Source organism: Marmota monax, unplaced genomic scaffold (assembly GCF_021218885.2).
Source record: "Marmota monax isolate L192 unplaced genomic scaffold, Marmota_monax_Labrador192_F-V1.1 WCK01_AAM20220418_F8-fsc00001, whole genome shotgun sequence".
NCBI lineage: Eukaryota > Metazoa > Chordata > Mammalia > Rodentia > Sciuridae > Marmota > Marmota monax.
The window spans coordinates 42457998-42599832 of NW_026693777.1; the positions used below are offsets into that span (position 1 = coordinate 42457998).

Here is a 141835-nt window from a genome sequence, read left to right on the forward strand (position 1 = left end):
CTTCCCACTTTGTGCTCCCCAGGGGCAGCTCCTGCCGTGCCCCTACAACTGCTGGAGACTCCCACCGACTACTGGCACTCCCCCCAGAAGCCTGATGCACTCTCATTTCCTCTCCTTTTAGTAACCCCTACTTGTTTTTCAAGACCCCTCTAGGCAGCACTGTCTGACCTCCCCTTCTCTAGGACCTGCAGGCACAGTTGGGGGAGGGGCCACATCTTCTTTAGAGTCCAAGCACACTGAAAGGGTACAGCTCATAAGCTAAGTTATAGATTTTCTTGAACATAGGACATGTGCTTTTTTCACATTTATGTCCCTGGTACGGGACATAGTTCTTGACATAAAACATTCAAGAAATGTTTATTGTACTAATGAAGGGCATCCTTATGTGTTCGCTCTAACAAGGTTACTTGTTACCTACCCTCAGATGTTCGTTCCCTTAGTCAGTTAACCAGTATTTATTGAGCTGGTGCCCTGGGCCAGATGCTGGGAATTTGATGAGGAATAAAAACTGACACACCCTGGCCCATGACTGATATGTTCCAGTGAGGGGAATACTGGTCCCGGAAGAGCTAGGGTTCCTGGACCTAGCTTCTTTGGCTGCTAGTCCAATTCCTCTTTATTTATTTTTAATTAAGTTGAGTAGGTAACTGCAGCCTATGGATGGGAGGGATGAACCTCTCCTGCTTCTATGTGCAGTAGGGTCTTCCCTGTGACAGCTGCCACAGGTGATCACATTCAGTGTTGTATCTGCCCTGGGCACACATCTCACCGTTGGCCCAAGCCAGCCTGTCAGTTCCATAGCTCCCCTGCTGGAAACACAGGGGGGCCAAAGCTAGCAAACATCCCTGCCTCTGTCTTGGAACGCCCACCACCTTGTATAATTCCTTAAAAGGGGAAAGAATGGAAAATCAGAAACAGGCCCAGAATGATCCCGGAGGTGTTCAGTCCTTTCTTTTGTCTTTGGTTGTTAAGAGATGACATTTTCTGAAATGACATTTTTCCTGACTGCCTAGCTCTGGATTCTTTTCTCCCTACTTTGGCCTGGGAGCCTGTGTTAGAAAAAAGGCATTGACACTGCCAAGAGGCAACATGTCCTGAAGATCCCTACAGAGAAGAAGGGAAGCTTGTGTGATTCACAAGTTCAAAAAACTGAGGTATTTGTCTGTGGCATGCTCAAGCCCTGGAGTAGGCCCGGGATTCTGAAACATGAAGCGTTCCTCTTGTAAAGGAGGATGGAAAAGCTCCGTAAACTCAACAAGCCAAAACAACAGTTTACCTGTCGGAGGAGGACCCTACGGCCGGTCACAGAGGAGAAGGGGGGGGGGGAGGGAGGGAGGGGGAGAGGGATAGGGAGAGGGAGAGGGGGAGGGGGAGGGGAGGGGGGAGAGAGTAAGAGAGAGTAAGAGAACGAACACGAACAGGGTATTGATATTTATGGGCTTAACACAGGATGAGGAGGAGCAAGGCGAGTGGGCTGTTACTTCTTCATTGGCTGAGAGTTCTCGCCATTCAAAGTTCGCGCCGTTCACAGGGATTGGAGGTGATGGTTCGTGCGCCTTCAGTGCGTCATGGACCTGAGCTCCCAGAAGAGAAGTGCTCCGGGCGCCATCTTTCCTGAGCTCCCGGAAGAGAAGCACTCTGGGTGCCATCTTTACCAACACCTCTGAATTGCTCTTGAAGGGGCCCCAGTTCAGCTCTTCCAGTGGTCTCCCAATCTTGTTTTGTAAAGGAAGAATGTTGACCAATTTCAGCTGGAAACTAAACCTCCAGGTTGTTTCTTCCCTAAAAAAAAGGATAGTATTTAAGAACAAGGGTCCAGGCACAAACAAGGGTAAAATAGCTTGTGAACTCACTGAATTCTTCTCTGAATCATCTTACATATATCTGTGGCCAATTTAGCTCCCATATTCAGCCAAATTAAATTGTTTGTAATCATTTGGCTCCCTCCCAGCCTGGGGGTCTCTGATCTCTGGCTTTTCCTTGGAAAGGAGAGAGAGGCGGGGATGTTTGCAAGCTTTGGCTCCCTGTGTTTCCAGCAGGGGAGCTATGGAACTGGTAGGCTGGCTTGGGCCAACAGTGAGATATGTGCCCAGAGCAGATCCAACACCCAACATGATCACCTGTGGCAGCTGTCACAGGGAAGACCCTATTGTACATAGGAGCAGGAGAGGTTCATCCCTCCCATCCATAGGCTGTAATTACCTCCTCAACTCAGGGCTCAGATCTGCAAGAATGCCTCTTGCAGCTGGGCCCCTCAGAATGTCAGAAGCCAACTTTGCACAGTCTACACCAGGCTATGTCTGAGCCAGGGAGCAAGAAAGCCTGCCTGACAGAAATGCAAGGGGATCCTGAACAGGTCCACCTCTCAGGCACTCCATCCTCCTGTCAACTTCCCACACTGATTGCCTCCTCCAGGAGCCATCCCCACAACCCCTTCAATACAGACAGAGCAGTAAGTGACTGGTTTCTTCAGGCCTCAGAGCTATGGAGTCACATGAACACTAGTAATGAAAATTCCACTAGCTCTTCCACAGGACCTTCAGTCCCAGGGCCACAACTGACACACACAATGCTTCGTGTGAATTAGAAAGATAAAGCCTCTCTAGGCAGACGAACATTTGAAGATCCCCCCTCTGAATGGAAAAAGCAGGAACAGGTCACCATTTATATCTTTGTCTAGGCAGCCTTGGGTGCAGCAAAATTTATACATCTTTATATGTGGCCCTGAATGAGACCTCTTTCTAACCCTTTTCAAGGGCTCTGAGTGTTTTCCAGAGTATGGGCATTGTGATTCCTTCCTGTTCCAGCCCCCTTGTTTGATAGTCTCTTCTGGTCCTAGGCACTGCCCCCTTATCCTCAATTCTGTCCCCTTTGAGGCCAGTGGAGAACATTTCACCTCTATTGGTACCTGCTATGGGGTGCTAATGTCCTGCCCCAGAGGTGACCTCTTGGTGCTCTCAGAATGGCCAATCCTTGAGATACCATGCCCTTAGCACCTTGGCATGAAGTCAGTACTGCTGGAGGCCACATCATACAGAACTGGTTCCTATGACAGTTGTCTACAGGACTCTCTCCACAAGGCAACAAATCCTCGGGACCAGGCCAAGGAAGGTCACTGTCCAAGATTAATATCATGTGGCCTCCCCATTCCAGCTCCTTCCAAACCTATGGCAAACAAAATTGCCTGCTGAGGCCCCACCCATCAATGTGTGGGTCACACCTTACCCATGGGAGTACTGGTTGAATCCCTTAATTCAGAGATGAGGTTGCTGGTGCCCTGAGCACTGGACTTGCAACAAGAAGCTGACAGCATCCAAAGCCTACTCTATTCTTCCTCCATGGGTGAATCTCACTGCCACTTTGTTTCTTGTGTAAAACAAGCACAATCACCAAAAGTGGGGAACTCTCTAAAATTCTTCAAGATCTGCTTAGAACACAGTACTAGCTGGGATAATGCTAGAGTAAAACAGACAAATTTTGTACTTCCTAATACCTAGATAACTTATTTAACTCTGCATCTTGCCTTGTTTCTCAACAGCCCTGCCATATAATTGCTTATGTTCTCAGCTTGTGGTCTATTCTGACTTTTAGGTTCTCTTCTGCCAGATGCAGAAAAGTTGATAACTGGTATCTCCCCATTCAGCATGTGCATTTGTTACATGTATCAGGGTGAAAATTCTAGGTCAGGCTATTTCCAACATTTTCAGAAGACCATAAAAAGTAGGGTGCTTCTGCAGAAAAGAAGCAGTATATAGTCCAGAAAGGAGTTTCCATTGAACTGGAGAAAGAGAAACCCAGGTCCTTAGAGAGTTCCCTAGTACCTGTCAGAAACAGCTACTGTGAGATGCAACTGGGCAGCAGCAAGCAGCCCCCAGTCCTGGGCCAATGCTTCTTTTAACCCTCTTCTTCCCTTTCTCTTGATAATACAAGTTGGTTTGGTTAATTATACTTCCTTCTCATTGATCCTTCAACCTTAAGATACCTAATCATTGGTAAATTCAACATGTAGATGCTGTTCTGATTGGCCGATCTGCTGCTAGGGTTTAGCAAGCATGGTGATGCTGCTTTTCCAGATTCAGTATCCTTTCTGGTCCTAGGCACAGGCCCATCATCCCTAATTCTGTCCTCCTTGAGCTTCATCCTATCCCCAAATAGTCCCTCCTCCTTCTGTGGTTGCATAGTAAACAAGCAATCAATCCAAGTGTTCCCTGGAGACCCAGAGGTTTTCACCTCTGGAGTGATTGGCCTGCTAAAGCTTGATTTTTGTATGATCCATGATGATAAAAGTAGTGAAATCAGCCTTTGCACAATCCAGAATGCACACAAAGCGCAAGATCATAGACCAATAGCTAGATCCATCTAAGAGGCACTGATACAGATAGATATAGCTATTTTTTGTACTTTTTTATTGGTGTATTATAATACATAACAGTGGAATCTGTTGCTACAAATTTGTACATGCACACAATACAACAATGGTTCTCCAAAATGTCCATGTCCTAATCCACGGAACCAGTAAATCTGTTACCTTATGTGGCAAGGACCTGGCAGATGTGGTTAAGGTCCAGGACCTGAATATGGAAAGGTTATCCTCTATTATCCCCAATAAGCCCAATCTAATCATATGAACCCTTATAAAAGCAAAGAAATTTTACTGTCTGTGTCAGAGAGAGATGTAACAATGAAAGCCTGGCTTTGAAGAAGGAAGAAGGGGACCATGAGACAGGATGCCAGTAGATGCCTCAAAAAACTGGAAACAAACAAACTGGACATAGCGGTGCACACCTGTAATCCCAGTGGCTCAAGAGGCTAAAGCAGGAAGATCACAAGTTGAAAGCCAGCCTAAGAATTTTAACCAGGCCCTAAGCAACTTAGTGAGACTCTGGTTCAAAATAAAAAATAAAAAGGGCTGGGGATGTGCTCAGTGGTTAAACACCTCTGAGTTCAATCCTCAGTACCAAAAAAACAAACAAACAAAAAACTGGAAACAAATTTTCCCAAAGGGCCTCCAGAAAATAAAAAGCTCTTCCAATACCTTGGTTGGCCCAATGAGACCCATGTCAAATTATGGATCTATCAAAATATAAGATAATAAATTTGCATCATTTTCAACTATTAAGTTTGTGTTGTTACAGAAGTAATAGGAAGTTACTATATCCTTCCCTTGGAGATTCATGCTGCACTTTGGCATATTAAGGGGCCTAGGGAGCTGTTCATTTAACTACACATTTCAGAAACAATTGAATATAAAACACTTATTCCCCTGTAATATCTCTTGGCATCTTAGAACATGATGTGGAAAATACCACACAATAGCATTAACTGTTAGTCACATTTCAGTATGATTTAATTTCTATGTTTCATTATGGTGGTTAAGTGGTGGTTAAGGACAGGTAAGTTTTGATGGGCCTGCATAGAGTTCCAAACAGTTAAGACCTGAGTGGGGAAACTCACGGGACAGTGGTAAATACAGAAGAGGTAGATGTGTACTATAGATATACTTCACAACAGAGCACCCTCTGCTCTTCTGTCTCCCTTTCTTACCTACTTCTGTTTCCCTCTAACACAATAATCAAGGGATTCATTCTGATTGTGATCTGTTGTACCATAGTTTATGAAACTTCTGACTAGGCTACAAGAAAGACTGAAATCAAAAGAACAAATGGTACTCTTCCAAGATAGTTTAGAAGAAGTGGTGCAAATTGAGTTGTAGAGGTGACACCTTAGGGGAAGGAAACGTAATGCGAAAACAGTATTAATGTAAGGTTAAAAAAAACAAAATGAGCCATAGCACCATGAATTACAGAACTAGGCTGCAGCACCTGAGAGTTTGGCCAAATGCATTTACTCAAAGACACTTCCCAAACGCCAAAGAAATTCTGGTGCTTAAAGTATCTCTCACTCGGTTCAGAGGTCCATCTTAGAGCTCGGATGCAGAGCTCACCTGCAACAATTTGTAGTGCCTGCCGCACCTGGGCGGCTATGGATCTTGTAAACTACAACTCCCGTTGTGCACTGCGATCACGCGGGCTATATCCGGGGTGAACTACAAGTCCCGTAATGCCTTGGGAGAGAGGCGAGCAGGGAAGAGTAGAGGGGCGTGGCCACGTTAGCCGCGCAGGACCGTTAAATTTGAAACTTGGCGGCTAGGAATGAGGACGTGAAGCGGTCGGTTTGTGAGGGAGTTCGGTGAATGCTTTTGTCCTGGAGCACCCCTGGTCCCTTGGGTAGCTCTAGGGGCAGGTTTCTGAAGGAAGCCCAGACGGTTGGCGGTCCTGAGGAAAGACCGAGAGCGAGAGCATGAGCCGGGAACGCCGGATGGCGGCGACGAAGGAGGGGGTAGCTCTTAGGTAGGTATGGGAGAAAAGCTGCTGGGAGCTGTTTCTGCGATATCCGAGGGTGCCTGGCAGGTGCAGAGGCTTGGCGTTGAGGACCCACGGAACCGCCTTCCTGTTGGATTCAACGCAGCGGGTGGCGAAGCTGCGGTTCGAGCACACGTGAGAATCCTTTGGCGTCCAGCTTCAAAGCGAAGGAGTCTGTGCGGCCTCAGTCGGGTCCACACAGGAGCTTGCGATTTGTAGTGTCGTCTGTGTGTCTCAGTTTGACCGTTCGCTAGCTGTTTGCCTCGGACACGTCTTAGATAGGGAAAATGCACATATTAATGCCACCTTACGGGTTCCTGGGAGGACTCAAAAGTATTTGTAAAGTAACTGCTTCCAGATAACTAATACTAGATGTTATCATTTTGCCAGTAGCATAGAGATCTAAAAAGCCCTTGCCTGCACATTTGTTGCTTTTGTTTTATAAGAAAATATACCAGTTCTAGGCTGGGATTAAGTATGCCTTTACCTTATGGAATTCACAATACCTGGATAAGCGCAAAGTCGAGAGTTCTTAACCGAAAACAAATGTTTACTGACTACTTACTAGGCATTGCGTGCAACCAGTAAACAAAAGAAATAAAAATCCCAACCCTCAGGAAGCTTAAGTTCTGGGTAGGGATGATGGTGGGCAAGACAGACAAACAAGAGAAATTAAAAATTAGTTGGTGGGTAGTACTAAAAAAATAAATAAATAAAAAGATAGGGAGTGTTGGGAGTGGGAGTTAGCAAATTTTTTAAAATAAGTTTGAACCAAGGCCGCCTCCTTGAAGGAAATTTCAAGATCTAGTCATGCCTATATCTTGGGTGAAGCACAAAGGCCCCAGAAGAGGGTTAGGGGAGGAAGCTGCCCTGTACAAAGCCAGTGTCATTGTAGCACAGTAAACCAGGATAGTAGAGAAGGAAATCAACCCCAAGAGGTGAAGATGCAGACATTTTAAAGGCTTGGGTTTTGCTGTGATTGTAATAGAAAATCACTGGAAGGTTTTTTTTGTTTTTTTGTTTTTGCTATACTAGGGATTGAACCCAGGGGTGCTCTATCACCCAGCCCTTTTTATTTTTTAATTAGAAAAACAATTTGAGACAGATTTTTTGCTAAGTTGCTGAGGCTGGCCTGCAACTTGATTTCTGTCCCAGGTTGCTGGGATTACAGGTGTGCGTCACAGCACCAGGTTCCTTGGAAGGTTTTGAGCTTGGTTTTGACTTGGGTTTAAATGGAACACTTTAGCTGCAGTGTTGAATAGACTAAAGGCAGAAAAGATGGAAGCAGGGAAACCAATTAAGACCTTATTGAGGGGCTGGGGATGTGGCTCAAGCGGTAGTGTGCTTGCCTGGCATGTGTGCGGCCCGGGTTCGATCCTCAGCACCACATACAAAGATGTTGTGTCTGCCGAAAACTAAAAAATAAATATTAAAAAATTCTCTCTCTCTCTCTCTGTTTTTTTTTTTTTTTAAAAAAAGACCTTATTGAAATAATCCTGGAAAGAGAAGAGGGTGAGCAAGACTGAAAACTGGAGATGTTAAGAATTTATTGATTGTTAAGAATTGATTTCTGCATGTATTTTGAAGGGAGAGACTACAGGATTTAATGATTGACAGCAGTGAGCAGGGCAACAAGGCTGGTACTAATTTTTGGCTTAAGCAACTGGAAAAATGGAATTGCCATTTATTTGAGATGAAGGAAGACTAGGAGGTCTTGGAAAAAGCAGGAAGAGGGAGAGGACAGGCCTAGCTCAGTTTGGGACATTGAGGTAGAATAATCCACTTTTTTTTTTTTTTTTTTGGTAGTACTGGGGAATGAACTTGGCTTTGTGTGTGCTAGGCAAGCTCTGCCACTGAGCCCACCCTGTTCCTTTTCCACCCCCCTCAGGAGTGGGCATTGAACCCAAGGCTTCATTTATGCTAGGCAAGCACTGTACCACTGAGCTACATCACCAGCACCTTTTTATTTTGAGACAGGGTCTTCCTAAGTTGCTCAGGCTGACTTCAAACTTGTGATCCTCCTGCCTTAGTCACCACTGGAATTACAGGCCAGTGCCATTGTGCCCATATAAACTTTATTCTTGCAATACTATCTACAGAACCCTTGCCAAATTCCCTCTTCCATTAGGCAATATTACAGCCATAAACTTGGACACCAGGTGACAGGCTCAGAAGCTTAGAAGTGTAACACTATGACACTACTAATGTGCTAGCTCATCATATTCAACCCAGAGATAATGAATACTCATCAGAAAACATTTATAATCTACTGCTATAATAAATCAGTGTTGGTTTCAGACATAGTTTTGTTTCCTCCTCCTCAGTGAAGCCATGTCCCTGGAAGGAGATGAATGGGAGCTGAGTAAAGAAAATGTACAACCCTTAAGGCAGGGACGAATTATGTCCACTCTTCAGGAAGCTCTGGCACAGCAAGAATCTGCCTGTAACACAACACTTCAGCAGCAGAAATGGTATGTAAAATGCTTTGGGCTCAATCTGTCATTATTCATCCGTAATTGTAATACAGGTGTGGATCCATGAAGGATGTCATAAGGAGTATTTTTAAAAATTTGGTGGTTGAAGAATCTGTTCCCCAATAACTTATTATACAATAGCTCTTGAAAGAGCTTCTCAAGGACTTATTTTAAGAACAAGGGGGCTCAGTGGTGGACCGCTGGCCTAGCAGGTGTGAGGCAATGGGTTTAATCCTCAGCACCACATAAAAATAAATAAATAATTGGGGGGGTGCAGATAAGGGCTATAGGATTTCATTTGGTTGTGGATCACCCAAACTCTGTTATCAACAAAAATAAAATTTATATGGGGGCAATGATAAACATAAAGTAAGCAAAATGTTACAAGGTTTCCCATAAGTATTATACCATTCTGGATTCTTAAACAGAATTAATTCATTGATGGTAATCAATCAAAGAGATTGCTTCCTTGGATTCTGAGTAATAATGACTCTACTTTTTTTTTTTGTAATATTGGGGATCCAACCCAAGAGTTCCAATATGCTAGATAAATTTCCTACCAATGAGTTCAACCCCTAGCCAGAATCTCCTTTTTTTTGTACTGGGATTTTGAACCCAGGGAATGCTTTACTACTAAGCCACTTCCCCAACCATTTTTATTTTTCGAGACAGGGGATCACTAAGTTACTTTACTTAGGGTTTTTTTCTCCGTTTCCCAGGTGGGCCTTGAACTCGAGAGCCTCCTCAGTCTATAGATTCACTGGAATTACAGGTGTGCACTAGCACACATGGCTTGAATCTGCTATCTTTTTTTTTTTTTTAAGAGGAAGTGTCATTTATTTATTTATTTTTGGTACTGGGGATTGAACTCAGGGGTGCTCAACCATGAGCCACATCCCCAGCCCTATTTTGTATTTAGAGACAGGATCTCATTGAGTTGCTTAGCGCCTCGCCATTGCTGAGGCTGGCTTTGAACTCATGATTCTCCTGTCTCAGCCACCCGAGCTATTGGGATTACAAGTGTGTGCCACCGTGCCCAGCAAATCTGTTATCTTTTATGTGTAACTCATTAGAAAATTTCTCAAGAATGACAAACTCTGGAAAAATAAAAGCTAAAAAATACTCTTACATTACTCAAAAGACTTATGGGTTTTTCTTTTGTCTACTAATACATGCTTTGATAAATGTGCTTTTTTGTTTGTTTTTTAAAGTTAAACTAGAATATCTGTTTTTACCAGTTCTGCCAACTGGCAAATTAGAATTTTGGGTATAATGTAATGAGCATCCTTATTCATTTCTTTGGTCTTTTTTATTTGTTTGAGTTGGGGTTTTCCCTATTGCCTAGGATGGCCTTGAACACATTCTCCTGCTTCATTGGCCCTAGTCACTGGGATTATAGGCCACGCATGTACCATCTTCCCTGTCTTTCATTGGATCTTTAAAAGCATTATGTTTTATGATTTTTGTTTCAGAAATGGTGGTATTTTATTCTTTATGTTCTTCCCTGGTTTCTGTGATATTATCCTAGTTTTTCCACTTCTCTAATTATTCTCCCTTTTTTCTTGAAGACTTTCAACTGTTTCTCACATAAGTCTCTGTTGTTTGCCCTCTGTATCAATACATATTCATATCTTCTAGGATTGCTTAACTATTGACAATTCTTTCTTCTAACTATCCTTTTGTCTGTCTATAACATAAACAGATGTTCCTTGATTTACGATGGTTTGACTTATGATTCTTCAACTCTATGAACTCTAAAACAATATGTGTTCAGTTGAAACCATACTTTGATATTTTCGTGGGCTCTGTGTATGCAGTACAACTGTATTCCGATGCTGGGCAGCAATAGTGAGCTGCAGCTCCCAATCACAACCTATACTCTACAGTGCATTGTGTTGCTAAACTATGATGCTTGGTAGATATTTTCAGCTCATGTTTATTGGGGTGTAACACTATTGTAAATAGTCAAGAATTATTGATAATTAGATAAATGTTTCAGTTAATGTAGGAAGCACTCTCTCTTCTCTCATAAGTGACCTTCCTTTTTCTTCTCCATTTTGGTTAATAGTATCAAAACTCACATGAATGGTTCAACTCATTGCTCTCATCCTAATTTTATTTAGTTGGTCATTATGGACTGGTGATTCTTTTAATTTGTATTTTTGGGGGCCTTCCGAATGCTAAGCTTGTGTTATGTGCTCTAACACTGAACCAGCCCTGGAGATTTCTTTTTTTTTTTCTTTCTTTCTGGTATCAAGGATTGAACTCAGGGGTGCTTTAGCACTGAGCTACATCCCCAGATCTTTTTTATATTTAGAGACAGGGTCTTGCTGAGTTGCTTAGGACCTCACTAAGTTGCTGAGGACTGACTTTGAACTCTTTTTTTTTTTTTTTTTTTTTGAGAAAAAGGAAAAAGAAGGTTTATTGCTTTGCTAGCAAAGGAGAAACACAGGGGACTCCTGTCCCAAAGGTTGTTACTTTTTTTTTTTTTTTTTAAGAGAGAGAGAGAATTTTCTAATATTTATTTTTTAGTTTTCGATGGACACAACGTCTTTATTTTTACGTGATGCTGAGGATCGAACCCAGTGCCCCGCACATGCCAGGCAAGCGCTCTACTGCTTGAGCCACATCCCTAGCCCAGAATAGGTTTTTTGTTTGTTTTTGTTTTTTAATTTTTTATTCTAATTTGTTATATGACAGCAGAATGCATTATAATTCATATTACACATAAAGAGCACAATTTTTCAAATCTCTGGTTGCATACAAAGTATATTCACACCATTCATGCCTTCATACATGTACTTAGGGTAATGATGTCCATCTCATTTCATAACTCTTGATCCTCTTCTTGCCTCAGCCTCCCAAACCAAGCCACTGGGATTATAGGCTTGCACCACTGTGCCCAGCTGGAGATTTCTTTTTTTATGTGGTGCTTTTTTTGTGTGGTGGGATTGAACCGGGGCCTTGTGCATATGCGGCAAGCACTCTACCAACTGAGCTATATATCCCCAGCCCTGGAGATTTCTTTCTTTCTTTCTAATATTTTTATTACTTGTTGATGCAATTTTTAAATTTTATTTATTTATTTGTATGTGGTACTGAGAATCAAACCTAGTGCCTTACATATGCCAGGTAAGCGCTCTACCACTGAGCCACAATCCCAGCCCTCTGGAGATTTCTTTTAAGTATAATGTACATGCAGTGAAATGCTCAGATTTTTATTTATTTATTTATTTATTTATTTATTTGAATTGGGGATTAAACCCAGTGGCATGTACCATTGAGCTACATCCCTAGACATTATTTGGTGTTATCAGTCTTTCATTTTAGCCATCATAGTGATGTGTAGTATTTCACTATGGCTATACTTTTCATTTCCCTGGTGATTAGTGTTAGTGAGTCTGTTCACCATCTGTTCAGACATTTTGCCCAGTTTTTAAATTATTAATTTATGAGAGGGTCACTGGAGATTGAACCAAAGGGGGCTCTCCCACTGAGCTATATTTCCAGTCTTTTATATTTTTTATTTTGAATCAGTTGCAGAGGACTGCCTCAAACTTTCTTGCCTCAGCCTCCTGAGTAATGGAGTTCTTTATGTACTCTATATAAGTCCTTTATCAAATATGTGCTGCAGATGTTTTTTCCTAGTTCTAAATTTTCTGTTCATTTTTTAACCACAAAATTTTTAATTTTGATGAAATTCAATTCGTGTTTTTTATGGGCTAGTGCTTTTTGTGTCCTGTTATGTTTTTCTCCTTCAAAGTCATAATTATTAGCCTTATTTCATTTTCTTAACTTTTATGTTTAATTGTATGATTCATGCTAAATTTATCCCTGTGTATGGTGTATGTTGGAGTAAAAGGTTTTTATCCTGATGTGGAAGCTGTCTGGTTGTTCTACCTCCATTTGTTAAAGAAAGTTTTTTTTCCCTTTCCTTATTGAATTGCTTTGGGGACCTTGTCAAAAATCATTTGACTGGGGCTGAAGTTGTGGCTCAGTGGTAGAGCTCTTTGCCTAGCATGTGTGAAGCACTGGGTTTAATCCTCAAATAAGTAAGTAAGTAAATAAATAAATAAATTTATTGTGTTCATTTACAACTAAAAATTTTTAAAAATCATTTGAGGATTGAGGATATAGCTCAGTGATGGAGTACTTGCCTAGTTATGTACAAGTCCCTCAGTTCAATCCCCAGTACTTGGGGGAAAAAAACACATTGACCACATATGTGTGGGTTGTTTCTGGACTCTGTTATGTTGCATTGATGTTGACTTTGTAGCTTTTGACAAATGTTATTTATGTATGTATGTATCTATTTATTTATTTATTTATTGCAGCACTGGGGATTGAACCCAGGGATGCTTTCCTACTGTGCTAATCAATAGAACTCCCCCTTATTTATTTTGAGACTGTACTGTCTCACCAAGTTTTAGCCCAGGTAGGTCTCAAACTTGTGCTTCTCCTGCCTCAGTCTCCAAAATCATTGGGATTACAAGTGTAGCTTTTCCAAACAAATTTTAAAATTATCTTGTTAATTTCTAGTAAAGAGTCTGCTGAGATTTTGCTAGATTTTCTTAAATCCATAGATCAATTTGGGGAATTTCTGATTTGTTTTTTTGTGGTATTGATGATTGAACCCGGGGACTGCTGATTGAATTACTGAACTACATACATCTCCAGCTCTTTTTTAAAATTTTTTATTATATAGAGATAGGGTCTCACTAAATTGCCGAGACTGGCATGGAGTTTACATTCCTTGTGCCTCAGCCTCCAGAGTCTCTGGGATTAAAAGTGTGTGTCACTGTGCCTGTCATCATCTTTGTTATTTCTATTCTTTCTGTTTAACAAACCCTCATATTCTAGTACAGTTATCTAAATCATGGAAGCGACACTTGTTAATTGTTATGTATATTACACGTGTTAACATGTTTTGCTTAAATTTCAGGGCATTTGAATCTGAAATTCGATTTTATGCTGGAAATGACCCTCTGGATGTTTGGGATAGGTGGGTGCTTTTATTTTTTAAAAAGGTGACAGAAATATTAGATGAAGTTCTTATGACTATATTTCTAAAATTGGGGTGTAAGGAATGGAAAGTGAATAGTCAGAATAGAAAGTGGTATGGGGGCACAGAGACCCAGAATAGTCATAGTGTGTCTTCCTGAGGGTTTTTGTTTATTGGTGATGGGGATATAACCCAGGACTTCACACATTAGGCAAGTGCTCTACCACTGAGCTACCCTTCCAGTTCCCCTTAATATTGAAGAAATGTACAATTTAGGGTATGCAACTTTGAGCTATACCTTTCTGTCCCTATCCCCAGTATTTCCCAGAAGCACATATTAGGGATACTTGGGGAAATGTAGTCTTAGGATGTGCCTTTGAGGATCTCTCAAGAAACATACCTTCAACATTTTAGATATTTTTGCTTAAAAAAATCAAGAATTAGTATTGGAGCCAGAACAAAAGTATACATTCAACTTGAAATATGTTCTTTTCAATGGGGCTGGGGCTGTAGTTCAGTGGCAGTGCACTTGCCTAGCACATGTGAGGCACTGGGTTCAATCCTTATCACCACATTAAAAAAATGAAACAAAGGCATGTTGTCCATCTACAACTACAATTTTTTTTTTAATGTTCTTTTCCTTTTCTTTCTATTCAGGTATATTAATTGGACAGAACAAAACTATCCTCAAGGTGGGAAGGAGAGTAACATGTCAACATTATTAGAAAGAGCTGTAGAAGCACTACAAGGAGAAAAATGTTATTATAGTGATCCTCGATTTCTCAATCTCTGGCTTAAATTGGTAAGTCTTTCTCAAGGCACTGAGTTTAAAATATTAAACCAAGAGATTGTCTCTAGAGGTTTATAGTATACAAAAACAGTGGTAAAACATGAGCCACTTAGGAGACAGTAAACATTTAACAAATATCTGGTATGTGTTAAATTGGTTCCACTTAAAGATGGACTTAAATATAGCATAATGAGGTTTTGTACCCCTGATCACACCTGTCCCTCTTTTTTAGCTGTAGATGGATATAGCAACATCTATATTTATTTATTTATTTATCTATTTATTTGGTGCTGAGGATGGAACCCAGTGCTTCACATGTGCTAGGCATGTGCTGTACTACTGAGCCATAACCACAGCCCTGATCACACAACCTTTTAAGACTGATCATAAAGTATGTAGATCTCTCAATGGATTTGAGTTATTTGCTTGTTTATTCTAAACAAAATTGGGTCATGCAGCTGTACTGGAGAAGGATATGCAGGAAATACTTGAGAGTACAATTGTTTGGGGAAAAGCTTCCTGGGTGATTCTGATATCCCTTTCTCTCCTTTATGAAAATCATTACCATTAAAAGAGTGATGTCTTTTGGATTGGGGTTGTGGCTCAGTGACAGAGCACTTGCCTCGCACATGTGAGGCAGTGGGTTCGATCCTCAGGACCACATAAAAATAAACAAAAATATTGTGTCCATGTAACTAAAAAAATATTTTAAAAAGTGATGTTTTAGTGTTGTGTTGGTTTTTGGACTTTCGCCTTGTATATTGCTATGGCCAAAAATGTCCACTGACCACATTGTACCATCTCACTTGACATATATTTCTTTTATTTCTAGAATACTCTTGAGAGTTTGTTTCATGAAAACATTTTTCATAAGTTAATGACAATTTTTCTTAGATATTGATTTCTTTGCTTTTATCCTAAAAGAAATTAGGTAAAAGGAAGCAATAAATATTTAGAATGTTCACAGATACTGTAATAAAATATTGGAAACTGATAAAATTTCTGACTAAAATCTTTTTTTTTTTTTTTCCTGTGTACTGACAATTGAACCTAAGGGTCTCTTACATGCTAGGCAAGTGCTCTACCTCTGAGCTATATCCTGAGTCTTTTATTTTTTATTTGATATAAGGTCTTACTAAGTTGTAAGACCTTATATCAAATAAAAAGGCTGGCCTTGAACTTGAATTCCTCATGCTTTAACCTGCGGAGTGGCTGGAATTACAAGCATGTTTCATGGCACCCAGCTTAAAATATCTCTCTTGAGGAATATTATTTAAATTTCCAAAATTACAAGTATAGGAAATTAAGTGAATCTTGAAGGCATAATATATCTTGATTTCTGCAGGACATTGACAAGTTGCCTGGTATGTATCACTATGCCCAGCTTAAGCTTTATATAGTGACAGGTATCAGGGACTGTATCTTAACTGATAATACTCTGAATTATAACTTAAACATATGAGGGAAAAAAATCACTAATTTGGATAAATAAGGAAACCCCATTTACTGAATTACTGCAAAACTAAGCGATGTAATATTGTTTTTTTTCAGGGATATAAGGGGAACATTTCATTTATTCAACATTCTTATTAAACCCTGGACAGGGACTGAGTGGTTTTTTTGTTTTTTGCCTTTGTGGAACCTGGTTTATTGGAGAAGACAGATTTTGAAACATTCATTCTAAGTGTTACAAAAGGAAAAGTACTGAGTCTGTGGGAACACATATTAGTAGGACTTAATTTAGGTTAGATAATCCAGAAAAACTAGACATGAAAGCAGACTTCTTTCTAGCAAAGAATCAGAAATGGCAGTCTCTTTAATGAAAAACTCCTACATTAGAATGCTGAAATTCATTTTTTCCCCCTGAGGTACTGGGGATCAAACCCAGGGCCTCACACATATAAGGCAAGCACTTTACTAATGAGCTACATCCCCTCCCCTTTTAAACATTTTAAAAAATTTGAGAAAAGGGTCTTGCTAAGTTGTACAGGCTGGCCTGGAACTGCCTCAGCTCCCGAGTAGCTGGGATTATAGGTGTGTAGCACCATGCCCAGCTCTTAGTCCTTTTATTTTGAGACAGTTTCTCACTAAGTTTCCCAGGGTGACCTCTAACTTAGAATTCTCCTGAGCAGCTGAGTTTGTAGGTGTGTACCACTACACCCAGCTTAAAATACCATTTTTATATGAAATTAGGAACTGTCTTTAGTTTCTAATGTTGATAAGAATCTGGTGAAATTAGTAAATTGTGACTTACTAAATTTTAGCATTTTTAATTTTAATAATCCTCTTAGAAACTTGTTACTTTACACATAGTTCTAGGAATTTATCCTAAGGGACTAAAGTCAAAAGTGAAAGGTTGTATTTATGAAGATATTTTAGAATTATTTATAATTGGGCAAAAGTTGTTGAAATATCCAGTAATAGTGAATAATTAAATTATGGAGCGTCTTCTAAATGGAACCCTATGCATTCATTTAAAAATAATTTAGAAGAGGTGGGCATGGTGTCATATACTTATAATCCCAGCGATTTGGAGGCTGAGACGAGGATCACAATTCAAGGCCAGTCTAAGCAACTTAGTGAGACCATGTCTCAAAATAAAAAATAAAAAGATCTGGGGAAATGCATCAGTGGTAAAGCACTCCTGGCTTAGATCCCCAGTACCTAAAATAATAATAACAACAACAATAGAGAATAAACAACATCATGGGAAAATTAATGATGAAAGAATATTCTGCTATGTATACTTTAACTGCTTGGAGTAGAGTATAAAAGTAGAGGTATACTCTACTTTTATACCTCTACTTTTACTTGTTTATAATTGTTTTGGTATTGTGTACTAGACCCAGCTGCCCAGATAACCCTTCAGAACCAAAGGACTTCCTTCCCCAACTGCTGGGAGTGCTGTTGGCTGACTATTCACAGCTGTTAGCTCTCTTTTGTAATTTCCCCTAATGAAGAGCCCTGCCTCACCCCAGGTCATGCCCACTCACTGGGGCCTATAACCCTGGACTGCTCCATGTAGAGATACAAAGACTTGATCTCCCCATCCCAACTGGAGAAAACCCTGTAGAGCCATCCTAACTCCAGACTTAACTCCTCATGTGGTCAACCTGTCTGCTTTGCAGCCCAGTACCTTCTGTATCCTCACTTCTTCCCAGATGTTGATCCCAACCACATTACTCTGTAAGCATGCCTACATGCCAACCTCCATTTCAGTGTCTGCTTTTAGGAAATCCGGACTTGCAATAGTGTTTCTGTTCTTTTCTGGTAGTGCATGCTCAAACTATGACTTAAGAAACTATTTTGTGATTGCTTAGTGTACTGACAAATTGTGTCTATATGACATCAGGCAAATAGACTATTCTGAATGTAAATTTGCTATTGTAAATATTGTTTATGTTAAGTGATATTGAACTTATTGCCAAAAAAGTTCAGATTTAAAAAAAAAAAAAAAAAAAAGAATGACTGGGCACAATGGTGCATGCCTGTAATCCTAGTGGTTTGGGAGGATGATACAGGAGAATCATGAGTTCATAGCCAGCCTCAGCAACTGTGAGGTGCTAAGCAACTCAGTGAGACCCTGTCTCTAAATAAAATACAAAATAGGGCTGGGGATGTGGCTCAGTGGTCAAGTATCTCTGAGTTCAATCCCCATCCCCCACAAAAAAAGAATGGTACAGTGTGAGTGGAATGAAATAAGATTTTATTATGATCAAAACTATGATTGTTAAAATGAAATATAAAAATGTTGGAGTTTTTATTTTTCTTCTTTGCTACTAGAATTGTATCTGCTTGTACAAAGTTATTTTTTTTCATTTTGGTGGTACTGAATTTGAATCCAGGACTTCACTAGGCAAGTGCTCCGCCACTGAGCTGCATCCCTAGACTTTGTTATTTTATTTTGAGATAGTCTAAGTTGCCCGTACTGGTCTGGAACTTGGAATCCTCATGTGTCAGCCTCTCAAGTAACTTGGATGATAAGTGTGGGCCACCTAACCTGACATAAAGTACCTTCTTAAATGCAGAGTTGACCAAGTCATTCATTTCTTTGCTTATAAGCTTTTGGTGTTTTTTGTTTTTTTTTAATATTTATTTTTTAGTTGTAGTTGAACACAATACTTTTATTTTAATTTATTTATTTTTATGTGGTGCTGAGGATCAAACCCAGGGCCTCACACTTGCTAGGCAAGCACTCTCCCGCTGAGCCAAAAACCCAGCCCAGTCTTTCTTTTTTTGTATTGCTTTACCACTGAGCCATATTCCATGTCATTTTTATTTTATTTTTTAATATATATTTTTTATTTGTAGATGGACGCAATATCTTTATTTTATTTTTATGTGGTGCTGAGGATCGAACCCAGTGCCTCATGTGTGCAAGGCAAGTGCTCTACCACTGAGCCACAACCCCAGCCCTCCTTTTAATTTTTTATTTTGAGACAGGGTCTCACTAAGTTGCTGAGGCTGGCTTTGAACTTGTGATCCTCCTGGCTCGGCTTCCCGAATCACCATGCCCAGCCTAAATATCACTGCTTCTTAAAGTCTTTCTTCCCCATTCCTTTTTCTTACAAATTAATTTCTTTCTTTTGTCTCTTTTGGGGCCTTCAAGCATGGTCCTTGCCAAATTTATATTGTAGTAAATGTGTTGGCACGTAACAGGCATTTCATAAATGGAAGAAATTGGCTAACTGTTAACACTTTTAATTTGTTTCAGGGGCATTTATGCAATGAACCTTTGGATGTGTATAGTTATTTGCACAACCAAGGGATTGGCATTTCGCTTGCTCAGTTCTACATTTCATGGGCTGAAGAATATGAAGCTAGAGAAAACTTTAAGAAAGCAGATGCAATATTCCAGGAAGGGATTCAACGGAAGGCTGAACCATTAGAAAGACTGCAGTCCCAACATAGGTAAAGTGCTTTTCTGTGGCTTGTCTTAACTCTTTTTTAAATTAAGAAATAAATGGTCTTTTTGCTTCTGAATGAAATGCTCCCTGATGTATTGGCAAGTTAAATTTACTTAGCTACTATTCATTTTTTTAGACATATTTTTTTACAGTAAAATCCATTCTTTGGTATATGGTTTTATGAGTTTTCACAAATGAATATACATTTAACTGTCACCACAATTAAGATATAGAATAGGGGCTGGGGTTGTGGCTCAGTGGTAGGGCGCTTGCCTCACATGTTCGAGACTCTGAGCTCAATCCTCAGCACCACATAAAAATAAATAAGTGAAATAAAGGTATTGTGTCCAACTACACTAAAAAATAAAATATTTTTAAAAAGGATATAGAATAGTTCCACACCCCCTAAGAGAATTCCCTGATGCTATTCCTTTGTAGTTGTTAATACCTAATCTTAACCTGAATACTAGCAAACACTTATCTATTCTCCAGTCCTATAGTTTTGCTGTTTCTAGAATGTCATATAAATGGAGTCATATAGTATATAGACTTTTGAGTCTCTCTTCTTTGATTTATAATAATGCTTTTGTGTTGTAAAGTTTCCTTATATATTCTAAATGCAAACCTTTTGTCAGATATGTTTTGATTTATAAATATTTTCTTCCAGCTATAGTCTTGCCTATTTATTCTTTAACTCTTAAAGAATAAAAGTGTGTAATTTCTTTTCTTTTTTTTTTTTTTTTTTTTTTGTACTGGGGATCGAACCCAGGAGCACTTAACCACTGACCCACAAACCCAGCCCATTTTATATTTTATTTAGAGACAGGATCTCCCTAAATTGCTTAGGGTCTCTCTAAGTTGCTGAGGCTGGCTTTGAACTCAGTCCTCCTGAACCACAGGGATTATAGGTGTGTGCCACCATGTCTGGAGTTTTAGATTCACCTTTCTGGAATTTTTATTAGGATTGCACATAAACATATTTTTTTCACTTTATTTAGGTATGATTTCTTTTAGTGAACTTTAGAAGATACTTTTTTTTCTAATCTTTAAAGAATTGGTCTATTTCATCTAAGTTCTCGAGTTTGTGGGCACAGAGTTGTTTATAATATTACTTTATTATCCTTTAAATGTCTACCAGGTGATGTAATATTCTCTTTCATTCCTGATAGTGGTAATTTGTATCTTCTCTTTTTTCTCACTCCAATAGAAGTTTATCAATTTTATTGATTGTGTCTCAGAACCTCCTTCTGGGATCACTGTTTTTCTCATTCTGATTTTCTGTTCTTTTCTTTCTTCTTGCTTGGTACAACTATTTCTTCTTTTTCTATTTTCAGGTAAAAGCTTAGATTAGATCATTGATTCTAATCCTTTTTTTCTCATAAAAGCCTTTAATGCTCTAAATTTCCCTCAGCTGCATCTCACGAGTTTTAATATGTCATGTTTTCATTTTCACTCAGAAGATTTTCTAATTTCTTTTGTGTCTCCTTTTTGACTTATGGTTTATTTAGAAATGTTATTTAATTAGAAAATGTTTTGGGGGTTTTCAGATAGCTCCCTGTTATTGATTTCTACTTTAATTGTTTAATTCCATTGTGATCAGAGAACATAATTTGTATGATTTTAATTCTTTTAAATTTGTTATGATTTATTTCATCATCTAGGATATGGTCTATCTTGGTTAATGTTCCATATACATTCAAAAAAACGTTTGTTTTGTAAATGTTATTTAAGTCAAGTTGATTGGTGATCTCATCTGACCTTTTGTATCTTTGTTGATTTCTCTCTTTACTTGTTCTAACAATTACAGGGAGGAGTTTTTTATTGTTGTTGTTGGGTTTTGTTTTGTTTTTGGTACTGGGGATTGAACCCCTGGGCGCTTTACCACTGAGCCACATCCCCAGCCCTTTTTACTTTTTGAGACCTGGTCTCGCTAAATTGCTTAGAACCTTACTAAATTGCTGACACTGGCCTGGAACTTGTGATCCTCCTGCCTGAGCCTCCCAATCCCTGTGATGACCAGCATGCTCCTGACCTGGGAGGACTTTTAAAGTCTCTTTAATTGTGATTTTTGCCTTTTTTCTTCTTTCAGTCCTATTAACTCTGCTTAATATAATGTGAAGTTATATTGTTAAGTACATACACATTTAGAATTGGCCCTTTATCCATTATATAATGACGCCTTTATCCCTGATTGTACTCCTTTATTCTGAAGTCTATTTGGTCTGGTATTTATTACAGCCATTCCAAAGCTGGGTGTAACTCAGTGGTATTGTGCTTAGCTGTATAAGGCCATGGACTCAAATCTCCAAAACCAAAATAAAAAACAAAGCCATTCCACCTTTCTTTTTGTTTGCATGATATATATTTTTTTTCATTCTAGTTTTTTGAAAGCTTTAGAGTTGTGCAGCCATCACCGTGATTAGATTTTTAGAACTTTTCTCTGTGTGGCCGGGGGTGCTAGGGCTCAAACCCAGGGCCTCCCTCATGCTTGGCAATGTTCAACCACTGAGCTATAACCCTCAGCCCTAGAATATTCTTAATACCCAATCCTTAATAGTCATTCCCCATTCCTAGTTTCCTAAGTTCCAGATAACTGCTAATCTGCTCTTTGTCTATGGATTTGTCTGTTCTAGACATTTCACATAAATGGAATCCTGTAATACATAGTCTTTAGCAACTGGCTTCTTTTATTTAGCGTATTTTCAAGGATCGTCATAGATTAACATAGTTGTGGCATGTATTAATTAATTTCTTTTGATTTCTGAGTGATATTTTATTTTATGGATGTACTACATTTTGTGTATCCATTAGTGGGCATTTGGGTTGTTTCTACTTTTCGGATATTATGAAATAATGCTTCTATGAATATTTGTGCCACAGGTTTTTAAATAGCTTTCCTTTTATTTGTATCTTTATGTTTTAAATGGGTTTCTTCTGTAGAGCAAATAGTTGAGTCTTGTTTTTTCCTTATCTGAAAATATGTCTCTTTTTTTGGTATGTTTAGACCATTTAATAGAATTATGAATAGTATTGGATTTAGGTCTACCATTTTCTTATTCATTTTGTTGTTTGTTTCCTCTATAGATTGTTTCCTACTTCTTTTGGATTATTTGAATATTAGTATTTAATTTTAATTTACTTTATTGACCTTTTGTCTGTTACTACTAATTATTTATTTATTTTGGTGCTGGGGATAGAACCGTGGAGCCACTTATTTTTATTTTTAATTTAAAAAAATTTATCTATTTTTTTATGTACCAGGGATTGAACTCAGGGATGCTTAACTACTGAGCCACCCCTAACCCTTTTTATGTTTTATTTTGAAAAGGTCTTGCTAAGTTGCTTAGGGTCTTGCTTAGTTGCTGAGGCTGGTTTGAACTTGCAATCTTCTTGCCTCAGTCTCCCAAACTACTGGGATGCATCACTGTCCCTGGTTCGGCCATTATTTATTTATTTATTTTAATATTTATTTTTCAGTTTTCAGAGGACACAACATCTTTATTTTATTTTTATGTGGTGCTGAGGATCGAACCCAGCGCCCCACGCATGCCAGGCGAGTGTGTTACCGCTTGAGCCACATCCCCAGCCCCAGCCACATCCCCAGCCCCTCGGCCATTATTTAAAAAAATACTTTTCTTCTTTTTCTTTTTGAATTTCTGTTACAAAAATTTTGATTTTACACACACCACCCCATCAGTACTGGGGATTAAATCAAGGGCTTCATGCATGCTAGGCAATAGCTCTACCACCAAGCTACATTCCATCCCCTTGCCAGGCAATTGCTCTGTCACTGAGCTACACCACCAGCCCTTTTTATATTTTTAAAAGTTTTGAGACACAGGGTTTCACTAAATTATCTGGGATGCCCTCCAACTTGCAATCCTCTTGCCTCTTCTGAGTACCAGTCTTTTTATTACCTTTGTTTTAATTTTTGCAATATTGGGGATTGAATCCAGGGTGCTCTACAACTGACTTATATCCCCAGCCTGACACAGGACCTCACTAAATTGCCAAAGTTTGCCTCAAACTTGTGATCTTCTCAGCTTCTTGAGTAGTTGGAATTACTGTCATGTGCCACCACATCCTGTTCTTTTATAGTTTCTGTTTTAAAAATTTTGTGTTTTCATTTATTTCAAATGTTCAGCCTTTATCTTATGGAACATAGCTGTAATAGCTGCTTTAAAATTTCTGAAAACACACCAACATGTGGGTCATCTCCATGTTGATTATTATTTGTCTTTTCCTTTGAGAACTGGCCACAATTTCCTGGTTCTTCATGTGTCAAATAATTATGGATTGTGTCCCGGACATTTATTCTGATACTGTGTTATGAGACTGAGTTCTGTTGATTGATATTCTCTGGAGAATTTTTGTTTTTGTCTTAGTAGAAAACCAAACTTCAGATTTCAAAAATTCTTTCTCACTTTATGTCAATGGTGGTTGAGATGTCAGTTCAGTTTTCAAGACCTTTGTTAGGGTGTTTTAGTTCTATCCCATGTCCTGCTCAGGGGTTACTGTAATGCTCAGGGACTGGTATGAGACTTGGGTAGTGGTTTATATTATAGTTCAGTTCTCAGAGCATTTTCTGTGCATACGTAGTGTGAGCCCAGGGCTTGTACCAATTCGTGTACTGAGTTAGGAAATCCCGTTCTTTTGCTTATTCCTCTTCAGTATTTTTCCTGTGCTTTTTGGTCCTCAGACTCCCTTTTTCTCACTCTTCTACCTAGAAAAATGGTGTTTTTCCTAGGAGTTTTAGATTACTACACCATCATTGCGACAGTTCTAAACCATAAGAGAAAACGGAAGAAAATAAAACAACAAAACAGGAAAAAACCCTGCTTAAATTATTTAAGTTTTTAACTCCTCTCCACAATCTACTTGCTTTTGTTTACTTTTTAGAATCCTCAGTTAGTTGCTCTTTTTCTGTGTTGTCTAGAGTTTTCATCCTAATCAGTGTGAAAGAGAGAGGCTATAGTGACCTTATTTCATCCCAGTCAGCACTTGCAAGTTCTTCTTTATATTTGTTTGTTTACCTTTCTGATAATACTTAAATAGCAGCAGCACAGGATATTTAGTTTTCAAACTTCTACCAGCTTTAGTAAAGTAAATTTTAAAAATTGTTATAATAGGGCTGGGAATATAGCTCAGTTGGTAGAGTGCTTGCCTCACATGCACAAGGCCCTGGATTCAATCCCCAGCACCACCAAAAAAAAAAAAAAAAAAGTTATAATAAAAATTTGATGGGAAACTTTATGACTTTTATTGTCTTAGTCACTCTATTCTGATCCTGATCAACCTATGATAATGATTTTCAGAGTATTTTTAATTGATCAAACTTAGAATTTTTATTTATTTATTTTTTATTAATTTTCACAGTGCTGGGGACTGAACCCAGGTCCTTGCACATACTAGGCAAGTGCTCTACCACTGAACTATATTCCTACCTCTTTTTATGTTAAGACAGGATTTTGCTAAGTTGCCTGGCCTGGCCCTTTTAATCCTCTTGCTTTAGCCTCTTGAGCAGCTGAAATTACAAGTGATTGCCACCACACCTGGATCAAACGTGGACTTTTTTGTGGGTTTTTTTTTTTCCCCCATACCAGGGACACTTAACTGGACCACATCCCCAGCCCTTTTTTGTATTTTATTTAGAAACAGTTCTCGCTGAGTTGCTTAGGGCCTTGCTAAGTTGCTGAGGCTGGCTTTGAACTCTTGATCCTCCTGCTTCAGCCTCCCAAGTCACTAGGATTTCAAACATGGACTTTTAAAGGACCTAAATCATTCTAGCCAAGTGATCCTTTGATCTCAAGGGAGTTGTCTTTATTTCTAAGAGTTTGGAGTAGATTTTTTAAAAATTTTCTTTTGATTTTATGATAGTGGAGTATTTTCCTTTATTTGGGAAAGAATAGGTGTACTTTATCTTGTAGCTAAGCTGATAATTAAAGATTCCATGTGAAATTTTTCTGTTTTTCTCCTAGCTCCCAAGCCAGAACAGAGGACTCCAAACTCCAGGAATTTGTTTGGAGTATTTATATATTTCTTACCCCATATTCTGTTCTTTTCCTTTGTTTGTTTTAGCAAATTAGAAATTTTGAGTCTAGTGGATAGTGGTTACATCTACTAAAAGATAATTTCTCTTACTTTAGGCAATTCCAAGCTCGAGTATCACGACAAACTCTTTTAGCACTTGAAAAAGAAGAGGAGGAGGAAGTTTTTGGACCTTCAGTACCACAACGAAGTACACTAGCTGAACTCAAAAGCAAAGGGAAAAAGACAGCAAGAGCTCCAATCAACCGTGTAGGAGGTGCTCTCAAGGGTAAGTTTGTTAAATGTTATTTTGGAAAACCTTTAGTCTCTTGTGGTAGGTAAATTAAGTAAGAAGATAATGCATAATTATATACATGCACACTGTCCTAGTTTTTCTGAGTACGAGGTAGCAAATACAAGGAAGTCAAAGGAGAGCTAATATTATAATGTTCAATAAAATAAATAGAAGCATTTTTGTGTATCAGTTAATAAAGTCCTGATATTTAAGGAGCATCATTTTCTGAGTAAGAGTTATTAGTTGAAAGAAGTAGTAATATAGCAAATGTTGTCAAAGTAAAGCTTATATGCACCGAAACTTCAGAGAATGATATTTACATCATTAAGAATCCTTTCTTTGTAGACTTTTAGGCCAAAATTGAATACTTTTTATATACCCGAGATGATCAGCAAGTTGTTTTTTTTTTTCCTTTTTAATCAACAATGACTTTTTTAGAGCAGTTTTAAAAGTCACAGGAAAATTGACCAGAAAGTACTGAAAGTAAGCTTTCATAAACCAAATTTAAAATAGTTAAACATGTAAGCCAGACTATTATTTGGTCTTTAATCCCATTCCTGATATTAATTTATTAATAATCAGGATGTTGGTCAGAGATCCTAGAATTAGGATATAGAGCGTGTGTAGTGCCAAAAATATATTTCGTCAGATTATGGTGAAATATAATGTGCCAATAAAAAAACATTGGGGGGGGGACCAGTGAAGCTTAAAGTAATAACTAGTCTTACAATAGCAATCTCAAATAAATGAGCTGCATTTGTGTCCTCTAGTAAATCTTGGCTGATTATTACTGAGAGAAAATGGAGAGCTGAAAAATGAAGAATTGGAATAGTTTTCTTTTGGAGTACCAGGAATAGTTTTTGAAAACTAGACAGTGTTAAAATGATGCCTCAGGAAAATGTAGAATTTCTTTCTTCTTTTTTTTTTTTTTTTGTACTATAAATAAAAGATTAGAAGTTGTAGGAAGGAGGGGAAAATAGGGCAATGATAAGTAACAAAAACAGAGTGGATAAAACTGTTACTAATTTAATTTATTAAGGTTTTTTGAAATAATTGGTTTTTTAGCCAGACATGGTGGCGAATACCTGTAATACCACCTACCTGGGAGTCTGAGACAGGAGGATTGCAAGTTCAGATCTAGCCTTAGCAACTTAGCAAAGGCTTCCAGCAGCAACTCAGACCCTGTCTCAAAACATAAAAAGGATTGGGGATATGGCTCAGTTTCTAAGCACCCCTGGGTTCAGTCACCCCTGGGATTGAACTCAGGGGTACTTTATTACTGAGATACAGTAATCCTAGCCCTTTTTTAAAGTTTTATTTTGAGATAGGGTCTTGCTAAGTTTCCCAGGTTGGCCTTGAATTTACAATACCTCCTGACTCAGCCTCCAAAATTGCTGGGATAATAGACTTATGTCACTGTACCTGGCTAAAATAATTACTTTTTAAAAAAATCTTCTTTTGATTCTATGATAGTAGAGTATTTTCCTTGATTTGGGAAATAGGTATACCTTATTTTGTAGCTAAGCTGATATTTAAAGATTCCTTGTGAAGTTTTTCTATTTTTCACCTAGCTCCAAGCCAGAACAGAGGATTCCAAACTCCAGTTCCTCAGCAGATGCAAAATAATTGTAGAATTACTGTTTTTGATGAAAATGCTGATCAGGCTTCTAGAGCAGAGTTGTTTAAGCCCATGATCCAGCCATGGATGGCACCACCTGTCCCCAGAGCTAAAGAGAATGAACTACATGCAGGCCCTTGGAACACAGACAGGCCCTTGGAATACAGGGTAAGGACTCATAGATCAAATGTATATGCTAACATAACATAGACTTCAGGTTTATAATAGAGGAGTATTTTTAGCATCTCTTAATTCCTCTTGAATATTTAAGTAGAATCTGCATATTTTTTTGGCAGAATGTAAAAAGTATGGTAATTTTTTTTTTTTTTTTTTATCTCCAGTCTCATGGCAGTATAGCTTCTGTGACAACTGTACCCCCTGTTGTTCCCAGTTTTACTCCATATGTGGAAGAGACTGCACAACAGCCAGTTATGTGAGTATGGTTTCCAGATACTTTGAAGTGGAAATGATTAAGGGTGGGCAGAGACACCTATCCTAGTTCAAATCCTCAGCATTTTCTTTGTGAAAATGAAAATAGACAAAGTTTTGTGTATACCTTTTGTTTATACTACCTTGAATATATTAGGGCTAAAAAACTCTCAGTAATATTTTTATTAGGGTATAAACATCAGGTTGATTTATGTTTACATTGTTATAATGAGGGTAATCACTGTTATTTTAGTGAGAGATTATTTGTTATTGATTATAATTGGAAATTGTGGTAATTGTACTTTTTATCCTGCTTTTTCCTTCTGCATATATTTTTTTCCCTTCTTCCTAACCCTTAGCATTTCTTTTGTAAGAAGAAACATGATAGGTGATGGATATAATCAAGTCAGTCCAAGATCTAGTCCAATACTTAGCATTGTTGAATCCTAATGCTTAGTTCAATTCTGTGTAAAAGGTTCCTTATAACTAATTTATAATTGCCATTTCATACTAGGTACCATAGAAATGCAGAAATAAGTTTTGTACCATATTCTGCCTAATGAAGAGTCATGATACAGGAAACTTTTTTAAGAAATTCATGTGAGCCTTTATAGAAATTGATGACATACATTTTTGGATGTTTAATTTTTCTAATGTTTCAAGTTACTTTGTAGAAACATGAATTATGTCAAAGTTAATAATGGTATAGAAAATGTTAAACTTTATTTAAATTCTTTTTCTTTGGTGTCTTATTGGACCTAACTACATGGCTTTTCTTTTTTTCTTTTTCACTAGTTTGTGTGTGTGTGTGTGTGTGTGTGTGTGGTGCTGGGGATCACACTCAGGTTCTTGTGCATACTAGTCAACCATTTTGCCATTGAGCTGCATACAGCCCCTTTTTTTTTTTAAATAATTTTTTTTAGTTGTAGATGGACACAATACCTTTTTATTTATTTTTATGTGGTGCTGGGGATCAAACTCAGTGCCTCATGCATGCTAGGCAAGCGCCCTATCACTGAGCCACAGCCCCTTTTTTTGAAATATATTTTGAGATAGGATATATTTTGAGATGGGATAAATGGGCATGATGTATACCATCATGCCCATTTATCTTTAAGTAAGTAAGTGTGTGTGTGTGTGTGTGTGTGTGTGAGAGAGAGAGAGAGAGAGAGACTGAGGATTAAATCCAGGGGCAGTTAACCACTGAGCCACATCCCCAGCCATTTTGAAACAGGGTTTTGCTGAGTTACTGAGGGTCTCCCTAAGTTGCTAAGACTGACCTGACCTCTTGGAATCCTCCTGCCTCAGCCTCACAAGACTCTATAATTACAGGCCTGAACCACCATGCCCAACTAATTTTAATTCTTCTGCATTCAAATTTAGCAATCTTCTTTGTGAGTTTTGAGTCCTTATCATTCTTTGCTGGGATTTCTGCAACTTTTTTTTTTTTTTAGAGAGAGAGAGAGAGAATTTTAGTGTTTATTTTTTAGTTTTTGGTGGACACAACATCTTTGTATGTGGTGCTGAGGATCGAACCCGGGTCACACGCATGCCAGGCGGGCGCGCTACCGCTTGAGCCACATCCCTAGCCCAGATTTCTGCAACTTAACTATATCAGTTAGCTTTCTTTTTTTTTTTTTTTTAAATATTTATTTATTTATTTATTTTAGTTCTCGGCAGACACAACATCTTTGTATGTGGTGCTGAGGATCGAACCCGGGCCGCACGCATGCCAGGCGAGCGTGCTACCGCTTGAGCCACATCCCCAGCCCCTATCAGTTAGCTTTCTAACACTATACCATACATGGAGACAATCAGCTTATAAAAAGAAAAGGTTTATTTTGGCTCACAGTTTTGCAAGTTTCTGCCCATAACAGATAGGCCCTGGTGCTTTGGGCCTGTTGCAAGTCAGCACATTATGGTGTAAGAGAGTGGCAGAGAGGAAGGAACTGGGATCCCATTATCCTCTTCAAGGGCACACTCCTGATGAACTGAAAATTTCCCACTAGGCCCCACCTCCTAAAGATTCTGCCACCTCTCAACAGTGCCGTGTACCCAGGACCAAACTTTTAACACATGAGTTTTAGGGAGACACTTATCCAAATCATAGCAGTAACTAAAATCCCAATCTTTGTCTTATTCCTCTCTACCCATTCTCTCTATGCTGTTAAAGTTCTATAGTGTGTATTTGATCATGTTGTTTCCCTGATCAGAATCTCTTACTAGCTCCCCATAACTTTTGGAATGAAACCCCAAATCAGCATTCATTATATAATTATAAACAAAAAACCCACAATAGTTTTGTTTGATAATAACTTAATATATCAGTGGTTTATACCTTTTCTAAACTGAAATAGCTATTCAAAAATGAGTTGACATTATATAATAAATTTTTTTTTAAATTTTTTATTGTTGGCTGTTCAAAACATTACATAGTTCTTGATATATCATATTTCACACTTTGATTCAAGTGGGTTATGAGCTCCCATTTTTACCCCATATACAGATTGCAGAATCACATCAGTTACACATCCATTGATTTACATATTGCCATACTAGTGTCTGTTGTGTTCTGCTGCCTTTCCTATCCTCTACTATCCCCCCTCCCCTCCCCTCCCCTCTTCTCTCTCTGCCCCCTCTACTGACATTCATTTGTCCCCTTTGTATTATTTTTCCCTTTCCCCTCACTTCCTCTTGTATGTACTTTTGTATAACTCTGAGGGTCTCCTTCCATTTCCATGCAATTTCCCTTCTCTCTCCCTTTCCCTCCCACCTCTCATCCCTGTTTAATGTTAATCTTCTTCTCATGCTCTTTGTCCCTACTCTGTTCTTAGTTACTCTCCTTATATCAAAGAAGACATTTGGCATTTGTTTTTTAGGGATTGGCTAGCTTCACTTAGCATAATCTGCTATATAATAAATTTTAATGCTAGTCAGAGAACTTTGTTTCAAACCAAATTCAAATCTTGTTTTAAGTTATTTTTCAATTCATACTTCTAAAAATTATAAAAACCTCATTTACAAAACCCTTCATGATTTAATCTCTGCTAACATCTCCAGTTTTCCCCTCCTATAAGTGGTCACACTAGACTGTACACTCCTGACTTGTAGAATTGTTTTATAATTAGCATGTACAAGGCCACCATACCCCTCTCCCCTGTGGCTAATTCTTTTTCCTCCTAGGACTGTTTTAGATGTTATACCCTTGGGCTGGGGATGTGACTCAAGCAGTATCGCTTGCCTGGCATGTGTGGGGCCCGGGTTTGATCCTCAGCACCACATATAAACAAAGATGTTGTGTCCGCCGAGAACTGAAAAATAAATATTAAAAAAAAAATTCTCTCTCTCTCTCTTAAAAAAAAAAATTCTAGATGTTATACCCTTCAAGAAAACTCTTGTGAAGCATTTCCTTTCATCTAAATGTTTATTGAATGGTTGGATGTATGAAGTTACAAAACAGTACTACTGGAAATATAATTCAGTTCTAGAGATTTAATTGCAAGAATTAGTTAAATACCAATACCTGTTTTATTTTCTTAATTTTATTTAAAATTAAGTTTAGTTTCTCCTATTGACTTTTTTCTTCCTTTTTTTTTTTTTTTTTTTTTTTTGAGACAGGGTTTTTCTAAGTTGCTTAGAACCTTTTAAATTGCTGAGGCTGGTAGTCCTCCTGCCTCAGCCTCCCAAGCCTCTGGGATTACAAATTTTTTCTTTTAATAAACTTTTAACTTTTGGAATGATTTTAGATTTACAGAAAGGAGCAAAGATAATGCAGAAAATTTCTGTATCCCCTTCATCTAATTTTCCTTTCTATTAACATTTTACAAAGCCATGGTTTGTTAGAACTAAGAAATTGACATTGGTATAATATTATCACCTAAACTCCAGAAAAGTCTTCAGATCTCAATAGTTTTTTTTCCAGTTACATCCTTTTCCTGTTTCTGATATCAATCCAGGATACTACATTGCATTTAGGAAACTGACTTTTCTTTGACTATTATTCCCCTTAATTTTTTATTGTATGAATTGAAAAATATAGAATACAATTTGATTTAAACCAAATCCAAATGTTGAAAAGTTTTCTGGATAGGTTTAAAATTTATATAATCAATTCTTTTTGTATACCTGTTTCAGTTTTGGAAACATAAACCACTTATATAAGAAGTTGTTATGAAACAGAAAAGTGTTGTGGGGTTTTTGCTACAATATTATATAAAATCAATTTTTTGATCACAGTTAATTTAATGGCAGATCCAAGACTAGAATTCATGTTTCCTGACTGCTTGTTCTTTAGAACTACACATTCTTTTCAATATTCTGTATCCTACATAAAGCTTCTAGTCTGATTCCCTACTCCTTTAAGTTTTTACTCTTTAAGTTATTTTAAAAAAATTTTTTTTGGTACTGGTGATTGAGCCCAGGGGTGCTTAGCTACTGAGCCATATCTCTAGACCTTTTTTATATTTTATTTAGAGACAGGGTCTCTATAGTTACTGAGGCTGGCTTTGAACTTGACAGTCCTCCTGCTTCAACCTCTGGAGTGCTGGGATTACAGGTGTGAGCCACCATACCAGGCTTATACTTTATTTTAATAATTAGTATTTAATTTATTCTTTTTTTGTTTTTCAGGGCTGGGGATTAAAGGGCCTTGCACATGCTAAGTACAGATTCTACCAAAAAGCTAAACCTCCAACTCCTTTGTATTTTAATCTTGTGAAAGGACTATGTGATATAACAGAAAAGGAACAAAGATTACCAAAATTGTGTGACTACAAAATAATGAATAGGACCTCTGTAAATATCTAGTTACTTTATCTTGCCTTTTTTTTTTTTTTTTTTCTTTTTGGTTCTGGGAATCAAACACAGAGTCTCACTGATGATAGGCAAGCATTCTACCACTGATTTATGCCTAAGCCCCCATCTCGCCTTTGGGGTTTTGTTTTGTTTTTCCCCAGTGCTAGGGATTGGACCCACGGCCTCTTGAATGCTAGTCAAGTGCTCTACTACTGAACTATATCCCCAGTGCTTTTTCTCTTTATTTTTGTTTTGAGACAAGGTCTCACTCAGACCCTGTTACCCAGGCTGGCCTTAGACTGTGATCCTCCTACCTCAGTTTCTTGAGTAGCTGGGATTATGGGCCTGTGCCACAATGCCCAACCATCTCACCTTTTTTTTTTTTTTTTTTGGTGGATGGACACAACACAATACCTTTATTTTTATGTGGTGCTGAGAATCGAGCCCAGGTCCCGCCCGTGCTAGGCGAGCACTTTACCACTGAGCCACAATCCCAGCCCAACCATCTCATCTTTTTAATGGCCTTTTTCTCCTATTCCTCTATATCATTGACTTGTAACTTTATATATTTACTATTACCTTTAAAGCTTATTTTTAAAAACATTTTTTTTAGTTGTAGGTGGATGAAATATCTTTATTTCATTTTTATATGGTGCTGAGGTTTGAACCCAGTGCCTCTTGTTTGCTAGGCAAACACTCTACCACTGAGCCATGACCCCAGCCCCTAAAAACATTTTTAAAAACAGCTTGAGATATAATTTATCTACCATACAATTTACCCTTTGACAGTATGCAGTCCTGTGACTTTTAGTATATTCATAGTTGTGCAGCTCTTTCTACAATCCATTTTAGAGCATTTTTATCACTTCAAAAAAAATTCCTATTCCTCATTCTTTACCACCACCCTAGCCATTCCACTCTCAGCCCCAACAATCACTAATCTGTTTTCTATGTCTATAGATTTGCCAATTCTGGACATTTTATCCAATCATTAGTTTAATGGACGTTTGAGTTGTTTTCACATTTGGCTGTTAAGAATAATGATGCAGCTTTGTGTCGTGTCACACACCTGTAATCCCAGCAACTCAGAAGGCTGAGGCAGAACGATTCCAAGTTTGAGGTCAGTAATTTATTGAGGCTCTGACCAGCTTAGTGAGATTTGTTTCAAAATTAAAAGGGTCAGGGATGTATCTCAGTGTATACCCCTAGATTTAATCCCCAGTACCAAATAGGAAAAAAAGAAAGGCAAGGAAAGAAAAAAGAAAATAATGTTGTTGTGAATACTTGTGTGTATCATTGTGTGACCATATTTTCATTACTCTTGGGTAGAAATGAAAAGGAATTATTACCTAGAAAAGGAATTCCAGGGTAATATGGTAACTGCATTTTTAACATTTTGAGCAATTGTCACTGTTTTCCAAACAGGCTGCAGGATTTTACATTTCCACAGTCCCATAATATATGGGCATTTCAATTTCTCTACATTCTTGCCAATATTTGTTATCTGTCTCTTTGGTTATTGTCATCTTAGTGGGTGTGAAGTGTTATCTCAGTATGGTTTTGAGTTGCATTTGTATAATGACAAATTGTGTTGAGCCTCTTTTTATGGCAAAATTTGTGTATCTTCATTGGAGAAATGTGTATAAGTTCTTTGGCTATTTTTTTAATTGGGTTATTTGTCTCTTCATTGTTGATTTTCCATTTTCTTTTATCTTTTGAAGCCCCAAAGTTTTTAAATTTTTATTAATTTTGGTGCCAGGGATTGACCCCAGGATTGCTTAACCACTGAGCCACATTCCCAGCCCTTTTCTTATTTTTTATTTTGAGACAGGGTCTCACTAAGTCCTTAGGACCTCTCTAAGTTCCTGAGATGGCTTTGAACTTGTGATTCTTCCTTCTCAGCATCCCAAGCTGCTAGGATTATAGGCCTGTGCGGCCATTCCTGGCTTCTTCTTCATTGAATGGTCTTGGTTTCCTTGCTGAAAATCAGCTATAATGTATGGGTTTATTTCTAAACTGTTTTTTTTTTTTTTTTTTTTTTAAATGTTTTTGATGCTGGGGGTTGAACCCAGGAGTGCTTAACCATTGAGCCACATCTCCAGCCTTTTAAATTTTTTATTTTGAGATGGGGTCTCAGTAAATTTCTCAGGCCTCACTAAGTTGCTGAGGGTGTCCTCAAACTTATGATCCTCCTGCCTCGGCCTCCTAAGTCACTGGGATTATAGGCATGCACCACCAATAGACTTTATTTTTTATAGTGGTTTTAATTTTATAGAAAAATTGAATAGAAAGTACCAGAGTTCTCATGTACTCATCCCCACTCAATTCTATACAGTTTTCCCTCTTATTAACACCCTGCATTAGTGTCATATATTTGTTTTAATTATTGAATCCAGTGGATTTGCTTACATTAAGATTCATTCTAATATGTTTCACACTTACTATGAGTTTTGACACATGCATAATGTCACGTATCAATCATTGTAGTGTATACAAAATTATTTCATTGTAATCAGAATTTCTTGTGCTCCATCTTCATCTCTCCCCTTAATCAATGTGAAGTACTGATTTTTTTATTGTATTTTTAAAATTTTTTTATTGTAGCTCGGTGGTAGAGCACTTGCCTAGCACTGTGAGGCACTTGGTTTGATCCTCAGCATCACATAAAAACAAAGTTATTGTGCCCATCTACAACTATATATATATATATATATACACACACACACACACACACACACACACATACATACATACATACATACATACATACATATATATAAGAATAGAGCTAGATTTGTAGCTCAGTGGTAGAGAGAGCTTGCTTGGGAATTGTGATGCCCTGGACTTGATCCATAGAACCTTAAAAGAAAAAAAAAACAAAACATTCCAACAAAGAAATAGGGTAGGAGGGTAGCTAAATATGAACTAGAGAAAGAAATCAGTATCTAAATAAAACTGGGTTTATCTAATGGAAATATCTAATTCATACCAGGTATACAGAAGTAAGGTGAAAGTGTATTATTAGTTAGCTAAAACATGGTGGTATTATGCTTATAATAGGTTGGATTTGAGTAGATGAAAGGTCTTTTAATATCCACTTCCTTAGCTGGCCCTGTTTTTTTGCCTTTTCCAGAAAGTCTCATAAATAGAATCATATAATATTTGCCCTTTTCAGACTGGCGGCTTTCACTTAACAATATTAATTTAAGACTCCTTGGTGTCATTCTGTGGCTCAACAGCTCATTTCTTTTTAGTGCTGAATGATATTTCATTGTATGAATGTACTGCAGTTTGTTTATTCATTCATCTACTAGAGGACATCTTGGTTGCTTCTAAGTTTTAGAAATTATGAATAGGTTGCTAAAAACATTCATGTGCAAGTTTTTGTGTACAACATAACTTTTCAATTCATTTAGCTATATTGTATAAGACAATTAACTTTAGCTTTGTTAGAAATAGTGCCAATTTCACTTTCACTATTCCAAAGTGAAAGTGGAAAATGTATCATTTTGCATTTCTACTAGTAACAAATGACATTTATATCTTGACAGCATTTAGTTTTGTGAATATTTTTGATTTTAGCTATTGTAATAGGTGTGTAGTGATATCTCATTAAAGTTTTAATTTGCAATTCCCTGATTTATTATGTTAAGCGACTTTTCACATGCTTATTTGCCATTTCTGTTTTTTTTTTTTTTTTTGGTGAAATGTCTGTTCACACTTCTTTAAATTCTGAAGTTTTATTCTATGAAGTTGTAAATAGAATTATTAATTTCATTTTTAGATGGTTTATTGCAAGTATATAAAATACTGATGGTGTTTTATTTTTTCGGTGTATATAGAGGTAGAGATGTGGTCTTGCTACATTGCCCAGGGGCTGGTCTTAAACTCCTAAGCTCAAGCAATCTTCCTGCCTCAGCTTCCCTAATAGCTGAAAAACTGAAACTAGAGGTGTGCCCCATCACACCCAGCAACACAATTGATTTTTTTTTTTTTTAAGTTTTTTGTTACTGTAGATGGACACTATATCTTTATTTATTTTATTTTATTTTAGAGGTATGGACTTTTATTCATTTATTTATATGTAGTGCTGAGAAATGAACCCCCCCAGTTCCTTACACATGCTAGGCAAGTGCTCTGCCACTGAGCCACAACCCCAGCCCTACAATTGATTTTTAGTAGATCCTTAGGGTTGTCTGTATATAAGATCATGTTGTCTGCAAGTGTAGTTTTGTTCTTACTTTCTTATCTAAACTCCTTTTCTTTTTCTTGCCTAATTGCCTTAGTTAGAAATTCCAGAACAATGTTCATGTAGCAAGAATGAACATCCTGGTCTTGTTTGTGATCTGACAGAGAAAGCATTCTGGCTTTTTTGGTTTTTTTTGCAGTGTTGGGAATTGAACCCTGGGCATAATGCATGCTATGTAAGCATTCTACCACTGAATTACACCCCCAGCTTTTTCAAAATTTTGTTTTTATTTTTTAGACAAGTTCTTGCTAAGTTGCCCAGTCTGTCCTTGAATTTGTGATCCTCCCAAGTGGAAATGTGGTATTAGTTTGAGTTTTTCATAAAAGTTCTTTATCAGGTTGTACAAATTTTTTGGAGAAGCTCTTAAAACTTGTAGATGCTCAAACTCTATCACTAGTTATGTTTCACACTTACTATGATGTGAGATGAATGATGTGAGATGAAGTCTCAGTGTAGTTTTGAAAGTATCCATGCCCAGGGTTGAGAGCATCTATCTGCTAACCTGAATGAATTATATTTCATTTTATTCAAACCTATTTTATTCAAACCTATACTGCCATTTTCATTCTTCTCCCTCAGCTGAAAACCTTGAATTTTACATCATCAGTTCCCTAATGCTGTATTTGTAATTCTAATTCTTTTGGATGTGAAACTGTGAAAAATAACTACATTGCAGAGATTAGCTTCTTTATATCTACCAGGTTTGAATAACATGTGGTATTAAATTTTATTTTTACCTATAAGCAATATAAGCTGCTTGATCACCCTAACTCTACTACTAATTTCCTTCCTGATAGCTGAATTACTTCTCAAAACATAATTTTAATTTTTTCCTGGTGTTAGGGATTGAAGCCAGCACCTTACACATGCTAAGCAGATGTACTACCACTGAGCTATATGTATCCCAGGCTCAGAACATAATTAATAATAATTTTTATAAGTTGTTTTCAGCCTCCTTTCTCAATCTTATTATTTCTTGTGATTAACATATTAAAATTAGAACTTAAAATTCATAAGAAATAATTTATTTTGACTTTGAGTATTAAATTATTTTGCTTCTTTAGGACACCATGTAAAATTGAACCCAGTATAAACCACATTCTAAGCACCAGAAAGCCTGGAAAAGAAGAAAGAGATCTTCTGCAAAGAGTTCAAAGCCATCAGCAAGAGTCTGAGGAAAAGAAAGAGAGAATGATGTATTGTAAGGAGAAGATTTATGCAGGAGTCGAGGAATTCTCCTTTGAAGAAATTCGAGCTGAAGTTTTTCGGAAAAAATTGAAAGAGCAGAGGGAAGGTGTGTGTGTTGAACTAATTTAAACTTGTGAAAGTAATTTATTTGTAGGAGAGTTGAACTAATTTATTAAATCTGAGGAAAATTGTCCACTTTATAGCTTTATGTGCTATTTCTGTGGTTGTACAGTTTCTCTCTATATATGTGCTCCACTTCCATTGCTGCCTGTCACAAAAACACAATGGAGAAAACTGAGTATGTGCTCAGGAATAAAGGAGAAGAAGCTCTGAATGCAGGAACAATTCATATTCTACAATAAAATCAGCTATGATCCCTGACATGCACACATGTGCGTGTCTTGCCTTTCTATTAAGTACTTTTCTTGATGCGTCCTGAAATATTTCACTGTACCCTTGATACTCCAAGGACTTTTTTGTTTTGTTTTGTTTTCCTTTAACTCTGCTAAAACATTTCTTAAAATTTTTTCTACATATTTTAATTGGTATATTATAGTTGTACATAACAATGGTATTTGTTGTTACATATTCATACAGACACACAATATAGCAATATAATTTAGCCAACATCACTTCCCAACACTTTCCCTTTCCCTGTCTCCCATCCTTATTTCCTTTCCTCTATTAATTTTCCTTTGATTTGCATGAGATCCACCCCCATATTTCTTTTTCTTCTGTAGCTTTGGCACATGAGATAAAACATGTCCTTACACCTTCTGAGTCACTTTGCTTAACATAATGGTCTCTAATTCCATCCATTTTCCTGCAAATGACATAATTTTATTTTTCTTTATGGCTGAATAAAACTCCACATTATCTTTAACCATTCATCCATTGATGGGCACGTAGACTGATACCATAGTTTGGCTATTGTGAACTGGGCTACTATAAATCTGGGTATGCAAGTATCACTATAATATGATGATTTAAATTTAAATTCTTTATGATAAATACTGAGGAATGGTATAACTGGGTCATACGGTGGTTCCATGCCTAGTCTTTTGAGGAACCTCCATACTGATTTCCATAGTGGTTGTACTAATTTACAATCCCACCAATGGTGTAAAAGTGTTCCTTTTTTGCTTCATCCTCTCCAGTATTTATTATTTGTATTCTTAATGAATGCCACTCTGAATGATGTGAGATGAAGTCTCAGTGTAGTTTTGGTTTGCATTTCCCTAATTGCTAATGATGGTCAACATTTTTTTCATATATTTGTTGGCCATATGTATATTTCTTTTGAGAAGTGTCTGTTTAATTCATTTGCCCATTTATTATTTGGTTGTTTTTTTTTTTTTTTTTTTTTTTGGTGTGAAGTTTATGTATTCTGGATATTAATCTTCTGTCAGAGTAGCTAGCAAAGATTTTCTCCCATTCTGTACATTCTCTTTACATTCCTAATTATTTCCTGTGCTGTGCAGAAGCTTTTTTAAATTTGATGACATACCATTTATTCACTTTTGGCATTAATTCCTCAGTTTTAGGGGTCCTGCAGAAAAAGACATTGCCTGTGCCTGTATACTGGACTGTTGGCCCTACATTTTCTTCTAGAAGTAGCATAGCTTTCTGGTTTAATTCCTAGGTTTATCTCTGTGTCATCTTTTCTGTACCATTGATCTATGTGTTGATTTTTCATGTCAGTAACATGCAGTTTTTGTTACTATAGCTCTGTAGTGTAATTTGAAGTCCGGTAGTGTGATGCCTTCAGCACTTGTGTTTTTTTATTGTTGTTGGGGGTGGCTTAGAATTGCTTTTGCTATTCTGGGTCTTTTATTTTTCCAAATGAATTTTAGATCTGTTTTTCCTAGTTCTGTGAAGAATGTCATTGATATTTTGATGGGAATTGCTTTGAATATGTATTACTTTTGGCTGTATGGTCATTTTTACATTATTAATGTCTGGGAGGTCTTTTCATCTTCTGAGTCCTTCAGTTTTTTTCTTCAATGTTCTATAGTTTTCATTACAGTGGTCTTTTACCTCCTTCTCCAAGGACTTATTTAAATTAACAATTTTCTCTTACCTCAGTCACAATAGTTATTTTTATTGTCTCTTAAAGATATTTTCTTTCTAAATTGAAGGAATCTTTATTATAAATTGAGAAAGTGGGAATTTCTTGGAAATGGAAAGCACTTCCTATTCTGGTATCTATAGAATTTGGAAGCAAGATATAGAGCAGAATGCTCTGGGTTCAATCCCTAGGGTGCATTTCTTCACCCCACCCTAACCCCCCCAAAAAAAGGAAAAGAAAAAAGATAGGCAGAATAGAACACGAGGACATGAAGGAGAATAAGAAGGATATAGAAAACGAGGTTGGGGGAGGTCCAAGAATAAATGTCATCCATATAGATTTTTTTGGGGGGGTGTCGGTAAAAAGGATTGAACCAGGGGCATGCAATCACTGAACCACATCCCCATCCCTTTTTATTTTTTTTTATTTTGAGAAAGCATTTTCATGAGTTATTTAGGGCCTTGCTAAGTTGCTGAGGCTGGCTTTGAACTTGCAATCCTCCTGCTTTGGCCTTCCGACCTGCTGGAATTACAGACGAGTGCCACTGCCCCTAGCCTATCACTTCTATAACTTGAGGACAAAATCTTTCTGAGTTTCAGGTAACGAGTTAGAAACAAAATGCTATAAAGGAGACTTAGTATGCTTGGAATTACCTTCATTTATTACATTTCCTAGTGCATTTCCAAGATTCACAAAGGTGCTCTGGTTGAAATACTGAAAAATGTGTCTAGGAAGGACGGGGAGATGATTGCAAAACAAGGAGCTAGCTGAGTAAGGTTTTTTAAAAATAGGAACAGAGGGGCTGAGGTTGTAGCTCGGTGGTAGAGCACTTGCCTATTACTGTGAGGCACTGGGTTTCATCCTCGGCACCACATAAAAACAAAGTTATTGTGCCCATCTACAAATATATATATGGGGGGGGGGGAGAATAGAGCTAGATTTGTAGCTCAGTGGTAGAGAGAGCTTGCTTGGGAATTGTGATGCCCTGGACTTGATCCATAGAACCTTAAAAGAAAAAAAAAAAAAGAAACCAACAAAGAAATGGGGTAGGAGGGTAGCTAAATATGAACTAGAGAAAGAAATCAGTATCTAAATAAAACTGGGTTTATCTTAATGGAAATATCTAATTCATACCAGGTATACAGAAGTAAGGTGAAAGTATATTTCTTAGTTAGCTAAAACATGGTGGTATTAAACTTATAATAAGTTAGATTTGAATAGATAAAAAGTCTTTTAAAATCTACTTCCTTAGCTGGTCTCTGAATCTAGTTCTTGAATTTGTATTTTCCCACCTGGATATATAGTGCATTCCCTTATAAAACCTCATGCCTTTGAATACGAATTCTTGTTACTTTTGAAATAGGACTGACATCCAAGACTTGTTGGCTATTTACTGTAATAGAAGCATATGAGAAATGTAACTACAGCCACAGCTTAGAAAAATTGTTCTTTCTTTCTTTTTCCTTTTTTTTTTTTTTTTTATTTGGTACTGGGGATTGAACTCAGGGCACTCAACCACTGAGCCACATCCCCAGCCCCTTTTTGTATTTTATTTAGAGACAGGGTCTCACTGAGTTGCTTAGCACCTCTTTTGCTGAGGCTGGCTTTGAACTCGCAATCCTCCTGCCTCAGCCTCCTAAGCCACTGGAATTACAGGCATGCGCCACCGTGCCTGGCTAAAATTGTTCTTTCTTGTCATGGCTACTTACAGACCATTTTCTCCTTTTAAAAATTCTAGCTTTTTCACTGGGGGCAGTGGCACATGCCTGTAATCCCATTGACTTGGGAGGCTGAGGCAGGAGGATTGAAATTTTGAGGCCAGCCTCAGCAATTTAGTAAGACCCTGACTCAAAATGAAAAATAAAAAGGTCTGGGAATATGGCTTAGTGGTAAAGTACCCCCGTGTTCTATCCCCAGTACCAAAGGAAGAAAAAAAGTTTTAGCTTTATCATGTCATTTTGTCAGAATGATCTTTCTTGGTCACAGGTCTTAAATAGTCACTGATCTTCATCCCTTTACTCAAACACACATTGTAGTTTCTTTTATTTGAGACAGAGTCTTGCTAAGTTGCTTATTGCCTTGCTAAGTTACTGAAGATTGTTTTCATTTGTTTGTGTGTTTATCTCAAATTTGAATGTTAGTATCACATAACCAAGAACTTTGTATTATTTACCACCAAAACCTAAGTTTTCAAGTTGTACTTTAGGCATTTATCTATTATTTGCTATATAAATAAAGTAATCCGCTTATATCATTTTCATCTGTATTAATGTGTGTTGAGGACATGCACCCCAAAGGTAGTTTTTGATAGAATAAATTGTTACAAGGAGTAATGCCTCAGCCATCTTCACTGTTTGTAGTAGAGCTGTTGACCAGTGCAGAGACGAGAGCACAAATGCAGAAACAGATTGAAGAGATGGAGAAAAAGCTAAAAGAAATCCAAACTACTCAGCAAGAAAGAGCAGGTGATCAGGTAATATCCTTTTTTAAAAAAAATATTTATTTATTTATGTATGTATGTATTTTTAGTTTTAGGTGGACATATTATTTTGTTTTTATGTGGTGCTAAGGATCGAACCCAGTGCCTCATGCATGCTAGGTGAGCACTCAACCACTGAGCCCCAGCCCTCTTTTTTTTTTTTTTTAAATACTTTTTAGCTGTTGATGTACTTTTATTTTTTTATTTATTTATATGTGATTCTTAAGATTGAACCCGTAGTACTTCACAGATGCTGGGCAAGTGCTCTGCCACTGAGCCACAACCCCACCCCTACCACCTTTTTTTTTTTTTAATATTTTTTAGTTGTAGTTGAAAACAATACCTTTATTTTATTATTTTTATGTGGTGCTGAGGATCGAACCCAGGGCCTTGCACATGCTAGGCAAGCACTCTATCGCTGAGCTACAACCCCAGCCCAATATCCTTTTTTTAAATACACAAAACTAATGCTTTTTTGAAATAAATTTAGCCTTTTTTTCCCCAGAAGTGCTAGGGATTAGACCCAGACCCTAGGACATGCTAGACAAAGTGCTCTACCACTGAGCTACATGTTTATCCTGAAATAATCTAAACACTACAGAAGTGTAGAAGGTTTCTAAGTCCTCCCTACTGCCCCTCAGTTTTTGGTGGTTTCTTAGGGATTAGTAGCAGCAAAGTTGAGCAGGAAAGTATTTGAACCAGGTGATTTCAAATGGGATTTATGACATATGAAATAAGTGATGTGACTTATTATATGATAAACAAATTATTTCATTAATTTTGATTTTAGCTTTTTATTCCAGTTATGTTCCATTAGAATGGGGTTAACAAATTTAGTGTATTCTTGGAATTGCTCAATTGAGTACAACAATACAAGTTTATACTAAAAACATGAATTATTGGAAAGAACTTTTGTGATACATACTTTTCATATGGTTAGTGGATATCTAGGGTAAGAGTATGTAATGTTGGACTAGAGCTTGAGAAAATATATCATTTTCTGGTTGAGAGAGTTACTTATTTTGTTTACTTTAATACAAATAGCAAGAAGAGAAGATAACTACAAAGAAGGAAGCTGAATTGAAAATTGCTTCCCGGTCTCAGGAAATACCAAGAATGGCTCTATGCAGTTCTGTTTGTCCTCGAAACTCTTGTCCTAGGTAAGACTTTATTGGTAAAAGGGATAGTGCTTATAGAAGAGCTTTTTTCAATTCTCTTTTTTTGGGGGGGGCGGGGCTGGGGAAAGTGGCTCAAGCGGTAGCACGCTTGTCTGGCCTGCGTGCGGCCCGGGTTCTATCCTCAGCACCACATACAAAAACAAAGATGTTGTGTCCGCCGAAAACTAAAAAATAAATATTAAAAATAAATAAATAAATTCTCTCTCTTTTTTTTTTTTTTCTTTTTTCCTTTTTTAGTGATACTGGGGTTTGAACCCAGGCCTCACACATGCTAAGCAAAGAATCTACAACTGAGCTACACACCTAGTCCTTAAGGGAGGATTGGAACCAATCTTTGATTCTCTAGTGACTTTAAGTCTCCTTAACTAATAGCTTTGGATCATGATGTATCTAAGTTTCTGTCTCAGCATAAGCTATGACACTGAGGGATGATTGTTACTAACTTGTTTCCATAAAAAATACATTTTTCTTATAGAAACAAATAATTATTTTTTAATCACTCTTTTCAACCAACAAGAGAATTACTGCTAACACTGGTATGTCTCTTTTCTTGTGCTTTATTTTTGTTTTTGTTTTATAAAAATCATAGCTTACCATTTGTGATCTGCTTAACTATTAGTGTAATTTAACCTATAATCAAGTATATTTCCATAACATTTCTAATGACTTCTTCAAGAGAATTGGGATTGAGAGTGGCAGAATAATTTTTTTTTATCTTATAGTGAAGAGGATTATATTTAATGAAAAAGCCTCTTAGACAATTAAAAAATTAAATAATTCTTACTGTGGGTACTGAACACTTTTTAAAACAAATTTTTTCATAGGGACACTTCACTTGCAGAAAGCATTTGTCAAGAACAACTTCACTCTAAAGGTGAGTTACATTTGACAGCCTCATGAAAATGTTGTTGATACCAAATGGATTATATAACAAATGGTAAATATTTTCTTAATTATGGTAAAGGGGTTGAAAGAAGGAAGAGGGGGAATAAAGAGAGTATTGTTGTATTTTTGAATTATGGAATTTGGTTTAAATATAATTTCAGATTTATATTAGTACAAAATAATATAAGTTTCCACTTAAATTATATTCAGTAACTTATCAGTAGTATCCAGCAGCCAAGACTAAGGACAGTGTCTTTTTGAAGGAAAAAAAGTTTGACTATTTTATGTTCAAATTGGACTTTTTCTATTTAAATATGTTAAATGTGATAGCAACATGAATATTCATTTGTGAGTAGTTTTATAAAAAATAAACCAAATCTAATTGAACTTTTAATTCTAACAACCAATTTATAGGAAATACAAAGCATAGAGGAACATGTTAAACAACAGAGGGAGATATAATTTGCAAAATCCAGCATTATGTGGCAAACAAGCCAATTTCTTCAACTAAAAAGTATCTGAAGAGCCCTATACAATAAAAGAGGCATTAGTCACAGTATATGAATCTTACTCTGCATTCTCAATTCAAACACACTTTAAAAAATTTTTTAAAGATAATGGGTAAAATGTAGAACTTCTAAATAGATACTGTATATTCAAAAATTATTATATAGTTAGCACATCTTGAGATTTGGCATTTGAAAAGAGTCTTTTTTAGAAAAACCATATTGAAATGATATTAATTCTTGGATTTGCTTCAAAATCCTCCTGTTGGGGTAGGTTTTAGAGGAGTAGTAGCATTGGTTAGGGAAATAGGTGAATCAAGATCATCTGTATTTTGATAATAAATTATTAATGATCTTCACTTTTATGTGTTTGAAGCTTAACAACACAAAATATTAATTCCTCTAGTTGTCTTGAAGAGTAAAGCATGTACTCCTAAGAGTATATATCTAGTCTCTTTTTTTCTATAGGTCCCAGTATACCTTTCTCCATTTTTGACGAATCTCTTCTTTCAGAAAAAAAGAATGAAAGGTTTGTTGATTTTTGTTGTTGTTTTTAACTTAAACTTTCTGTTATTATAAATGAGAATAAATTAGTGGTTACTATTGTCTGTAAATAACAAAAAAAATTCTAAATGCAGTATGTCTTTTTCCAGTTCTCCTGAAGTGCTCCCAAAGAGCTTAGCCCAACGAAGACCCCTTGCAGTACTCAAAACTACAGAAAGCATCACCTTAAATGAGGATGTCTCTCCAGATGTTTGTGTAAGAAATATCCTTAATATAAATGGACCAGTGTATTGTTTTCACTTAAAACTTCCAAAAGTTTAGGTTAAAATTAAAATCACCAGCTTGAACAAAGTACATGAAAAGATGCTCAGCATCATTAGTCACCAGGAAAATGCACATCAGAAATACAATGATTAAACACTCACTAAGATGGCTATAATAAAAACGACAGATAATAACAAGTGTCCTGGATCAAGGATATACAGAAATCAGAACTTTCATGTTGTTGGTGGGAATGTAAAATAGCAGTTACTTTGGAAAACTCGCAGTTTCTCGAAATATTAGACATAGAGTTAACCTAGCAACTCCCCTCCTAAATATATACCCATGAGAATAAAAAATATGTTGACACAAAAAGCTTGTACACAAGTGTTCATAGAAACATTATTCATGATAGTGGGAACAACCCAAATGTCCATCAAAGGATAAGCAAAATACCATATGCAGTGAAATACTATTTGCTAATGAAAAGTAATGGTGTACTGATACATGTCACAACAAGATGAACCTTGAAAAGATGGTTGGTGGATGCCTGTAATCCCAGAGGCTCAGGAGGCTGAGGCAGAGGATCACAGGTTTGAAGCCAGCCTCAGCAATTTAATGAGGCTTTGAACAATCTAGTGAGACCCTGTTTCTAAATTCAAAAATAAAAAGGTCTGGGGATGTGGCTCAGTGGTTAAGCACCCTTGGGTTCAATTACCAGTTATCAAACCAAACAAAAAACATAAGCTAAAGGAAGTTAGGCACAAAGAAAACCACATATTATATACGTTTGCATTTACATGAAATATCCAGAATAGGTAAAAAGTATATTGGGGATATTTAGGGAATTAGAGAAAGAGGGGACTGTGACTGTTAATAGGTACGGGGTTTCTTTTTGGGGGATGAAAATGTTCTGGAGTTAAGTGGTGGTGATGGTTATACAACCTGTCAATATACTAAAAATCTTTGCAATATATACTATAAAAGGGTGAATTTTCTGGATGTAAATTATATCTTAAATTTTTAAAGTGGGTAAAAAATTGATTTGAGAGCAGTTTTACACTTTTAATTTTTTTTTAGCCAACATAGCAAAGGTTGTTTCTTCTTTTTTTATATATATAAAATGAGCTGGGCACTGTGGCACCTACCTATAATCTCAGCAACTTAGGAAGCTGAGGCAAGAGTATTTCAAGTTCAAGGGCAACCTCGGCAACTTAGCAAAACCCTGTCTCAAAAAGGAGTCATGATGTAGCTCAGTGGTAAAGCACCTGTGGGTTCAATCCCCAGTACCAAAAATAAAGTAAAATAAAATGCCTTTTATGGTAATGGAAAAGTTATGTAGACCAGCCATTTTACTTGTGTAATGTTCTATTTTAATCACTATGGGCTTATGACATGATAATACTTGGGGTAAATGACCCTGTAAGGGGTTCGGGTTGTGGCTCAGCGTAGAGCACTTGCTTAGCATGTGTGAAACACTTGGTTCGATCCTCAGCACCACATAAAAATAAATAAATAAAGGTATTGTGTCCACCTACAACTAAGAAAAAAAGACCCTGTAAGTCAAAGTAAATAGCTGTTATCATTGGCATTTCACTCATATTTTAAGGAAGAAAACTAATCCTTTTCAAACGAGCATCTGGAAACTTATTATAAGCTTGAAGAGAATTGAATGTGTTTAATCTGAAGACCTTTACAGGGAGATGTTATCAGTAGCTTTAGTGATTTAAAGCAGTATGTTCTCTACATCCAAGGGAATGGAACATTTGGAAAAAATTTTTAAGCATGATTGAGGTATATTTTATACTCAGTAAAAGTGCATAATTATTAATTGCCCAGCTAGATGAATTTTTACATATGTGAATATTTGTGCCCTTTTATACCTAAGATATAGAATATTTCCAGCAATACAGAAAAAGCTAGGGAGATTTTTATGGCAAAACATATTCAGGCTCCATTTTAGTTATATGGAATTGGAATTTCCAGGAAAGAAGTCTAACATATGTATGTCTCTGTTTTAAATACTTTCCCAAATAGTTCTAATAGTTCCTTGCCTGCTGTGAAAAAGACCATGATGCAATAGAGTAATTAAATATATACTGTGTCCTGGAGAATACCACTGGAGAATGTGATACTGGAGCTGGATTTAGATTCAGTGGTTCTAGAATTAGTTGTTCAGGATAGACTGAATTATTAAAGGAGTCTAATAGTCTTCATCTTGCTTTTTTGTCTTATAATGTTGTACTTGAATTTTATTAATAGGTACCTACCATAAGTTTTATCCCTTAAAACAGTCATATTTAAAATGTCTAAACTAATAGGATCATAAGTAGTATTTGCATAAAATGTATACTTGGACTATAGACATCAGTTTTATCTCTTATTTCTTAAGCTACATTTATTCAGGATGTATCTTTTACTTATTTAATTTATTTAACTTAAAGTCAAAAATTCAAAGAATATGTCAAAGTGGTAATGATGTAAAAATTGATATCTAATATCCACAGGAGTTAAAACAAAAAATAGGTACTTTTTGTATACTACAGGTAAATATATAAAGTGGTATGATCCCTTTTAGGACAGCTAAACAATATGTATAAAGAACCTTAAGTGTTTATAACCTTTTGTCCTAATAATTCTTTTAGGAATCAATCCTAGGAATATTAAGATGTTCAAAAAGATTTATGTATAGGCATATTTGAAAATAGTTTTTTTACTGGTTGAAAATAGAGAATAACTTGAAGGCCTCAGTTAATTTCTAATAATCCTTTAATGTGACCATCATGTTTTTAAAGAATTTTTAATGGCTTAGAAAAAATGCGAATAGTATAAGATGGAACAATGCATAATAGCATATATACTGTAATCTTTTTTACAACTTCTTTCTTAGATACAAAGAATATGCTTCTGCATATATACTGCCAGATTTGTTTGGTAATAGTGGCTGCCTTTGGGGGGAGTAGGAAATAGGGGTTGGATAGGTGGTTGCATGTAGGACGGATATTTTTTCATTGAATATCCTTTTAAGGGGCTGGGGATGTGGCTCAAGCGGTAGCACGCTCGCCTGGCATGCGTGTGGCCCGGGTTCGGTCCTCAGCACCACATACAAACAAAGATGTTGTGTCTGACGAAAACTAAAAAAATAAATAAATATTAAAATTCTCTCTCTCCCTCTCTCTTTTAAAAAAAAAAAAAAAAAAAAAGAATATCCTTTTAAAACTAGTTGCTGTTTAAAACCACATATGTTTTAAAAGACAAAGTTGTGTTTTAATTATATAATAAAAATATTAGATTGAGTAATAGTATTTCAGGTGGTTCATTGTGATACTTAGTTTTCCATTTCTATCAAAATCATGAATTACCTTTAAGGAATAAAATAAAAATTAAGTATGTGGCATAGAGGAAGACATGTTTCCTCTCTTAAAAATTAGGAGAATGGCAGAATATTTTCTGAGTGAATGACAGAAGAAAAATAATATTAGTGCTTTAATTAGGTGAAATTCTTTGGGGGAAAAATTGGCCAATATTTTTTCTTGTATGGAGACTCATCACAGTCTATTTTTTGATTAGGCATAGTTTTTTGTGTTCGTGATTCAAAATCATTTTCTTCAAAAGCTATCATGTGCTTTTATTTATTGTCTTTACCTAGAGATCCTGATATGCTACTTATGTATTCTCTGTTAATAATCATCACCATTCTTATGTTTATTGATATATTTCAGCTAAACTATATGGTTTTTATTTCAGGATGAACTTACTGGAATTGAGCCCTTGAGTGAGGATGCCATTATCACAGGTTTCAGGAATGTAACTATTTGTCCTAACCCAGAAGACACTTGTGACTTTGCTAGAGCAGCTCATTTTGCATCCACTCCTTTTCATGAGATATTGTCTTTGAAGGATCTCCCTTCTGATCCTGGGAGACTATTGCAGGAAGAGGATCTAGATGCAAAGACTTCTGAGGAGCAGCAGACTGCATGTGGCACCATCTACAATCAAACCCTCAGCATCAAGAAACTGAGGTGATGGGCGATTATAGGTTTTACAAACCAGAATGTTTGCTTTCTTATTGTATGAGTGCTTGTCAGTTACAGTGATCAATTATCACTATCTTATTATCTGCTAGGTACTTAGTTGCCAAATGCTTTATATGAGAGTAAGGCTTTTCTAGATAAATTGTCAACTTAGTGATTAGTTTGGATACAAGGGATAGAGGAAGTAAATTGTGATAATTATGAGTCTAAGAGATCTAGGAGGATTATGATACCTTTGAGGAAATGCAACAATTTAGGTATAAGATTAGAAAAGAGGAGACAATTTTTTCTTAATATTAAATTTAAAATAATGGTAGAATAACTAATGTTGATTTCAGATAATCAACTAGAAATGTATTAAAGAAAAAGGTGTTTGTTGTTGTTTCTTTGGTTTTGTTTTTGGTTTTTAGTACCAGGGATTGAACCCAGGGGCACTTGACCACTGAGTCACATCCCTAGCCTTTTTAAAATTTTTTTATGTTGAGATAGAGTCTCACTAAGTGGTCTAGAGAATCACTATTGCTGAGGCTGACTTTTTTTTTTTTTTTTTTTTACCTTGACCTGTCTAACTACAAAAGCCATGTTTGTTCTTCTATATCACACCACTCCTTTAAGAAGTGACATACATCATATTAATTCACATCAGAATTAATTGATTTTATGGATGTCTGACTGGGACTTCAAATTTTTCATGTTTTGGTTTAAACGTAAGGTTGTCAGCTAATGGCAACCAGTTAATAAAAAATTTTCCCTAATCTATATGGAAATAAAGGATGATACAGGTATGTACCTCTTAACCAAAGTATTGCTTAAATTGTGAGTGTCATTCTTGCATGTTCTCTTAAATAGGAGTCAAATTTGGCCCTTTGTATATGTCTAATAGCTTTTAGGAGTGAGGAATGTTGTTTTGCCTGGAAGTTGGCTCGCTGAGTATAGGCTGGTGGTGCTGCCCACTTTGCAAAAACCGTCTGACTTACTGGGTGCATGCTATTTTCTTGTTTGTTTTTTTGTTGTTGTTTTTAGCTATATATGACAGTAGAGTGTATTTTGAAATGAGGCTGATTTTGAACTTGCAACCTCCTGCCTCAACCTCCTGAGCTGCTGGAATTATAGGCATGTGCCACCATGCCCAGCAAGAAAAAGTGTTGTTTTTTTTTAGAGAGAGAGAGAATTTTTTTTTTTTAATATTTATTTTTTAGTTTTCGGCGGGCACAACATCTTTATTTGTATGTGGTGCTGAGGATCGAACCCAGTGCCGCGCCCATGCCAGGCGAGCGCACTACCGCTTGAGCCACATCCCCAGCCCAAGAAAAAGTGTTTTTTGATAGGTAAAAATGAATTAGGGAGTAGGTATGAGAGAATAGTACAGACAGCCAGGGACTGAGTCTTATGATCCATCTGTTTTTAAGAGTCAGCTAATTTAAACAAACTAATTCCAGCTTTAGGAATATTCTTAAATTTGCCAATCTATGCTTTTAAAACTGCATTTTCAGGCTTTTCCCCTGACAAATTTTAATCTCATTTGCAGGTATGTGTTCACATTGTGTGAGTTGAGTTTCCTTTTTCTTTTCTTGACTTTCTCTTATTGAAGACTAAAGTGTCCAGAGAAGGATGAAGAGGAATAAAGTTAGTGTCAGTGTTGGTCAATATTTCTCAGTAGAATAGAGTAGATGTAGAATGAACTCTTAACTATAGATTTGGTAAAGTATAAATCCAGAAATGTAATCCTGGCCCTTGCTTATCAACGAGGAGAGAGGAAGTTACCTAGATTCTGATTATGTATCTTTTTCTTTTTAATTTGTGAGAATAATGGGCTTTAAAAATACAGCTAACAAAATTATTATAAATGATTTTTAATAAGGTTGATCAGAAATATGGGGATAATATATACCAGCTTATTTTTGTTGATTCTGTTATACCTAAGATAATTGATATCAATCAAATCACTTGTGATTCTTTCAGTCCAATTATTGAAGATAGTCGTGAAGTCACCCACTCTTCTGGCTTCTCTGGATCTTCTGCCTCGGTTTCAAGTACCTCCTCTATCAAAAGTCTTCAGATTCCTGAGAAACTGGAGCTTACTAATGAGACTACAGGTAGTATCATCTAATTTTATGAGCAAATGTCCAGATCCATGTTTAATGAACACTTATTTATCTCAGCAAACTTAACTGTATTCTTTTCCTCTCTAGAGAAGTTGCTATCAATTGTGATATTTGTAGAAACTGATACTAACTGAACACAGTTCCATAAAGACCTAAGGCAAATGAATATAATCAGATTGGCAGTATTGATTTTGTAATTCCCCCCTGCCCCCCTTTATAATGTCATTTTAAGCAGTAAGTATTTTAGATGATTTTTTTTTTTTCCAACTTTTTCTTGCCGTAGAAAACCCCATTCAGTCACCCTGGTGTCCTCAGTGTCGCAGACAACTACTAAAATCCCTACCAGAGTTAAGTGCTTCTGCAGAGTTTTCTGTAGAAGATAGACCAATGCCTAAATTGGAAATAGAGAAGGAAATTGAATTAGGTAAGTATTATTGAATGCATATCTTTTTGTACATGACAGTATATAAATAAGTGCTTATTTGTAGTTGACCTTAATGCTTGAGTAGTACAAATGTTTCTAGATTAAAAGAAATAGCATTATAGATGTTGACATGCCCCATTATGCCTGGAATTGCTTTACTTTCACAGTAATTTTTAAATTGAATTAATCCTTCTCAACAGGTAATGAGGATTACTGTATTAAACAAGAATACTTAATATGTGAAGATTATAAGTTATTTTGGGTGGCATCAAGAAACTCTGCAGAGCTAACCATAATAAAGGTGGGACTGATTCTTTGTAATTTTAGTTACCTTGCAGATAATGTAGGTTAAAGCAATAACTCTGTCCCATAGTAGTACATTCAAATCTTTCTAATAATCTTGGGTTCCTTACTGGAAAGTCAGTGAGTCATTAAGAATTTAGTCACCATTATGAGCCAGGACCAGATACCAGAAATGAGAGACTATTGTGTAAATCTCTCAATGGGTCCAAACATGTTAAGTATTCTCTCAATTTTATCTTTTTGAGGAAATCTATCCTGAAATTTTTTGATCTTTTTCAATCTGGACAATCTGAACACACGCAGTGTTACCTTAATTTTCATTCACCACCATCCTCAGTAATTACATCATCTTTTTCTTATATTGGATACCCAGTTTCTTGGATCCTGTTTTTAATTCTTTCTTACTTTAATTCCTCATATTTTGGAGGAGCATGTCCTTTAGTGGCTTCCTGAAAAAGGGATGGGTTACAGAGTTTTTGAAACCTTATATTAGGAAATTCCTTAATTATAATTTTACCTTAATTGATAATTTAGCTGGATATTGAATACTATTAAAAAATTTTTTTTCCTCCAATTTTTACTGAAGAGCTCCATTATCTTTTGGCATCTAGCCTAGCTTTAGAAGTCTTTTGCTCTTGAAATTTTGTGTGACACTAATTTTCCCTCTCTCTGGATCATGATAGGATCTTATGTTTGTCTTCAGTATTCTTTTTTTTTTTTTTTTTTAATATCTTTATTTTATTTCTTATGTGGTGCTGAGGATCGAACCCAGGGCCTTGCACGTGCTAGGTGAGCACTCTACCACTGAGCCACAACCCCAGCCCTGTCTTCAGTATTCTGAAATGTCAAAATTACATATTCTGGTACAAATCTCTTGTCACCTATGCTGCTAGACACTCGGTGGCCATTTCAATCTGGAAAGTCCTTCAGTTCTGAGAAATTTTCTTTAACGGAAAAAAAATCATTTCTTCTCATTCTCTCTGATTGTCTCAATGGAGAGAAATAAAGAATTTTCAGTAATTTTTTTTTTTTAGAAGGATATGGATTCTCCTGTTCAGGACCTCTAAAAACATTACTTTTTTTCTCCTATTTTTCTCCTTGTCTTTTTGCTTTGCTTTTTAAAAAATATTTATTTTTAGTTGTAGTTGGACACACATTTTTATTATCTGTTTATTTTTATGTGATGCTGAGGATCCAACCTAGGACCTCGCGCATGCTAGGTGAGCAACTCTACCTCTGAGCCACAACTCCATCCCTTTACGTTTTATTTTTTTTTGATCCAAAGATTGAACTCATGCTTAATCACTGAGCTATATTCCCAATCCTATCCATCTATCTATCTATTTATTTATTTATTTTATTTATTTTGAGGCAAGGGTTTGCTAAGTTACTTAGGGCCTCACCAAGTTGCTGAGGCTGACTTTGAACTTGATCCTCCTGCCTCAGTATTGTGAGTCCCTGGGATTATAGGCATGCCCCATTATGCCTGGAATTACTTTACTTTCTATAGTGCAATTGCCCCTTGATATCTGTGGAAAATTGGTTCCATGACCCCTTACAGATACCAAAATCTGAGGATGCTCAAGTGCCTTAAATAAAATGGTGTAATAGTGGAATATAGCCTAAAATATCCTCCAGTACATTTTGTCTCTAGATTACTTATAATACCCAACATAATGTAAATGCTATGTGAATAGTCGTTGTACTGTGTTTAGAGAATAATAAGAAAAAAAAAAGTTTATAGGTGCAATTTTTCTCCCAAATATTTTCTATCCATGGTTATTTGATCTTCCAATGCAGAACCTGCAGATACAGAGTTCCAGCTGTATTTTGTCAAATTTGTTTTAGTCTTCATTGTTTTTTTATTTTGGGGGGAAGTACACAGATTGAACCCAGGGACACTTTACCATTGAGCTACATCCCAGTCCTTTTTTATTTTGAGACAGGGTCTCTCAGAGTTGCTAAGAATCTTGCTGAGTTGCTGAGGCTGCCCTTGAACTTGAGATCCTCCTACCTCAGCTTCCCAAGTTGCTAGGATTACAGGTGTATGCCACCAGACTGTGTGAAACTAATTTTCTCTCTCTCTGGATCATGATAGGATCTTTTTTTTTTTTTATTGGTTGTTCAAAACATTAAATGATAGGATCTTATGTTTAATATACAAGACTTCTTTTTCTTTCTTCTTTTTTTTTTTTTTTTGTTCCCAGGATTTTCTTTGTAGCATTAATGATACTTTAAATGTTTTTTTTCTTCCTGCATCATGTTTCCTCCTGTTTTTGTCTTTTTACATCTCTTTCATATTAGAGGCTTTCTCTGAGCCTTTGGCTTGCTGTTCAGATTTAAATGTGGAACACTAAAAACTAATGGAATTTAGAGGGACCTTAATAGCTAAGTACCTCACTGCAGGATGATGTAGGTGGGTCATTTTATTGGAAAACCCTTCAGTCTTTAGATCTTTTCTATTGAGCCAAACAGATCCCCCTAATAAGACTTCTGATTTCCTATTTAGAGCATATAAGCCTGGTTACTAGTTTTCTGAAAGTTGTATAAGGAAATTTGTTCAGAGAATGCAATGGTAGAGAGTTACATCTTAACATTTCATATATAAACTTTTTCCCGGTTTTCTATTCCCATCTGTACTGGTAACTAGTGTCCTCTAGTCCAAAGCTCCATTGTTTGATATTTTAAATGAAACAAACTTGTAGTCTGGTAAGGGGTTGGGTATCCTTGGGTGGCAGTTTCTAGGCTGGCCTAAAGGAACAAGAGGTAGATTCCAGGGTCTAGCTTCTTCTTAAATGGAGTTCAATCACTATTACTTTAGCTCTACCCTTAGCCTTACTTCCATAGGTAGTTGTTGCTACCAGTTATATACTATAGGGTCATCTAACTGAAATGTTAACCTCTTATTCCTCTTTCCAGCTTCCAAAATCTTGTTGCTATTATGTCCATTATTGTAGATTTATGCCTTTTAAGATGTTCCTTTAAGGGGAAAAAGAAAGTTCACTATTATTTGTGTTGGGTTATCAGAAAGACTAGAAGGAATTGGTTTTGGTTTGCTAGCCATAGGCATAGATTCTAATTGCTCCATTATTATTATTATTTTTTTTTTGTACCAGGGTTTGAATTCAGGGGCACTCAACCATTGAGCCACATCCCCAGCCCTATTTTGTATTTTATTTAGAGACAAGGTCTCACTGAGTTGCTTAGTGCCTCGCCATTGTTGAAGCTGGATTTGAACCCATGATTCTCCTTCCTCAGCCTCCCAATCCACTAGGATTACAGGTGTGCGCCACTGTGCCCAGCTAATTGCTCTTATTTTTAAAATATCTTATAGGTATCTTCTCAATCCATCCCATGGGACTTTTATATCAACCTCAAGTTAAAGGAACGTTTAAATGAGGAGTATGATCACTTTTGCAGCTGTTATCAATATGAAGATGGCTATATTGTTTGGTACCAATATGTAAACTGCTTCACCTTGCAGGTTTGCATTAATACTAAAAACATAATTCACAGTCCTCAAGTAGATAGTAGTACAAAATTCCTGCCAGTGTTCTAGCAATAGATGAATTAAAAGTTTAAAGCATTGATTACTTTTCATGAGTTTTTTTTTTTTTTTTTAACTTTTTATTTTGACCAACAAAGAAGATAGATTTATACAGTAAACTCCCATGAGCCAGTCATCTAACTAGGATAATTAATCATCAGCTCATGGACACTCTTGTTTTATATATAGCACCCCTATCCCCTAGGATTTGGTGGGGGGAGGTCACTATTGAACCCTGGGACACTTTACTACTAGGCTACATTCCCAGTCCTTTTTATTTTTTATTTTGAGAGAGCATCTCACTAAGTTGCTTGGGGCCTGGCTAAATTACTGAGGCTGGCCTTGAACTTGTGACACTCTTCCCTCAGCTTCCCAAGTCACTGGGCATGCACCACTATGCCCCACTCCTAGGATTATTTTAAAACCCAGACACAACATATAATTTTATTCTTTGCCCTGCACCTGACCCCCCTACCCTCCCCCACACACCACCAGTACTAGGAACTCAGAACCTTGCACGTGTTAAGCAAATGCTCTACCACTTAGCCACCACTGGCATGCTCTTTTTTTTTTTTTTTTTTTTTTTTTAAAGAGAGAGTGAGAGAGATAGAGGTAGAGAGAGAGAGAGAATTTTTTAATATTTATTTTTTAGTATTTGGCGGACACAACATCTTTGTTTGTATGTGGTGCTGAGGATCGAACCCGGGCCGCACGCATGCCAGGCAAGCGCGCTACCGCTTGAGCCACATCCCCAGCCCTGGCATGCTCTTAAGAAATTTTTGCCGAGGATTTTGATAGTAATATGAATTCTCTAAAATGGTTGGAATGACATTATTTTAAACATTTACAGAGCACCTCTTATGGACTCGGTTCATCCTTGATACTCTTTCCTTTATCTCATTAAATCCTTACAATATTATAGGAGATCATACGGTTGTTAAAACTGGGACATAGACCTAGTCAGCATTCTAGTAGAGAACAAAAAGGAAGAGTATAGAGCATCAGTTATCAAGGTATTAAGTATAACTATTATTGCCCCAACTTGAAAAATTTCATATTTTCTCTTCTACTTCCAGGATCTTCTCCAGCACAGTGAATTTATTACCCATGAAATAATAGTGTTGATTATTTATAATCTTTTGACAATAGTGGAAAAGCTACACAAAGCAGAAATAGTCCATGGGGACTTGAGTCCAAGGAGTTTGATTCTAAGAAACAGGTTGGTTCTTTTTATTCTAATTGTCAGCTTTCTTTTAAGACATGGATAATTGCCCTTTTTTATGCTTTTTGATGAATGCCATATCAGTGAACACATTTCTTTCAGAGAATATTTGCTACCTAAAAGTAATCATTAGGATTAGCTTAAAAGAACATAAAGAAAAAAACACTGTATTGTAGCTCAGTGGTAGAGCTCTTACCTAGCACATGTGAGGCACTGGGTTCAATGTTCAGCACCATATAAAAATAAATAAATAAAATAAATGTATTGTGTTCATCTACTAAAAAAGAAAAGGAAAAACACATTGAGGAAATATATTAATTCAGATAAAAGAATTAACTGTGTGAAGAGATATGAAGTATAAATATCTTGAGGAATGTGACTTACATTGTCTACTAATTTTTTTGAGTTGGGACAATGCAGATATAGCAGCAGTAGAGGCACTGCTCAGTTTCAAAGACCAAAGCTTAAGTTAAGCCAAACTGAGACAAGAGCCAAAAGAAGTTAGTAGAACCAGAGTGTAAATACAAACCAAGTAAAAGGACTTAGTCTTCAAGTTAAACCCAATTTAGTCATAAGATTTGGAGGTTGAGCAAAGGGCAAAAAGAAAAAAATGAAGCCAAAATACTTAGAGCTGAAAAAATATAGAAAATGTTGAGTCACAAACAAGGAAAAGATGGCCCAAGATTTTTGTTTTATATAAAGGATCAGAGAATCAGCACACCCTTTTAGTGATTATTGGTCTCATAGTATTTGAGTAGGGTGGCCTGATTTAAAGATGCCTTTTCTTCCTCAACCCTGTGTTTTAGTAAGCAGTTAACTTATTAAGGTCATTAATATACACTAAAAGCTAGAATCCTATTCCCCCCCTCCCTACACCACGTCAGAAATAGAGATTGACCCAGGGGCACTGTACCACCAACTTGAGACGGGGTCTAAGTTGCCAAGGCTGGCCTTGAACTTGAATCCTACCTCAGCCTCTGTAATCACTGAGATTGCAGGGATGTGCCACCACACTAGCCCTGAAATCTTTATTTTACCTTTCTTTTGACTATTTAACCTATAAGAAGAGGCTGAATTAGACTTTTAAACACAGTTGGCCTCAAAATGGATTTCTGCAAAGAACTAGAGAATCCTACCTTTTTTCCTGAGATAGTAGTCTTTAACTTCCCTACAGTAATAAGGATTGAACCCAGGGGTCTAGCACATTACTAACCAAGTGTTCTACAAGAGCAATGCACCCAATCCTTTTCAGTTTTTAGTTTTAGATAGGATCTTGCTATGCCATTGCATAGGTCAGCCTCAAACTTAAAATCCTCCTGTCTCAGCCTCCAGGTTAAGATAACAGTTTTTTTTTTTTTTTTTTTTTTGTACTAGGGATTGAACCTAGGGGTGCTCAACCACTGAACAGTGTCCCCAGCTCTTTATTTATAAATAATTTTTTTTACATTAACCCAGCATTTTATATTTTTCACTCTTACTGCATATTCAAATAACAGGAAAATAAGAATAAGTGAATTGTCAGACTTGAAGCACTTTTTATTTTAGATTAATTTTATAGAATAGCAAAGCAAACATTGAATGTAAAGTACATTTTCAGATCAATTTGTGTAACAGGCTATCATTTCTACCCTTTTATTTTTGTATTTTGAGGCAGGGTCTTGCTAAATTACCTAGGGCCTTGCTAAGTTCCTGAGGCTTGTCTTTGAACTTGTGATCTTCTTGCCTCAGCCTCCTGAGCTGCTGGAATTACAGGTGTGTGCTACCATATCCAGCAAGATAGCAGTCTTAATAGTTGCCCAGACATTACATAGCAACATTTTTTATCAAGAGCACCATAGGTATTTTGGATGAGACAATTCTTTCTGCAGGTCTGTTTCAAGCATTGCAGGATGTTTTATATCCCTATTCCCCATAAATCCCCAATTCACCCAATTAAGTGCAAGTAACATTCCCCCGAGCCATGTTGACCACCAAAAATTCTGTGTTTCCAACTATGAGAACCCCTGATATAGTTTTTATTTTGTCCTTACTTTACAACACTAAAAGTTCAGAGCACTGTGGTAGAGTTCTCCAGGCTATGAAAATTGGAATCAGAGGTATTTTCTAAACCTTTTTAGAACTGGGCATTTGTGGTCCATGTCTTCAAATAGACCTTCTCAGCCACCAGGGACTCCAGGAGAGCACATAGTGTGTCAAAGGAACATTACTTTCTATGTTGTTACTTCTTAACAAATTTGGCAATAAATTTCATGTAGATTCACGAAATAAAGAACCTATCAAAATAATTTAGTTCAATGTCTACATATTTGGGGATCAGGGGCAGTAATAAAAATAAGATCCATAAAAACCAGAAAGTTTTGCCCATGGTAATGATAGTTCACAATCCCTCTGATCAACTATCATGCTTCTTTTTGTTCATCTAAGAAATATTTTTTCTATCTTTCCAAAGTTTAAAAAAAAAAATGTTTTTAAGTGATCATAGTTTTTATGGTGATCAAAAATAAGTTGGATCTAGGGCCAAGGAAAATTAGGAGAGTTGTAAATTTTAAAGTAAGATTCTTCTGTGCTGTAGATTAGATTAGTTAAAGCTTGTATTTAGGAATATAAGGCCTTTATCAATCAGGAGTTTGAGGAAAACAGAAGAAACATGAAAGTAATTTATCATTCTCTCATTCCTATATCTCCTTAGAATAGGTTTATTACGTGAAATATAATTAATTGGTAGTGAATTCATGTTAAAGTATTTTCTTAGAAAATAAGAGCTGTAATTGCAAAGAAGTAAGGTACAATATTGTGTTTAATAGAAACAAAATTTTATAGGCAACTCTTTACCAAAAAAAAAAAAAGCCTAATTTTGTTTTGTTTTTATTAAACTTTGGAAGCAAAGCCCATCTACAGTAGTAAACAAGAAAGGCTATGAGACTTATAAAAGCTTAATTTCTCCCATCATAATTTCTGCTAGTATATAAATCATTGCTATTTGTATGGTGTTGGTTGTTGTTGTTTAGAACCAAGGATTGAACTCAAGGGTACTGTTCCACTGAGCTACATCTCCAGCCTTCCCCAGCCCGTTTTTTTTTTTTTTTTTTTTAGACAGGATTTGACTGTTTCTCAGGCTGGCCTTGAACTTGCTTTCCTTCTACCTTAGTCTACTGAGTAGCTGGGATTGCAGGAATGTGCCACCACGCCCAGCTGCTATTGTATATTTTGATTTGTACAGTGTAAGGCAGAAACCTGCTCTCTACTTCCTGTACTTACTATATAAAATGAAAGCTTGATAACTATTCTGTAGTGGCCATGCAGTGTGATTTAGATATACTGAGTGTCATCAAACTGGTCTTAACACTGTCCACACTAATTAGTCCACAAGAGTGGACACTGTCCTTGTTCCTTTGTGTGTATTTTTATTACTGACCACTGGAGGGAGCTGTTGGAATGGCTAATACATACCTGCAGTATTTTTTTTAAAGATCAGCTATGCAGCTTCTTTCATGGCCTATTTTTATTATCTCTTTCTCTTAAATCTGGGCTTAGAATCTACGATCCCTATGATTATAATAAGAACAGTCAAGCTTTGAAGATAGTGGACTTTTCCTACAGTGTTGACCTTAGGGTGCAGCTAGATGTTTTTCCCCTCAACGGCTTTCGGACTATACAGATCCTGGAAGGACAAAAGATCCTGGCTAACTGTTCTTCTCCCTACCAGGTAAGTGTAAAACAATCCTGAGGAAATATGGGAAGTGTTTCTTAATCTCTTCTTTATCTAGATAAGCTGTAAAAGCTAGATTTACTACTATGGACTCTCCTAGAATAGATGACCTAGTTTTCAAATACTGTGTCACCAAGTCAAGTAAAATATATCATTTTCCTGTCACAGCACTGAAGAATATACACATACACATATAAACACCTGACTTAGTAACCCAAGTGTTAGGGCCGTGTCTTCTACTACTTACAATCCATGTGATCTTTTATAAGTCATTTTCTATGATCTCTACAAAATAAGTATAACAGTCTCTGCTCTTACACATTAGAATTATTGTGTAGATCAAATTCAATAATGTATATAAAAAGAACATTAGAAAAATGTGAAGTGTTTTATATGTTGGCATTATATGCAAAAATCTTTTCTGATTGAGCTGTAGACACAAGGCATTTGCTGATTCAAGCAGCCCACACATGTGTTGTTCTATACATTTGATTTGATAGTCCAGAGAGTTTGTCATCTTTGATTCTTAAGGATAATCCATAGAATTGATCACTTCTTTGGGGAGCTTCTCTCTTTCCTATAGTCTACTAAACTGTATGTCATAAAATAAGTTTTAAGCTCTATGATACCTTTCAACTTCCTACCTAAATAAACTGCCATGATGAGGCAGAGAAATTTTTTAGCTGATGGCACTTTTTGTGATTTCAGGTAGACCTGTTTGGTATAGCAGATTTAGCACATTTACTATTGTTCAAGGAGCACCTACAGGTCTTCTGGGATGGGTCCCTCTGGAAACTTAGCCAAAATACTTCTGAGTAAGTATTTGTGATTTCAGGGTCTTTGCCTGTGAAAATTATTTTCTCTCTCTTGGGTGCTCTGTCTCTGCTTTTGTAACATTAGTTTTCTTAAATCAAATGCCATGATTCCAGTAATTTAACTTTAGCCCATTTTTATTAAGTACTGGTGCAGGATCAAGGATTGCTAATTAAAAATAAGACTTGCCTAGCATGTGTGAGGCATTAGGTTTTATTCTCAGCACTGCATATAAATAAATGTCCATTGACAACTAAAACATACATATATAAAAACAAATAAGACTTGAACTATTCAGACTTCAGTAATTCTGAACCTGAGTTTGTCAATATTGATGAGTAGTATAGAAGCTTCTTGGTTTAAAAGTGTTAATAGAAGTTTTTTGGAGAATAACTTTTTAACCAATTGGTGTTAGTCATAAACCTCTTTTTTAATATTTATTTTTTAGTTATAGGTGGACTCAATATCTTTATTTTTATGCGGTGCTAAGGATTAAACACATGCTAGGCGAGCACTCTGCCTCTGAGCCACAACTCCAGCCCCATAAACTTCTTTTTAATAGTCATTCTATCAAAAGTTAATAAGCATCTCTTGAAGGTTTCTAAGTTATATACTGATTTTAGTATATGATTTTATTTTTTTTATTATTATTATTATTTTTTTTGGTACCAGGGATTGAACCCAGGGGTTATTTTAATGAGGGGGTAGAACCAAACCAGAGATTGAATCTCCTGGTGAAGAAACAAATAATATTTTAGTATTAGCTGCTTAGAATGAGCTAAACAGACATTTCTTAAAAGAAAAAAATACAAATGGTCAACAGATACATTCAAAAATGTCTTTTATGTTTTTTATATCTTTATCAGTCAGGGAAATACAAATCAAAACTACATTGAGATTTCATCTCACTCCAGTTAGAATGACCATCATCAAGAATACAAATAATAAGTGTGGGGAGGTAGCTTAGTGGTATAGCATACTTGTGTAGTATGCATGAGGCCCTGGTTTTGATCCTCATACTGGGGGGGAAAAAAATGCTAGATGTTGGTGAAGACATGGGGGAAAAGGACCACTTTTACATGTCTGATGTGGTTGTAAATTAGTACAACCATTATGGAAATTAGTATGGAGGTTTCTTAAAAGACTAGGAATGGAACCATCACATGACCCTAACAATATCTCCCAGTATTTACCCAAAAGAATTAAAGTCAGGGGCTGAGGTTGTGGCTCAGTGGTAGAGCGCTTGCCTAGCATGTGCAAGGCCCTGGGTTCCATCCTCAGTACCACATAAAAGTAAATAAATAAAATAAAGGTATTGTGTCTAATTACAACTAAAAAATAAATATTAAAAAAAGAATTAAAGTCAGCACATTATAGCAATACATGCATATCTATTTATAGCAGTATAATTCACAATAACCAAATTATGGAACCAAGTCTCAGTATCCATCAGCCAGTGAAGGATAAAGAAAATGTGAGACACACTCATACAGTGGCATTATACTCACCTATAAAGAATGAAATTATGGTGGACTGAGGTTGTGGCTCAGTGGTAGAATGCTCGCCTAACACATGCGGGGCCCTGGGTTCGATCCTCAGCACCACATAAAAATAAACAAAACAAAGGTATTTGTCCATCTACAACAACAACAACAAAAGAATGAAATTATATATTTGCTGTAAAATATATGGAACTTTTGAGCAAAAAAAACCAAACTCAGAAAGTCAAGGGACATATATCTTCTTTGTGGAAGCTAGAAAGAAAAAGGGAAAATAAGGAGGGTGGGTCTCATGAAGAGAAAGGAGACTAGTAGAATAGAGGAAGGGTACCTGGGGGGAGGAAGGAGGAGAAAGGAGAACTGGGAAATGAAATTGATCAAATTATGTTATGTGCGTGTACAAATATGTAGCAAGAAATGTCAATATATTATGTGTGTGTGTGTGTGTGTATATATATATATAATTTTTTTTTTTTTTTTTTGGTACCAGGGATTGAACCCAGGGGTTATTAACTGCTGAGCCACATTCCCAAGTCCTTTTTATAATATTTTATTTAGAGGCAGGGTCTCACTGAGTTGCTTAGGGGCTCGCTAAGTTGCTGGGGCTGGCTTGAAACTCTCAATTCTCCTTCCTCAGCCTCTTGAGCTGCTGTGATTACAGATATGCACCCTGACACCCAGCTCAAAAATAGACATCACATATACACCCAGAAAAATGGGTTTCTTGGTCTCAGAACCTTAGTTCTTCAAACCTACTCATAAAACTTACTAAATGTCTTCTGTTCCACCTTTTTTTTTTATCTTGGCTAATAACTTTTCAGCATAAGCTTACCAGTGTATGACTTATTGGTGCATTCTTTGGTTCAGACAAAAAAAAAAAAATCAATGTTGAATATTTAATTTAATATCCCTTTTCTCCACTTTCCCCTCTTAAAAGCATTGAATTTATTTTTCCTCTTTATTTAATTTAGAATTTTACCAGTCATATTTGTTTCTTACATTTACTTTGTATGTGTGCATGGTGCTAGGGATTGAATCCAGGGCCTTGCACATGCTAGGTAAGCACTCTACCAATGACATCCCCAGCCCTCTTATATGTATTTTAGAAATAGACTTGGGGGGCTGGGGATGTGGCTCAAGCGGTGGCGCGCTCGCCTGGCATGCATGCGGCCCGGGTTCGATCCTCAGCACCACATACAAACGAAGATGTTATGTCCGCCAAAAACTAAAAAATAAATATTAAAAAATTAAAAAAAAAAAAAGAAAAGAAATAGACTTGGAACATAGTGTCAGCATAGAGGATAATCAGGCATTTTTGGTCGGATGGCTATGGCCAGACAGGTCTGAACGTCACAAGCAGAAATAGGTGGGGTATGGCCATGCCCTATACTATGATAGAAGTGTTCTGATAAAAATAATAGTAAGCAGAGGTACAAACATAGATTTAATCAGATTGCTTCAAATTTAGTATTCTCAGAATTGTAAGGATGAAAAACCACTGGATGTGGAGCTATATATAGTCTTTTTAATGACTTATGGAAAGTAAGGGGAAACCAAATTTTTTTTTCTATTTGTGGAGAAGAGTATATCTTAATATACATAGGTAATTTATAGATTCGGATGAGAATTGCTTTCCTTTCATGTGCATTATAGCTTTTCCCACTATGGTAGGCTCTTTTTGTGGTTCCTTCCCTGGGCTTTCAAAGAGCTCTTTGAATTATCCCTAACCCTAGATTCCTATTTATTACCTGAAATCATTTTGGTGCATAAATGTACCTCCGAGTTGAAAGCAAAAATAATTCTAATTTTCATATGCCTAATCTTGATGGAAATGGTTTTATATATTTTAGGATAAAGGATGGTGAACTGTGGAATAAGTTCTTTGTGCGGATTCTGAATACCAGTGATGAGTCCACAGTGTCTATTCTGAGGGAACTTGCAGCAGAAATGAATGGGGTTTTTGATATCACATTCCAAAGTCACCTGAACAAAGCTTTATGGAAGGTAGGAAAGATAATTAGTCCTGGGGCTTTGCTCTTTCAGCAAGATAGGCAGTCAGGTCTCTCACAGATTTCTGCCTAAAATCAATGGTTGTATTGTGGAACCCTGGGTCTGTATACGCTGTAATTTAACTTAGGACACATTTAGAGGTACTACCAATACTTCTCTACTTTTGAGTAGAGGTATATTTCTAAGTTACTGGCATTTTTAACACAGTAGTGAACCTACTCTTAGCCTTATCTAACTGTAACAAAGAACTGTTTTATGCTAAATGGATTCAATATGAATGGATACTTTGTTGTCATTTAACCCTTTTGCCTTTACTTTGTCCTGTACTTTTTCCAGTTTGTAATATGTGCTCTTATGGTCACCATGTATTTTATAAATAATAAAATAGTATTTGTTAATTTTGTGCTTCTAACATTTCATCTACTTTTTGCAAACTAAATAAGTGGTTTAATTTTATAGATAGGAGCTATTTGACCGGAAATTGACATATCCCAGATCTGTAACAATTACAATAGGATTATAATAGGACAGAATAGTGAACCATATTTTTAGGTGTTTCTGACTTTCCAGTAAAAGTGATCTAGATCAAAAAGTAGGTAAAACACCGAATTGCCTTAAATTTCAAGTGGCAAAATTATATTTTGTATATATGGCTTGTATTTTTATCTGTCAACCCTTGGTATATTTATATAACCTAGTAGTGTTGCTGCTACTGGGTCTATTGATTTAGGAATGTGGTTGTTAGAAAGGTAAAGAAAAGACTTGGAACAGGGTTTAGCAACCTTTCATAAATGGAATAGTCATCATTCTATTATTACATGCAGAATGAATTAGAGCAAGAAAAGATCAGTGAAGGAATAAAAGGAGATTCTTGTTTAGAAGATTTAAGGAAGCAGGAGGTCAGAATAAAAAGATAACTTTAAAGCATAGAGTAATTTGGGAGAGACTAGGTCTCAGTGAAGCACTGGACACCCAAGTAGAAGTATAAATTATACCTGACCTTGGGAATATAGAAGAAAATTCTAGAAAAGAGGAATGAAAACTTATCTAATTGATTATTTCATATTGGAATATCAAGATTATCTAATGTTCTTACATGCTGGTGCCTGTTTTTTTTTTTCCTTTCATTCTAGTCACTGCTCTAAAATTGCTAAAAAGAAGGGTATCCTAAGTATATCTCAACTAAAAATATTTAAGCATACTGTATATAGTTGAAGCAGTGAAATGACTTGGATCTGAAAGATGATCAACTTAGAAATATTTGCTCTTAACCAGAAGACAGCTCTTTAAACATTCTCACATTTGCTTCTCATACTGATTATGTTAAATGATACATGTGTATCTTTTCTGTAATCAAGCCCTTTCTCTCTGCTCTGTTCACTTTTTCTCTCATTCCACTGAGTTGACACACAGTCATTACTCTGAGACTAGACAGTAAATGTAGATTTACATTTACCTTCCCCCGCCCTTCCTCCCTCCTCCCCCCTCTCCCCCCCCCCCCCCTCTCTCTCTCTCAGGATTGAACAATCCAGGGGCACCTTGCCTCTGAGCTAATCTCCAGCCTTTGGATTTTGAGACAGGGTCTTGCTCAATTGTTGAGGCTGGCCTCAACAATTCTCCTGCCTCAGCTTCCTGAGTCACTGGAATTATACATGTATAACACTGTGCCTAGCTGAGCTTTGACCTTAATGGGGTCCTTGGTTCCACCAAAGGCATAAAAGCTATGAATGTTAATAGGATAAAGGTAGCATTTTATCATATGTGGATTTTTGTTCATCCTCTACTCTACTTCACCCTGACCTAGAGTTTATTCTTTCTAGCTCTGGAGTGTTCTCCTAACTCAATTTAGGGACCACAATCAGGCTCATCCTAAGCACCCAACAGCCTGAGAAGGTAAAAACTAAAGAAAAACATAGACCAGGATGCCCAGTTCCAATCAGTGTTCTTTAAAATTGTGTTTTAGTTTGTACATATTTGTATTAAACAGGAGTTGAGAAAAATCAGAAGAAAAACATAGCCAAAAATTAAAGTTTTATTCATTCATAATCCCACTAATATTAACAGTCACTACTGTTAATATTTTGCCTATATATTTGTGTTAGTTTGTCAGGGCGAGCAAAATATCACAAACTGGTAGCTTAAACCACAGAAATATGTTGTCTCATAGTCCGGGAAAATGGAATTCCCAAGATCAAGGTCCAGCTGTCTAGTTTCTCCCCAGGCCTCTCTCCATGGCTAAAGTGGCCACCTGCTTCCTGAGTCCTTTCTTTGCCCAAGCAACTTAGTAAGATCCTGTCTCAAAATAAATAATAAAAAGGACTGGGGATATGGCTCAGTGGTGAAGCACCCCTATGTTCAATTCCCAGTGCCAAAAATAAAACAATTCAACATAGCTACCTATTGTCCTCCAAAAAAAAAAAAAATTAAAAACACTATACACTCAATTTAGTTATAGTTAGTCGTTTCTCAGAATCCTCAGAGGATTGGTTCTAGGACCCCCACCCTCACCCCATGGATACCAAGATCCACAGATACTCAAACCCTTATATAAAATTATGTAGTATTTTTTTCATATGCATATGTATATTCTCTTATGTACTTTAAATTATCTCTAAATTATGTGTAATTATTAATGTGTAATTATTACCTATTATAATAGAAATGCAATGTAAATAGTCGTAAACATTTTTAGAGAATAATAGCAAGAAAAAGTCTGTACATGTTCACTACACATGCAATTTTTTTTTTAAAAAATATTTTTTTAGTTTGAAATGGACACAGTACCTTTATTTATTTTATGTGTTGCTGAGGATTGAACCCAGTGCCTCATATATGCTAGGCAATTACTCTATCACTGAGCTATAAGCCCAGCTCCTACACATATAATTTTTTCTAAATAAAATTTTAAACCAGGGTTAATTGAATCTGAATGTGTAGAGCCAATGGTATGCAGCAAATATTTACATCATTTTTCATCTACATTATCTCAAGTTCTTATGAGTTTGCTTCTCCCATAGCCCGTTCATGCCAAATCAGAATGCTTCAATGGTTTCCCATCTTAAGTGACCCCAAATCCAAAGACTTGATTATGGCCTACAAAATACTATCTGCATTAATCCTACTAGTTCTTTGACCTCTTCCCAGACCCCTTTTCCTTGCTCACTCCACTATAGTCTGTCTGCCTCCTTAGTGTTTCTTAAACGTGCCTGCTTGTTTTCCTCTTTATGGCCTTTTTACTTGCCATCTCTTCTGCCTAGAGTTGTTTTCCCCTGATCTTCTTGTGGATGCTTTCTCAAATCACTGTATCAGAGATGCCTTCCCTGACCAGTCTGTTTACACAGCATCCCACACATTCACTATTACTTTCTGTCCCCTTTTACCTGTTTTTATTTCTATAGCACCTATCACTCTGTGTGTGTGTGTGTGTGTGTGTGTGTGTATACACTTCTTTTTTTCCAATCCCACTATCAGATTTTAAGTTCCTTAAGGGCAGGGATTTACTTTATTTCCTATTTTAACCTTAATGCCTACAACAGTGCCTCAATGAATAAAACTATTTACCCTAAAGCTTAAAAAAAAAAAAAAAGGTGGGGGGAGAGAGAGACAGACATTAACAATCCAATAACACCCCTTGGTCCCTTAAGGGAAAATCCAAGTAACACCTTGTAACACCAAGTAACACCTTGGAAAAATAGCCCTGAAATTAGCACAAAGAGACTGTTCTATAGGTTTCAGAGCACCTTGCTGTGAGCCCCACCACCTTTTTTTTTTTTTTTTTTTTAAAGCACTAGGGATTGAACCCAGGGTTACTCAACCCTAAACTGCATCTCCAGCATTTTTTATTTTTATTTTTATTTTTTTATTTATTTTTTGCTAGGCAAGCACTCTGCCTCTGAGCTACTGCCCTAGCCCTTTTTTGTTATTTTTTTTGAGATAGTCTCACTAAATTGCCCAGGCTGGCCTTGAATTCATGTTCCTCCTGCCTCAGCCTCCTGAGTAGCTGGGATTACAGAAATATGCCACCATTCCTGGCTATTGATTTTGTATGCAGTATTGGAATTGGCACATAGTTCTCAGAAATAAGGATTGACTTGAAATATTGTAAAAGAGAAGCCACAAGTTTAGAAACTTGTTGTGTTAGATCTTTGGTCATGGGGAGAAATCTATTACTAGGCTCTGGATGTGGCTAGAATCGTAAGGTCTCATTTTTAGCATACCACTGTGTGTTTCTTTAATATGTTGTAATCAATGTGCTGACTTTACATTGCAGTATACTTCATTGTCTTACTTACACCTTTCAAAATCAAATGTTATTTTCACAGGTATATTTCACCGTAATATATACTTGCTTGATTTCCTATGTATGTTTGATTCAGGCTAACATTTAATTGAAACAGGTAAATCAATGTATGCTGCAATTTTAAAGTAGTTTTATTTTACTGGCCTGGTTGTGTGATGTATTTTATATAATTGCTTCAATCTGAAATTAGTAAAGTGAAGATGGCGTTTCATAAAAACAAATATCAATTAAAATTTGTGGACAAAAGATATATGCTTATTTGTTTGCTTTTTGTATTTTAAACAAAATTGAAAAAAAAAATGGTGAACTAAAAGCTGAAAAAGATGACATGGTGTTTCACTGAGGTGAGCTTATCCAAGGACATGATAGCTAAGGGCAAGTGAGTGTGTGATTCAGTGAATCAAAGAGACCCAGCGAGCAGAGGGTGTCAGGTTGGCAGAAATATGAGTTAGGCAGAGGAAACACAATTATCATTGTTAGAAGGGATCTACCATATCAAGGGTACCCATCACCAGATGAGAAGGCTGTCAGGCAACTCCTGTGTCCTAGCACATGGGCAATGGCTGAGGTTCCATGGTGTAGGAAGGTACACACAGGCCTCCCCCATAGCTCCTGCCTGTACCATTCTTTTGCTGTATTATGTGAGTAGTTGCCTTGTACATGTATATGCCTCACCTTTTTTTTTTTTTTAAATAGTTGTAGATGGACAGAATGCCTTTATTTTGTTTATTTTTATGTGGTTCTGAGGATCAAAACCAGTGCCTCACACATGCTAGGCAAGCTCTCTACCACTGAGCTACAGCCCTAGCCCTATATCTTACCTTTTTAATTTAAGTGAGCTCTTTGAGGACAAGTTCTCTGTATACCCTTATTAGGACTTGCATGTAGCACTTATATTATAGGGGGTCAATCTTACTTAGAACCTCTACAGTGTTGAGGTGGCTCCCTGCATGTGGTGTCAAACCAGACACTAGCACAGTAATTAGAAATGCTGCCTTTGAAGCCAGAATGCTTGGATTTGGATCCTAGCTTGTATCATTGAATAATCTCTCTGAGCCATCCTCTGTAAAACAAGGATAATCCAAGTGCCCACTTTATAGATAAAACTAAGACTTTTAGCATAGATACTTGAGGATGCCATTATTGATTTAATTCTAATTTTTAATGGTCTGAAATTCCCTGGAAACTTCTCAGGTAGATTGGGAGCCTAGCTAATTGATTGGAGGCTTACTGGCTTTTTTTTTTAATCCCAAGTGTCTTCTGTCATTATAGTCTTTGTATCAAGATACCTAGGGATGATAGCAGATGCTAAGGATTGAGCCCAGTGCCTCACATGTGCTAAGCAAGCACTCTACCACTGAGCTGTAGCCCCAGCCCAGCAGGTTTCTTTTTAAACCTTAGTATTGAGCATCAGATATCTTTCTCCTTTGTGTTTCTTGTTGTTGGAATGCTTGGGTTGAACCCAGGGTCTCACACATACTGGGCAAGTGCTCTACCATTGAGGTACATCTCCAGTCCTCTCCATTTTAATTTTACATTACTCAACCAAGAAAAAAAAAAATTAAAACTCAAGTTATGTGAAGCCTGCACACACTTCCATGATTAGCTAGGCTATTAAAAGTTTGGTGTATCAAAATTCTTAAATATTAAAATTCTTCCTACTGTGTAAGGTCCAGGCCCTAGAAAGATGGGATCAGATTATAATTGTTTTGAAAAGTGTGCTGCAAAATTGTATGGTTTATGTGTTACATGTCAGGTTACAAAGTGAGGATGAAGGTAAGGAAGGTACATTTTCTTCCGTAAAAAACAATTTCTGTAGAGACCCAGTCCATATTTTCCAAAAATAGTTGGAAGAGGGGATAAAATCTCAACTGAATGCTGAAGGACTATCTCTGAGAGTGGCCAGTAGTTGTCTTGACAAGGAAGGTGATTGCTGAGGACGAAGATAGCTAAAGTTGACCGTCCCCACCCTCCCCAGCCAGCAGTATGGAAATGGAAAGGTTTTTGCCCAGGGTCTATGAAAGTGAGTAGTGGGCACAACACCACTCAAGCCCAGTCTCCAATATTCTTGCTCTTGTCTGCTGGTGCTTAAGAATGCCAAATCAATGCCAAAAGGATGCAGAAATGCCTAGGACACAGATGATGGCAAGAGTTGGGTTAGTCCACACTGTGGGAAGCAGTAGAAGATGTAATAGAGCCAGGAAACAAAGCTTCCCATAATCGGTTGAGCAATCTTTTAATAGTCTTGTTTGGAAAAAGTCTGATTTTGACAAAAGATGATGTTGGAAGAGCCAGGAAAAGCTGCAGCAGATCACTGCACCCAAAAAGAACATCACCCAAACTGCCTTCTCCTGAAGAGTAGCCATGAAATACATATTTGAATGTGGTCAAGAGTCCAAAAAAAAGTCAAAGTGCACAATCAAGCAGATGGGTCCAAAAGTTTTCAAGTTTCTGTAATAGATGCAGAAGATGATCTTGAAGCAAGCCTGAAAGGAGGGCACATGTGGTCTATGGCTGTGAGCAGGTAGTCATTGTCCTTCCATCAGTCAAGGAGCACATCATATGGGATGACCCTCACACATCCCTACCAGACCAATTCCTCCATCTCCTTGGCACAGTGCACTTGCAGGGAAGGCATCAGTACCACACAACCTCCTCTTCATCCTGGGACTCTTGAGTATGTTTGTTCTTCCCAGCTTTGGTTGGTTTGGTAATTGTCAGTTTGCCCTACTCTTCTAGCAGGGGTCCCAGGTCAGCTAGTTCCATTGTCAGTTTCCCTGTTACTGGCAGGAACGTCATTGCCCTGTGCCACTATTTTTTTTTTTTTTTTTTTGGTACCAAGAATTGAACCCAGGGGCACTTAACCACTGAGCCACACCCCCAGTCCTTTTTTATATTTCATTTAGAGACAGTCTCACTGAATTGCTTAGTGCCTCATTAAGTTGCTGAGGATGGCTTTGAACTGCCTCAGCCTCCCAAGCCACTGGATTATAGACATGGGCCACAGCACCCAGCAACCATAGATTTATGGGAAGACATTTGGCTGGTACTTCAATACCTTGTAGCTTCAGCTTGGAGATAGGTTGGGGTCCTCAGCTCCAGGGGGCAGATCTCCCTGTGATAGTAGGAAGGCCAGGCAGGTAGGCTCTACTGGAGGACATAGACCCCTGAGCTGCAGCCCTCAGCATTGGAGGTGGCCAGTGGCTAAGGAGGCTGAGAACTTCAGCACCCTGCTGGCATTGGAAGGGATGCAAACTGCTCAGCCCTTACTGTCTTTTTTTGGGGTGCTGGAGGTGGAACCTAGTGCCTTATGCTAGGCACATGCTTTACCACTGCACTGCTCCCCCAGCCACTTTACTGCCTTTTGACTTAATTCTCAGTATAAAGCATAGCTGAGCTTGTATGATATAGTAGGTGAAAGAAATGTGTATTTAAAGATAAGGGAAATTAGTTGTTTCTTTTGGGGGTAACATTAAGACAAATATTTATCCTTAAAACAGTCTCAGGATCAGCTATACATCAAAGTATCAAGAAAGTCATCTGGTCAGGTTTTTGGTCCACATTTCAGTCTGAAGGATCTCTAGCTCATAGCCATGCTGCCTCTATGCCATGGGCAGAATGCAGGAAACTTTCTCTCTAGTTCCGTTAGTTCTGACCTGCCAGGCAGGGTCTTGCTGCCCAGGAGATGCATCTTACTTCTCTCACCTTCTTTCTCTTCCTCTCCCTAACCAGAAGACATGGCTTTCTGGCTTTGGGAGCAGAGCCTACTGACTTCATTTGACACCAAGACATTTAGTCTCTTCTTGAGACTTTCTTTCTGCTTGAGCTTAGGCTTTTAGAACTATTTCTATTTTGGGCTGGGGATATAGCTCAGTTGGTAGAGTGCTTACCTTGCATGCAAGGCCCTGGATTCAGTCCCCAACAAACACCCACCCACACACACACAAAGAACTATTTCTATTTTATCTCTGCTGCATTCCTCTCCTGAGCCACTGAGTAAAAGGTAATCACTTGATTAGTTGGAACAAGGTAAGGGGAAATGCAGGGAACCCTAGGAGCTCAATTCAGGAAGTGGAAAACTTGGGCCGAAACACCAGTTCTACTGGTTAGCAGCTGCCTATCTGAGCAGGTCTGCCTTTGCTATCTCTCTGTAAACTTGTGCTGATACCTCTTACTCCAAAGGGTTTGTTGTGAGAGTTAAAGTAGACATGAGAGTCCCTCTTGGATCAAGCAGTTGATTTGACTCTGCAGCCCAGCAGGCAGCCCAGAGAGGGGCACAAAGGCAGCAGCTGGAGCTGGTCTGCCCTGTTGTTGAATGGAAGCCAGAGTTGAGTGAGATGTCTGACATTCTTATTCACTTAGGCCTCCAGCTGCAACTCGTTTGACTCCTGTTTTACTCTTTGTGGAAACATGTTTATACCCTCCAGGGCAGCAAATATATCTTGGAATGTGATAAAAAAGATTAACCAGTAAATATTTATTAAGCTCTACTATGGACTTCACATTGATGACTGGATATAAAGAAATGTAAAGTATGCTTTCTCCCTTCAGGGAGTTTACAATTTAGTTACAGAAACAAGATATAACAGATTAGAAGCTGAGAGAATATCTGAGAAAAATAAGCCAGTCAAAAGCAGACACTTCAAGGAAAGCCATAGCAAAAAAGCCAAAGAAGTGGAGCAGATAATCTGAGAACACTCAGAGGAAGTAAGGACCAGAGTGGGGCAGTGTGTCCTGGAAGCTATCATGAACCCTGGAGCCAGTGGTTCATGTGGGACTCAAGTTGTTTCCACTTTTATCTTGCTATTCTTAGCATATTGGCTTTTGTCCTTAGGCTGATCCCCATAGGGGACCCAATTGACTACCCTAGTTTCAGAGCAACTTGAAGCTACCAAAAAAAAAAAAAAAACACCTCCCAGCCAATTTCCTCTCATGGCTTTTGGCCAGATTGTCACATATTTGGGGCCTGAGCAGTCCCTGGCAAAAGGAAGTTACCAAGATTGAGTTATACTTATCAAGATCTACCTGCTAGGGCTGGGGCTGGGCTTTTTCCTGAGTTCACAGGTAAAAACTGGGTTTCATTCATCAAATGAATGAAGAGAGATGGGGTGGGTTTAAGAAAGTCAACTAACAGTATCTGCCGTGTGGGTAGTGCTGGGAAGACAATGAGTGAAATGTAGCAAAATAGCCTCCTGGACTCTGAAACAGATTGCCTAACTTCAAAACCCTGTTTGTCACTTAGTGACCTGATCATGAGGCCTTAAGTTTCCTCATCTCGGAAATGGAACAGTAATAGTTTCTTCCAAGATTGCAAATTTCTTGGTAGCAGGGACTTGTTCACTGAGTTATCCCCAGCATCTAGCTGGTACTCAATAGATATTTGTTGAATAGATTTATTAACTGAACTTCTGTGAGAATTAAATGAGTTAATGTATAGTAAGAGCTTGGCAAAGTGCATAACCTACAGTATATGTGAAAGAAAAGTCCCCTTTAGCCATAACCAATGTAGAAACAAGGGGCAGGGGCCGGGGTCGGGGTGGCTCTGCATGCATCCTGTAGCTGCTTTGCATCATCTGTGCTGCAGGTTTATCAGTAGCTCTTGCTCATTACAGAAATTGAGACTGTCAAGAAGGCTGCTCTGGTAGACAGGGTCTGAGACTCCAAAGGCTCAACACATCCCCTGCTGGAAATGATACATTTGCAAGTCAGACCTGGGCTCCAGTTTGCAGCTCTTTCCTGACTGGCTTCTGAGCAGCTCCTCACATTGCTGTTAAAGCCTGAGTTGATTCCAGATACCTCTTAAATCAGACTTCTTTCTAAGTCGCCTAGCCAGAATCTAGAGGGGTGCTTATTTCACTAATAAGACTTTTCTTATTTACCCTATTCCTAAAGAAGTTGCAGTCAATTTTTGGTAGTCCCCCTTTTCCCTGCTCTGACAGGTAAACCAACCCCTCCTGTAGGGGCTGCTCCCAGGAAAGACACATCCATAGGATAGGCCTCTTCAGGGGCTGCTGCCAGTCACTGACCTGTTATGGAATGAGAGCGGACTTGCACCTGAGGTTTAAGGCCCTGGCCTTCCTGTCCCAGAGATGACATTTCTAGCCAGAGGCAGGCCCTTTCCTTCCAGTGGCACTCACAGCCCCTGTCACAGTAGATTGTGGCCAGACTCTGGCTGAGTGGCTCTCTTTGAGCCATCTGTGCATTGTCACCCAGGAAAGTCAAAGCTCCCCTTTGCCATTAAGTATCACAATGAAAACCAGGGCTTCAAACCCAAATCCTGGCTTCGCCATGTCCTGACTAACTGGGGACAAGTTACTACCTCCAACCCACCTCATGGTGCTTTGAGGAAGTCAGTGAAATAACAGGTGGAAAGAGGCCAACCACACTGTGCCTGACATACACTGGATACTTCACAAAAGGATCTTCTCTGTTGCCATCTCCATATCATTTAAAACCAAGTATTTTCACAATTCTACATACCTGGTCCTGGAAAAAAAAAATTCCATTTTCTGTTCATCTGCTTGAAAAATACTGTTTCTCCAGAAGGAAAACTTATTAGGAAGTGACAGGAGAGTCTCTTGCCAGGGTCACTCCTAATCCAGGTGATATTCTGACCCGTTTTCTCTCTTGTTTCCGAAATAGCATTGTTGAAGGATGTGGTTACCTACCTGTCCTCTTGCCCCTCCCTAAATGATCCCACCACCAAAATTCCTCCCATGACCTGTCCCTACCCCCTGCCTGCTAAAAGGGCCCACCAAAAGTAACTAACTCCTCCCATAGCCTGGCTCTGCTAAGGCTGCCTATAAAACCTAGACCATGGGGTGGCTAGCAGTCATCCCCACCCCCACCCCCATTGAGCCACATCAGGTGATTGACTGATTGACTCTGCCACTGAATAAAGATCTTGCTGATCCCAGGTCTGCTTCCCACCTCCCACCTCCTGCCTCCTGCCTCCCACCTCTGTCACTTAAGCTCCATGTGCTTTTAATTGTGACCAGGGATTGGGCAAGAAGGTTGGTTCCTGCCTACTGCCATCTTCACTGGGTTTGTCCCCTTCTTTCTTTCCCTCTCTTCTTTCTTTCCTCAGTTGCCCCAGAGGCCCAGGCATTGTGGGAGTGGAGGCATGAGAATATTAACCAGTTTCTCAGGGAATTGTCATTGTCTTCCCTTAGATCCCGCATGGTCCCTTGTCTCCTCCCTTCCCCTACTTATTGTTACCCGTGAAGATCTGCAGCCCAGACCAGGCTATTGGAAGGCCTCATCTTGCACACTTTGTTTTCAGGCAGAGGGCCAACACTGGGCCTTATGATCAAGGCCAGAGGGCAGTGGCCAGGAAGCAACTTTCTGCCAGTCAGCAGCAGTAGTCCGTTCTCCTGGACTCTTCCTCTACTAAGTTACCTTTGTTGGGAGAAAAGTTTCTGCAGGCATTCCTGAATCTGCAGCTTGCAGGCATTCCTCTGTGGAGCACGATGGAAAGAACACCACTGTCAAACACTTCCCCTGCCAGCCAGGTGTCCACACCTTGCTGGGCTTCCCCCACAGGGAAGAAGGGAAGCCAGAAAGGATAGGGCATGCAGGATACCTAGAGTGTCCCCACTGACTAGGCCCTTGAACCTTCTTCCCGCTGAGAACTCTAGGAGCTAACCTGGAGGTCCTCCTCTCCTTTGCTGCCTACACCCTGGAGGACAGCAGATACCCTGGAGGCACCTCACCTAACTGCCTCTGGCCTAGCCCTCCTGGTAAAGCCAGTTCTGGAGCTCAGGACACAGGCCTCCAAAGGCAATACCTGCTCATTAATCTAAGCCCCTCCTTTCAGGAGCCTGCCCTGGCTTTGGGTAGTGGGGGATAAAGCAAGCACCTCCCTTCCTGGTCCTGTGGTGAGAGGCTCTGAGGAGTGTGGGGCAGGTGGAGACAGGCCCATCGCAGCCATCAGAAAGACCTGTATAAAGGGGTTGGGAAGTGTGGGGGGAAAGCTAAAGATCTAGAAAATTTGTCAGTAAAAGGGGATTTTTTTTTTTTCTGGCACACTGGGCAGTCCACTTGTTTCTAAACATTTTTATTATTTGAGAAAACTTGGGAAGCATTTAGTTTATGCAAATTTTAGTATTTCATTGTGAACATGGCCTTTCCAAACACATCCTCAAAAGATTTTTAAAAACCATGCAATGGGACAGGGAGCCTGATTCACCAAAATGGTTCAGTTAAGACAAATATCTTGAATCTACAAGTGTATGTCCATTCACAAAGCCAGAAGAAAGCAAAGCAAAAGAACATTGAGAAAATGTGAGAATGCTGCTGTGGCTGATTCACACTGCTGCAGATCCCTGGGAGCCAAAATTCAAAGGCAGAAATGTCTGCGGTGACAGCACTGCCACTGCCGCTGACTGAATTACAGATACATCACATTCAGGGCTTGCTGCTAGAATGGGCCTACACTGGCAATAAAAGGATCAACTGGGGTCTATGAGAAGGGAAAGTTAAATTCCAGTCCTGACTGCCTCTAATATTCTCTGCAGCTTTGCTGAGTCACTTAATCTCTTGAGACTGCATATGGCATCTGTAGGGGGAGGGGTGTGGCTAGAGTCCCTTTCAGCTCTGTGATTCATGGGTTCTATTTAAGAATGGCTAGAGCATAGAACCTCTTCCAGTGTTCGTTCATTCATTCAACAAAGCTTACATGAGCCACTGCTTTATGCCAAAGCACCATACTGGTTTTCCTGACCTGGAGAGCTCAGAGGCTCCTGGGGTTAGCAGAAGTGACTCTGCTGGAATAGAGGGCATAGGGCACACTACTAACCCAGGACCATGGTTACTTGAGCACTTGCATCTGCAACCAGGCTGCTTCTTATGGCTAATAGATTCCCCTCAGTACATACTATTACATAAAACAGATTCAAATTTGCAGATACTCTTATCACATTACAAAACCATGCAACATGGCTATTTACACAGACCAATAGTTTCCAGAAGTCCTTGAAGAAAAAAAGGAATCAAAGAATCAACAATTACGGATTATCATACTCAGGAATTGAAATCTATTAGAAGTGGTAAAGATGCAGTGATGTGCTAGAGGGATGCAACAGGTGGATGGTGGTGTAAGCACCAGCTGTCCAGTCTCTGGAAACTGGAGTCAGTCTGGATGCTTATCGATCCCGTGCTCTCCTGGCTTCTATTCTGGGTTTGATTCTCCAGGATGGCAGTTAGAGAAACTGACAGTTACAGAGCCAGAGGAGGTGGTTTGTTTTGTTTTTAGTTTCTTTTATGCATTGACTGTTATCTCTTTGTGCTAGATACTGTAGCAGAAATCTGGAAAAGGCATGATTTTTCTTGATTTGTGACATTGTTGATAGTTTCTTTGAGAATTTCCACCTGCTTACTAACAAGTGGCAGAAACTTAGAAATGTTATATTTCTTAAAGAGAATAATTATAATTATTATCTGAGTAAATTATTGTTTCAAATTTAATGTAATAAACTATGTGCTGCCCCATTAGCTCCTTCACACCTTCGTATTTTCCTTCCCTCTAAACATACCATTTCTGAAAATTAGAAGTAAGAGGAAAGAAAAAGAATTATTCATATCCCTTCATTGCCTTGGAATTTGTGGGAGAAAATGTTCAAATATACAAGTTTTAAGTATTCTTCACAGATCTTTGGTTTCTATATTAGTCTTTAATTTTGTATTTTTAACTCTTACTTATTTTTAGTTTTGTATTTTATAAATAGAAAAACATTCACTGAAAATTTTGAACAATGCAAATATATTAAAAGTCAAATAAAACATTCCTTTCATTTTTCCCAATCCCTGGGATAACTACCATGAACGGTTTGTTGTTAAACTTACAGGTGCATAAGTATATTTTATTTTTAGCAAATATATGGTTATTCCATCACATTTTTCAGCAACTTGGTATTTTCTCTCAATTATCATTGTTACTGATGCACATTTTTGGTGGCTTCCAGTTTTTTACAGTTTATGAATATATATATATATATTTTTTAGTCATGGGTGGACACAATATCTTTATTTTTTTATGTGTTGCTGAGGATTGAACCCAGTACCTCACACATGCTAGGTGAGCGCTCTACCTCTGAGCCACAACCCCAGCACTACAATGAATATTTTCTTACAGATATCTTTGGGCCCATATACAATTCTTTCTTTCTTTAATTTTATTTTTTTAGTTGATGAACACAGTACCTTTATTTTATTTATTTTTATGTGGTGCTGAGGATTGAACCCAGTGCCTTACATGTGCTAGGCAAGTGCTCTACCACTGAGCTACAACCGCAGCCCTACAATTCTTTCTTAATGTGGATTCCTAGAAGTGCATTTACTGGATCAAGTGGATGCACATTTTAAATTTTCATCAAAATTGTAAAATGCCCTCCAAGTAATTGTACCAAGTCACTGTCCTACCTATTGAATTTTTTTTTCTCCATATGATGAGGGGATGGTAAGTTCCTTCTATCTTAGTTTGCATTTCCTGGATCATTAGTGAGATAGAGCAGAAGTGAATTGTTTATGATTAAGTTTACTCACAAAGTTTTGTTGAAATACAAAAAGAAGAGAAATAGAGTCCTTCAAAAGGAAACGATAGCCTAATTAATAAGAAAATATTTCATGTAACCACTAATTTAAGTGTTTACATTTAATGCCATGATATCCAACACTGTGCAATTTACCCAAAATGTCTTATGTGTGCAGCTTGAGACCTTTGTCAGGAGGTGACTGGGGTTATGGTTTTGGTGGATTAACCTGCCACCAGTTGGTGGGTAGATAAGAATGAACAATAAATGACATAGTCAGGCCAACAGAGAAGAAAATTAATGTTTATTGAGCTCTCAGGGTGAGCAGTTCCTGTGCCAGAAGCTTTGTTTATTTAATTCCTACAATCCTGTGAGGTGAAATCATCCCCATTTTATGGATGAGGAAATTGTGGTTCAATAGGTTTAAGAGCATGCCGAAGGTCACTCGACTGGTGAATCCTATACCTGGGATGTGAACTCAGTACCATGAAAACAGAGTCTGGGCTCTTGACCAAATATCACATCACTTCAGTATAGGAAAAAAAAATCAAGAAATAGTTTTCAAAAATAAGTTGTATAAAGAAGAGTCCCTGACTTTCCACCTGGCTGTCAAAAGAAGTGGGCCCTGGAGTAGGCACAACCCAGCCAGGTAGCACCTGCAGTACCGTAGCAGTGACCTAGGCTCTGGGTGAGCATTTGCCAGGTTAACAGTTGAAAGGACGGAAAGAGGTGTTTCAGCCATAGTCCTGGGTAAATGCAGGGGTGAGATGAGCAGATGACTGGAGCTTGGGCCCCCGCACAATTGGACATGTGGAGGAAAAAAGAGCCAGTGAAGAGGACTCAAGGCTCAGAGAGGAGGGCATAATGAAGGCCATGCTTCACCTGGTGCTTTTGAGAGAGCTGACAGGTACACATAACCAGAAGCTCAAGCCACCTTGCCAGCAAAAATCCCCTTTCCTGCTCAGAGTTCTGGAAATGAAGGGGCCTTACAGAGTGGCTGCCTCTGGTCCCTGACAACCCAGTACACTGGTCCCCATCCTGCCTTCCCCTCCCCCACTCACCTTTCCATCCCCAACCCCACCAACTTGAGCCCTGCTGTTCTTCACAGCAAAATTGAAGGAGACCCTGAGAAGGAAGCTCAATCCAGCTGTGCCCAGCATCTGCCAGACCTGAGTCCAGCATCTCTGAATCTTGGGGGGCTGGGGGTGAGTCAGAGAGATCCAACTAATGTGGGGGAAGTGTAGGGTGGACAAGAGGCTCACCCTGATCCTAGCTGGCAGCCCTTCCTCTCCCTCCCCCTCCGTAAAGGAAGGCAGAGGAAAAAAAAAATGTGTTTTTATAAATAGCTTCAGCCCCAGCTGATTTGTAAATTCAGTGGGTTTTTTGTGTCAATGACATCACCCTCCTCCCCATGGCAACCCCCGACGATATCAAAATTGCCAAGCAACGTTGAAGCAGCTCGTGCCCCAAAGGGTTGCAGGTTGCTGCCTGAGGATTTAATGGAGAAATCCCAAAGTGAGCTGGGGTGCACGGTGGAGGAGGGGCACGCTGCGACCCCTTGCTTCTGGGCCCTGAGCAAGGCGGGAGCTGCCTGCTGCTTGCCAGGCAGCCTGGACACGCCAGGGCTCCACAGCCAGCTCCTTTTGACAGCAGCTGCTGTCCACAGCAGGTGGGGGAGGGCACTGCTCCCCTCCTGACGTGCCAGGAGCCACAAGCAGCCATTCAGGTGACTAAGCCGGCCCACCGCCACTGAGTCACCCACCCGCCAGAGCTTTTCTTCCTTTCTTTTTGCATTTGATTATTTTGGGAGCTGAAAACTTGGAGCTGCACCTGAGTCCCGCCTCTTCTATCTCTCCCCTCCCTACCTTGGCTTGGAGGAAGATGGGTCTTACTGTGAATCTGCCACTACTCCCTAAGGATATAGAAGTCATGGTGGGGGCCAGGGGTGCCCGCCAAGAGATTGTAGCTGGCAGACAATAGCAATAGCAGACATGGTGATCAGGCTGCCAGTGTGTCCTCTGGAGGTGTCAAGAGAGGAAGGGGAGTCTTGTCCACACCGACTGCAGTTCTCTTGGGCTGGCTTTGAACTCACCTCATGAGATGTTTCTGTAAATGAGTGACTTCTAGGGTAACAATGGCATTCGGAGAGTGAAGCTGGATTGGCTTAAGCAGGCCTGTGCAGGTAGGTGGCTCTGTGCTGGGTGTGGGCCCATGTGTGTGAGAGAGAGTGAGTGCTGTGTGACTGAGTGTGTGTCATCTCCCTGTTGATGATAGAAGCTGTGTCCAGCAAAGAGCTAAGGATGGGGACTTGATAACAGTTTATCGTAACTGATGCTGGGTGAGTTCAGGCCCTAGATGGTGCTGGGAAGAGGGACATCAAGCACATGGCCTGAGCAGGCTGAGGAGCAACTGCCAGCTGGTTAGGCCCAGGCCCTCTCTGGATCCACATAACAGAGACCCAGTAAGATGCCAAGGTAGGAAGTGGTCCAGTGGGGCTGGCCAAGGATGGGAGCAAAACCCACCAGGGGCCTGGTTAGTGCACAAGTTCTCTCCTCTTCCTGACAGCCCTGGGCACCAAGGAAACAATTTCCTACCAAGAATCCTGTCACTCTCCCATGTAGGGCTGATCAGCACCTATGTGGCCCCTGCTGATCTCCCAGGCACTTTCAGTGAGAAGGGTGCTGGCCAGGGCACATCTGGGAGTCACCCTTGAACCCCTGGCACCCACAGGGCATGCCCCAGTGTGTGTCAGGCAGAGGGGCGTGGGCCCCACCTCCCCTACACAGCTGGCAGCCTCTTGGGCACACCAGTGAGTAAGCTGCAGGAGGGAGGGAGGCTGTGGGCCCACAGAGGCAGGATGACACCGAACAGGAGCCTTCAGGAGAAGAGGCTGGGCAAGAAAAGCACTGAGGTTTTCTTTTTCTTTTCCATTTTTTTTTTTTTCTCTTCTGCCTGAAGGGAGCGCCGCTTCCTGGGCTCCAGACAAGTGTCAGCCTGCAGTGGGAGAGAGTGAGGCCCAGCTGCCTGAAGGAGCGGCCAAGGTAAGGTTCCTGCTGCTGCTATAGGCTGTGCTTCCAGGACTGGGGACGGGGATTGAGGCATTGAGGCTACCCCCACCTAGGACAGGAAGGCTGATTCCATGTTCCTGAAAAAGCTATGGGTCCTTGGGCTAAGGAGTCCCATGCTCTGTCCAACCTGCCACCCTTCTCTAGGTGGATTTTGAAACAGCCCAATCCACACTGGCCTCTAGCCCCCTTACCAGGAGAGAGGTTTGTTTCTACAGTGCCTGTATTTACTTCCTGCGTGGGCTAGGCCAAGCCAGTGCTACCAGGATGCCCCTACAGGAGGCCCCACTCATCTCACCCCTCATGTATTCATTCCACAAATATTTATGGAGCGTCCGTCCACAGGGTCCCAGGCTCTGAGTCATGCTCTTTCACTGAGCTTGACCTGGTACAGATTCTGACTCTGAAACTCAGTGTCAGGCCAGGGTCAGGGGGCCAACTGGCTGAGTGCACTCCCTCCTCACAGGCCTCAGGCTCCTTACCTCTCCTGCAGGCTTACTGGCCACATGGGCTTCAGGGACATCAGGCTCAGTGAACTGGGGATTATAAAGTATGGGTTCCCCAAAGCTGCATGGCTAATGCAGTGCAGTCTCCCATTTGCTCTTTCCCTGGCATTACATGAGAAGGTCAGAGGTTCCTACATTTCTGCTTAGGGTCTTCCCTGAGCTGGTTCTGATGGGAAATGGGGTCGAGGAGTAGAGGACCAATTCAAAGCTCAGTGGTCCCTAGGCCTGTGGGCCTGGGAGCTAACCTAGGGGGCACTGGGGCTTGTGGGCCAAGCAAGGAGCCTCTCTAGGCAGGTTTCCCTGCAATGGTCCTGGTACTCGGCTCTGGGAATTTTAGTGACAAGAGCACCAGGAAAGTTTTGGCACCAGGAGCAGGCCTTTCTGGAAACACTGATTTGCGTGGAAGCTTCATCCCTGAGAAGGGTAGCAGGGTCGGAGTGTGGGGACTGCATGGTCAGTCTAGTCCTCAAGAACAGATTGATTCTTTGGGTTCTCTGAGCTCTTTGAGACAGGACAGGCACAGGGTAGGTACCAACTAATGGGGTCTCCACCCAGGGCAAAGCCCACTCTGTATTATTCACCCCTGAGGATAACCACCAATGTCTCCTGTCCTGGAAGAATACATAGGACAAGGTCAGAAGGAGCCCATAAGTATTTCCTACACCTGGCTCCAGGATGAGGAAAATGACCCAGCTGTGGCAGTATTTCCTTCTTCCTCTCAAAAGGTGATTCTAGCCAGGTACTGTGGTGCCTGCCTATAATCCCAGCAGCTTGGAAGGCTGAGGCAGGAGGATCATAAGTTCAAAGCCAGCCTCAGCAATAGCAAGGTGCTAAGCAACTCAGTGAGACCCTGTCTCTAAATAATATACAAAATAGGGCTGGGGATGTGGCTCAGTGGTTGAGTACCCTTGAGTTCAATCTCCAATACCAAAAAAAAAAAAAAAAAAAGTGACTGTAAACTTGGGAGGCCTCCAGGTACATGGAACTGCACAGTGGTGGTATCCAGCTGGTGGGCACAATGGCAGAGGCTCGGAAGCAGCAGGCAAACAACAAACCAGCAGGGTATTAGCTGGTGGTCTAGGAAGGAGTGGAAGGCTCTGGCCTGCTCTGTGGAAACCCCACTCAGTTCAGGGTAGCAGCCTATCCTAGAGGTCCTGGAGGGCTGTGCCTTGTGAGGACACACCCTCTACCCCCATGGGAGCTCAGTCCTAGGGCCCAAAGGGAGCTAAATTGAGAAGTGGGAGATATGAGGTAAAGGGAATCTTATCTTTCCTGGGTTTTAGTCTGTTGTGCTGCTACAACAACATGTGAGACTGGGTAATTTATATGCAGTAGAACTTTATTTGGGTCATAGTTCTGGAGACTAGAAAATCTAAGATTGAGACGCTCACATCTGGCAAGGGCCTCATGCTGTATCATCCCATGGCAGAAAGTGGAAGGGCAAGAGAGGGAAGGGAGCAAGAGAGGGCCTAATTCCCCAGGTATGGTGGCCCACGCCTGTAATCCCAGCAACTCCAGAGGCCGAGGCAGGAAAATCAAAGTTCAAGGCCAGCCTCAGCACTGAGTGAGGCCCTAAGCAACTGAGCCAGACTCTGTTTCAAAATAAAAATAAAAAGGAGCTGAGGTGTAGCTCAGTGGTTAAGTACCCCTGGGTTCAATCCCCAGTAACCCCGCCCCCAAATAAGAGAGAGGGGCCTAACTCAATTTTGTAATAAACTTTTATGTAAAGACATTAATTCATTTGTGAGGGCAGAGCCCTCAAGACCCAAATACTTCTTGAAGGTCTCACCTCTTTAACCCTGTTGCATTGGGGATTAATTTTCCAACACATGAACTTTGGGGGACACATTCAGACCACAATACTTGTCAAGATGTGGGATCCAGTCAGTGCTTTTTCTGGATACCTGACTTCCAGGCCCATGATAGGGATTGTGTGTTTATTAAGTACAAAATACTGGTGGCCAGAGGGGTGGTGGGGAAAAGTGCTGATAGATAAATGGGACAGAACCCTTGCCCAGGGGACACTTATAATCCTTTGATAGAGTAATGTAAAGGAAAGCTGAGCATGGGGTCAACCCCACCAAAAACAAGCTGAACCACAGAGCCACAATTAGCAACTGGGTGGCTTTGTCCTTCCGCCCACTCTGGGCCCCAGACTCATCACTGAAATTGTCAGCCATGACTCATCCAGTCCAGATAATTTATAAAATTAAACCAATACTAGAAGATGATTCTTAACATAGACTTTATACAGATGGACCAAAGGGGGAAAAAAAAAGAATGAAAAACACTTATGGAAAAAGCTTCAATCTACAGGTCCTAGCGGAAAATGAGTGCTCATGTAGTAAGACACAGTAGTAGGGCCCAAAGGGAGCTAAATTGAGAAGTGGGAGATATGAGGTAAAGGGAATCTTATCTTTCCTGGGTTTTAGTCTGTTGTGCTAAACAGGATGATGGGGTTAACAGTGTAGTCAGCAGGATGAGCATCAGGCCTGGCATTGCTTCTTCCTGGTGACTTGGATAAGTTACTTCATGTCTCTAGGTCTTGATTTCCTGACATGTTCAACAAACATAATTATAATACCTATGTGATATGGTTGTTGAAACAGCATTAAGTAAAACAATATGGGTGCTGCTAAGATTACTGAAGGAGCAAGGTGCCATGAGGAAGAGACCTTGTTTAAGAGAATCAGGAAAGGCTTCCTGGAGGAGGTGGCTGTAGAAGAACCCTTCCCTCAAGAAAAGCGAAGCTCTCAGAATGCTGGTAGATCTATGCCCATCCAAGCTAGGAAGAACTGCAATACCAGGTCCATTTTTCTCCCAGTAGCAAACTGTTTACCCACTGAGTTTCTCTCAGGAATTAATTTAAAGAATTAATTCTTTTTCTAGTATTAGGGAATGAACCCAGGCTCACTCTATCACTCATCACATCCTCAGTTTCCCCATCTTTTTTTTTTGAGATGGGGGTTCTAAGTTGCTCAAGCTGGCCTCAAACTTGGAATCCTCCTGCCTCAGCCTCCTGAGTAGCTGGGATTATAGACATGTGCCACTGTGCCTGGCTACTTAAGACTATTAGACCCCCTTATGGGGGTCTGGAGTTCAAAATGTGGGTACTTGGACTGGACTGCACATAGTAATCAAGAGGCTGGGTATGGCCCTGGTCCCATTCCTGTTTGAACCTGGACTCTTTTGTCACATGGTGTCCACAATTCCTTGAATAACCATATTCTATTGACCCCCATATAAAGCACAAAACTTGGAGGTGCTGCATGTGGAGGGACTGGAGTTGGAGACCACTGAGAGCTCCTTGACTACTGTGGCAAGTGACTTGGAAATGCCTGGTTATCATAAGGCTCAGTCTCAGACTTTCTTTGCTTTTATTACCAAAAGTTTATCTGTCCTATGAATTTAGGAAAAGCAATCCCTCAGTCTAGTCACCCCCCCCAAAAAAAAAAAAATAAAGTGAAACCCAAAACATAACAGGCTTTCAAATTCTGAGCGAAATCGTGTTTTGAAAAAAAAAAAAAAGTACCCTTATAACTACATAAGAGGTCACATGGGCCTCATTCCTACAAAGGAACACCCATGCTGGCCAGCATTTTCTATAAAACCTCATCATGACACATCAGGCAGTGCAGAGACCCAAGTATTTACAGAGGAACAATGATGACTACTTTTGCACACCTGTGGGTTCTCTGTGGTAACCTATTCTGCCAAAGTGGTGCCTTGATCAGCAAATCCAGGCGTCTCTGCCCTGGTCATAATCTACTTGTGCTCTGGTTTGCCCACAGCTTCTGTCCACTCAGGTGGAAGCAGACTTTTGTCCTTCATACATACTTAGGCTGCCCAGGACCTGAGGAGGCCCCTCTGGGTGCTCAGAGAAGCAGGTGTAGAAAGTGCAGGTAGGTGGTACATTTGTTCTGGCCTCTGATCTCAGTGCAGCAGGACCCAGCTCACTCTCCCCAGGGCAAATAGCAACAAACCAGTCACCTTGGTCAAGGTCTCCTGTTGCCTGCCTGCCTGCCTGCCTGGTGAAGGGGCTCCTGAAGATTATGGCAGCAGTAGAGTTAAAACCGGGTAGACTGGTTCTGTGGTTCAGCTCCCTAGCCTGGAGCATCTCCAGCTCCATTTTCTTTCTTTCAGTTTCAAATAAGGCTCCATATGGAATTATGCAGAGGAAGGCACAGGAGTAGAGGGAGTTAGGGGACCAGTTACACCAGAGTCTCCTTGTATGGCCCAGCACAGTACCAGGTCAGCAGGGAGGAGCTCAGAGGAGGAAAGGCTACCATAAGGGAACTGGTCATCTCAGATTGCTTGCTACAGCACATTCAAGCCACAGGGAGTCCTCTGAGAATGTCTAGTCCAAACCCCATCATTTTTTACAGAGGGAAACAGGCCCAGAGAAGAAAAGTAAGTACTGAGATGACACTGCTAACTTGTCGGGGCTGGGGGTGGTTCAGGACCAGGGGTTCCAATTTGTGCCCAGTTTTCTTCTACTGCCCAGGCTGCCTGTCCATCAACAGGGCCCCCATACAGGAGCAGGTAAGAACTGCTAGGTAGCTTGATGGCTTGAGAGCAGTGGCCCCATCCCTTTTCTATGCTTCCTGCCTCTGCTCTCCCGTCCTATACCCTGTTTAATATAGAGTCCCAGCCCAGCCCATGCTTGTTAACCAAGGGCTCCCCAAGGACAGAATTGTCCCCCAGTACTGGGTCACTTTCTGATAAACAGATCTAACTAATTTGTAAATAAATCAACTCAAGTTCTGTGTCCTGGGTAGCATCTTACATTTTAACCATAGACTGGTAATGCCTTAAACCCAAGAAGAGAATAATAACAGTGTCTAGACATGAGAGAGTCTGGGCAGAGGGTGGGGAGGCACACAAGAGGTCCTCTGCCTCAGGTGGTCTTCTCACTGGTATTTACTTTTAACCCCAGGCAATAATTTAAATGTGCAATAGATAACATCAGATGTCAGTTCCCAAATGTAGGAGGGCAGTTACCTCTCACTCTGAAACCAGGGTCAGGTGAGACAAGAAGACTTTTATATTCCACTGGAGTGGATCTTGCTGGAGGAAGCTGTCTGGGATCCAGAAAGGTGGGAAGATGTGGAAGTCTCAGTCCTAGGGAAGGTTGGAACCAGGCCTAGGAGCAGGAGCAGATGTTCAGGGCTCCTATGGAGGAAAAGGGCAGAGTGGCAGGGAGGAGCTGCCCCCAGATATCCACCAACCCTACATTGGTTATTGTACTAGTGACTGGTGAGGGTGTGACAGTGGTGTGACCATGACCTGCCTTGTCAGCTTTCACAGGAATGTCCCAACAGGCCAGCCACCTCTGTCACAGTCTAGGGCTCTTTAAGATGTGTGCAACAGAGCTGGGGAAGGAAAGACCCAGAAAGGGGATGGCAGCCTAGCACAGACTAAGTGGCAGACAGGCCATGCCTTCTAACACTGATCCAGGGCAGATGCAGTGTTCCCTGAAGGCCACAGAGCCCACAGCTGCAGCTTGTGTGCATTTATAGCTAAGGTGTTCTGCCCATTGGGTTGGAGATGGGGCTTGCACAGCCAAAATCATGCTTCCTTGGGCTCTCTCCTCCCCTGGAACTTGGGTCTTGGCTCAGGCACAGGTTTTCTGCTCCCCCAATACTCTCCTGTCCTCCCTGAAAGTCAGGCCCTGGGCTCAATGGCACTGCCCTGCCCCAGCCTCAGTTCTGGAATGGCTACTGGAGGCTCAGGAGAGAAGAGGACAATGAAGAGTTTCCTTTTAAGGAGGCTTCCAGTGTTATGCCAGTGGGAATAAATGGGATTACCCCCTGCCAGCAATAATGCCAGCCAGAGAGCTAAAATGCCAGCAAAAGACATTTGGATAGAACTTTGGAAGCTGTTAAGAGCAGGAGGCTGAGGCTGGGGCTGGGGATGTGGCTCAAGCGGTAGCAAGCTCGCCTGGCATGCGTGCGGCCCAGGTTCGATCCTCAGCACCACATACAAACAAAGATGTTGTGTCCGCCAATAACTAAAAGAAATAAATATTTAAAAAAAATTAAAAAAAAAAAAGAGCAGGAGGCTGCAGAGTAGTTGTAGTTTTTTAAATTTTTTTTTTTTTAGTTGTAAATGAACACAATACCTTTATTTTATTTGTTTTTATTTTTATGTGGTGCAAGGGATAGAACCCAGTGCTTCACATATGCTAGGCAAGCACTCTACCACTGAGCCACAACCTGGCTCTGTGAGAAGATATTAAATGATTTCATCATGTCTACAAAATGACTGTCCTCAGTGCAGAGGTGGCTCTTTTTGTTCCCCAAACCTTCCCAGTACAGCTCAGCATGTACCTCAAGTATCTGTGAAGGGTGACATAGCCTGCAGTGATCCCTACATCTGAGCAGCTCATCCCAAGTTACCAGGTCTCTTTGGGACTATCAGGCAAGCTTGGCCCTCGATACCAGTTTGTGTTTCAGGGGGTAGTCCCATTTATTCTCACTGGCATGAAGAGCCTAGTACAGTTCAGAACTTAAGAGGCAGGCAGAGAGAGGCTTGAGGTTCTGGGAATAGTAGTTTCTCTCTGTCGTGGTTCAGGGTATGAGCAGGACACATCCATCCAGCAGCCAGGCAGGAACCCATGGATTTTTCCCAAACACCTAGCTGGGCCCTAGACAGGGCCGGGGTTCTCTCTCTGGGATCCAAAGTGGATTGACCTGTTGGGTTGGTTTAGCAAGTGGTAGCCTTGTCTTTTGGAAGAATCCTGGGATTTTGCTCTGTGGTATACCAAACTGAGTTTGATTGCTCCCTGTGGCAGGTGTGTGTATGTGTTTATTCATGCATGTGCACAGGTGGAGGAGAGGAGTTTTCTTCTTGACTCTTCAGCAGCTATGCTTACCTTGTTTGGAGCCAAACAAGGTAATATTTATTTCTTTTAGTTATTGGCGGACACAACATCTTTGTTTGTATGTGGTGCTGAGGATCGAACCTGGGCTGCACGCATGCCAGGCGAGCTTGCTACCGCTTGAGCCACATCCCTGTACCCTAATGCTCTAGACTTCATCACTCCACCACCTTCCCAAGGGAGGAGATGCTCTTTCCAGTTATGCATGACAAGAAATTGAGGCTAACGGCATGCTATAAGTCTACAGAGACAAATGGGCTACAGTCTCGATACTACCTCCCTCCTGCCTAAGGGCTCCTTGGGCCTGGCAGTTGCATATATTTATGTGGTTCTATCCCTGGCACCACATAAAAATAAAAACAAATAAAATAAAGGTATTGTGTATATGTATATATATTTAGTTGTAGTTGGACACAATACCTTTATTTATTTTTATGTGGTGCTGAGGATTGAACCTTGCATGTGCTAGGCAAGATTCAAATTCAATACTTAGATTCAAATTCTAGCTTAGTCCATTTGGGCTGCTGTAAACAGAATACCATAGACTGGTGACTTATAAACAACAGAAATTTGTTTCTTACAGTTCTGGAAGCTGGAAAGTCCATGATCAAGATGCTGGCAGGTTTGTTATCTGGTGAAGGTCCACTTCCTGATTCATAAATGGCTCTTTTCACTATAACCTCACATAGCTGAAGGAGCCAGGGACCTTTCCAGGGCCACTTTCATAAGGACACTAACCCCATTTATGATGAGGGTTCTGCCTTCAGAACTAATTACTCCCAAAGGCCCTACCTCCTAATACCCTTACATTGGTGATTAAATTTCAACATAGGAATTTGGGAGGTACACAAACATTCTGTATATAGCAATAATTATGAGATCTTAAGATAGTTCCTTAACCACTCTGTGCCTCAGTTTCCTCATCTGTAAAACAAGAATAACAATAGTATAATGCTTATATCCAAGGATCCCTGTGAAGATTGAGATAATATGTGCGGTTTAGCACAGGGCAGGGTCCATCAGACCCATCAGAAGTGTTCAGTAATTGGCAGGCATTACTGTTACTATTATCAAAGGACAGCAGAGGCATCCAGAGGAAGGAGCCCTGTAAGACATAAGAGAGCTTGTTAGCAGGTTCCTGATCCCCAGGAAGCTTTTCAAGTCATGAGCAGAAAGGTGCAGAGAAAGGATAATGTGTTTGTATTTCTAAACCACAAGTTGATCCATATCTTTCCTCTTTGGCCCTAACTTGGGCTCTCAGCCCTGGCTGCTAGTGCTCAGATGTTATAACAGTTCTGACAACCACAGTCTGAGAGAACACTGGGAAGTGGCTGCCCTACCCTGGGCCTGCCCAGAAGCCCTTGCAGACCATGCTGGCCAGCCAATGCCCCAGAGCAGGCAAGGCTCCAAAAGCCCCATCTACGGTGAAATGTCTGTTTTTGGTGCCTGCGTCCAGGGCTCCAGGCCAGTGTGTAGAATGGCAGTGCCTGGAAAACTCCCTCAGCCAGCAGCCAAGGTTCTTCAGAGGGGCATGGGCCTGCCCCATCCCTTTGCTCAGCATGGAAGGGGGCCAGAGAGAGGCATGGGAACACAGGAGGAAGTGTTGTCCCCCAAACTGCTCCTGACACTTACCACACTTCTGCTCTCTTCCTGAACAGAGCTGAGCTGCATATGGATCAGAGAAGAGAGAAGAGAGTCACACATAGGAATTAATCACTCAGGACCCACCCTGTATGTCCTAGTCATCCCAATATGTAGGGCAATATCCAACCTCGTGCACCTGAACCACATGTAGAAGGGACTGGAAGTTCAGAAATGTGGTACTATGGTGGCCCAAGAGTTCTCTAGTCTACTCTCATATCTCGTATGGGAATTTTTTTCTCTGGCACATCTGGCATATTAATCTGGGTCAGTCTCCTTCAGGACTCTGTACCTCTCTAAATAAATACCCAAGCCCAACTGTTTTCTCCCAAGGTGGGAAGAATCTAGGGGTTCTGGGATTTACTCTATGTAAGGTGAAGGACTTATCTAGTAGTTATTCTGGGATACCCAATCCTGGATTCAAATAAATTAAATACCAGTTCATTTTTAATAATATTCACACTTACTGTAGTTTTAATAGTTCAAAGGTAGTGCTTGGAACTGTGGTTTTGGTACATAGGCATCTATATTAAAAAAAAAAGTTCACATGTACATTTGTGAGTCACTATAAAGTAATTTAGGGTGTTGATTCTAAATTCAATCACATAATGCATTTCATTCTAACTTTGGTTTGTGGTTCATTTTGAATTCTTAGCAACTAATCTCTACTTCCTCCCTCTATACAGCACATCCAAATTCTTGAAGTCAGTATTAGACCACCACATCCATGTTCCTGGATAACTAATATGTGGGGAAAGCCATACTTGTACCACCTGCCCTGTCCTCCTTGCATGGACCTTAACTACTGAGTTAAGGTCCCATCCTTAACTCAGTAGTCAGCTTCCTGGGCAGCCACCAGAGGTCATGGTTTGTCTAACAGAATCAGCCAACAGTGTCCAGTCAGAGGAAAGAAAAAGAATACACCTTGCCGGCTGGAGTTGTGGCTCAATAGCAGTGTGTTTGCTTAGCTTGTGTGAGGCACTGGATTTCATTCTTAGCACTGCAAATAGATACATAAAATAAAGGTCCATTGACAACTTAAAAAAGAAAGAAAAAGAATCCACCTGGAAAAGACACAGAGGAGAGGAGAAGGAGATACAGTAAGGAAAGAAGAATGGAAATTAAATGTCCATCTCTGTGTTGGGGTGCCCTCCTTAGAACACAGGACCAGGAAATGTTACCTGGCACAAAGCCTTCCCTAGGGAAGCTGAGGGCATCAGAGCTTCTGGTGTAGAAAGATATGGAGTACAGACTGGTTAGTGACTGGTGAATTCCCATGGATAACCTTCTATTTGGTGGAAGTCTTAAACTATGCATAGCAATAGGGCCCACAATGTAATGATTTATCCACAAATAGCATTGTCCTAGTCAAAGAATCAGTGAACAAAACTATGTGGGAATAGTGACCTCAATAATTTAAATCTGAGGTAACCAATAAGGGCTTAAAAATAAAATCACTGGGCACATTGGTGCCTGTAATCCCAGAAACTCAGAAGGCTGAAGCAGGAGAATCCCAAATTCAAGGTCAGCCAAGCAACTTACAGAGGTGGTAGGCAACTTAGTGTGACCCTGTCTCAAAATCCTGACTCAAAACAAAAAGGGACTGGGGATGTAGCTCAGTGGTTAAGCACCCCAAGATTCAATCCTAACTACAAAAAAAAAATCCCCACACTGACACTGGCAGTTACCCAGCCACCACTTGAAGGCAGCCATTTGGGGTCCAGATGTACTGAATTTCCAAGCCAGAATCCCCTCAGCACTCAGCCAGCAGCCCTCTCTAGGGGCCCAAGTCGAGGACAATAAGAGTCTTCTCACTTCCTTGTTGGATTAGACACAGACAAGTGGTCCCAGCCCCTTTGCTCAACATAAAATCTATCCTCTGTCCCAAAGAAGCAGGGTAACCTGTCCCAACCTACCCCAAATGGGAAGTCAGGAATGAGTCACTGGAAATGCCATCCTGAACTTAAACCAGGGCATTGCTGGGTACAAGGAGGGGATGCTGGCTCTGGAACAGAAACGGAGAGGTTTTGTATGAACCCCTTCCTCTGTTTCAGGATTCTGTGCTCCTATGATGCTTTCAGTCCCCCAAAGTATCCCACCCTGGAATCCAGAGGCCAGAGCATTGTCAGGACTAAACAAGGTGTGATGGGGAATTGCATCCCTTTAAATCCTGCCCTTCTGCCTGTACAAGGCGGTTATCCCAGAACAATTCAGAATGGGGCAGACAGGCCAAGGTGCCAGGTTTTAGGATTGCAGCTTGGGCTCTCCAGGATGTGTGGGTGGCACCCACGGCACCTCTTAGGTCCCAAAGAGTGGGCCTGCGGCTCCACAGCGTGCATCTGCAAGATAAATTAATGAGTTAATTACCAGCCGGTGCTCAGCGGATAATCCAGGTCGGGTCTTTGCGTGGCGGGCAGACAGCTATGGGAGCGGCCGTGTCAGGGTCGGTGGGAGCTGGAGCCAAGAGGTTGGAGAGAAAGCACTGGGCAAGGGTCGTCCCTTCGGCAGCGGGGCTCCTTGCCTTGCTGCCCCTGCACCCCTGCGCGATTTTTCCCTTGTTCTGCGTTCGCTATGTCCTACCTGAGGCCACACCCTGAAATCAAACTCGCGGCCAGGTGAAGCCGGCGCTGCACAAACATGTAAGCGCGGCCCCTCCTCGCAGTTCCCCGCGCCGAGGTCCCTCCCGCAGAGGGCGGGCCCGGTTCCCGCGGCCTCTCAGAGCGCTCGCGGGCTTCTCGCTTGGCAGGTGGGTGCTTGGCCGCTGCCAAAGGCCGGTGATCTCCCTCCCGGCCCGGGCCGCGGTGAAGGGACAGGCCTTGCCTCAAGCGTCCTCCCTTACCCCGGCTTTCAGTCCCCGAAGTTCGAGGCTGGCCCGCGCGGGACAGAGGGGCCTTACGCGCGGGCACAGCGGGCTCGGCGCCCTCGGCGCCCCCGGCGCCCCCGGAGCGCAACCTATTCTGCGTGCGCGCCAACTCGGCGCAGCGAGGCCGTGGCCGCGCGGGGTCCGACAGCCGTGTGGAGAGGGGCCACCCCGGAAGCTGCGCTACGCCCACCTGCCCCTCCTCCCGGAGCCCCGCTGGGAGCCGGCCGCAGCCTCTAGCACCTCAGATCGCTCAGGGGGAGGCAGGCGTGGGGCAGTTCGCAACGTCCTAGACTCCAGCCAGTCGCAAAATCTGGGGGACACTTACTATATTTGTCACAATGTTATTTCTTATGTGTTTCTGTTTAGGCCTGCGGTGGACTGGCCCTGGAAGGTCCTTGGTCTTCCCTCGGTGCCCAAGAGAGCTGACTGCTGAAGGGTGAGGAGACCCGAGGAAGAGGAGTCAGGGAAGGCCTCCCGGAGGTGAGTGAGGAACATGTAGTCCTAGAGCCTTCTCCATACCTTCCTGAGAGGCAGGCTGGGAGGAACAGTGGTCAGGCAACTGACTCCCTCCTAGTTAGGCAGCGGCTTAGTCCCTGCTAGTTGTGATTTCTCAGTCCTTAGTGGTTGCATATAGTTACTCATACCACCTTAGCCCCATGATAGGTCATGAGGGCTTCAAATGGCTGTCCCTGTCCCTGGCGCAAGCTTCGGATTTTCATCAGGTCTGATGCCTGTCTGGGGTGAGGCAGCGTCAGCCAGGCCAGTTGCATTGAACGCAGGCTTGCAGAAGAGGATTCCAAACAGAAAGTGCGGTAGCAGACCAGGCATCTGTGCTGAGCAGGGCAGGAGGTGGGGACTTCAGGAGTCCCAGGCAGAGATGCCCCTGCTCTGTACATTCGAGTCTGCCTGCTGGTTCCCCAGATCCCCAGACATGCTAAAATTGCCCCAGCTCTTCCCATAGCCAGGGAGTAACTTTCCATATAGGGTGTGGATGCTGTTAGGAACACCAAGGGCTAAGACATGAGAATTCCCAAGATTTTGGTGGAGTATTCTCTGAATCCGCCCCCCAAACCCCCATCTGGTGTTTGTTAGGCTCCTTTGGTTTGTTTTACTAGGTGGTGGGCAGGGTGGGTCCAGTCTATGTGGTCATTTTTGTGTCTGGTTTAGTATGTATTGCAATGCTGTGAATTCTCCTCTTGTGTTCTCAGTGACTGAGAACACAACATTTTTAACCAAAAAGAGCTGAGTTTGAATCCTAACTGCCTGTGACTCCTTTGGCACATTGTTTTATTTCTTTCCAAATTTTTTAATGTCCTCAACTGTAAAATGAGGATGGATTGCCATTCTCATAGGGTAGTTGTGAGGAGTAACTGTAATGATAAATGTCCTTCAGCCCCAGAGGCCACCTCACTGGCCTCCAGTTGGAAAAGTTTAAACTACCCTTGAGTCCTCCTCTCTGGGAAGACTTTGAGAATGGTCTGGCTATTTGGCAAGACACTGTTGGAGGGTGTTAGAACAAAGCAGTAGGAATAAAGTAAGGGCAGAGGGTTCATGGAAGATGAATAGTGCGTAAGACCCTAATTCAGGGTCTTTGGCCCAAGGAAGGGGCCGTTTCTGGCTTTAGTGGCAGAAGTAGCAACACCCTCAGTACATGTCACATGTGTTCACATGTTCATGGGTGACCCTGACTATACCATTATCATGGGTGCTGTCTGGGGCAGAGGGAGCATTCAGCTCAAGGATTCTGGTTTCATCTCCGCTCTAAATAGCTGTGTGATCTAAGATAAATCATTTGCTTTCTCTGGGCTCTGGGTATGGTGAATGAGCTTGGAGTCAGACTTTGCATTCCAGTTCTACACTGACCATCTTAGACATTTGCTTTTCTCTGAGCCTTGGTTTCTTCATTTAACAATGGAACCTGTAATATCTACCATTAACCATTAGATGTACTAATAAGAAGCACCTAGCACAGTACCTGGTATGTGGCAGGCACTTTCTGTGTGTATATTCTTTTTCTTGTCACCTGCTTCCTCTTCCTAGCCACCTTCCGTCTTTAAAATGGGCCCAAGAAATCAGGTTCAAACTATTTCACAGTGGTTTTATGTACATAAAGTGAGGAGGCAAGCAAAATATAGATATGGAAAGCTAAGGGCTGTCAAAACATAAGGGAGTCTTGCAGTTAGGAACCATGGAGATTCTTTCTGGCAAGATATTAAGGTCTTGAGTCTCTGCATGTGAAGACTGTTGAAATCTGAGAGGCTAAGGAGGTCCCTAACCTGAAACCCTTCAAGGAATGTAATTCTTCAGGTCTTCCTTTGGAGACAACCCCATGCCCAGAAAGCCCAATGCTATACACCCAGAGATGGGTGGGCACAGGTTGGGATTCAAGGCACAGTAAACAGAAGTCAAAGGGCTGGACTGGCCTGAGCCCCTGCTGGACTGTAGCAATGTCCAAGTGGCTAGAGCTGGGCTGAGAGGCAGTTTGAGTCAATATTGACCTTCCTCGGCTGGCCAGCCTGACTCTTTGGCCTGTCATTCAGCTGGAGTGTTGACACAAGCCACTGAATGAGCTTCATCATTGTATTTTTACAATTTTAAACAACACCCCATTATCTCTTCCCTGGTGATTCACTGGGTCCTCTGGTATGGGAATTGTGGTAAGGATAGGGAACCCAGAAATTTTGGCTGATTGTTTGCACAGTGCCCACCATCCTGGCACAGGCCTCATTCTTCCTGGGTCACTTGAGTGGGGCAACAGAACCTCTGGGTACTACCCAGTCTGCTGGGGACTTCCAATACTTCAGCACACTGGCCCTGGGAGAAAGTCTACAAAGTCTATGGGTGATGGGGCAGAGGGCATGGCCCCACCTAAGATCTCCTATCCTGCATGTGGCAATCAGGCAGAAAAGCAGATGAAATTTCCTTCCCTGTGGTGTATTTTTTTGGAGCCAGGATAAGGTCTGGGGTGCTGTCCTTCTTGCCTCTCATGTCACATGAAGAGGAGCAGATGGCAGACCTATACCTGGGGGAGACTGAGGAGAGACAGAATCCAGCTCCACACAAAGGAAAAGCAGCGAGGGGACCAAGGGAACAGAAGGCAGGGGCCTTGGGAAGGGGCAGGAGCTCTCTACTGATAAACATATGCAAGCAGAATATGGGCAGGCTCCTATTGGGAATTGCCACAGAGGGACATAATTTAGGCAAGGTCAGAGGGGCCCATCTGAGGAACCCCATGGAGTTTGTATTACCACTTCTTAAGGTGGCACAGGCTGGCCTATAGCAACATCTATTTGGAAGATGCAAACTAACCTGCCGAGAGATAGAGCAAGGATATTGTCTTGTTTGCCCCCAGAGTCTAGAGTAGAGCAGGTACATAATAAATACTTTTTTAAAAAAGTACTGAGGATTGAACCCAGGTCCTCATATATGCTAAGCAAGTGCCCTACCATTGAGTTACATTCCCTAACCCTTTTTTTTGTTTTGAGTCTGGCCTTGAACTTGTGATGCTCCTGCCTGAGACTAGCTGGAATTATAGGTATGCACCACTGTGCCCAGCCATAATAAATACTTTTGAGTAAAGGAATTAATAATGAATAAATATAAATATATATATACATATATATATTTTTTTTTTTTGTCAATGGATCTTTTTTTTTTTTTTTTGAGAGAGAGAGAGAGAGAGAGAATTTTTTTTGATATTTATTTTTTAGTTTTCGGCAGACACATCTTTATCTTTATTCAAACCCAGCGCCCTGTGCATGCTAGGCGAGCACGCTACTGCTTGAGCCACATCCCCAGCCCCATCAATGGATCTTTTTACTTTATTTATTTATATGTGGTGCTGAGGATTGAACCCAGGGCCTCACACATGCCAAGCAGGTGATCTACCACTGAGCCACAACTCCAGCCCAATAATGAAATTTTATATTTAAACAAATTCCAGAAAGTAAAGGTTGAGGAAAAGGAAAATATCCCTGGTTAATGAGTTTATTCCTATGAAAGGCTATCTTTTATTCAAGGAAATTCTCAACCAGGCAGCTGATGAGGCCCATCCCTCCTCATAGGAGGGAGAATGACAATTCCCAAGACAGGTAAAAGAGGTCAAGCAACCCTACTTTATATCTCAGGGTGAAGAGACCCAGCTCTGGAAGAGGCAGATTCCTCTGTAGGCCACTCTGGGACTGGATGGTTGTAGTAACATGGAAATTTTTATAAGTTCTGTCGAGGCCAGGGGGGCTTACCTCTGTCTTGGTGCTATGATTCTAGGATAGGCGCTAGAGTATCACCCTGAGAATGACACAGGGTGGAAGTAGTGAATGCTGATGGCGGACTGTGGCCAAGTTCATCTCAGGGTCTGGATCAGACTCTGTCCCTTCCTTGCTGCTGCACTTGGGTAAATCACTCAGTCTGTATGGCCCACAGGTTCCTCTCATGTGTAACAGATATAGTAACAATGCTTCCTCGTGGGTTTGTGATCAGGAGAGCACATATGACACTCTCAGTCCAGAGCCTGAGTCTTTTGCTAGGCTCTCATAGAGAGGTGATTATTAAAAATATCCAGAACTGCTCCTTGAGCAAGAAGCTATTGCTCCCCTTCATTATGCCTGGAAAAGCTGGCAGAGGTGAATGAGTCCATTCTCTTGTCATTAATGGAAATGCTGAGGCCTAGAGAAGAAGGAAAATAGACCAAGGTCATAGCCCCAAGGTCCCACACTAAGCCTCATAGCCCAGAATGTGAGCTCTGATAAACTTCCCTGAGCCTCCCCCACTCTCACTGGTATCTTGAGCTGGGTGTTCTCTCCTCTTCTGGGAGCCAGGAACCAGCCCTGTTGGCAGATGCCTCTTCTCCTCTTAGTTGCTGGGAATTGGTGGGGAATCCCATCAGCCTCATTCATAGCAGACACTTTACCAACATCCCAGACCTTACACAAAAGACCAAAGCCTACCCCTTCAAAGGAGCTACAAATCCATCTAGACTTATTTTCTGGAAGACACCTTCCCAGCCCTTTTTTTGGGCGTGGGGGCAGTGGTTACTAGGGATTGAACCCAGGGGCACTTTACCACGAGCTACATCTCTAGCCATTTTTTGTTTTTTATTTTGAAACAGGGTCTCACTAAGTTGCTTAGGGTCTCACTAAGTTGCTGAGGCTAGACTCGAACTTACAATCCTCCTGTTTCACCTCCTGAATTGCTGGGATTATAGGTGTGCACCACCATACCTTGCAATGTAGTGCATTCTCCTGTCTCCGTTTAGTGAGCCAAGTATCCTTGCCATGAAAGGGATTCACTGAGTGGAAACAACCCAAACTCACTCAAAGCCGGGTCCAGACACTGCCACTTCTGGGAAAAGCCCAGATAAGAGGTTAGGAGAATTGCTGACATTGATTCAAGACAGGCCCCAAAGATGATTCCCAAAGGGGAATTCTAGGAATACCAGAGCATGTTTAGAATAGAGATGCATTCCCAAGAGGTCTGCCTCAAATGGCAAGGCTTATTTGAATGTGCAAGCTACTATATGTTTAAAATGAACTTAAGTCTCTGTAGCTCTGCCCTGGGTCTGTGATCCCCACAGCTCTGGAAGCCTTAGCATCCCAGGCCCCAGCACATGGATATCTACTGGGAGGAGGAGAAGCAAGAGTCTGAGAGGGTGACCCACACACCCTACAGCTTCTTTCTCACCCCTGTCATGGATGCTAGAAAAGCCAAACCAGGCTCTCCCTAGTCACTGTGGAACACAGCATCAGCCACTGGATCCTGCCCACTACTCCTTCAGCCAAGCCTACAGGTTGCCTGGTTCATTCTGAGACCTTCCAGAGGGGCTCTGCTTTTCACATATGCCAGGCTTGACCTCTACAGCCCCTGACACTACCCCTTTGGAACATTTTTATTCATCCCTTGCAGGGCAAAAAAAAAAAAAAAATCCTGGTTCCACAAAGAAGGGTCCGCCTACAAGTTAAGACAGCTCCAGGCACCCCTAGGCTTTACCTCACAGTTGAGCCAGGAAAGAACTGGGCAGGTTAGTGGAGTAGCAGCCTGTCTTCTCATTGCCCAAATGAAGGAGTGCATTAGGCTGTCAGCCCCTCCTGGCTCATGAAGACCTCCAGGAAGAGATCCGCAGCCCAACTGCCTCCAGGGTTGATATAGATTGGATGGCAGGACCTTTGGAATCAGATCCAGATTCCGGGCCTAGCTCAGTCATGTCCTGTGATTTTGGGCAAGTTATCTGGCTTCTCTGACCCTTATCTGGATTCGTGGGTAATAAATTCCACTTCTCAGGGCTACTAATCCTTAGAAAGGGCCTAGCACATAAGAAAAGCTCCTGCCCTTTCTGTCTATTGCTACACACACACACACACACACACACACACACACACACACACCATTCCCAGAACTGTGGCTCCTAAACTCTCCCCACAGCTCTGCCCTTGGGCTTACTGGGTGTGGCAGCATTTCCTCCAGAAAGCCTCTGCAAGGAACTGCCTGACTCCCCTCTGCCAGCTCTAGCTGAAGGAAGCAGTCACAGCTGGACTTGTGCCAGGGGAGCTTCCTTCTTAAACTGGTTTGGGCTGGACCTTTCCTGCTCAGCACTGAGCATCTCCCTCTAACCCAGTCATGGGTCAGCCAGCCAGAAGATATGTCTGCAAACCGCAGAAGAGGAAAGTTCAAAGCATTCCTCAAATACAATAGTGCATTCCTAGCCCAAGGTCCAGTCCTGGAAGCAGTCTCCCTCCCCTGGTTTGGGCAAGGTATTAGACAGGAGCAGCAAGGCCAACTAAGCCTGAGCTTAGTCTGAGGCTTTTAGCGGGTTTTGTTTTGTTTTGTTTTTTTCAGGCTAGGCAGAAGGAAAGGAAGGGAGTGTGAGGCAAGCCCCTCCTCCTCCATTCTTCCTCCTCAGTGGTATCTTTGACAACTCCTCTGCTGGATGGAGTGTGGATGCTGAGCAGAGAGACTGAGGGTAACAGTTGACAGGCTGGCATGAGGCCTGATTTGATGCCATTGCCTCATGGTGAATGCAGCAATTGCGTCATTCAGGACCCCCACCATCTTTGGAAACTGGATTGGAAAAGGGAACCCTGGAAATGACCAGTTGAGGGCCTCTGAACAGCCCTTACTCCTAACCTATGCCATCAATAATTCTGCTTTGAACTGGGTGTGGTGGCACACTCCTGAAATCCTAGCACCTTAGAAGGCTGCAGGAGGATCACAAGTTCAAAGCCAGCCTTAGCAACTTAGTAAGACCCTGTCTCAAAATAAAACATAAAAAGGGCTGGGATGTGGCACAGTGGTTGAGTGCCCCTGGGTTCAATCCCTGGTACAAAAAAAAAAAAAAAAAAAAAATTCTGCTTGAACAAAGAAAATCCTGGCAATCTCTGGGACCCATGGATATGGACAGGTTTGGGTCCCAGAAAGTCAAGGGTCTCAGAAAGCCTATCAAACTTGGGCCCAATGAATTAATCACACCAGGCTGGGGGGAGGGAACAGCCAGACTATGCCCCCTCCTACCATCAAATTTATTATTTTACCTTTCATATGTAGGTCTATAATCCATCTGCAGTTAATTTGAGGATATGATATGAACTCATTTTTCTTCACATGAACATCTAATTGCTTCAGCTACATTTATTGAAAAGACCATCCATCCTCTACCATATTGTAATGTCGCCTTCATCATAAATCAAGTGACCTCATATGAATGGGTCTATTTCTGGATTTTCTCTTCTTTTCCATTAGTCTTTTTGTCAATCCTTATGCCAATTCTATACTATATTAATTATGGTAGCTTTATAATAAATCTTGATATATATTTAGTATAATCCTCCAACTCTGTTCTCTAAGATTGCCTTGGCTATTCCTGGTTCTCTGCACATTTTAGAATCAGTGTGTCAATTTCTGCCCCCCAAAAAAATCTGCTGAGACTGAAATAAATCTGTAGGTTAATTTGGGAGTAATTGACACATCCTGCAGTATTGAATCTTCCAGTGTACGAACATTCTTAAATATCTTTAATCTTTGTATTTTTCAATGTAAAGATTTTAAAAGTCTTTCATTAGATTTATTCCTATGTTTTATATTTTTAAATAAAATAGTAAATGGTATCTTTTTATTTCATTTTCTATTTTTTGGTTTCTGGGATATAGAAATTAATTGACTTGTTTATGTTCACCTCGAGTTGAGGACTTTCCAAATTTACTTATTTAATCCCAGTAATTCATATATAGAATTTTCTGTATGTTCTACTTATACAATCATGTTGTCTACATGTTATTGGTCTTACCACTTTTCAAATGGTCCTAGCAGCCTTTCTTTAGGTTGCTAATTTCACAATAGTTAATGACTGCTGGTTTCTAAATCTCCATCCATTCCCACAAAGCCTGAGCTCAACTGACTGCTTCTGCCACCCTCACCACCATAAGCCCTGGACCTAGGACTCTGGGCTGTTCTTTCTCCTCAGGTCTTTCCTACTGACTCTGGGGAGATTTTCTTCTGAAATGGCTATTAGAGTGAACTCAAGGGGGGAATTCTCTTATCACTTAGACCACTTGCTAAAGATAGTCTCCCCATGAGTTCCTGCAGCAAGAGCCAAGAACTTGGTTGGGGTAGGTAGTTGGGGGAGAGGGTTGTTCTGAGGTCACAGTCTCAGCCAGATTGTCTTCAGCTCTAGGTGTGTCTTTGCACCTCCAGAAGTCTTCACAGAGTTTTAAGGAGGAGGAAAAAAGTTCCGCTAACTAATCCAGGGATAGAGGGTCTGTCCAAGAGGCTGCAAGAATAACCCTGCTGATGAAGACCCTTCTGTAGTAAAAGGCAAAGGCTGGAGGGTAAGCATTCAGATTTTACTAAACCATGGAGAGTCTGCATAATGGAGATATGGTAAGGTCCCCAGATCCCCAAACCCAGAAATCAAGCATTACCCTTGAGAGGTAAATCGGAGAGGATTTGGCATCACCCTCAAGTGTCAGTATCCAGAGGCCTGGAGCTTAGAGGCAGGTATGTAAAGAGAGGCAAGAGATACAGTCTAATGGGACTGTACTTACTTCATACTCCCTAAACCCTATCTTCTATGAACCCCATTTGATAGACAAAAGAATCCTGAGATTCAGATTATCTAATTAACTTGTTCTTAGTCTCTTCAAATTCACGGGAGACTCATTACAACTCAAACAGGTACATTTCATTCCAAAGTCCTTGGGCTATAGGGGTCTCACATCTGCAGCTCTGCCTTTAGAGACTGTTAGGGAGATTCCTGGACCTCAAGGTCCAGAAAAGTGACTGGCATTCCAAGAGGTGTTCCATGAGTCCAGGTGGGCTCCTAGTGGGGAAGTGGTGGGCTGTTCAGGTTCTCTGTCTTTCTGAGTGGACACCAGCACCCTCCTGGACCTATGACTCTCTAGAATCTGTGAAAATGACCAGGGAAATGCTATTTCCAGAACAGAAGCCAAAAGAGAATGTGACAGCCCCATACTTAAGATCTTTGTATAGATGAGTAATTCAGACATTCAGATTGAGAAACATGCTAAGATGGGTGAGGTACAATATATTTGTAATCCCAGCTACTCTGAGGCTGACTTAGGAGGATCATTGAGCTCAGAAGTTCGAGTCTAACCTGGGCAACATAGTGAGGCCCCATCTCCCCCCCCCTCTCTCTCTCTCTCACACACACACACACACACACATATACACACAAATGGAAACACATTTCATTTTTTCTTAAAACCTGGAAGTGACCTTTCCTGAATCCACTGAACTATTTTAATCACTTTAGGTCCAAAAGCATTCAAGTAGGCACCCTGACCCTGTCTCCCATCAATATGTGGTTCCCTTTCAGGGCTCTCCATGTGGCAAGGCTAGAGCCCTTTGGAAGTCACTTTCCCCCCTAGGTTTCCAGTTTCTCCCTCTCAGAGCTAGTCACATTATCCTTTGCAGGCTCAGTAGGACCTCAGGCAAATGCCAGATCAGCAAGGGGATGCTGGCTTGACACCAAGTGAGGTTTTGTGCAGTCAGAGTTCTGGGACCAGAGAGGAATCCCTAGGGAAGCGGGGCTGTCTGACTTCCCAGGAGAGCTTACCCTAGGATGGCTGACCTGAACCCACCCCAAGCTAATCGCCTTGGCTCAGGGCTTTTCTGGAGTTGAGACAAAGTACCTGGGAAGTATGGGAGCCCCTTGGGGGTTCCCTGATCCTATGATGCATGGTCCCAATCTGGGCAACTAGCCCTAGTTAGTTGTCTTTTTATGAATGTTGTGTATCACATTAACAGGTTTTCTGTTGTTGAACCATCCTGGGACAAACCCAGACAGATTGTGATAAACAAAAGCTTTAACATACAGTTGGATTCAATTTGCTACTTTTGTTCAGGGGTTTTCATATTTATGTTCTTAAGTAAGATTGGTTCAAATTTTCCTCTTGTATTCTTATCTGATCAAAGAATCAGGGTCATACTTGCTTCTTAAAATGAGTCTGCCAGCTTTCCTCCCTCTTTCCCCTCTTTTTAATTATTTGACAGTAGAATGATATTTGTAATGGGCTTTGGATTTTAAAAAACACACCCCCAGAGTCTGCCTCCTCAGCAGGAGACTTGGCACAGACCAACAAACAGACACCTCTTTCCCTTGTTCCTAGTCTTCATTGGCTTATTTATGGCCCTTTTGTGGTTCCTGAGACTGTTTTGCTGGGAACCAGCCATTTCCCTGAGGAGGTAGGGATGACAGCAAAGGGCTAGGGATGGGTTCTGCTGGGGGAATAGGAGAGAGCTCTGTGCCTGGCACTCCAGCACCCACTGCAGCTACCCCGTGCTTCCTGGGCCAAAGCTCAACCTGACCCTCCCTTTGCAGGCACCATGTTCCGTAAGAAAAAGAAGAAACGCCCAGAGATCTCAGCCCCACAGAACTTCCAACACCGTGTCCACACCTCCTTCGACCCCAAAGAGGGCAAGTTTGTGGGCCTCCCACCACAATGGCAGAACATCCTGGATACACTGAGGCGCCCCAAGCCCGTGGTGGACCCTTCACGCATCACACGAGTGCAGCTCCAGCCCATGAAGGTAAAGGGGGTGGGCGTGGATGGCGGCCAAGTTCAGCCTCTCCCACTCTGCAGAAAACGGCTGGTAAAACCCCAGAGGCACCTGGAGGAGCCACCTAGTTATCAGCGTGGATGAGCCAGCTGTCTTAATTTCCTGGTAATCAGTCTCTCTCCCTGGGGATCCAGGGAGGCAGAGTCTGGGGAGTCCTTTGCATGGTGATAGGGATGCCAGATTTAGCAAATAAAAGTACAAGATAGCCAATTAAATTTGAATTTAAGATAATAGTCTTTAGTACAAATATGTTCCATGCGATATTTGGACCTATAACCTCAAAGGGATTGGCGCTTTCACAGACTGGGGCAATTCAGTTGTGGAGGTCCAGATGGGTATATCTAAGAGCCTGGTTGGGGTCTGGGTCATGGGCGCTGTCAGGGTAGGCCATGAAGCTAGTGAGTGTGGAGAGGGCCCCTGGACTGGTACTGGAGTTCTCAGCGGGGGGCTTTGCATATGACTCTGAAGGCCACAGATAGAACTAGAGAATGGCGCTCCCTCCCCCTGTGCTCCTCAGTTCCCCATGCTCAGCAGGCCACGCTACTTGTCATGTTGTAACCCCATGGTTACCCACCTGCCTGCCCTGCTGACAAGGACCTTCTCCCTGTATCCTTGCACACTGCACCAGCACAGGCCTGACCCATTCAGGGCCCTAGTAAATGACTTGAAAACCAATGAATGGGTGGATGATACAAGGGAGGTCCATAGGTGTTCCTCCCCAAGGCCCCAGAGAAGGCTGTGACCCTGGTCTCCAGGCCAGCCCTCCCTGCCTCGAAGGGGCTGCTCACACTCTTCTCTCTTCACTCTCCAGACAGTGGTACGGGGCAGCTCGGTGCCAACAGATGGCTACATCTCAGGGCTGCTCAATGACATCCAGAAGTTGTCAGTCATCAGTTCCAATACTCTCCGTGGTCGCAGCCCTACCAACCGGCGGCGGGCACAGTCTTTGGGGCTGCTAGGGGATGAGCACTGGGCCAATGATCCGGACATGTACCTCCAGAGCCCCCAGTCTGAGCGCACTGACCCCCACAGCCTCTACCTCAGCTGCAACGGGGGCACACCAGCAGGTCACAGGCAGATGCCATGGCCTGAACCACAGAGCCCACAGGTCCTGCCTAACGGGTTGGCCACCAAGGCACAGTCCCTGGGCCCTGCTGAATTCCAGGGTGCCTCACAGCGCTGCCTGCAGCTGGGCGCCTGCCTGCAGAGCTCCCCACCTGGCACCTCACCCCCTATGGCTACAGGGAGGCGGGGCGTGAAGGCTGCCAAGCATGGCTCTGAGGAAGCCCGGCCACAGTCTTGCCTGGTGGGCTCAGCCACAGGCAGGCCAGGTGGCGAAGGCAGCCCTAGCCCAAAGGCCCAAGAGAACAGCCTCAAGCGCAGGTTATTTCGAAGCATGTTCCTCTCCACTCCTGCCACGGCACCTCCAAGCAGCAGCAAGCCAGGCCTTCCACCACAGAGCAAGGTAGGTCAAGCGGAGCTTCCTTCTGGGGCTACTCAGGAGCACAAGGATCCTGGATTGGCAAATGGCCACAGGGAATGGGTGTCAGAAACACAGGACCTGCCTGGTCTTTCCCACTTATAGAGTCAGGGTTAGGAAGAATATGAGGAATCAAAATGATCAACAAACTAGGTCAACCTCAGCTGAGGATTGTACCCGGAACCAACTGAGCTCTTGTCCTCCAAAGGCTTAGCGTGTGAGAGTCGGAGGTTGTAAGCCAGGTCCTCTAACAAGAGTGGGGGTACCCTGGCTGACACTCCTGTGGGGTCTGGGAGGACTACTCCAGGTATCAGACACTCCCCTGGCAAAGAGGCATCTTTAACCACAAGCCCAAAGCAGACCATCTTGACCTGCGATGCCCAGCAAGCCCCCAGGCTCCAGAAGAGGTGTGTGCTCCTGCCCCATCTGCCTCCCTCTTCTCAGAACTCTTCCCCAGCACACCCCCAAGACCTGCAGAGGGGCTTCCTGGATGCATCTCCCTCGGGTGGCAGAAGTGTGCATAGTAACGCCTCCAATGAGTAGGGCTCCTGCCACTCTACCTTGTTCCCTTTGTTCCTTTGCCTTTTCTTTTGGGTAGGAGTTGTTTTGTTTCATATTTCTGTAGTTATTTCTTTTCTAGTATGTGTGCTACCTGAAAATCCAGAGAATTGAATTTTCCCAGATCTGGAAACCGCAGGAGAACTGACTCCTGGCACTTGTGATGGCCTTAAATACATCTTTTTCTTGTGAGAAAGGAAAGAGTGAGGGAGTCCCAGTGGTGACTGTTTGGCAGGCAAATTGGAGCATGTTTTTGCTTCTTACCTGCCCTATGGCATATCGTACATCCATAGACACAATCACGTCTTTTCCCATTTGGCAAATGAGAGGACCTACTTAGTGCCTCCAATGAGTCAAGGAAGGAAACAGAGAGAACTTGCTCAGGACCGTGCATGCTGTCCTGGGACCTCTGGACTCTTTTTTGACTACAAAGCTTTACAACCTTTGGCAGCCAGATGTCTTCTAGGTCCTGAGCATCAGGCAGAATGAGCTGTGGCTACAGCAACAGGGTTTTCAGTCAGGCCAAAGAAACAGTGGCTGATATAGTGTGAGTGACTCCTGCCTCCTAGGACAGATTTGGGAACTAGATTTGGGAACAAGTCCCTGCTTCCCATGTTAGCCATGGCATGAGTGTGTTCCAGCCTGAATGGGGGTGGGAGGTTTGGGAAGTGGCCAGGAACTACAGACTTTCTAGTTTCCTGCCGGCTGAGGCACCCAGGGAAGGTTCTGGGCTTCATGCACTCCAGTTCCTGTTTCACTAGGACAAAGGACAGTGGTTTGGGTTCTGCATAGGACATGGTTTGAAGTGTTCCTGTCATATCCCTTTGAGCTTGAGGGTCTCTGGAAGGCTGTGCACATGGGGAGATATCTCCCCACTCCAAACTAAGGTAGGAGCAGGGTAGTGCATACCACTAGGGAGTCCTGCTGGATGGGCTCCAGGGATTTGAAGAAAAGGAGTGCCAAAACTAGACTGGGCACTGACCTGCATCTGTTGGTTGTGGCCAATACCCCACAGCCAGGCACAGGCCTGTTTGTCCCTACATGCTTAGAACCACCATGGGTCCACCACTGCTGGGTGTGCTGGGTGCCTCCACAGTAGCTGATAGTGGTCATCTTGGGCTTGGGGGTAGCACAGTACCAAATCCAGAGGAGTGTTTCTTCTGGGTGCTTACCTTTCTAGATAAGTGCTCTCAAGCCAGACCTCTGAGCTGCTCTGAAAGCACTAGTGACATTCAGAGCAGATAGTCCTTTGTTATGAAAGCTGCCCTGTGCTTTGTAGCAGCATCCCTAGCTGGAACCCACTAGATGATAGTACCACTCCCAATTGGACAACCAAACATGCCTCTAGATACTACCAAATGTCCCTTGAACAGAAAAATCAGACACACACACTCCCTGTCCTTGGTTGAGAAACAATGGTTTAAGTTGCAACACAGATGGGAAATATTAAGCTCTCCCATCCACCCCAGGCCACAAGCCCTCTGCACTGGACACCCAGGAGCTGGCTCTGGACACTCATGGTAGCTCCCACAGCAACAGCCAGGTCTTGGTGCCCTGGGCTGTCAGGCTACTAAGGCATGGCTGTGGGAGGTCTGAGTACAGCCTCAGGGCTCCTGTTCTCAGCCCCTGGCAGAGCAGTCTGTAATAACTCACTGTGGCTAAAGAGCAAAGTGAGCAGGACAGATAGGAGCTTTGGGGATGTAGAAGTGGTTCCACTTAGAATCAGAAGGGCAACATTGATCAAGCACCTACGTGTACCATATACTCACAGCAAGGACACATGGCAGCAACGGGACCACAGCAAAGTGGTAAGCCCTCCATGAATGGCTTTTTGCTTTTTAAAACTGTTAAGATACAGCCTCTGCCTTTAGGCACTTATGGTACAACCCACTCAGCTGGGGCCAAGGAGGGAAAAGAAGCATTACTGCCTTGACATATGCCTCTTCAATTAGCTTCCTTTCCACAAGGTCTTAGTCACACTAGAAACCATCAATCCAGAGCCCGTAACAATTCCATCATATGTTCCCCTTTTCCTTTCTTGGCATGGTTTGATAAGTGAAGACCCATCCAGCCTACCTCCATAGCCCAAACTATGTTGGTGTAGGGCTCCTGACTGCACCATTCCACCTCTGGCCCCAAGATGCAGGCTTTGTCCCTGAACTCAGCCAACACCAGCAGTAGCATCACCACAGGGGCCTTGACAGAGAGGAGAGGGAGGGAACCCTCTTCCTGGCTCCTCCATGTGGCTTGTCTCTTCACACATCCACAGAAGTTCCGGAGGCCAGAGGTGAAGGACATCATTTATAGCCTTTTTTAGGAATTCCATGATGGAGAGAGGACAAGGGCCATTAGAGAAACCTGAAGAGGAGCTGTAGGTGGCCTTCAAGCTCTACCCCACCACACATAGATGATGATCAGAGAGCACATTTTCTGAGTGAAGTCCACACTCGCAGACCAGCAGACAGCCTCCTTAGCCCTGAGCCTTTTTACAGAACCTCCAGGGGCTGGCAAGGGTGATTGTGTGATAAAATGTAGCCTGTTGCCCCTCCCTTCCCTCCCTGATCCTTTTGACATCTCATGTAACCTCTGCTTTTAGGACATGACATCACAGACTCTGTACTGGCTAGGCTGCCTTGAGTTCCCTACCCTCCTCCACCTACCCACATCTACCCATATCTACCTAAATCCCCTTCCCACAACTCCTGGAAGCTTTCCGAGGCCATTAAAATACATCTCTACTCTAAGGACTATCTGAATCAGGCTCCAGTATACAGAAATCTGCAGTTTATCTAACTCCCCAGGTCACTTCACATAGCCCCTTCAGTTTTAGGGAGGATACTGGGCTTAGAAAGGGTGGCTTGCTAAAGCAGACTAGTACTGAAGCTTAGATGCTGATGCCCCAGCCAAAAGTCCCACTCATTCATTGTACAGAGACAAAGAGTGTGAGGGTTAGCTGCTGGCAAAGGAACGGCCTTACTCTTTGACTATGCACACCAGGGATAGAGTAAGTCCAAGCAATTCTGGCAGGTTTTCTGGCTCTTGCCCTGCAAAGGTTGAGCCTGTCAGAGGTAGGTGCCCCTTTGGTGCACAGGCAGGCATGGGCATGCAAAACCGTCACATCATAGCCTTCTCTGGCAGCACCCTACCCTACAGGGGCACCTGACTTGCTTGACCGCCTGGCAAGGCCAGGAACTGTAGGGAGTGGAGCCCTGAAGCTGTCAGACCCTAGCCCTGCTTCTGGGAGCCCAGTCACAACTGGCCCTGCCCAGGGCCTCTTCCACCCACATGGGGAGCCTCAACCCAGCTTCTCAAGAGTAGCTCCAGAGCACAGAAGCAGGACTTTGCCTTACAGTAGCCTCCCTGGGGCCCAGCTGTCATTAACCTAGGAAGAAATACCCAGCTGGAAGACACCCCAGGGACTTGGATCCTTCCCAGGAGCAGCAGAGTGAATGTAAAGAGTGTTGTTGGCCTGCTCATTTGGGAGTGTGGCAGGAATGGGGCTGCTTCCTGAGTACGACTGGTTGGGCTTCAGCTTCATTTGAAAATCTTTGCTCACAATATCTCCTCAACTTGTTCTGAAGCCCTGCCTGTATCCAGAGATCACAGTGGCTGCCCCTTGCCTCTGGGAAACTTGCTCCAAAATCTCCCATAGCCACGTCCCTACCTGTTTCTTTCCTTATCTTTGCAGCCCAACTCTGCTTTCCGACCGCCACAGAAAGACTCCCCTCCAAGCCTGGTGGCCAAGGCCCAATCCTTGCCCTCAGAACAACCCATGGGGACCTTCAGTCCTCTGACCACCTCGGAAACCAGCAGCCCCCAGAAGTCCCTCCGCATAGCCCCAGCCACTGGCCCACTTCCAGGTCGGTCTTCCCCAGCGGGCTCCCCCCGCACCCGGCATGCCCAGATCAGCACCAGCAACCTGTACCTGCCCCAGGACCCCACAGTGGCCAAGGGTGCCCTGGCTAGTGAGGACACGGGCATTGTGACACATGAGCAGTTCAAGGCTGCACTCAGGATGGTGGTGGACCAGGGTGACCCCCGGCTACTGCTGGACAGCTACGTGAAGATTGGCGAGGGCTCCACGGGCATTGTTTGCCTAGCCCGAGAGAAGCACTCTGGCCGCCAGGTGGCCGTCAAGATGATGGACCTCAGGAAGCAGCAGCGCAGGGAGCTGCTCTTTAATGAGGTGGGAGGACAGGATGGGACATGGGTGGGGGCAACTGGGAGAGAAATGAGCACATAACCAGGCCGGACATCTGCGGGCCTGGGTGGTCAGGTGGTCATGCCTCAGGGGCACTGTGCCAGCACTCAGGTTCCCTTTCACCCCCAGGTGGTGATCATGCGGGACTATCAGCACTTCAACGTGGTGGAGATGTACAAGAGTTACCTGGTGGGCGAGGAGCTGTGGGTGCTAATGGAGTTCCTGCAGGGCGGGGCCCTCACAGACATCATCTCCCAAGTCAGGTGGGCAGCTGGGAGGCTGGGGCCCTGAGGGAGGCTCTCCCCACCACTGCTTTGGAAGGGGGGTTGTGGTGCCTGTCATATTGTTTGAGGGACCCCCTACCTGTTTGAGGTAACTGAGATCCAGAGATTTCAAGGGTGTGAGAAGAGAAAAGTAGCCCAGGGCTAGGGCCTGAGGGGGCTGCTGGACACATTGCCTGGGAGATGTGGAGCCCTGTGCCAGGGACACCCTTCTTCCCAGTCCAGCTGCCCTGCTAAAGTTATCATTCTCTTCCCTCGTGGTCCTGCTGACCTTGTCCAGGCTGAATGAGGAGCAGATCGCCACTGTGTGTGAGGCTGTGCTGCAGGCCCTGGCCTACCTGCATGCCCAAGGTGTCATCCACCGGGACATCAAGAGTGATTCCATCCTGCTGACCCTTGATGGCAGGGTAGGCCCTCCTTTCCTGCTCCTCCCTTGCATCTCTCCTCCTGGTCCTCCTGGTCCTCCTGGCCCTCCATCTACTCCCCTTTCAACCCCAGGTGAAGCTCTCGGACTTTGGATTCTGTGCTCAGATCAGCAAAGATGTCCCTAAGAGGAAGTCCCTGGTGGGAACCCCCTACTGGATGGCTCCTGAAGTGATCTCAAGGTCTCTGTATGCCACTGAGGTAACCATTCCGCCCACCAATGAGGCCTCCCCAAAGAGGCTTGAAAACATGCAATTCCTCTGCCCTGAAGCTGTCAGACCCTAGCTGTCTTCCTTGCCCTGCTTCTGGGAGCTCAGTCACAGCCACAATAACTCTACAGTCCCTGCCACAGTAACTCTGGTTCTCAGGTACCCTCTCAGTCAGTACCTGGCACCCTTTCTGATGAGCTGCTGTAACCTAGACTTCACTTCTGGGAGTGGATCCTCCAACTATTCCCCCTCCACCAGCTCAATAGCAAAGTGGGGTGTGGCCAGGCTTCCCCAATCATGATGCCCTCTCTCAGAGACTGGCTGAAAGTTCTATCCCTATGGTCTCTAGCCACTAATGCAGGAAGTAACAAACCACTGGGCAGCTGATCAGGGGAGGAAGGAGATAGGCACAAAGACACCAAGGAGAGTTGAGACCAGCTGCTTCTTCCCATCCAGCATGCTGCTACTAAGGGCCAGGCTACAGCAGTAGGATCAGGGATATTCTTCCCCTGCAGGTGGATATCTGGTCTCTGGGCATCATGGTGATTGAGATGGTGGATGGGGAGCCTCCCTATTTCAGTGACTCCCCAGTGCAAGCCATGAAGAGGCTCCGGGACAACCCCCCACCCAAGCTGAAAAACTCTCACAAGGTAGGTTGGTGTATAACGTGTGACCCCACAGACCCCATTCTTCCTGTGGTGAGAGGACCAGAGCCTATACTCCCATCCTCTCCCTCCACCAAAACCAGAGGGTTCAGTATCTTTCTCACACAAAACCTGCACCTGGATGCAGAGCCCCATTTGCGCACACACTCCCATGTTCATTCCAGTTTCCCAGCTACAGCAGCCAAGGTGCCCTGCAGCAGGCACTGACAGGTGCCCAGAGGCACCTATAAGCAGAGAAAGTAAGGAGTCTCTTCTTTCTAGGGCAGAGGGTGGAGGGGACCAGAGAAGCCTAATTGAGCATCAACCCTTCTACCCCATTTGTCGGGACCCACACTGTGATACAGTGTTCCTGTCTATCAGAGCAAATGGCTTGTCCTCCCTTTGGCACATTCTGACCAGAGGTAGAGCTTTCCCCTTAGAACCCTATAAATGTGTATTATATTTAAGCCTTTCCTGCCAAATCCATCCCCAAACCTGCAGACTTTACCTGTGGTCACCCCCTGCTGGCAGTTCAACACAGGACTGCTAAATGGCACTGCCATCTGGTGGTTAGAGCAAGAATTGTCCCAGAGGATTAAAGTCCATAACCAGCAGTTTTGTGACCCTCAAGAGAGTCAGCTGGGAGGACCAACAGGAAACATCTTCCAAGACAACTGGAACCTGCACTAGTAACCCAAAATAAACATATAGAGGAGACCTCCACATCTAATTCCCCAGAGGAGGTAGCCTTCTGTAGCAGCCTGACATCCCCAGATACCAGTTCAAAATGAACCAAGCACTGCCTTAGAACAACAAAGAAAGCTCCCTTTTCAGGTCCCAGCTTGTACTTTTCTATTTTTCAAGTACTCCCTAATCTCTGTCCTCTTTTTTAGTCTTCACTTAAGCCTTATGTGGCAGACAAAAGAGGCATTCTTCATCATTAGCCCATTCTGCAGATAAAACTAAGGTCTGGAGAAAATTTCAACTTGCCTAAGATCAGGGATAGATCTGGACTAGATCTATCTGGGATAGATTCTGGACCCAGGACTGGATTATTGATGCCAGTTCCCTGCTCCTTCTGCAGAGCCACAGGGCCTGAATGCTGAGAGCTTTGTGAAGCCAGCCAGTGGAGTGGGCTGTACATGGACCCAGCTTCCTAGAGTCCCAGACATCTTAATTCCATTGCTTGGCAACTCCCATTACAGGTGAACTGGCCACAGTTCCAGGACTGATGCATCCTCGTTTACCTATTTGATAATCAAACAAGCTCTGAGCCTGGGAGGAACCAGGAAGTAAGCAACAAGAGAATTCGAAACTTTCAAACAATAATAGGCCAGGCAGTCAGGTCATTCCAAAGTAATTGCAAACCATGACTTCCCCTGGTTGCCCTGTCTCCACAGGTATCCCCAGTGCTGCGAGACTTCCTGGAGCGGATGCTGGTGCGGGATCCCCAAGAGAGAGCCACGGCCCAGGAGCTCCTGGACCACCCTTTCCTGCTGCAGACAGGGCTGCCTGAGTGCCTGGTGCCCCTGATCCAGCTCTACCGCAAGCAGACCTCCACCTGCTGAGCCCACTCTGAGTGCACCTGCCACCTGTGACCCACAGGCAGGGGACACTGGGCATCCAGCCCTCCAGCAGGGCTTGTCTGCCTCATTCTCTCAGTATTCTCTCCAAAGATTGAATGTGAAGTTCCACCCCTATCCTATTGCCCCTTTGCCCACTGGGCCAGGCCGGACCTGCCCCCTTGGTCTCTCTCCCTCCCCAAAGAATCCCCAGTTGCCTTTGGGATGATGGAGACCCCCTTCTGCAGGATTACCCTTTGTTATTTGCACAGGGATATTTCTAAGAAACAGAGACAAGCACTCCTAGCCTCTGTGGTCAGCAAGCAGAAAAGGCTGCTGCAGACTTTTTAAAGGTAGTTGTATACTAGCATCTCAAGCCACCCAAGAGGGCCAACTTCCCATCTTCACATGGATACTTGCTGTTCTCAGCTCCACCTTCAAGCCTTGGGGTCTCAGAGGGCCACAGGGAAGGTTTTTATTACCTGAACCCTACTTCCTCCCTTGGTCTAACTTCCTAAAGGCACAGTCCTGCCTATACCTGCTCCCTGCCCCACCTGTACTGCCTCTCCCCACACAGCCTATCAGAACTGTGAAAGGCCTGCTCCTAGGCCACGGGAGGGGAAAGGGGGCATTTTCTGAGTGAAAGAGAAAGAATGGGGTTGGTGGTAAAAGTGGCCTCACTACAGGTTGGAGAGAACATCACGTGTGTGTGAGTATGTGTATATGTAAGGGGAGGAAGGACCCAATGGCCTGTGTCCCTTCAGTTACCCGCAGCCAGCTTCAGGAGGGCTATCCGAACCTCTTCTCCCACTAGTCTCAACTCTGAAGGGACCCCCTTTCTTGGCCTGGCTCCCTACCTCTCAAGTCTCATGTTTCTTTTCAATCAGTGAATTGAGTCCACCAATGCTGGGGACTCACAAGATTCCTGAGTCTCTTTCATACTATGGAGTCTGAGAGCCAGAGACAGGAATAGTAAGGCGATAAACTTAGTTTTCCTGTCAGCTTCATCTCAATAGCCAGGTCATCAGGGACCCGTCCTTCAGACTATGGGCTGGGACAGAAGGTATACCACCTCCTGGGGGTCCATCACATCAGAAGGGGCACCCCATCTGTGTGAACCTGCTGCCCCAGCTGCCTCTGCAGACCCTTGCCCCCTTATCCTCCTTCCCTCTCCACCTTCTAGGCTATTGTGAGACAGGGAAGGCCAGGGAAGAATTCCAGGTGTCTGGACCCTTTCCAGATAATATTTTTAGATCTCTCTGTCCCCTATGATCAGCTTTAGGGCAAAGAAGTTGCAAGGACATTTTTTTAAGGGTCAGGGTTTTAAAAACAAAAGGATCTTCCCTAGAAATTTTTGTGAATTGTTTGCACTTGTGCCTGTTTTAAATTAAACTGAGTGTTTAAACCGCTGGGCTTCCTGCTGTCTAGTATTGGAGCCAGGCTGTCGTGGAGCTGAATGCCCTGGAGTGGGGATCTGGTGGGCTTCCCAGCAGTCACTTGAGTCCACAGGACACCCAATTTCCCTGTTGACCTATGGGCTCTGGAAATAAAGGTACAGTAGGGCAACAGGAAGTAAAAGGCTTTGGGGACTGAAACACAAGAAACAGACAGGGTTCCTTCCCAGAGCTGATGATCCTTTCTGCATCAGCTTCTCCCTTCTTCTGCCCTGGACCTCAAACTGTTCATAGGAAGTGGCCTGAAACTGTTGCCAGTGAGAAAGCAGTCCTGTTTCATTTCTCAGAACCAAAGGAAACAGTGCAGAGAAGTGGCTAGAAATCAAGAAACCTGGGGTCCAGTCCTGAGTGGGAGGTTGGTAAAATTACCTTTCAACTTCTGGCTCCAACATTATTTCCATCCCTTCCTTCCAGTGATTATACCCAACCCACTGAAACTCCTTAGCCAGGAGCAAGGGGTCATGCAGACTGTCTCCCACTTCCACAGCATTCCCACCCAGACTGCAACCCCAGTACCACCAGCTCAGTTGGAAGCAGCCCCTGTGACCTACCTTCAGAAGCCCACCACAGTAGAATGGGCAGGGTGGGAGCTGATGAAGGCAGGAGCCTCCACAGGAAGCGAGTATACCCTTCCATCCCTCCAAAGGGAGTCAAGAGAGGGTGGTAAGGCAAAGAGAGGCCAGTTTCACAATGGAATAACACTGGGTTTATTAACTATTCTTTTGAATTCCACTAGTCTTTTTGCCACACAGTTCACTCCAGAAAGGTGTGCAAACGTCCTTTAGTCTCCCACACAAATCAGTACTGAATTCTAGTGGCCTTTCATCTTCACAAAGATGAAAGCAACAAGAACAGGAAAAGCAAAATATTTAGCAAAGTCTCTTCTACAGTGGAGTGAGCTAGAGAGGACCCCAACCTCAATGGTTCCAGGCTGACAATGAGAGGACGTTGAGGGAGCTAAGTGTGGTGAGACATGGAAATTCTGCACAGAGACGGACCTAGAAAGGAGTTTGCAAGGACAGCAAGGCAGGCAGACACAGTTCAGACAGGGAGGATCTGCTGTGGCTATTTAGAAACATCATTTTCACCACTAAGCTCTTGGCCACTCCATAGAGTGAAACCCTCATGGCTGTTTACCCAATAAAGAGGGCCTGAGGTGACATTCACCCAGAAACTCACACGTCAGCAGCACTGAAAAGATGATAGTACCTCTGATACAATGTGTGACCCAGGCCTCTTGCTGTTTTTAAGTCAAAATACTTGTATTCTTACACCACTGAAAACTTCATTAATTAACACAGTTGAAAAGGGCATAAGTTGAGCAAGCAAAGATCCACAAAGAAGCAGTTTGCACTTGGGTGTCCAATTATCCCCCATCCCACCCATGACTCACTCTCTCAGGCTTTTTGGACACTCTGATTTGTTCACTCACCACCCAGACTAGAGGACTGAGAAGAGGCATATCATAGGAAAACAGTGCATAATTGGCATGTCCCAAGATTCAGAAACCATAAGGGAAAGGTCGGTAGCTCCAGTTTTGGGGGGAAGAGAACAGGAGCTCTTAAGACTGGAAGCCTTAACTTGGAGGATTAACTTGGGGGTCTTAGTGAAGGGTCTGGCGCATGCTACAGTGTGAGTGTTTTCCGCGTTGTCCCAGTGAAGTGACTTCAAGTATCCGGATTTAATTTCTACAAGAGGAAAAGGATTCCACGGGTGAATGCCCACCGAGGGAAAAGTACACAGCGGTGATGATCCCAAATAAAATCAGAAGGCTGAGCCCCGAGCCAGGACGCAGCGAGGCAGATCTGCCACCAGGGGGCACAGGGAATCACGTCCAGTGTATGGGCTCGCGCGGCCTCGGAGAAGCCTGGCGAGTGGGGTAGGTGTAAGGATTAGCGATGACACCTGCACAAGGCCCCACCTGACTCCCTTTCCACCCCTCAATCCCAGACCCAGTTTTTCAGCGTCATTATCCCTTTGACCGGTTCGTTTGGAGTTATTGGTGAGAAACCTTCTGTTCCACAAAGACATCTTGAAAAGACCCCATCGTAGACAGGTGAAGGGCCTCAAGCTCAGCCATGGGGGTTCACAAAAAGAGCCCCACCTGAGCCCCCCCGCAGACTGGGCGCACTGACACCTTTGCTGACGCTTCCACAGTGTGCTGTAGGGCCCAGCGATTTCCCTGACCCCCTCCTCCAGCCCCTGGCTAGGCGGGTACAAAGAGTAGGAGGACGGAGGCAGGGAGGGAGGGGACAAAGGACCAGACCAGGAAAGGGCCCTTAACCATGTCTCCGCGGTGGCCTCTGACTCACTAATCTGCCCAGTAATAAAAGCTGGAAGCTGCGCCGGGCCTGCATCCCACGCGGCGGGGCAAAGGCAGGGGTCCTTGGTCTCGACTTCTACCATCCGTCATCGGCCCTGCCCTCCATTAACAGCCCAGCGAGAAGCAGGAGATGTTTAACAGGCTCCTTCCAGCTCTCCCCCGAGTTTGGTGTAATTTAAACCCGGACCTGCGGCTCGTGTGGGCTCCCGACTCCCGCGCGCAGCCGTTTAACGTCGCAAACACTTCAGTCAATTATCCCCCTCGCGGAGCTTCTATTTAAAGAGATATTGTCAGGTTCTTAAGTCTCGGATCAGACCTGCTGCTTTATGCTTCATATACAAAGACTCAAAACAAGAGTTCTTTGAGGGTTGGAAAAAATGCAATTAAGCAAAGCCTTCGCAACCGTTCTACCCTGCCGGAGCACCCACGTGCTGATCGCAGGGAACTGGAAAGCGGTGGGGGCGGGGAAGTGCTAAGTCCTTTCCATTTCGAGTGAATGGATATAAGGGTGGGCCAGGACCTTGGACCTGGACAGGGCTTGAACCTCAAAGATGAAATTTAAATGCATCTGGAGCCAAGAAGGCAGAGTTGAGCTGGGTAGGATTTTTTTTTTTGGGGGGGGGGACAGTTACCCTATAACGTGAAAGAAGTTGAATCCCAGGTCTGCCTGGGACAGAGGCAGAGGGAGTTTGTTACCTAGAAACTGGCTCAGGGGACAAGTGGTGACCAATATCAGAGGTGCTCTTGTCTCCCCTTAAAAAAACAAAAACAAACAAACAAACAAAACTGCTTTGTAAAGATGCAGGAATTTCTATCCCAGAAAACCTTAAAGAGCCAGATTTCTTCCTAATCAGCCTTGTGTCCATAAAGACTCTGGGGGCTTGCACATTATCCTCAGCATCAGTAGGCAAAGAGGGCTAGGCCTTGGTTCTCCAAAGCCAGTTTTGACATGTGCCTGGTTACCAGGGTATTGAGAAACTCACCAGGGGAAAGGGACCCGGCAGAAACCTAGGCAGACTGAGTCTTTGGGGTTAGAGTGAGGGTCCACCTTCCTGGAGGAAGACTGAAGCTATGAACCAGTCTTCCATATCTCACCTTCTGATAATAGAAAAGGCAGGTAGTAGGAAAGGTGAGAGATCTACACAAGGAATACCAAAGAGCACAAACGAGGGGTCCCTTTCTTCTGATGAAAGTCTTGCCTTGGCAGTGGGACAGGTTTTCAGATGGGGAGGGACTCCAGGAACAGGCTGCTGGAAAGTAAGGGACCTGGATAAAAGGGAGAAATCCCAGTGGAGCAGACAAGAGATTAGGGGAGCAGGGCTTAGTCCTTCACCTTTATCGCTGAGCCTGCACCACCACAGCCTCTGAGCCCCCTTGCCAAGGCTTCGGCCCAGGCACCGAGTGGGGCAGAGCGTTGGCCTCTAACTCCGGACCACTATCAGGCCCTGAAGCCTCCCCGACCAGGCTGGGGATGTCTGGAGCTGTGGAACGTCGGCGCAAACCCAAGCGGCCAGAGCCGGTGCCGCCCTCCGGGTGGGGACTAAGGCCAATGGGGGCTTGCACTAAGGTTGGGGGCGCTCCCTCCAGCACCTCATGTGAGCGCCACCGCCCAGCCCCCGAAGACTGGGGTGAGTTTGGTAGGGCCATCAGGGCCCCCGCCCGTAGACGTGCTGCCTCCTCCTCGGTCATGGCACCCAGGGCCAGGCTCATGCTCCGGCCCAGCTCCGGCCGCTCGCTGCCCTGTGCCCGGTGCCGGCCCGAGCCCTTGCCTGTTGAGCCAGCCTCACCACCATGGCCGTGGCCGTGACCGTGGCCGTGGCCGCCCGCCGCTCTCGCAAAGCGCGCCAGTAAAGGCCGCGGTAGGCGGCGGGGGCTGGGTCGTCGACGCTCTGGGCTGGGTTCGGGGGCCGGGCGGCCAGGGGGACTGTCGGAGTTGGAGCCCCGGGCCGCTGCGGCGGCTGCGGCTCGGCCCCAGGGCCCGGTGAGGGCCTGCACACAGGTCCCATGGCCACGGGCTGCGGCCAGCTGTAGGGCTGTGAGGCCCGCACGATTGGTGCGGTCGAGGCGAAGGCCGAGGCGGCGGAAGGAGCGCACCAGGAACTCAAGCACAGCCCCGTGGCCGCACGCCGCCGCCCACATCACAGGGCTGTTGCCTGCTGAGTCGGCTGCCTCGGGGTCGCCGCTGAACTGTACCAGCAGCTGCACGGCGTCCAGGTGGCCTCGCTCGCATGCCAGGCTGAGTGCCGTGCGCCCGCGCTCATCCCGCAGGTTCACCGCCGCACCCTGCTCAAGCAGTAGTCGCACGAAGCGCGCGCGCATCGCGGGGTCTGGCAGCCCCACGGCCACCATAAGCGGCGTGCGACCCTGTTCTGCGCGGCAGTCGATGATGCTGCGGTCCAGTGCGTCCAGCACAAAACGGGCCAAGTGCACTTTGCCCGCCTGCATGGCCTCCAGGAAGGTGCGCGTACCCGCTCGGGGACATAAGTCCTTGGGCTTAAGCATGATCTCGACAGCCGCGCCGGGGCGGCCCGGCAAGTCCGCACGGGGGCGCCCCTGTTCCCGCTCCCCGCGGGGCTACAGCCCCAGCCCGCGCTCCGGTACCGCTTCCTCCGCGCGTGGGCTGCTGAGGCTGAGGTCCCGAGGTTCCTATTCCGATATATCAGCGGCTCGGGCAGCTCTTGAGCCAAACGCCTGGCGTCTCGCTGCTTCCTCTCCAGGTTTCCCCCCGGAGGTGTGGGTTGCTCGCTACTCCGGGGTCCTCTCCTGGTCCACCACTAAATAAAAGCCCAAGCTTGGTACCCTCCTGAGTCTCCTGACGTTGTTACGGTGTCCGACGCCCCTTGGTCCCTTGTGGCTTGGAGCCACGCCACTCACCCGCACACCGGGCAGCCCCCGCTCCCCTGCTGAGACGGTGGCGCCCGCCGTGCGTGCCTGCCTCCAACCCAGGCGGGGCGCGCCGCTCCTCAAGCTGCTGGCGCCGTTCCTCCTCCTCCTCCCCTCTTGCGGGGGCCGGGCCACGCCGGGGCGCTAGCTTCTTACTTAGGGGGTTCAACGGCGCGGGAGCAGCCGGCCGCCTGGATACCTAGCTTTATAGCCTCGGGGCTCTCCATGGCAATCGCTGTCCAAGAAGCGTGCTGCACCGTCAGGGCAGAGACAGATCGGGCTGGGGAGACCGCCCCTGACCCCCACCCCTTTGTGGGCCGTAAAGTTGGGGAGCGGCTCCTCCTCCGCGCTCCCCTGGGAATGCAGCGGTGGTTGCGGGGCGAAGGCGGGGGCTGTTCGCAGGGGGCCACATGCACCCGGCCGGGCCAATCCCAAAGTTGCAGTCTTCTCTCCCCGCCCTCCGCCTCCACTGGAGTCCGTGCCCTAGGCTCCTTAGAAACTGTCGGGACCGCGGCTCGTCGGGGAAAATTGAGAGCTGCCTCCAGCGGTCCTGGGTGAAAGGAAACGGTACCACAACAGGGCAGAACTAGACCATGCACAAGCTGGGGGTGAAGGCGAAAGGCAAATGAGGCACTTGTGCTGCGGACGGGGGATGGGGGAGCTCAGTGTGGCTGGGAACTGCCACCCGAAGTGCAGCGGATCACGCCGTCACACACAATTGTGCCTCCCGCACAGGCTCACTTGGAGCAGGGAGGGGGGCGCGCTCTCCAATTTCAGACGTCTCCAACCTTGACAAACGCTATCGCGTGCCAGCTCCCAGTGGCTGCAGCGAAGCAGGCAGGGCGTAGACTCCGCGGCAGTGGAGTCCCAGGGCAGAAGCCCTAGGACCCGAGAGTGTTGCAGTCGCGTTAGGACTCCTCAGCATTACCTCCCAGCTCCTCCAGCACCTGCTGCCACCCGCAGAAAGCGAGAAACACAAGCACAGGGCTCTGGCCCTGACTCTAACTGACCTCTAAGGAAAAGAGGAGATCATGAGATCTATCTTCCATTAGATGTGCGGAAAAACTGCCCACTACTCATTCTGCCCACTACTGCTCAGCCCCGGGGAAGGGAACACCACAGGCATAGGTTGAGGGAAGTTAGGGTGTCTCGGAGCGCTGGGAAGTGTGGAGAGGGTGAGTAGGCTTGGAATGGATAGTTTCAAAGTAAGAGTGAACCAGGCATCAATTACTGAATTTACTGAGGCTTCATGAGCAGGGCATTGTGTTCCCAGCGGTGAAAAATACAGAGGTAAAAAAAAGCTAGGTTCTGGAAGAAAGAGACTTCCTCTCTAAAGTGGAAGACAATGCCAGGATATAACTAGCTCCTGTTATCATCTGAGGGTTGAATAAGATGGAGTTGTGGGGAGGGGAGAGCTTTGGGTCTTCTGAAGATAGGGAGCAGAATTGGTCCTTGGCTCCTAAGAAATGAGGGAGACAGTTCTGACAGGGGACTGTGGAGGCAAAGGCACTGAAACAGGAAAACACCTCTAGGGGGCAGTGTTGAGAGCTGCTTTAAGATGTCCTGTCCCATAAAAGACAAGAGATTCAGGGAAGAATGAAGGCCGCCCAAGCAGAGCAATGTTAAGATGCTGTGCAGGAGGTGTGCTGGGAAGGTATGAGGTGAGGAGAGCAGGTGCTGCTAGGAAGATATTGGGCCCATGAACCTCTCTTCAGTCCCAGGCTCCATGGACACTCACCTTGTGCTCCAGTCATGCCCTGTAGTAGGGGTTTTCTACTCTACTCTGCCATGTGGGGAGCATGTAATGTATATCTGCACATGCTAAAAGCACCCCTTACTCTTTGTGCATTTTTTAAAAAAGCCTTTGGCCAGGGGTCTGCCAGTTTTCTTTTATGATGTTATGGAAAGGGCACAGTATTTGATAACAAAGTTAAGTTCCAGCCTAGAGGAATGTGCTAGTAGGGTGACCCCAGGCCTTCACATTTTCATTTGCAAAAGGATGCTAATACCAGCCCTACCTGCTCCACAACAGAGCAGGGAACAAGTATATGGAAAAGCACTGCATGGAAACCCTTAAAGCCCAGTACTCCCCTCACTCCATACCAAGCAAGACTCTCCAGCCTCAGTAAGGCAGGGATGCTTTCCCATTTTGCTCAGCAGAGGAAAGGCTCCCCCGCCCCTCTTTAGGACTCAGTTTCCCTTTTCAACAGTATAAGGAAAATGGCTTTTTTCCTTCCTGTCTGCTTCCACGGTCAGGGGAAGTGGTACCTCTGGAATCTAGGTGTGATAGGCCAGGCTATGTACCCCCCCACCCCCAAGTGGAGAAGAGAAGCAGGAGAAAGCCTGCACCAAGGAGGTGCACTGGGTCCTAAAGAGCCAGGCCCCTCCTTCCTGAGCCTCCCTGAGCCAACTCAGTTCTTCTATACCTCAGTTCCCTGTGGTGGATGGAGACAGATCCCAGGAAGAGGAGGAGCTGCAGCAAGGCCACTTTAGGGTTTCACCTTGCCTGTGCTGGTTCTCTCTGGAAGGTACAGCCTGTTCCATTGGCCCCAGATGGCATGGCTGACCCAGCCAGGCCTACAGTGGGATGGGTTGTGGTGCCAGGTCTCAGGTCCTGGAGCCTCTGCACTGACTTCCTTTCCTATGGGCTCAGTATGTTCTGAACAGAAAAGAAATAGCAAAGCTGAAAAAAGCTGAGACTTTGCTGCAGAGCATAGAGGCACCAGCAGCCAGAATTAGAAGCTGTCGCTTAGAGAGCTGAAGCCTGACAGAAGAAGGAGCTGAGGCAGGCAGGGGGCAGGCAGGCACTCCACACACCCCCTCCCCTCCCACTTGCCCAACCTCTCCGCTGTCAGGCCTCAGGCTGGCAAAAGTCTTCCTCCCAGAGGAGCCTCAGTCTGCAAGTCTGTCACTCTGTCTGCAACTGCCCTCTCTCCTAGGCCCCCCCTTCTTTCTTCCTCAAGTGTCACCAGCCCCCTCACCCTGTCACGTTGCACTAGTTTGGCAGGGTTGGGTCTGGTAGCACGTGTCTGGGAGATCCAGAGAACTGCCAGAGGTACAGGGGGTGGGTGAGTCAGCAGGGGATCTGGCACTGAGTCAGCAAGGGGATTGGGCAATAGGTAGGGACCCTTTTCTTTGTGCAGTGGTGAGACAGACATGACAAGGGAACCTGACCCTAGCCTCACAGATGTACAGCAGGGATGGAACCCAGTGCCCTTCACCTGCTGCAGTGCCAGAGGGAGGACATCAACTCTTCCTTTGCACATCCCCTGATGTTAATTCATCTCTAGGGTCCAGAGATTGCATTTGCCCAGATGTTCAGCCTGCCTACCTCCTGCCCTTTTTTATAGACTATAGAAATAGGGAAGTGGGTATCTAGGTCTGGCCTCATGAAAAGCTGTGCAGAGATCCCTCCAGGAGGAAAGACTGCATCCCCTTCCCCATTCTTGGGCTTCCTAACTACAAGGGGGCACCAGTCTCTCCTGAGCAGTCACCTTCAATTGCTAAGACTGTGGCTATCTTGGCTCTGGCTCTGGCTAATGCCCGTGTGCCTGGCTCAATGAGTTCCTCTAGGCCTGGATTCTCATCCAGAGGTTCTTCCCCAAGGGGTGAGAGGAGAGGAGAGATGGGGTGGCTGCCTGCCTGGAGGACTGAAGTTAGTTAGGGCTTTGCCCTGCGGGATAGGTGTCTACCCCCATTGTACCCAGCGTGTCTGCTGGCTGGTCAGTGCCAGGGGTTCTGTGAATGAGCAGTCTTCCATTCTTATCCTGAAGCTGGGATAGGTGGGACCCCAGAGGCCAGGTCCTTAGAGAGATGGGAAGAGGGAGGGTGCCCCTGTTTACTTTCCAGAGACACAGGTGCTCACCGCTAATGGCACTGCTGTAACTCTGTTAAGAAAACAACCTCTTCCCAGCATCACCCCCACCCTGCTTCTCCCAAGCCATAGCCTGTCCCATTTGGGATTTGGTACTGTGCTGTAGAGAGAGCGGCTTCCCACAGACCCTCTGCAACAATTTTTTTGGGTCAAATACAGCTGCCACAGGGCTATGCATCTGGCCACTCTAGGTCTTCCCAAAGAGGTTCAGGTGGCCTAAAACTTTAGGCACCTTTGCACTAGGTCCTCATGTTCCAGTCCTGAGTGTGGAGACAAGAAGCGCCATATCTGTGTGGGGGTGAAAAGGGAGTGACATGATTTTCCAGTGATTGTGGCATCAGGCCAGCAAGAAGGGGAAGTTACTCCTCTTTAAGCCCAGAGGCAGGGCCATTCCACTGGGCTTTGGAAGGGACCTCACCCTGGGTTCAGTTTCCAAGGAATTCTTTTTCCCCAGCCAACTTCATTTCAAGAATACTCCACTCCCATATCCCCCATTTCCTAGATGGAGAACAGAGGCCAGGCTTAGGCAGGAAATGTTGGGTCATGGTTCTTTAGTAGGAGTAGGAAGGAGAAAAATAAATAAACCACAAATTCAGAAGGGAAAATGATGCTGACCTTGTCAGGCAAACTTAGTGGAATGCATGGTAGGAAGTACCCACCCCAGGCCTAGGGAAAGGGGTGAGCCAGGTTCAGGGTAGGAGCCCAGGAGGCCCAACCTCCATTCTCAACATCAGCCCCAGCCCCACATATCTCAGCAGCTGAGGGCCAGTCTGCTGAGGTAGCTTTTCCATGTCAGCCTCTTGTTCCCCAAAGCAGGAGATAAGGGCAGGAACTTTCTGGAAACAGCTGTCTCCAGGGATTTTTAAGGTAGTAACAGGCTCTATCTCATGGAGCTGACCACACACTACCTACTCAAGATGTGGCCTAGAAGCCTAGTGCCTCATTGTGGCAGGAGGGATTGGGGTTTGGTCCTGCTTGAACCACAGATGCAAGAGTAGAGGTTCCAGGTGGGCAGGTCCATCCCTCCAAGAGAGAAAACTGAATTCTAAGTGGGACAGCACCAGTTGCACACTAGGAAAGGTAAAATGTAGCCAGGGATCCATTTCCCACCTCCTGGTCCATAGTCAACAAATAGATAACACTCATCAAGAAGTGAGGGAAAGAATATCTAGTAGGAAATCAGCTTGGAGAAGACTTTTAGGCCTCAGCTGGGCCCCTGCCCTGATGGGACCTGATTCCTGCCTCTCCTCTAGCCTGGCTATTGAGGAGAGGGCTATAACATGCAAGGGAACCCTGGCTTCCTACAGTTTAAGGTGTTGGAGCTTTTTCCTCCTGGGGGATGGACCCATATCCTACAGAAAGGTCTGAACATCCTTGATAAATGCCCCCAAAGGAATGGGGGCATCAGAGGCGGCTTTCCTGGATGTCTGCCATGGTTGTGAGTGGGTCCTGGCCACATGGCTCCTTGGAGGCTTCACAGACTCTCTCAGGCTTGTCCTCAGCCTCAGAGGGGACGCAGGCCCTGAGGCAGGCCCTCACCGACTCCTTCACCTCAGCCTCCAGGCCCTTCATCCTGGCCTCATACTCCGCCAATGCCTCTTGCTGGAACTGTGGGGACAGCAAGGATCACTGCCTGGCTCAGGAAGGGGCCCTGTCCACCCTCCCTACTCTGGACAGTGGAACAAGGAGATGCCTGGTCTGTTCAGCGCTTCCAGAAGACTAGGTTGGGAGTTGGGGGGATGGGTAGTGAAGCCTATCAGGGAGTCTCTCAGGAGAGGGATCAAGCGAAGAGATCTGCAGAGCTGCCTCATTTGAAAGCACTTTGGGATCCCTTGAAAACAAGTCTGTGACCCATTGTTGAGGAACCACATTTCCCTTTCCTTGACTCTCCCAGAGTTTCCTCCAGGAACAGGGCCCCTTCCCACCCTGGAGCTTATCCATCTCTGCCGGAACCAAGCCAGTGGTCCTGTTACCCGCTTTTCCATGTCCTGGATCTGTTCCAAGCAGGCTGCCTGCTTTTCCTCCAGCTTTTCCTGGTGCCGCTCCAGGGTATCGGTCATCTGGGAGTAGTGAGAGACAGGGAATCAGGGTGGTACAGGCAGGCAACCTGGGTTGGAATCCAGCTCTAATCCCAGCTAACTAGCTGTAAGACTTGAGACAAGTTGCTTAACCTTTGGGCACTTTTATCAATTTGTAAAATGAGCTCATAGCACCTGGCTCACAGGATTGTGAAGGATTACATGAGATAGCTCCTGTGAAGCACCTGGCATGCAGCCTGGTATAAGGTCAGGACACGGTCCATGGTTGCTCTGTCTCTGTGGTTGGCAATCCCTAGGTAAGCTTTGGGTCCAATCTTAGCAGGGCTTTCCTTCCTCTTTCCTCTCCTTGGTATCTCCAGAGGTCCCCTCACACACCTTTAATTCCTTCCTCCCCTGGCCAGCTAGCTCATACAATCTCCACCTAGGGAAGCCAGCTGGAGGCAGAGCCCTTTAAGCTGGTACCCCAGCCTCCACACGCAAGCCAGATGGGATGCCCCCTCACATCCCCAGTTTGGCACGAACAGTTTTGGGTGGCACCATGTCCTGAGGGCAAAGGAAAGGCCTATGGTTACCCCTTTCTCATCTATCAAGAGAGTGTTTAGGAAGGACACAACCCTTACACACCTGCTTGATGGTCTGCACCACTTCCTGGATGTGGGAGTTGTTAATCTCTCTCTTCAGCCTGTTAGTATAATGGGAATTTTAGAAAGGGGAGGAGGCCCCTGTGGAGAGGAGGGTGGGATGAACTCTCAGGGTATAGGCAATGAGAACTTCAGAGGGCCAGGAACAAGCAGAGGAGCAAGATTGGGAACCCAAGGGAGATAGAGGGGGCCACTGGAGCCCTGGGGCTCTCTGGTGGGACAACTTCCTCATTAAAACATAATGTCCTTCAGGGCATCCATGGGAAACACAGGTGGGGAGCAGAGCTGCCAGAATGGACAGGCTGATGTCCCAAGGCTTCACCTCCCTCTCTGCATGCTTGATTTTCCCTCCAATGCTCCTCTCTGCTCAAGTGGTGTTGGCATCTGTGTTTTGCCTAAGGACACTTTTAGATTGGAGGTGAAAGAGGTGGGATCTTCTTCAGGAGCCAAGGAAGAGTCATATCTCCGGGAAGTGAATTAGGATCCACTTGTAGGGAGTTTGTTTTTTTTTTTTTCCCCCTACCAGGAGTGGAGTCTTCTCAGGGTTGGGCCTCCCCTCCAAGGCTCACCTCTCCTGGGCCATCTTGTCAGAGGAAGCTTTGGTCATGGCCTGGATTCTCTCTAGCCTCTTGGCCTCCAGCTTTTTCTTCATCTCTTTGGTGTCACTGCAGGAAGACAGGCATGAGGGAGATGTTTTGCAGCCCAGCCCTTGCTGGGCAGCAGGGAGAGGTGTACAAAGGAGGCAGCCGTACATCTCTGAGTTCTCCTTGAGGGTCTTCAGCTCTGCAGCGTGTTTCTCTCTGGCCAGCTCCATCATTTTAGCCATTTGCTGTGGGGAAGGAAGCATGGGCTCAGTGAGAAGCCCTTGATTGGGAGTGGGTGAGGTTGGTTGGACTGTGCTCTGTCCCCTGCCTGGCACCTCAGCCACATGCTGCTCCTTGCGTTTCAGAATGCACAGGTACTGTTCCTCGCCCTGCTGTTGTAGTTCCTGCTCCAGCCTTTCCTTCAGTTCCCGCACACGTGAGTCTGCGTCCTCAGTGCCCTCGCCCCGGGCGGCCCCACCAGTCTCCTCGCAGGGCAGGGTCCTGCAGAGGCCATGTGGGAAGAGGCCCTGAGTCCCGGGTGGTGGCTCATGGGAAGAGGCGTGCCGCCCGCCGCTGTGCTTACCTCTTCTTGCGGGAGCCCTTTCCCGGGCGGAGCTTGCTGCAGGTGCTGGGCAGCCCAAGCTCGGCCAGCTGCGCCTCACCGCGCTGCAGCAGCTCCTCCCAACGCCGCGCGCCTCGCCGCTCCAGCTCCCGAAGCTCCTTCTCGTGCCGCCGCTGCAGCTTCACGATGCCCTTCAGCTCTCGCAGCTCCTCCGGGCTAGTGGTCTGCGGCTCTGCGGAGGCCCGGATGAGGTGCACGGGCACTCAGACCGCCCCTGGGGGCCTGCTGAACCCCCAGGAGCCCCAAGTCCTCCCCGGGTTCATACCCAAGAACACAGGAGCTCAGCAGGTCTTACCCACAGCTTCGTTGGGGGCCTCCTCCCTGGCCCTGGCCGTGGCTGCTGTAAGAGCACAGGATGGACTGGCAGATGCCCTGGGCATCCCTTGGCTCAACTGGGCTCTTCCCTGCTCCTTGAGGGTCGCAGTATGGGCATCCCTGCAGTGTACTTTCTCAGCCTTGAGGCTTCAGCCCTTCCCTCCCCAGGTGAAAATCTCCATCGTTTGTGGCCTATAGGTGCAGTCCTAGAGGTGGAGGCCCCTCCAAAAGGTAATCAGATCCCAGAGTGCCTACCTGCTGACCCGTTGCTTGCTGGGGCAGATGATGCTCCATTTACTTGGTGAGCAACTGGACTTATGGATGAGAAGGGCTTCTGCATAGGGAGAGTGAGTTAGAAAGGTGGTTTCAATAGCCCTCTTTCCTTAAATGGGTACTTTACCTTTACTCCAACCTCCCAAAGAGAGGGCAAAGCTCCTGGGGGTCCCTGGCAGTGATCCAGGCAACACAGACCTCAGGCACACCTCCCATGGCCTCCTTGAGCTTCATAGACTTCTTATCATGGGCATTGAAGAACTTGATGGGGTTGGCAAGGGCAACGGTGAGATCTGGGAGCATAGGGCATTACCAACATGGTGTGTGTGAAGATGGACCTGGAAGCCTCCCCTGTCCTCACCTACCACAGGAGCCCCTGTACCACTCCACTCTTGAGGCTGGGTTAGTGGGAGGAAAAGGAATGGATAGTCTGGGTCTCCTAGCATGTCATGGGCTTCCTACCTGCCCAAGTGTCAGGTACATAGTCCTTCATCTCCAGGAAGATAAACAGCGCAGGCATGGTGAGGGGCATGTTGCTCTCACTGTGCAGGCACAGATGATGATATCCTGTTGGATAGAGTGGGGTGAACAGTGAGCCAGAGCCCATTCCTGTCCAGTACTACATACAAAAAGTCCAGCACTTAAGACTTCTGGCTTTAAGATCAGAGAGACAATTCTGAGTCTAGTACTGTACCTCCCTGACTGTGCATTCTTGGGCAGATTACTTAACTCTCTGAAACTTTTTTTCATCTACAAAATAGGATAATAGTGTCTACTTCATGTGGTTATTGTGAGGATTGAGTTAAAATGTGTTATAAGCCCTTAGCACATTTTAAGTCTCCATAAGTGTCAGATGCTCAGAAAACTATGCCAGTAGTTCCAGAAAATCATGAACATTCTGTTAGGTGACAGAGTTTCCACCTGTCAGGTTCCTGGGGAGATACCATTCCTATCCCACTCCTTAGAGCTGGTAACATGAGGAAGCTAGGTAGGGTCTCAGGGCCTCCTCCCTAAAGTTGTCCCATCTGTGGGTTGGCCCCTGATGCAGACTCCTGGAAAGACTGAAAAAAGAACACATTCCTTACCAGAATTCAGAGCGTTGATGGGGATGATGCGGTGGCCGAGAAATTTATTGCCTTCCTCCATCACAGCCACCCTGAGGGAAGCCAGCTCAGGCATTAAGATCTAGGGAGGGTTTGGGACAGGTCAGGCTGGGAGGGGACAGGGGAATCCAGCTGCCCGCCTCCCTGGCTCCAGAAGTTTTAATGTCAGTGAGAACATGGCAGGTGTTACCAGATATGGTGATGACAGAGAGCACCCTCAGTCATGTACATAGATATCCTTACAGTTCATGCCAAGACTGGTCTCACATAGTGAAGGACTGGAGATGCAGCCCAGAGAGCCTGGGGCAGAAAATTCTTAGCAACTTTGCAACTGGTGTTCAACAGGAGCAAAAGATTCCCAGGATCCTGAGCCCAGGTTCCTGAGCCCTGAACTGAGAGTTTACATTTTTGCCTCTAACATATACACATGAACGCCCCTGCCCCCCACCAACACACACACACACACACACACACACACACACACACAACCGCCAACCAAGCTAGCTTTTGTAAATCTGAGTTTGGGACTCTTGAAACTCAGGAGGATACAGGTGAGGGGCAGGGAGAGGAGGAGGAAGATCAAGGAGACCCCTTTATTTCCTCTTATCTATAAACAGAGGTCAAGGACTAGGGGCAGACCCCAGTCCCTGCCCTGCCCTACCCTCACCTTCTCAAAAACAAAGGGCTCCTCTTTCCACACAGGATTGATGGAGTTGGGACTGGGTGACAGCTTGGTGCGATAGCGCCTCTTGGGGTCCCCTGGAAGACCAAACAATTCCACTTCCACATAGGTGCGCACACTGCGTTCTGACAGGAACTGCCCAGAGATGACCTGGGAATGGGGACCCAGGGGAAGCCAGCATCAGATCCCCCACCCAGGCTCTTCCTTAAGTACCTAGGCCTCTGGCTCCCTACACTAAAGAATTCCTTCTTGTGAAGAGCCCCATTCAGTTCTGGCCACGGAGTAGCAGCCATGTGGATCAAGGGTTACAGCTGAGCTCTGAGGACCAAGGTGCTCCCAGCATTCAGGGAAGAGGTGTGCCACCCCACCTCCCCCTGGGCTCTGGCCTGCTCTGCCCACTCTCTTCCCTCCCCCACCTCAGCCTCAGCCCTTCCCCATGGTTTCCATGGGGACCAAGAGGCAGCCTCCAGTGCTGAGGAGGAGGCAGTTTCCAAGGCAACTTGCTACTGCAAGAACTGGCTGGGTTGAAGTCTTCCAGATATCAGGGGAGGGGTCTGGGGGTAGAGGGGTGGGCTCCTGGGCCTTTCTCCTAAAGACCCCAGCCCTCCCAGCTACTTGTCCACCTCTGAACTTGCCGTAATAGAAAGAGTGGTGGCTACCACCACATCAATTCGGTCCACCGAGAAGGGATTGAACTGCTTGTCCAGTCGGCGCATGAACTCATGCTTGAGGAGGTAGCCGCTCTGCCCGTTGAACTCGAACAGTGCCATGTTCTGCTGCATGGGCAGGTCTGGGGCAGGGAGTGAGGAGACACAGTGAGGAAGGCCTGGCCCTGGTCTGTGCCCTGTCTCCTGCACTTCCCAACCCTTCTTATCTTGAGAATGGGGAGATTGTGTTTCAACCTAGTTCCTTGGGTTGTCTGATCTCTCAGGAAGGGTCCACAACCTGGGGTCAGCAAGAAGCAATGATTCCACCAGGCTGCAAGCTCACAGTGGGCATTGGGGCAGGTGAAGCAGGGGTTCCCACAGACACAGCCAGGCAGAGTGTCCAGAACCCAAGCCAGCCCCTTGGTTTCTTCACATACTTGTTCATACACGAACAACCGCATTGGCATGAGCCAATGTATTCACACTCCCAAGTGCTCTGGCATGCTCCCAGAGTCAAAACAAGTGCATCAGACACATAGTCTGTTCCTAAGACCCCCGGCGGGGGGTGAAAGTAAAATAGGCAGGGCCCCAGAGAGACTTCTCAGGGGCTGGGAGTTCCTCACCCATCGTCTGGAAGTTGAGGGCAACCATCTGGCATCCAGCATTCCAGAACATCTGGGGCATGTAGTTGGAGGAGTCCATGCGAGTGCCCTTGGGGTAAATGCGACTCATCTGGCGCTTGTTGTAGCTGCCTCTGAGTATAGGAGCCCAGCCAAGGCTGCTCCACCAAGAGGACCCAACAGCCTACACAGAGAGTCCCGTTCCCAAACCTCCCTTCAGAGCCCCACCCCCAGCTTATTAAAGCCTCAAGGATACTCCACAAACTGCACGGAGGCCTTGGAGAGCAGTTCATAAGCCTTGAGCTCCGTGAAGGAGGAGATGACATAACTTCGGTTCTTCTCTATGAAGAGGAGAAAGGGAGAGGGGAGTCCATGTTTGTCTATCCCTTCAACACAGAGATGCCTCTAACCCAGCATTTCCATGGAAACCTGGGAGTTTAGGGACTGACCTCTGGAAGAAATGTGTAGGGAACTGTGTGTTGGAGTAAAAGGTCTTCACAGTGGACAAGCAAAGGGATGGGAAAGGTGTCACAGTCCCAGAGAGAGGGGCTGCATTTGTGGATGCAAGAGGCTGTGGGAAATGTATTTGTTCTGAGCCTAGTGTGTCAGGAGTATGCTTGAGCATGTTGTGTGCACACGCTTGTCTGTGCACATGCAAAGCATGAGCACATGCCGTGATGTGCACAGGGAGTGAGGCATGTAGGCAATAGCTGAACACATGGAAGAGAGGTGTTCACCATGGTGTATGCCATGGGTGTGCTTGGATGGGGGTGCAGGCTGTGCCATCAGGGATGAGGAGTCAATGTTGAAGAGGCCCAACTGTGCACAGAAGTCTTCGGAAAAGATGCTCATGTTGGGGGCATGCACAGAGGGCAAGAGGCACATGCTGGGCATGCGTCCCAGGAAGATCATGGAAAACAGTGGGGGTGTATGCAAAATGGGAAGGGTAAACAGGGCAGTGTGCACGGGCAGTTTTCTCTACTTTCTGCCTGCTCCCGGGATGTCTCATCCCCCAGGGCCAGGACTTCTGGACTTGGGCCAGCCCTGGCTGCAGTTCAACCCTGAAGCCACAAAACCCAGAGAAGACTGCAGGAGCCCTAGGCAGGCCTTGACTGAGGTGACCTGTCACAACAACCTGCCTGCCACCAACACACTCCAGAACATTCTGTTTGTTGCCAAGTTCCTCTCTACAGTGCTGGGAGACTGGGAGCCACTGCCACTTAAATAAGCCTTGCCTGACTCCTTGACTGGATATTTATAGACAGGGCCCCAAATCCAAGGAAATGGGAAATCCCCCTTCTTCTAACCCTACCCATCGAGTTGCACTGGTCTGAGGACCATCTTCTCCTGAACCTGACCAGTCCTCCCCTCACCCCCAGCCCCATGCTAACGTACGGGCAGAGAACTCGAAAGAGATGAACTTGGTGGGCTGGATGTAATTAACTAGGCTGGACATCTCTTCATAAGCCGTCACCTCCAGGCCTGCGGTGCCCTAGGGAGCAGAGGGGAGTTGTGGAGAAGAGGATAGTACAGAGGCCAGATTACAGCTCTGTGCCCCACCCAGAGGGCTGTGCAGCAGAAGATGGCAGAGGGGCTGGGATGTCCCCACACACCTCATCCGACTGCATCTTCTTCATCTCTTCTTCATCCAGGTTTCCGGACTCCTCTTCCTCTTCCACTTCCACCTCCTCCTCCTCCAGCTCAGACCCTTCCTCACCAGCCCACACTGCCACACACAGCTCTGTCAGCACCCACTTGCAGGCTCCGCCAGGCGTTGACCCTCTCCTACTCCAGATGCCCGGGCCCCACCCCCCTCTTTTCACCTAACTTACCTGTGTCCTCGCCCACTGGGGCCCTGGGCAGGCCATTGCCCTCAGCCTCCCCACTAGGCTCCTTGCTGGGGGCTGCTGAACCAGAAAACTGGTTTTTCTTATTCTTGATGAGGATCTTACCCCGGAGGTCCTCAGGACTGGGCAGAGGGATGCCTGGTTTCAGCTGTGTAGAGGGAAGGGGTATACACTGAGCTCCCCAATGCCAAGCCATGTTCCCTCTGCCATCCACTGTTCTCCTTGCGTCACCTCTCACCCCTGCCCTTTTGTATTAAACTCCTACGTGGCCAAACTTATCCCTGTTCCCAGCAATGCTGTTCTCTTTCACCTGCTCCATCTCCTAGAACACCCTTTCTCTAACTCACTGAGTTAAACCTGTTGTTTAACTCAGGTCCCAGCTTAGCCAGCATTCCTCTAGGAAGCCTTCCCTGATCCCCTAAGACCAGAGCAGGTATGCCCCAGGCACCCCCATAACAACCACTGGTGTGATGGCCTGGTCACTTGCCCATCCCATCACTAGAGGGTTAAAAAAAAAAAAAAAAAAACTGGTCAATAATATACCTTAGAGTTTAGCACAGTGCCTGACACTTGGCAGATGACAGGATCCGAGCCTCACAATCCAGCCAAATAAATCCCAGTGTCTTTGGAGACACCCCTTCCCTAACCTGGCACCCATTTGTCCCAAGGCCCAGAGGCCTGACAGCAGACTTCACTCACTGGGAATTTTTCCAAGGGCTCTGTGAGCAGCATATCCCCAAACATCGTCCTGCAGTACTCAGCCATCTTAGCCTGTTGGCGGGGTCTGTAGGAAGCAGAAGTGAGAATGGGAGTTCAACAGCTCAGCCCCAACCCTCTTGTCCATCTTTTTCTTCCCTAGATGACCCAGTTCAGGGGCCCAGGAGGTGCGGGGGGCAGGGCCACAGGCTGGAGAATCTGGGGTTCCCAGGAAACTGTTGAGATCTGGGAGAGAGCCAGACTGATGGCTAGAGGCCGGGGACAGCTAGGGAGGCAGTTGCAAGCAGAGATTGGGAACCAGGTAGAGAATGAAGCTGCATGGGCCTGGATACGCACGAGTCCACATGGTTTTCAAATGACAGGATGACAGGATAGGGAGAGGTCTTAAAGGCACTTTCTGCAATTGCTTCAATAGCTTCCTGGAGGAGCAGAGAGGTCAGTGTTCTGGCTGCCCCTCCCCATGGTACCTTTCCTCACTCCCCAGTCTCAATACATACATAAGACTGATGGCCTCTCTTGACGCCCCCCATCCCCTCTGTCCCTGTAGTCTCCACACTGGTCTGAAGCTTTCCAGAATTCCTCCTGTCTAGCTTCACTCTCTTAGCCTCAAAAAGGCTTTTCCCAACTGCCACTGCCACCACCTCCACCCAGAGTCTCACCTTGAACAAGATGTCTGTGGTCATGGTGAAGCCATGGGTAATAATGGGCTCCTCGTCAGGGGGCTTCCCCTTCCAGCAGTCCAGCTCCACACAGCGGCAGCCAGACAGCAGCACCTGGCGGTACATCTCAGCCGAGGAAAGGCCTGAGAACTGGCCAGCTGAGCCAGGACGGGGAAGGGGCAGGGGCGTCACTCAAGGGCAGGCAAGCCCCCACTCCCCATCACGATCTGTCTTATTGGCAGGGTCAGTGGCATATGGATGACATCTGCAGATGAACTAGGGAATGGGAGCAGGCCCTGTCAAAGGAGAGGTCAGCAACAGGTTGCCAGGGCCCACCTGTCAGGTAGGTGTTGTGTGAGGAGTTGATGAAGTAATGATTGAGAGGCTGCGTCATGTCATGGTGGAGCAGCAGCTTGTCCTGGGCCAGCACACTGTTCTCTGGCCCACAGAGAAACCAGACCATGCCCTCAGGTGACAGCTGGCCTGGGGACAGAGGATAGCTATCAGGGCTGCATCCTGGCTGCCAGGGCAAGACAGCTGCCAGGGCTCAGTCCAGCTGCCAGGGGAAGCAGGCCCTTAGTCCTCACCCCTCTGCACGTTGATGCCACTGGGTTCATATTTGTCGATGAGGCCCTGCACCTGTTCAGGTCTCGCTGGTGGGAACAGCAAGGAGTTGAGCCGAGAGTCACGCTGTTTCTGGTTGATGAATTTGGTCAGGTGCTCCTTGGTCATGTAGGGTTTGGCCTTAGCATGGCTGCAGACCAGAGAGAAGAGCACAGGTCCATATCCCTTGGGCCTGGATGCTTGATAACCCACTTCTCCAGTGAAGGTTCCTGATTCCCAAAAGGGCAATTGGGAGGAGGCAACTGCCAGCCACCACTCCTCCCCAAGCAGGGCCCAGCCCAAGAAGCTCACTAGGAAGTGAAGATCTCATCTATTTCTGGCCGAGGACAGAGGCTCATGAGAAAACTCTTGTAGACAGATTCTGGGAAGTCCTCAGGATTGATAGCATCATTCTGAGGGAACAGACACTTTATTATCTCTGTCCCCACCTACTCAGAGCTAAGACCCACAACCTAAGCCCAGCTCTGGGCAAGGTGACTTGATCAGAGAAGGTACTCAAATTAGACAGACAAAGAACTGACATCCTCAGCACCTTTGAGAAAAGCCCTAATTACTGATCAGACAGCATGCTTAGCTAGTTTACTTTGACTCTGGTTTTGGACAATGGCTAGTTCCTTAGCTAGAATAGGATTGGAACTAAGAATGACCAGAGCAAGGAGAAGAAGTGAGAAGTGAGTGACTATTTTCCAGAGCAGGGGGCTACATTTTTCTTTTTTTTTAAAAAAGGGAAGGAAATTTTACAAAAAGAAGTAGTTTGAGGGACTGGGGTTGTGGCTCAGTGGTAGAGTACTTGCCTAGCATGTGTGAGGCACTGGGTTTGATTCTCAGTACCACATAAAAAATAAATAAATAAAGATGTTGTGTCCATCTACAACTAAAAATTAAAAATTAAAAAAAGAAGTAATCTGAATATAAACATATATGTACCTAACAACAGAGTTCTGAAATACAAGAAGCCAAAACTGTCAGAACTGCAGGAAAAAAGATAATTCAACAATAGTTGGGAACATCAAAAGCATAAGGGACCAAAAAAGAAAGAAAGAAAGAAAGGACTTCATAAAAATTTAAAACTTTAGTGCTCCAAAGGACCCCATTAAGAAAGTGAAAAGAAAATCCACAGAATGGGATTAAAAAAAAACTGCAAAGCAGATATCTGATAAGAGATAATAACAACAATAAAGACAACCCAATTGAAAGATGGACACTGGATATGAATAGATCTTTCTGCAAAGAAGATATAAAAATGACCAATAAGCACATGAAAAGATGCTCAACATCATTAGTCATTGGAGAAATGCAAATGAAAACCACAATGAGATACACTTCACTCCCACTAGGATGGCTGAAATAAAAGACAGTAACAGCGTTGGTGGGACGTGGGAAAAATACCCTTGTACAATGCTGGTGGGATTGTAAAATGGTGCAGTTACTTTAGATAACAGTCTGGCAGTTCCTCAAAATGCTAAATATAGAGTTACCATATGACCCAACAATTTCACCCATACATATATAGCCAAGAGAATTGAAAACAAATCCACACAAAGTCATGTACACAAGTGTTCATAGCAGCATTATTCATAATAGCCCCAAAGTGGAAAAAAACAAAATGTCCATCAAATCATGAAGAGAAAAATAAAATGTGATATATACATCCAATGGAATACAATTCCATAATAAAAAGGAATGAAGTACTGACATGCTACAATATGGATGAACCTGGAAAACATTATGCTAACTGAATGCAGCCCGATGTGAAAGACTACATACTGTATGATTGCATTTATGTGAAATGTCCATAAGAGGCAAATCTATAGAAGTAGAAGCAGAAAAGAAATTAGTAGTAATCATGGATTCTGTGCCTTTGTATTTTGTCCCCTTTCCCCTCCAAGAACAACAACAACAACAGAATTAATCCTGTCTTTCAGGATCACACTGGAAAGACAATATTGGTCTTAGTTTGGAGCAGAAGGTCTGAGCAAGAGAGCCTGACGAGATCTCCCCAAGCTCATCTCTGCCTCTGCAGCTGCAGCTCCAAGCCAAGACAGATCAATAGCCTCAACTGGGACCGAAGGAAAGCAGATAAATAAGGAGGACATAGCTAAGGTGGGAATTAATTCAGGAAGGAAGAGAAAAGGAGAGTGGATGAGTTGATCACCCATAGGCAAGCAGTGCAGGCTGTGAGGACCACCACTCCCCCACCCCATTCTTGAATCCAGTGTGATTGATTGCACTTGGGTGTCACCAACTCCACAGATATGTGACTGTGGGGGGAAAGCTCCTCCTGAATTCATAAGGACAGGAGACCAGCAGGATCTTCATTTTATTCATTTATAATATTCTAAATTCTTACTAAGAGAAAATACTCCATGGAGTGCAGGTAATGACCTACATAAGGCACTGGTCAAGGGGGACAGAGGACTGAGATCTACTTCCCTGGCCAGGCTTGAACCCTGACTCAGAGCCATATCTGCCTGGAGGGATCCCTTTTGGTAATTCACATAAGGTACCTCATGGGGTGAATCTGCTTACAGCTTGTAATGAAAAATAAATTACCTAATGAAAAAGAAAGAGGAAAATTCATTTTTATCTTGAGTTGAAGTCTGTGTCCTGACAGCCTCCACCCTTGGTTCTGGTCCTCTCTCCAGAGCCCTGCAGAATAGTCTCTTCCTGAGCTGTCAGATGGCTGCAGGCAGCCTCCTGCCCCAGCTGACCTTATCTCACTCTTTCAGGCTGAAAACAACACTGACCATTTCTACTGCTGACCCTTAACAGTCCATCAACTGCTGCTCCCCAACTCTACACACTGACCTGCTCTGAACCCAGCATCTCATCCTTTTTTCCCTGGTCCCACATCTATGCCTAGTATAAGGAACCAATGGCTTTAGGGTTAGTTGTTATTTGGGGTTATTGGTGGCACTGCAAGGCCATTTCTTCACTGCTCCACTTTCCATCATTCTTAGCCAAGTTGTTCTCTCGTGGGAGTGAGAATTTGGTGAATGGGCTGCGGGTGAAGAACTACTCACCTTCCCCTTTGCCAGGTGACAGGCACTGAGAGCAGCTTCCACCCGCTTGCGGTCAGCAGGAAACATCTGGAAAAAACTGAAGAAGCAGAGAAAGGCACCAGGCAAAGAGGAGTCATGCCTAGAAAGAGAAGGCCTGGGGAGCTAGGTTGAAGTATGGGGAGGGAGTTGGGGAGACTCACTTCTTCACAGGAATCTTCCCTTCAGGGGTCAGTTGCATCTTGAGCTTCACCAGGCTGGAGGAACAGAAAGCAGCCCATCAGGGTCGGGGGCAGGCATGCCTGGCCCCAGAGCTAAGTCCAGGTGGACAGGCACTTACATCTTGTCCAGGAAGGTGCTGCGGGGGGCATTGGCCGTCAATGGGTGCTTGGCCAGAGCTAGTACATCTTCAGCCCAGTCCTGTAGGACCACAGAACCCAGCGGTCAGGCCCATGACCACAAGGGTGCCCCTGACCACACCATAGCCTATGTCTCTCAGGAAGTTCAGGCTATCCCAGATGTCAAGACCCAGACCAGGCATTCCCTGAGCACCTTGCCCACGTTCTCCTTGTAGGATACAAAGTTGTGGAAGGTGAGGTCCACCATGTCGGGGCCGGACACCACTGTAAGTGTCTTCAGCAGGAAGTGGTTATCTGGAAAGTCCATGTTGAAGACATCCCGGAGCTTCTGGCTCTATTACAAGTGATGAGGGTTGGAGGCATGCTCTTATCCCTCCCCAATGAGCCTTCCCTGTCCCTCCCCCTCATCCACTTGAATTGTGGCCCACTAGAGCAAAATCCTACCCTATCCTAGGAACCAGGCCTGGGCATCTCCCAAAGCCTGACTCTAGTAGAAAGGAGTAGAAAGGGTAGAAATGAGAGGCCCACAGGAAGAGATTAGCTAAGGCAGTGCGAGTCCTGTGTTTTGATTGCCGCTTTTGTTTGAAGATGGATTCTTAGCTCCCAGAGTCAGGGAATCCTGCTTCCCTCTAATCCCTTCCTCCAATTTTCCTACCAGCATTAGGCAAATATAGGCAAA

General features: G+C 43.3%; 4 protein-coding genes, 1 long non-coding RNA gene and 1 pseudogene across 14 annotated transcripts in view; 2 read left to right on the forward strand and 4 right to left on the reverse strand.

Moving 5' to 3' along the window:
- Nucleotides 1-6126: 6126 nt before the first annotated feature.
- Bub1b (BUB1 mitotic checkpoint serine/threonine kinase B) lies at nt 6127-66080 on the forward strand. Of its 2 annotated transcripts, none has more exons than XM_046461932.2 (23): nt 6127-6350; nt 8687-8833; nt 13779-13838; nt 14496-14640; nt 19343-19539; nt 25682-25851; nt 27429-27643; nt 27817-27908; nt 38012-38241; nt 42564-42676; nt 43727-43842; nt 44685-44734; nt 45720-45780; nt 45905-46010; nt 49764-50038; nt 52013-52146; nt 52439-52579; nt 52780-52880; nt 56217-56366; nt 57506-57648; nt 61186-61357; nt 62069-62175; nt 65523-66080. In XM_046461932.2, the coding sequence occupies exons 1-23, from the start codon at nt 6301-6303 to the stop codon at nt 65752-65754; spliced, it is 3207 nt and encodes a 1068-aa protein (XP_046317888.1). In that variant the 5' UTR covers nt 6127-6300; the 3' UTR covers nt 65755-66080. The 2 variants fall into 2 exon arrangements, with proteins under 2 accessions (XP_046317888.1, XP_046317890.1); XM_046461934.2 differs by having other exon boundaries at nt 42567-42676.
- Nucleotides 66081-71849: 5769 nt separating this feature from the next.
- Nucleotides 71850-77555, reverse strand: LOC124104073 (adiponectin receptor protein 1-like; annotated as a pseudogene).
- Nucleotides 77556-82040: 4485 nt separating this feature from the next.
- On the forward strand, nt 82041-117300 carry Pak6 (p21 (RAC1) activated kinase 6). 3 transcript variants are annotated; one of them, XM_046461466.2, is made up of 11 exons: nt 82041-82693; nt 83470-83552; nt 95833-95946; nt 106295-106503; nt 107345-107998; nt 112260-112757; nt 112902-113035; nt 113334-113460; nt 113552-113677; nt 114201-114335; nt 115730-117300. In XM_046461466.2, exons 4-11 carry the CDS (start codon nt 106300-106302, stop codon nt 115895-115897), a joined length of 2046 nt encoding a protein of 681 aa, XP_046317422.1. In that variant the 5' UTR covers nt 82041-82693; nt 83470-83552; nt 95833-95946; nt 106295-106299; the 3' UTR covers nt 115898-117300. The 3 variants fall into 3 exon arrangements, with proteins under 3 accessions (XP_046317422.1, XP_046317421.1, XP_046317423.1); XM_046461465.2 differs by lacking the exons at nt 82041-82693; nt 83470-83552 and adding an exon at nt 95265-95349; XM_046461467.2 differs by lacking the exons at nt 82041-82693; nt 83470-83552; nt 95833-95946 and having other exon boundaries at nt 106501-106638.
- Nucleotides 86311-95589, reverse strand: LOC124104493 (uncharacterized). 2 transcript variants are annotated; one of them, XR_006855444.2, is made up of 3 exons: nt 94971-95589; nt 93071-93127; nt 86311-90641 (listed from the first exon to the last, which is right to left on the reverse strand). It is a non-coding gene; the product is annotated as an uncharacterized LOC124104493 (long non-coding RNA). The 2 variants fall into 2 exon arrangements; XR_006855445.2 differs by lacking the exon at nt 86311-90641 and adding an exon at nt 91112-92627.
- Nucleotides 117301-118028: 728 nt separating the features above from the next.
- Ankrd63 (ankyrin repeat domain 63) lies at nt 118029-125352 on the reverse strand. The gene has a single exon (XM_046461400.2). It carries the CDS (start codon nt 122168-122170, stop codon nt 121004-121006), a length of 1167 nt encoding a protein of 388 aa, XP_046317356.1. The 5' UTR covers nt 122171-125352; the 3' UTR covers nt 118029-121003.
- A 1607-nt stretch (nt 125353-126959) lies between these two features.
- The window catches only part of Plcb2 (phospholipase C beta 2), a 19470-nt gene continuing 4594 nt past the window's right edge, over nt 126960-141835 (reverse strand). For 2 of the 6 annotated variants that reach the window (XM_046461503.2, XM_058584687.1), the window contains 29 exons: nt 141350-141490; nt 141138-141217; nt 141001-141054; nt 140822-140897; nt 138090-138190; nt 137762-137928; nt 137511-137657; nt 137175-137332; nt 136852-136934; nt 136498-136582; nt 135784-135946; nt 135565-135677; nt 135347-135443; nt 134208-134292; nt 133955-134079; nt 133320-133474; nt 132670-132834; nt 131985-132084; nt 131362-131466; nt 131098-131192; nt 130882-130960; nt 130607-130651; nt 130273-130483; nt 130025-130190; nt 129858-129934; nt 129675-129770; nt 129089-129146; nt 128399-128485; nt 126960-128033 (listed from right to left, as the gene is read on the reverse strand). In XM_046461503.2, the coding sequence (XP_046317459.1) occupies nt 127830-128033; nt 128399-128485; nt 129089-129146; nt 129675-129770; nt 129858-129934; nt 130025-130190; nt 130273-130483; nt 130607-130651; nt 130882-130960; nt 131098-131192; nt 131362-131466; nt 131985-132084; nt 132670-132834; nt 133320-133474; nt 133955-134079; nt 134208-134292; nt 135347-135443; nt 135565-135677; nt 135784-135946; nt 136498-136582; nt 136852-136934; nt 137175-137332; nt 137511-137657; nt 137762-137928; nt 138090-138190; nt 140822-140897; nt 141001-141054; nt 141138-141217; nt 141350-141490 (3318 nt within the window). In that variant the 3' untranslated portion in view covers nt 126960-127829. Of the gene's footprint in view, nt 128034-128398; nt 128486-129088; nt 129147-129674; nt 129771-129857; nt 129935-130024; nt 130191-130272; nt 130484-130606; nt 130747-130881; nt 130961-131097; nt 131193-131361; nt 131467-131984; nt 132085-132669; nt 132835-133319; nt 133475-133954; nt 134080-134207; nt 134293-135346; nt 135444-135564; nt 135678-135783; nt 135947-136497; nt 136583-136851; nt 136935-137174; nt 137333-137510; nt 137658-137761; nt 137929-138089; nt 138191-140821; nt 140898-141000; nt 141055-141137; nt 141218-141349; nt 141491-141835 lie in introns of those variants that run through there. The other 4 variants (XM_046461505.2, XM_046461506.2, XR_006855457.2 and 1 more) reach the window with 4 other exon arrangements.

What these genes read in the sequence shown, in the direction of transcription:
- Bub1b (XM_046461932.2), top strand. Translation starts at nt 6,301, where the DNA reads ATGAGCCGGGAACGCCGGATGGCGGCGACGAAGGAGGGGGTAGCTCTT. An exon ending in TCAATCTCTGGCTTAAATTG is followed by an intron (nt 14,641 to 19,342) that starts GTAAGTCTTTCT and finishes AATTTGTTTCAG; the next exon opens with GGGCATTTATGCAATGAACC. An exon ending in AGAACAACTTCACTCTAAAG is followed by an intron (nt 44,735 to 45,719) that starts GTGAGTTACATT and finishes TTTTTTCTATAG; the next exon opens with GTCCCAGTATACCTTTCTCC.
- Ankrd63 (XM_046461400.2), bottom strand. Translation starts at nt 122,170, where the DNA reads ATGCTTAAGCCCAAGGACTTATGTCCCCGAGCGGGTACGCGCACCTTC.
- Pak6 (XM_046461466.2), top strand. Translation starts at nt 106,300, where the DNA reads ATGTTCCGTAAGAAAAAGAAGAAACGCCCAGAGATCTCAGCCCCACAG. An exon ending in GGGAGCTGCTCTTTAATGAG is followed by an intron (nt 112,758 to 112,901) that starts GTGGGAGGACAG and finishes TTTCACCCCCAG; the next exon opens with GTGGTGATCATGCGGGACTA. An exon ending in TGCTGACCCTTGATGGCAGG is followed by an intron (nt 113,461 to 113,551) that starts GTAGGCCCTCCT and finishes TTTCAACCCCAG; the next exon opens with GTGAAGCTCTCGGACTTTGG.